Source organism: Trachypithecus francoisi, unplaced genomic scaffold (assembly GCF_009764315.1).
Source record: "Trachypithecus francoisi isolate TF-2019V2 unplaced genomic scaffold, Tfra_2.0 Contig01461, whole genome shotgun sequence".
Taxonomy (NCBI): domain Eukaryota; kingdom Metazoa; phylum Chordata; class Mammalia; order Primates; family Cercopithecidae; genus Trachypithecus; species Trachypithecus francoisi.
Genome location: NW_022681433.1, coordinates 6,311,966 through 6,437,542, shown reverse-complemented (window position 1 = coordinate 6,437,542; position 125,577 = coordinate 6,311,966). Strand labels below are relative to the sequence as shown.

At 38.5% G+C, this 125,577-nt stretch overlaps 3 protein-coding genes and 1 pseudogene across 37 annotated transcripts; 2 read left to right on the top strand and 2 right to left on the bottom strand.

The window, feature by feature from the left end:
- Positions 1-5,006: 5,006 nt before the first annotated feature.
- ALG5 (ALG5 dolichyl-phosphate beta-glucosyltransferase) lies at positions 5,007-57,542 on the bottom strand. Its single transcript, XM_033235096.1, is given in 11 exon segments — positions 5,007-5,295; positions 7,775-7,860; positions 19,439-19,571; positions 19,574-19,589; positions 26,111-26,170; positions 43,819-43,932; positions 47,665-47,757; positions 51,818-51,886; positions 53,210-53,256; positions 53,641-53,812; positions 57,406-57,542. Coding segments are annotated over 11 exon segments (972 nt in total). The 5' UTR covers positions 57,472-57,542; the 3' UTR covers positions 5,007-5,179.
- A 960-nt stretch (positions 57,543-58,502) lies between these two features.
- On the top strand, positions 58,503-68,973 carry EXOSC8 (exosome component 8). Its single transcript, XM_033235089.1, has 11 exons — positions 58,503-58,922; positions 61,152-61,188; positions 61,375-61,438; positions 61,821-61,894; positions 63,411-63,456; positions 64,792-64,897; positions 64,987-65,032; positions 65,827-65,923; positions 67,404-67,524; positions 68,120-68,226; positions 68,575-68,973. The coding sequence occupies exons 1-11, from the start codon at positions 58,906-58,908 to the stop codon at positions 68,688-68,690; spliced, it is 831 nt and encodes a 276-aa protein (XP_033090980.1). The 5' UTR covers positions 58,503-58,905; the 3' UTR covers positions 68,691-68,973.
- Positions 68,699-120,886, bottom strand: SUPT20H (SPT20 homolog, SAGA complex component). 34 transcript variants are annotated; one of them, XM_033234822.1, is made up of 27 exons: positions 120,730-120,868; positions 120,357-120,475; positions 113,636-113,731; positions 110,694-110,729; positions 110,004-110,062; positions 109,665-109,731; positions 107,376-107,505; positions 106,209-106,312; positions 102,171-102,287; positions 102,002-102,055; positions 94,496-94,635; positions 92,798-92,954; positions 92,648-92,704; positions 90,196-90,267; positions 88,567-88,724; positions 87,198-87,224; positions 86,616-86,648; positions 85,741-85,858; positions 84,766-84,868; positions 84,462-84,620; positions 82,432-82,738; positions 81,872-82,026; positions 79,477-79,532; positions 77,080-77,199; positions 71,505-71,610; positions 69,944-70,047; positions 68,699-69,193 (listed from the first exon to the last, which is right to left on the bottom strand). In XM_033234822.1, exons 3-27 carry the CDS (start codon positions 113,636-113,638, stop codon positions 69,056-69,058), a joined length of 2,580 nt encoding a protein of 859 aa, XP_033090713.1. In that variant the 5' UTR covers positions 113,639-113,731; positions 120,357-120,475; positions 120,730-120,868; the 3' UTR covers positions 68,699-69,055. The 34 variants fall into 34 exon arrangements, 29 of the variants coding, with proteins under 29 accessions (XP_033090713.1, XP_033090749.1, XP_033090702.1 ...); XM_033234858.1 differs by having other exon boundaries at positions 107,376-107,502; XM_033234811.1 differs by lacking the exon at positions 120,357-120,475 and having other exon boundaries at positions 120,730-120,886.
- Positions 91,217-92,519, top strand: LOC117096323 (annotated as a pseudogene). Its single transcript, XR_004442455.1, has 2 exons — positions 91,217-91,277; positions 91,875-92,519. The product of XR_004442455.1 is annotated as a 60S ribosomal protein L29-like (transcript).
- Positions 120,887-125,577: the final 4,691 nt, after the last annotated feature.

Below are 125,577 nucleotides of genomic sequence, written 5' to 3'. Positions count from 1 at the left end.
TCACCACACCCCCAAACTCCTGGGCTCAGGCAGTCCTCCATCCTCAGCCTCCTGAGTAGCGAGGACTGCTGGCATGCACCAACCACCATGTCCAGCTAACTTTTAAAATTTTTTTGTAGAGATGGGATCTTATGTTGCCCAGGCTGGTACTGAACTCCTGTTGTCAAGTGATCCTCCCACCTTGGCCTCCCAAAGTGCTGGGATTACAGACATGAGTCACCAGACCCCAACCTCTTCCAGGCTTTCATGTTCTACTGGGCTTTTGTTCTAGCATTGACAATCCTTTCTCTAGAGAACTGTGTGTAATGACCCTTAAGGGTCCTATGACTCCCTGATGGAAAGGCTGAACTAGAGACATCGTGTTGGGGGCAAGTAGACAACTGCTAAGCCTTCCGTGTTGAAGTCATGACGTTCTGGGTGATTAGGGGCATTGTCCAGTATCGAAAGAATCTTAAGAGGCAATTTCTTACCGGCAAGGTACTTTTTGACTTCAGGGACAGAACATCAATGGAGCCAATCCAGAAAAAGGGTTATCATTGTCCAGGCCTTCTTGTACAACCAGAAGACTGGCAGCCGATGTTTATCATTTCCATTCAGGATTTAGCAGCTTTATAGGTAAGGGCAGTCCTGATCGTAAACCTGACTGCATTTGCACAAAACAGCAGTTAGCCTGTTTCTTCCTGCCTTAAATCCTGGTGCTAGCTTCTCTTCCTTATAAATGTCCTTTGTGGCATTCCACTCCCACACCCCCTAGATTAGGGTGCTTTCGTCGGCATTAAAAACCCGTTTAGGCAGATATCCTTTCTCCTCAATGATTTTCTTAATGGTGTTTGGGAACTTGTCTGTTGCCTCCAGGATCAGCAGAAGCTGCTTCTCCCTTATCTTGACTTTTTTTTTTTAAAGCCAAACCTCTTCTAAAATGAACCATTCATTTCTGGCATTAAATTCCCCAGCTTTAGATCCTTCACCTTCCTTTAACTTGTCATGTGATGACTTTGCCTTTTTGCGAATCATCTTAGAGTCTATAGGTATGCCTTTCTTAATAGCAATCCTGTATCCACTTAAAAGCTGCATTTTCAATATGAGAAAGGTATTTTGCAAAACTTGCAAGATTTTTGCACCTGCAGATGTAGCTGTGGCAATGGATTCACAAATTTCTTTTTTTTTTTTTCCCCCAATAGTCCTTACAATGGATTTTTTGAGACAATCGCTCTGTCGCCTAGGTTGGAGTGCAGTGTGGTGCAATTTTGGTTTGCTGCAACCTCTGTCTCCCGGGTTCAAGTGATTCTTGTGCCTCAGTCTCCCAAGTAGCTGGGATTACAGGTGCCCGCCACCACGCCTGGCAAATTTTTACATTTTTAGTACAGACGTGGTTTCACCATAATGGCCAGGCTGGTCTTGAACTGACCTCAGGTGATCCGCCTGCCTCGGCCTCCCAAAGTGCTGGGATTACAGGCGTGAGCCACCGTGCCTGGCTTGGATTCATTTATCTTGAAATGGTGGGCAACCTCAGCTGCAGCCCTCATCTATGGTACATATCGAGCAATTCAACTTTTTCTTTTAATGTCATGACTTTTCTCTGCTTCTTGGGAGTATTTCCGGCATCACTAATGGTACTTCATATTGGTCCCATGGTGTTATTCAAGGTTTACAGTATTGCACTAAACATGAAAAATACATGAGAACTGCAAGAGCTCAATTTCTACTGTTATATGCAATTTACTGGAGAGAAGAATTGCTCATGTGGGGATGGTTAGTGTCACACAGCATTTAAGTGGATACTCACAACACCTGAGCTCACTGCAATAGCAACAGGAGGTGGCTACAAAATCAATTTTATGCAGTTATGATTTAATACCGTATCTTTTTTTTTTTTTTTTTTTTTGAGATGGAGTCTCACTCATGTCACCCAGCCTGGAGTGCAGTGTTGCAATCTTGGCTCACTGCAACCTCCACCTCCCGGGTTCAAGTGATTTTCCTGCCTCAGCCTCCCAAGTAGCTGGGATTACAAGCACCTGCCACCACCCCCGGCTAATTTTTGTATTTTTAGTAGAGACAGGGTTTCACCATGTTGGCCAGGCTGGTCTCGAACTCCTGACCTCAGGTGATCCGTCCACCCTGGCGTCCCAAAGTGATGGGATTACAGGTGTGAGCCACTGTGAGCAGCCTAATACTGCATCTTTGTTTACATTTATCTGGACTGAATAGTCTCTGTATGGTCTATGTTTGTGTGTGTAAGTTTTGATAAATCTGAATAGATTCGTGTGTATGTTATATAGTAAATGATAGACTAATATCGAAGTCTTCGATATTATGAAAGATATTAAGAAAATGGTTGTGTCATTAATGCATAAAATACATGTAGATATTAGTCTATCATTTACTACTGTAATTTTATAGCAACCTCCTGTTGCTATTTCAAATTTTCACAGATCCCCCAAAACTTTTTCAATACACTTTTGAAAACAATCCACGTATAAGTGGATCTGTGCAGTTCAAACCTGTTATTCAAGGGTCAACCGTACATAACTATATGGAGATATAGGATTACAGATGTCAGGAGACACTATTGTCCAGATGTGACCCTCAAGTCAAATAAGTTTCATATGTAGCTATATATTCTATCAGAACAAGTCAGAAGACTTGACACAGAAATGGCCACGTTGTCTGACTGTCCTCAGGTTATATTGTTTGAATCATGCCCCATGTTCCTTTGTTTCCTGTTTTTTATTTCAGTAGAAGCATGAATAATGGCTACTTGTGTAATCCTGGGCAAATGACTTGGCTACTTTGTTCTGTGAAATGCGGGTAATTATACCTGCATGATAGTTGTTTGATGAGATTAAACTACATAATGCATGCAAAATGTTCATTACTCTTCCTTGTACATACTATATGGATAGTAGCTGGTGGCCGGGTGTGGTGGCTCGCGCTTGTAATCCCAACGCTTTGGGAGGCCAAGGCGGGTAGGTCACCTGAGGTCAGGAGTTCAAGACTAGCCTGACTAACATGGTGAAACCCCATCTCTACTAAAAATACAAAAAATTAGCCGGGTGTGATGGCAGGCACCTGTAATCCCAGCTACTCAGAAGGCTGAGGCAGGAGAGACTCGCTTGAACCTGGGAGGCAGAGGTTGCAGTGAGCCAAGATTGCGCCATTGCACTCCAGCCTGGAGGACAAGAGCAAGACTTCATCTCAAGAAAAAAAAGATAGTAGCTGTTATTTTGCTATTTCACTTTGCTATTGCTGCACGTAGTTTTCGTTAGCAGATTCTGTAAGTTAACAGGTTAAACTACCTTTTCTCTCTGATTGCCTCAGATTCTGTCCCATACTCCTCTCTTAGGTAAATCTGTGCTTAGAAAGGTAAGTTGGCATCAATGGTATCAGACTTTTCCCTATAGTGTTCACATACAAAATACATAAAAAGTATCATGACTTACCTTCAATATTCCTATTATGCTTCAAATATGCATTTCTACTCATTTATAAAGAGCAATAACAAATTATTTCATTGCCTTTTTATAATTTCATTAAGGATCTTATTTTTGGCGCAAGGCTTATTCTTAATTCTTATGAGCATGGTCTTCTCTATTATTTTTGATTTATCCATTTAAGTGCCTTTAATGCTCACAAAATCTGGTAGTACATAAAGTTTATTCATCTCATCATTATTAAGTGTTTACTATATACTAAGCACTGTACTGGAGATACTAATTGTAGTAAGACATGCCTTCTATTTTTTTTTTTTTGAGATGGAGTTTCGCTCTTGTTGCCCAGGCTGGAGTGAAATGGCTCTATCTCAGCTCACCACAACCTCCACCTCCTGGGTTCAAGCAATTCTCCTGCCTCAGCCTCCTGAGTAGCTGGGATTACAGGCATGTGCCACTTTGACCCAGCTAATTTTGTATTTTTAGGAGAGATGGGGTTTCTCCATGTTGGTCAGGCTGGTCTTGAACTCCCGACCTCAGGTGATCCGCCTGCCTCGGCCTCCCAAAGTGCTGGGATTACAGGCGTGAGCCACTGCGCCTGGTAAGCCTTCTATTTTCAAGAAGCTAATTATCTACTGCAGATGTGATATTATCGCTGTTGTTCAAACTACTGGAGAGGAGTCATTTTTAGCTTACTTTTCTACTCAAAAATGTTTTATTCAATTCACTGCTGAAACTTTCTACTTATATGATCCCCAGTTTTCATACCTTCAGAAACTGAAGGCTACAGCAGAGTCATTAGAGACTGTGGGCTTGGGATCCAGACTATGCAGGTTACAATCATGACTCCACTCTTTCCTAACTGGGTGACCTTGGGCAGGTAACCCTTTTGAACTTCAGTTTCCTCTTCTGTTGTAAAGGTTAAGTGAGTCATTATATACCAAGTGCTTAGAACAGTGGTTGGCATATAGTAAACACTTACTAAATGTTAAACTATTGCTAGTTTGTTCTCTAAGTTGGCAGAAATAATCTGATTTTGGGGGTTCATTATTTTATAATTGCTATGAGTTCTTGTAGTATCTCAAAGACAGAAGCTTCTGATGTTACTATGTAAATAGATTAATGTTAAAAAATTGATTGACAGGAACTCCATCACCCAAGCTGGAGTGCAATGGCACGATCATAGCTCACTGTAACCTTGAACTTCTGGGCTCAAGTGATCCTCCCACCTTGGCCTCCAGTGCTAGAGATGAATAAGACTATAAGGAAATGGCCACCTTTGTGACTAAGTCTGTATTCTTGCCTTTAATGTAGAATTTCCTAAAGTTTCATAGGCTGAAATATAGGTTTCTTTGATTGGGATAAATGTATATACATTTATACCCTAGCTTTATTTTTAAATCTCTGAAAACTGTTACATGATTGTAGTTTCTATTTAAGTTCATGAGAGTTATGCAGGTACTTTAGGGTAAGAATCACTTCTGTCTACAAAAATTATGTTTCTCAGAATTATAATGATAATAAAGCTAAATAAGCAAAAGAAAATCTGACTTTTAAAATAAACATCTTTTAAAAACCATTTATATCCAAAGAGATATACAATTTTTTACTTATGGGAAATTACTTCTTTAAAATTATCAAAAGGCAGACAATGACAGGAAGTTGATTCCAGCTTTACTTAAAATTTTAGTTTCAAATGAAATGAAATGTGACACTGACGCATATGAACACAACTGAAGACTGCAAACAACCTAATTCATTTTCCGAGTTTGCTCAAACCTCCAGGCTCCAGTCATATATCGAAGTCGTATAAAAAGTAGGTCTTTGCCCATTTGTAGCCAGCTCCAAAATGGAACTAATTTAGAACCTGCAATTTAAAAATAATTAAAAACAAATTAGCTGAAATAAACTCAGCAGAAAACATACAGTTTAAAGTCTACATGTTGTGAGCCTTTAGCACCTTAATTTTTTTAAAATCATAGACCAAAAAGTTAAACAATTTCAGAGCTGGAGTGGAGTGGTTTTCTCTAAAAACAATAACAGAACATTTTGAAGTGAAATAAAACTTGAAAGGATCTAAACAGTGAAAATTTCATACGGCTCTACTATAGAAAGAAGGGACTGCCTATGGTGAGAGCTCTAGAAAAGTCTAATAAAACTACTCACTGAGTGCTCATTACTGAAAATAATTACATATGAAACAAGTAAAGATACAGCATAACAGATAAATATGATTATTTCTACATAAATCCAATCTTAATGATACAAAATAAAGCCTATGATCAGACTTAAGATAATTTTGTCCAGACCTCTTTGTCTCAGGCTACACAAGAACACCAGCCTAATTAAATATCTGATCCACACGTATCACAGCAGATTCTTTGTTTATTTGAGACAAGATCTTGCTCTGTCACCCAGGCTGTAGTGCAGTGACACGATTATGGCTCACTGTAACCTTCCTTGACCTCCCAGGCTCAAACAATCCAGTCATCCTACACCAGCCTCCCCAGTAGCTGGGAGTACCGAGGCACGCACTACACCTGCCTAATTTTACAATTTTTTTTTTTATAGAGATGAGGTCTCACTATGTTGCTCAGGCTGGTCTCAAACTCCTAGGCTCAAGTGATCCTCCCACCTTGGGCTCCCAAAGTGCTGGGATTACAGGCATGAGTGACCGTGCCCGGCCACAGCAGATTCTTATAACCATTACTTATAGTATATTACCTGCAGATAAAGAAGTATCAGGAGGAAGGTTTAACATTTCATTATCATTTTAATTACACTTTGTATTTAAAGAAGACCTTTTTCACTGCTCTGAATTTATATAACAGCTTTCTTCTGAAAATATTACCACCAAAGCACTGTAGAGATACTGTTTATCAGGGCCAAATATTATCTTCATCCCACAAACGAGGAAGTTGAGGTACCTACAGTTCATATTACAATACAACTATCTCTGTAATGCAAATAAGCAAATGACTAAATATAAAATGGACTTTTACTTTTCCCTACCTCATCTTCCCATAGAGTCTATGTTGGCCAAAGATCAACACAGATCAACAGAGTTGATCATGATACCCCTGAGTGATCCTTTTATCTGCTTCCCAATCCCCTTTGATTCTAGGCAGCAACTGTGGCGATGAGCTAAGATTTTGTAAACTCAGTTTGGTTCAGCAAGACATAAAGAGGTTTGAATTCATTCTAGACCATAGAGTTTGTATAATCTCGAGACTGGTTCTTAATCTTTTTCTGTCCCTAAACATCTGAGGTTACAGAGCAATAATGGTTTACTACAACAAGGACTCTCACCAGAGGAGGTGGACTTTGAAAAAGTCTCCAGTGGATTATGTTAACTGCTCCCACACTGTGAGTTAATTTAGGTTCATTCTAAGGTAAGGAGAAAACTAGAACATGTTTAAAATTCTATGCAGCCAGAGCTGTCTAAGCCTTTTAAAATAGGAATTAATTAAGATTTATGATAGATTTCAAGTTATTATAGAGTTGGGATCTTTATATTTTTGGATATATGTACAGATACAGTTTTAAAATGGCTCTGAATTGACTGTGGACATTTGGAGTAAAAACACTTTTATTTATTTATTTTTAATTTTTCAGATGGAGTTTCATGCTTGTTGCCCAGGCGGGAGTGCAATGGTGCGATCTTGACTCACTGCAACCTTTGCCTCCCGGGTTCAAGCAATTCTCCTGCCTCAGACTCCTGAGTAGCTGGGATTACAGGCACCTGCCACCATGCCCGGCCATTTTTTGGTAATTTTTGGTAGAGACCGGGCTTTACTATGTTGGCCAGGCTGGTCTGGAACTCCTGACCTCAGGTGATCCACCCACCTTGGTCTCCAAAACTGCTGAGATTACAGGAATGAGGCATGGTGCCCGGCCATAAAAAAAACTTTTATTTCTTATTTAGCTTTGCATAGTGGTTTGCAGGTACCTAATTAATAGCCACCTAGTGATAAAAAAATATATAGGAAATGGTGATGCAAAAAACAAATTTATCTATCTCAAAAGACTATCAACCTTCTAACTTCAGATCACCATGACTTTGTCTATTGTAGGAAGTTTTATTGAAGTGTCTTAGACAAGGTAGTAGGCCTACTGAAGGTCCCATGAACAGACAAAATATATACAAGGCAGCAAGCCAGATGGAAGGTTATTAGTAGGTAATACACTCCTTGGACCCGGATCTTTGAGTCAAGACAGCTGAGAAGGGCTTGATGAGGGGAGCAAGGAGAACATTAAAGCCAGCTGACTTTACTAGACAACTGTATTGTCTGATATCTCTCCCTTTGTCTCACTCAAGACAGTCATACAATAAACAATATACTCACCTTCAATTTCTGTCCAGTTGACAGCAATTTCTGCTACTGGAATTTTAAAGCACTGTGCTATGTACAGTAGTTCTACATCAAATGCCCTAAAATAGAAAATATATTGATATTTATTTTTAAAGACAAATAGAACACAACTATATCTCTACCTTGGCATGTTTTAAAGAAGCTTACATGGCAGATATAAACCTTATACCATGAACCTGAAGATCACATTCACAGAAGTCAAATAATTCAAGGCTGAGTAGTTCAGAAGTTTCAAGTCAAATATGATAATTTAGAATATCACTGCATAACATTGTATCTCTATCACAACTCAGAAACTCACAGAGGTAAAACTAGCCTCATGGATTCCAAGAAAAAATTTAATCCTGGAAAATTTCAAGATTGATGGTTTTCAATCCTAACCTTAACTAGACTAGCTCAAGGTAAAGAACTGACATTTTCACCTGATTCAGAGAGCTGATAAAACAAAACTCAGACGCTCTAGTTGAGATTGTTTTGCATTACTTTAGAGTGGTTGCCTATTTTCTTCTGCCATCAGAGGATCAAGATTACTTTTCCAATGCAGTGTGCCCAGGGCCTGCCTTGTCTTTTCTGTTCCCCTTCCCTGTGGTGTCCTGGACAATATAATATTGGTAACTGTTCAAAGTAAAAAGCTACTGTGGACTAGTCTGAAATACTCTTTGGGTATAACTAATGCATACACAGGAATCTGATATATTGTCTTAGTTGTCCTAATTAGTGCCATTGCACTAATACTGTTAAAACCATTTCCAGTCTAAATCTCCAGTGCATCCTTCCTTCCACTTAGGAAAGGTCTTTCTTAAAGTCTCTTTTCAGTCAGTGCCTTGGTCAAACCTGCTGTCCTTAAAGGTTCTGAATCCTGACTCATAACTTTTCCTGGATTCTGCTTACAAAATTTATCTGAACCAGTTGCTTCTCTCACTGGCATTAAAGCTCAGGAAGAAAAGCACCACTACCTGTTAAATCTTCTTCATCGTCATTTTTTAAACTGTCTAAAGTCCTTGACTGTTTTGCTTTCATCCATGAGTCAGTCCCCACTTTCTAGGCTGCACAGAGCACAGTTCAAACTTCTAGGGCTTGGTTGTAAAACATTATTAATACAGACAAGAAAATGCCTAAAGTCCACTTATATTTGATTTCTCCAATCCCAGACAACTTGAATTTGGGAGTTTTTTTTTTTTTTGGCTACAATACCATCATCATCCATTAGGTAAATAGTTTAAATTCCAAGTATTTGGATAATTCAATATGAAAACTATTTTTTAAAACAATGCTTTTTCTTATGCAAACAAAATATTTAGTTAAGATGATAAAATGATTTACAAAAGTGGGTTGTAGTTTAAAACTTTCGTCACCTAGAATTGTGATACTCATGAAAAAAGAAACAATTTCAATATTAAGCCTGCTGCTTAACGCTTAACTTTCCTTTTAACACGAAAACAAAATATTAGCTAGTGGGCTGAGTTAGTTCAAATGATACCTGATAAGCTGAACCAGATTATTATGTATTATTTCTAAGGATATCAGTATATAGCTAGTGACTTACCAAATACACAAAACAATTAGTAAAAAAGAGTGGGGTGGTTAACTGAAATCACTTTGTATTAAAAAAAAAAAAAATACCCTAGACCAAAAGGGTTTTTTGGTTTTATCTTAAACGGGGTCTTACTCTGTCACCCAGGCTGGAATGCAGTGGCGCAATCAGGGCTCACTGCAGCCTCAACCTCCCCGGGCTTAGGTGACCCTCCCACCTTTGCCTCCCGAACATCTGGGAGCACAGGCCCAGATATTCCTTACTAGTCCTACAATTTTATCTTCTCTCTTCTAGTTTTCTTCTTTTGAGATTTCCTCAATTTTATTATCTAGCCCTCTTTCTGAATTTTCATCTCTGTGCCACCATGCCTGGCTAATTTTTGTATTTTTTGTACAGAAGGGGTTTCATTATGTATCCCAGGTCTTGAATTCCTGGGCTCAAATGATCCACTTGGCTTGGCCTCCCAAAGCCCTGAGATTACAGGCTTGAGCCACTGTGCTCGACCCAAAATTAAATTACATCTTTCTCCTCTCTCAAACATTTTAGAAGACATAAAGATATTTATTACACATAGAAAAAAATGCAGCTCATATCACCATATTTTAAGTGTCTACTCTGTTACCTAAGCAAACATTTTAACTAAAATACCAAGTACTTCTATATAGAAGCTTATGTTATTAGAGGGAAACAGTATAAGAGTTATTCTCCAACTAAGATGCCTCATTTGTTTATGCAAATATGGGTTGGGCTGAGCCACTGTGTTTTCTTTTCTTACTCAGTTCCTGGTACAGCTGTTATCTCACTAACAGATTCCTAAAGGACAAAAAGTATGCTAAGACCCTGTTAAACCCAGCAGATGGACATGAACCCCACTGCTGCCTCCTGCAGCCCTACCAAAATTAAAGCAACAATATGGAATAAACAATGGGAGGAGATGATAAAAAAAAAAAAAAAAAAAAAAAAACTTGGAAGTTGTAGGGAACATGGACAAGAGCAGAGGGAGAAGGGTGCCACAGAGCACCCCAGAGGCTCAGGCACTGAAGGCCCAAATGATATCTTCAGGTGAAGACACAAGTGGGGCTGCAAGTTGGACTCACTGAACATCTAAGATTTTCCTTCCCCTCATGCCTTTTCTCTGTTGATTCTGTGAATGCTACAGCCAGGCTCAGAGCTCCTAGGCAGGAGATGGAAGGACTCCACTTTCATGAAAATGACCTGTCCAAAAGACAATGACAGTTGGGACTTTCTCACATGTGGCTCTGCTGGTTTAACCTGTAGTGAAATTTATCAATCAGAGGCTCTGCACATGGACACAGCTTCTATGGAGTGTTTTAGTGCTATACTGTAGACGTGAAGAATGAGTCATAAAAAGAAACATAAAAAATCAGAGGCAACAGAAACAATGCAGGTAAAGAAAATGACAAAGTTTTACATAAGATATTCAGAGGAGGGAAAGGAATTATTCCACCCTGGAGACATGGGATTAGTCAAGTGCCTTCCCTCTAATTCCCCATCCCTAGACACATCCTGGGAAGGACCCTACCCAGTCATTTTATCTACCCCAACCGCGGTTAAAGTGGCTGGAGTGGAGTCTTGGATACATCACACTCGAGTCAAACCCTGGATACTGCCAAAAGAACCTGAAAATCCAGGAGACAACGCTAGCTATTCCTGTGAACTTCTAGAGGATCTGCACCTGCTCTTCAAGCAACAACCGTGAGGAAAGTAACTAGAATGGCAGATCCCCAATCCCCATGGCCCTCCCTTGTCATATTTTTCTTTTTACTGTTCTCTTCCTTGCACGCTCACTGCACCTCCTCCATGCCGCTGTACTACCAGTAGCTCCCCTTACCAAAAGCTTCTATGGAGAATGCAGCTTCCCGGAAATATGGATGCCCCAATGTATAGGAGTTTTTCTAAAGGAAACCCTCCTTTCACCGCCCACACCCATATGCCCCTGCACTTCAGGCCACACATTTCAATCCCTGTATCTTTAACCTCCTTGTTAAGTTTGTCTCTTCCAGAATTGAAGCTGTAAAACTACAAATGGTTCTTCCAATGGAGCCCCAGATGCAGTCCATGACTAAGATCTACCACGGACCCCTGGACCGGCCTGCTAGCCCATGCTCCATTGTTGATGACATCGAAGGCACCCCTCCAGAGGAAGTCTCAACTGCATGACCCCTACTACGCCCCAATTCAGAAAGAAGCAGTTAGAGTGGTCATCTCCCCAACAGCACTTGGGTTTTCCTGTTGAGAGTGGGGACTGAGAGACAGGACTAGCTGGATTTCCTAGGCCAACTAAAAATTCCTAAGCCTAGCTGGGAAAGGTGAGCACACCTACCTTTAAACATGGGGCTTGAAACTCAGCTCACACCCAACCAGTTAGTAAAGAGGCTCACTAAAATACAAATTCGGCTAAAGCAGGAGGTAAAGAAGTAGTCAAATCATATATCGCCTGAGAGCACAGTGGGAGGGACAGTGATCAGGATATAAACCCAGGCATTCGAGCAGGGAGCGGCAACCCCTTTGGGTCCCCTCCCATTGTATGGGAGCTCTGTTTTCACTCTATTAAATCTTGCAACTGCAAAAGAAAAAAAAAAAGAAATATTATTCAGCCTTAAAAAAAGAATTCTGTCATTTGTGACATGGATGGAATTGGAGAGTATTATGCTAAGTTACGCTAAGTGAAATAAGCATCAGACCCAGAAAGACAAATGTTGCATATCCTTTCACTTTTATGTGGAATCTAAAGCCATCAAATTCATAGAAGCAGAGAGTAGAATGGTAGAATGGTAATTTCCTGAGGCTGGGTGGGAAGATGGGGAGATGATGGTCAAAGGGTACAAAGCCTCAGATGGGGAATAAGGGTTTTTTTGGAAATCTATTATACAATGTAGTGATTATAGTTAATAATAATGTGTTGTACACTTCAAAATTGCTAAGAAAGTAAATTTCAAATGTTCCCACCAAAAAAAAAGGATGTACATTAATTAGCTTGATTTAATTATGCCACATTGTATTCATAAATCATAACATCACTTTGTATCCTATAAACATATGCAACTATAATTTGTCAATTTACAAAAAAAAGAAGGATCTACTCAGTACTCAACAAAAAGGATGAAAAAGAACTACATTAAGTCCTAGAATTATAATATTTCAAAACACTGTAGAGAAAAAGCTTCCAAAAGGGGGTGGAAACAACATGTGAAGAGTCAAGATTCAGAATTGGACTCCGTCACAGAAGCATGGAGTGCCAAAGACAATACAGGAATGTTTCCAGAATTCTGAGGAAAAATTTCCATTTTGAATAGTTATAATCCTTTCCTACCTAACTATAAAACGAATATGAAGGTAGAATCAATTTTTTTTTCACATGCAAGGAATCAAAAAGTTTCTCATATTTTTAGAAAGTTAATAGGGGAATGTGCTCTACTAAAACAGGGGTATAAATAAGGAAATGGAGATAGAGGATGGAGCAAGCTGTATCACAGGCCAGAGAGCAAGCAGAAAGACAGGAGCTGACTGAGATGTCTCCAATGCAAATGAAGAAATGCAGAATCTGTGTTTAAACACAGTGAGGGATAATTATACTCTTGAGAGCCTGCACATGAGTAAGTACAGATCTACAGTGAAGTCAAGCAAACAAAAACCCCAAACATTTATTACCTTCAGGAAAACAAAAAGTAGTACAAGAAAGGTAATATAATCATGCTGCACTCAAATGTGAATTATCTTCACACAGCTATGACAATCAATACTGACAATAAATAATTATTTAAAAACTGTATTTGGAGTTTACATGTGGAGGGTATACAGAACTTGAAGAGAATTTTAGTTCTTTTTTTTTTTTTTTTTTTGAGACGGAGTCTGGCTCTGTTGCCCAGGCTGGAGTGCAGTGGCCTGATCTCAGCTCACTGCAAGCTCCGCCTCCCGGGTTTACGCCATTCTCCTGCCTCAGCCTCCCGAGTAGCTGGGACTACAGGCGCCTGCCACCTCGCCCAGCTAGTTTTTTGTATTTTTTTTGTTTTTAGTAGAGATGGGGTTTCACCATGTTAGCCAGGATGGTCTCGATCTCCTGACCTAGTGATTCGCCCGTCTCGGCCTCCCAAAGTGCTGGGATTACAGGCTTGAGCCACCGCACCCGGTCCAGAATTTTAGTTCTTAGCATCTGTTTCCTATTTTGGAAATTAATTTCTAAAACTGAACATTTGAGAAATAGCTATGCAGATCCATTATTCTGAACATAAATGCAAATACCACAAAGAAATAGCAAAAAACAGCTGAAAGTGGCCACAGCTATGGAGTAGAAATTGGGGCAAGGAATTACTATTCTAAGCCTGGAACTATTTAATATATAAAATTGTAACACTGATTAAAAATAAAAAGTATTCATTGATTAAAAATAAATGTTTAAAATATAAAAATAAAAAGTTAAATTAAAATGAAAATATAAAATAAAAATTATTTTTATTTTTAAAAATAAAATTAAAAATAAAAAGTATTTAAAAATAAAAAGTATTTATTGAAGCAAAGTTCATTTCAAAGAAAAACACATATATATATTATTATTGAGACAGGGTCTTGTTCTGTCACCCAGGCTGGAGTGCAGTGGTGCAATCAAGTGCTCACTGCAGCCTTGACCTCAGGGCTCAGGCTATCCTCCTGCCTCAGCCTCCTGGATAGCTGGGATTATGGGCATGTGCCACCACGCCTAACTAATAATTTTTTTTTTTTTTTTTAGGTGGAGTTGTGCCTGCAATCTCCACTTCCCAGGTTCAAGTGATTCTTCTGCCTCAGTGCCCTGAGTAGCTAGGATTTCAGGTGTCCACCACCGTGCCCAGTTAATTTTTGTATTTTTTTTTGTAGTGATGGGGGTCGGCCGTGTTGGCCCAGGCTTGTCTTGAACTCCTGGGCTCAAATGATCTGCCCACCTCACCCTCCCAAAGTGCTAGGATTACAGGTATGAACCACTACACCTGGCCCAAGTATTTTAACTTCCATAAATGGAAAGAATTTAGGTGAAGTACGGCTCTGAAGATGAAGCTATATACACAGTTGGTTCTCCACATCCATGGGTTCCACGTTCGCAAATTCAACCAATCATGGATTGAAAATATTAAAAAATAAACAGTAAAAAACCACAATAAAAAAATACAAATAAAATATATAAGCTGAGTGCAGTGGCTCATGCCTGTAATCTCAGCACTTTGGGAGGCTGAGGTGGGAGGATCACGTGAGCTCAGGATTTCGAGACCAGCCTGTCAATGTGGCAAACTCTGTCTCTACAAAAAAAATACACAAATTAGCTGGGCGTGGTGGCATGCACCTATAGTCCCAGCTACTCGGGAGGCTGAGGTGGGAGGATTGCCTAAGGCCAGAAGGCAGAGGCTGCAGTGAACCGTGTTCACTCCAGCCTGAGTGACATGAGACTCTGTCTCCAAAACACTAACAACAAAAAACAAACATACAGTACAACTATTTACATAGCACTTACCTCGTATGAGGTATAAATAACCTAGAGATGATTTAAAGTATATGAGAGGATATGCGTAGATTATACGCAAAGGCTACACCATTTTATAGCAAAGACTTGAGCATCTGGACAGATTTTGGTATCTGTGGGTGATGGTCCTAGAAGTAATTCACTGTGGATACCAAGGGACAACTGTATATATATACATATATATACACACATACACACACACACACACACACACACGTCCTAGAAGTAATTCACTGTGGATACCAAGGGACAACTGTATATATATACATATATATACACACACACACACACACACACACACACACACATATATATGTATCTGAATTTGAAGGCCAAATTTACATAAAACATTATAATCTATTTTTATATTTAACGTACCCATTTTATTTATATTAATATTTGAATATATATACTTAACATACCTATACTCAATTCTGCAGTTCTGAATCCAAAGAGACACTGAAAGTCTTTTTTTGAGACAGTCTCACTCTGTCACCCAGACTGGAGTGCAGCAGTGTGATCTCAGCTCACTGCAACCTCTGCCTCCCGGGTTCAAGCAATTCTCCTGCCTCAGCCTCCCAAGTAGCTGGGATTATAGGCACCCGCCACCACGCTTGGCTAATTTTTAAAAATTTATTTTTAGTAGAGACGGGGTTTCACCATTTTGGCCAGGCTGGTCTTGAACTCCTGACCTCAAGTGATCCACCCACCTCGGCCTCCCAACGTGCTAGGATTACAGGCGTGAGCCACCGTGCCCAGCTGATAGCGACAGTCTTAACTTTAGGTATACTCCTTCACAGATTTCTAATACCTAGAAACTATTTGATTTCAGTTTCTTAAAAATTCTGAGAAAAATTTCAATGAATCCTTTGGAAAAAATAGTCAAATGTAAAAGGTGACATTTGGAAATAAGGCACAGATGTACAACTTGGTTTCTGTAACTTATATTGTTCTTGAGTCTTGATTTAAAGTGCAGGAACAGAAACGTTTAAATAAAAACCACCGATGACATATTATTGTGGTGAAGGGTATACTGCTCATTAAGCTGATACATGAATACTTGGTGGTTCTCCTTTAGAGGCACCAAATAAACATAATGTAACCTAAAGACAAATGTGAGCAGTTAAAATTTTAAGTGATTTTTTTAAGAGATTTTTTAAAGATTTTTTTCCCAAAAAAAAAAAGGAAAAAAAACAGAGACAGGTTTCACCACATTGCCCATGCTGGTCTCAAATTCCTGGACTCAATCAATCCACCTGCCTCAGCCTCCCAAAGTGCTAGGATTACCAGTGTGAGCCACCATGCCCAGCCATTAAGTGAGGTCAATCTTATGTCAATTAACACCAAAATAAATAAAAGGCTTGCATGTAACATTAACACTAAAAAAAGAAAAAAAACCCCAATAATGTTTTTTAACTTAACCCCACAAGAACTGCTGTCTAATACAATAGCCCCTTGGCACATGAGGATACTAAGCACTTGAAATGTGGCCCAGTCTGAATTGAGTTGTGCTGTAAATTTGACTATATAGTACAAAGAAAATAATGTAAAATATTTCAACTGTTTTCATACAGATTGCATGGTGATATGACAATATCTTGGAAATATATTGGATAACAAGTAAATCTCATCGGTGGCTTTTTACTTTAAGAGACAGGATTTCACCCTGTTGCCTAGGCTAAAGTACAGTGGTGCAGTCATAGCTCACTACAGCCTAAACTTCTGGGCTTATGAGGTCCTCCTGCCTCAGTCTCCTGAATGGCTGGGACTACAGACACACACACCACCACACCCAGCTAATTAAAAAAAATTTTTTTTCGAGAGACAGGGTCTTGCTATGTTTTCCAGGGTAGTCTTGAACTCCCAGCCTCAAGTGGTCCTCCCCACCTTGGCCTCCCAAAGAATTGGGATTACAGGCATGAGTCATCTTTTTACTTTTTAAATGTAGCTAATAGAAAATTTGAAATTACATATATGCCTTGCCTCTGTCTCATTTCTATTAAACAATGCTGCCCTACAATAATCCTGACAGGGAAACTTCATGATTTTTAAGTTATCAATCCTAACCTTTTATATATTTCAACAAAAACAAAAGATCCTCAACAATGAAAAATAGTATTCCCAATTTCTAAATTCTTCCTTTCAAACTACAAAGAACCTGCATCTCTGACCCTCATCCTGGAGGCAATAGCTGACTGAAAAATAGCTAATGCAGACAGAGGGCTTTACTTCTAGAGTTGTTTCTTAAATTAGATTTTCTGATTTCGGAGTCTATTAACTATCAGTTTATTTTATTTTTCAACATAATAAAAACACATCTAAATTTGACAACTAAGGTACACTACTTAAAATGTTTTAATCTAGGAAAAAAAGATTTAAAAAAGTCTGAACGATAATTCTGAAAGTACATTTTTAAAAGTAGTATTTTGGGGGTTATACGGCATATATTTCTAGGAAGACAACAGGTCTTTGAAAACAGATGCACAAAAGTTGTAGAGTATAAAAATGGACACATGCTGGCATAATCATGCAGATACACAACAGGATTCACAAAGAACCCATGACTAAGTATTAGTTCTTTCAACAGTATTTACTGGGTACCTACCATGTGCCAGGCATGATATTAGATAGTGGGATATACTAATAAGTAAAATTAAATGTGACTCTTGCTCTCATGGAGAAAGATTATGGTTTAATTGAGAAAAATAAACATTAAGTAATTACACAAATGTAAGAAAAACTATAAATGTCATAGGTGCTACGAATACAGCACATGGTACTGCAACAGGGTATAATTAGGGGCACCTAAGCTAATTATATTCTATTTAGAGAGTGAGGGCAGGCTACCCTAAGGAAGATCTGAAGGAGAAGGTGAGAAGGGGCTTAGTTAGAAAAGAGTCTGCATGTGGAGGAGACACAGGTGGGGCGAGACTAAAGACCATGGGAAGCCCATGAAGAATTATAAGCAGAAGAGGTGCATATGATTGATTACACTTAAGTTTGCAAAGACCTTGTGGGCTACAGCATGGTAGTCTGGAGAAGGATGGTGTTCTGGATGGCGGTGGTGGAGATGGAGAGAAATGGGGGAAGATAAACAACAGGCCCTGTCATGGATTGGATATACGCATATGGAGAATGTCAGGGCTCATGTCAGGGTTTCAGCTTCTGTGCGGCAGTGCTAGCCACCTGTATCTCCAGTATATTTCGAAAGAGAGTCAGAAGTATCAAATGCTGCTGATGGGTTAAGTGTGACAAGTGATTGGCCGGGCGCGGTGGCTCAAGCCTGTAATCCCAGCACTTTGGGAGGCCGAGACGGGCGGATCACGAGGTCAGGAGATCGAGACCATCCTGGCTAACACGGTGAAACCCCGTCTCTACTAAAAATACAAAAAACTAGCCGGGCGAGGTGGCGGGCGCCTGTGGTCCCAGCTACTCGGGAGGCTGAGGCAGGAGAATGGCGTGAACCCGGGAGGCGGAGCTTGCAGTGAGCTGAGATCCGGCCACTGCACTCCAGACCGGGCGACAGAGCAAGACTCCGTCTCAAAAAAAAAAAAAAAAAAAAAAAAAAAGTGTGACAAGTGATCATTTACCATGACCACTAGCTTCAATGACATAGAGGTGGCTAGATGTTAAGATGAAGGAGACCGGGTGTGGTAGCTCACGTCTGTAATCCCAGCACTTTGGTTGGATTACCTGAGGTCAGGAGTTCAAGACCAGCCTGGCCAACATGGTGAAACCCAATCTCTAGTAAAAAACACAAAAACTAGCGGGGTGTGGTGGCGCCCACCTATAATCCCAGCTACTTGGGAGGCTGAGGCAGGAGAATCACTTGAATCCAGGAGGCAGAGGTTGCAGTGAGTGGAGATTGTGCCACTGCACTCCAGCCTGGGTGACAAGAGCTAAACTCCATCTCAAAAAAAAAAAAAAAAAAAAAAAGGATGAGGAATGGGAGAAAATCCATATGAAGAAGGTGGGGTGAAGAGTGAGTGGGAAGCAAGAAAACAAAGCCAGTGAATACAAACTACTTTTTCAAGAGAAGGTTGCTTGTGAAGGAGACAGGGGCTAGAGCTGGAAGGGCACAGCAGGGTCAATGGAGGGTTCTGGGAAATATGTGATGGAGGGGAAAAGGCTGAATACCCAAGAGATGAAATACATGGACAGGATTACGTTTTGACAAGGTAGAAGGAGATGTAGAGGTCAAAAGATCGGTCTTAGAAAAGACACATCATCTCCTGTAGAAGGAAGAAAAGAGAAAATGGGTGCCCTATTCTGATATTTCTGAGCTTTTCCTCTTTTCTTCAAAGGAAATAAAAAAGGAAGTCTAAGGAAAAAAAAATGTTTTCAGGCCATTCAATTTCTACTGTCTACAATTAGGGTGAACACACATAAGTTTATACCATATTGTTGGGTTTGCATATTTTCAAAATAAGATCCAACTCAGGAAAAGTATAAAGGCAAGATCAAGTTTACATACATTAGTGTCAATTTTGTTTAAATCTACATGTTCATTATAAATATACAGGGCTGTTTATCATTACCTAGAATGATGGCTGGGTAATAAGACAGACTGGATACATTCCAGTCAGAAACCTACCATCGTTCAACGTGTAGCGATGAAAACGTCTGCGAAGCTGCTTCTCGAGTAAATAATTTGAACCCACACTGTGTGTCCCTGATTCCTTTGACACAAAGGAACCACACCAGAAAGTGGAACCCATACATGAGAGAGTACGGAAGTAAGAACGCTGAAAACAAAGACAAAATATAAATGACTTTTCTATTCATCTGTAAAGGAGACACTGAAAACACCTGGTTGTAGACAGCTGTATTTTAATATTTAATTGACTGGTAGATCTTACATAAGAATACCACTGTTCCATGAGCTTCACCAACAAAGTACATTAAAGAAAGAGCACGGATGGCTGGGCGCGGTGGCTCAAGCCTGTAATCCCAGCACTTTGGGAGGCCGAGACGGGTGGATCACGAGGTCAGGAGATCGAGACCATCCTGGCTAACACGGTGAAACCCTGTCTCTACTAAAAAATACAAAAAACTAGCCGGGTGAGGTGGCGGGCGCCTGTAGTCCCAGCTACTCGGGAGGCTGAGGCAGGAGAATGGCATGAACCTGAGAGGAGGAGCTTGCAGTGAGCTGAGATCCGGCCACTGCACTCCAGCCTGGGCGACAGAGCAAGACTCCGTCTCAAAAAAAAAAAAAAAAAAAGAAACAGCATGGATGCCTACTTCTTGGAGCAGAGCAGAGGCACTAGGAAGCAGTTACTCATTTCCTGGAGGTTGAGTCAGACAAGAAAAATCACAAGACTGTGAGTGGCCAGGGCTTTAGCCTACCAGGAGAAACAGGTTAGGGGCTGCTGTGAGCAAGGAGAACATCTTGTTGACTTACATATTTTACGCTGCTTTGCCCCACTTATATTTCAGTTTCAAAAAAGATGTCAGCTTCCAGGATGTATTGACAAAACAAAACACAGATATAAGCCTGCAGATGATACTTAACTAATGAGAATATTGACGGAGGACATAGAGTAGAGTATCAGGAAGGTTATGGACTAGAAAGGAGTTTGAAACAAACACCTGGTCTTTCTAAATATGCCAGAGATCTAATTAAATACATTTAAAATATTGAGTTCTTTAATACTTTGGATACTAAAATTAAGTAGGTTTTAATCCCATCTGAAGTTTCACTATTGTTATTGCTTAATTTTATTAGTAGTAACAATATTCCATTATTCATAAAACATTGCACACTTTAAAACATAAGAACATAAGATTATTATCATTGTATTCCAGACTTTCATATTTAAGATTTAATAAAAGATAGGATCTTTTTAAAAAATAAAATAACAAAATATTTTTTTAGAGACAGAGACGCCTTCTGTTGTCTAGCCTAGAGTCCAGTGGTGTGGTCATGGCTCACTGCAGTCTCAAATTCCTGGGCTCAAGTGATCCTCCTGCCTCAACCTACAGAACAGCTGGGATCACAGGCGTGTGCTACTACACCCAGATCCTTTAAGACAGGATCTTTTAAAAGGTTCCTTAGTTAAGACAAGAGACTCAAGTAATGATGCATTATGTACATAAGCAACCTATTAAGAGTCTGTAAGAACATTTAATATTTCATACTATAGGATAAAGGTCCCTTCCTCCTTTTGGCTTTTGCTTTTCAAAATCATAATTTTTATTATCATTCTTCCTTTGCATGGCTTTTTCTATCATCATCAAATAGAACCACAGTGGAACAGAATAACACAGAAAAAGCACCAAATCAGGCCAGGTGTGGTGGCTCACATCTATAATCCCAGCACTTTGGGAGGCTGAGGCAGGTGGATTGCCTGAGGTCACGAGTTCAAGACCAGCCTGGCCAACATGGTGAAACCCCGTCTCTTCTAAAAATAAAAAATTAGCCAGGTGTAGTGGCACACACCTGTAGTCCCAGCTACTCAGGAGGCTGAGGCAGGAGAATTGCTTGAACTTGGGAGGTGGGTTTGCAATGAGCCGAGATGGCGCCACTTGTACCCTAGCCTGGGTGACAGAGTGAGACTCCAACTCAAAAAGAAAAAGAAAAGAAAAAGCACCAAACTGAGCAGGCCTATATGTGAATCCTGGCTCCATTACTGATTAGCAGGGTGACCTTGAACAAGTTACTTCAACCCTCTAAATCCATTTCCTCACTGATAAAATGAGAATAATGCCTACCTCACAAAGTTATTATAAGGATTAAATGAGATTATTTTAAAGAACATAGCCAAATGTTTGGCACAGAAAATAACAGGAACTCAATAATGTTTTTCATAAAGGAAGAAAGCTTGAAAGCTTACTTTACTCTCCTGACCACAATTTTACTTATGTATTAAATAGGGCAGGAAGGAAAGGAAGAATAAAATACTTATCTATAAGGTAAAACAAACTTTTAAAAATGATCTAGCACTTCTCATTTATCATCTAGAATCATTAGTTATGGTTTGATGTAAATATGTCTTACCTCTCTAAGTAGATGGGGCAGAAACCTCATCTTAAAATACTTTAGGAATCTCACAACAGCTGGCTCAGTGCCTTCCATATAAAATACTTCCAATAAATACTGGTTGACTGATTAAACCTCCAAAAGAGCACTAATGCTTAGGAAAGGAACAAACAGAAATTGAAAGATAGAAAAATAAAAGTTAAAGGTAGAATAACAATACCTATAAATTATTCTCCTTGAGTGATTTTAATGTGATTTGAGTGAGCTTATTTGTTAGCAAATAAAATTATTCATGACTGCTTTTGCTTGGATGTTACTAGAGAATTTTTGTATGTTTTAGGATAATGGCTATTTTTTTAAAAAGCAGAAAAATGCAGAGTTCACATGAAGTCCTTAAGTTATTTGATTTCTAACATATTTAAAAGCTTAACAAGGTTAGTCACAAACAAGACAATCTTGTTTTTATTTTTAGAACTTTGCAAAATATCTTAAAATTTAGAAGATACCTAAAATATAGTATAGACTTACTTAGTTAAGTGAAGCTACTAAAAGAGAATAGGCTTATATGATCTTCTGAAATGGCCATTTAAAACATTAAGGAAAACAATTTTAACTGTTTCAGTGTTAACGCTAATATCTTCAATGTTTATAAAATGTAAACAAGAAGTTAATTCGGGTGAAATTTAAAGCTGACTGCTAATTTCATTATCTTAAAATAAGAAGTTCAAAGAGGTCCCAGGACTTAAGCAAAGACTCTTTAAACAAAAACTAAAAACATTAAATAACCACTAATGGATTCTATTTTTGAATCCTTTTAAAATGATAAATTCAGGATTAGCCAGGCAGTATATAAACATTACGTTGTACAGAACACATGGGAATATAAGCACTTTTAAGGATGATACAAGACTCCATCAGGGCAGTGTCATGTTTGTCTTCCAAGGGAGCAGTAAAAGAGGTGGTAGAATAATTGAGAAACGTAGAAAAATATCAAGGAAAGATGTTTCTGAACATTATGCAATAAGCTACTGAAGTTGTCATTTGTTATCCTGATTAATTCTTTTATAATTTTCTCATTCTCCACAGATTGATCACCATGCAAGGGTTTATATTACTGACAGCACATGAAGGGGAATGGAAAGCCAGGCTGCCGTTTTCTGGACATGAGGCAGATGCATGTCTTGTGCCTCTTGGAGACAACCTTTTATGAGACAGGTATGGTTCTGTAAGAATAGGCTGGACTTGAACAAGCCTACTGAGCAGCAGTTGTCACAGCATCTGCAGCAGACAACCAATGATCTCTAGTGAGTATCACAGGTTATCCTTTCTTTCTACAGAATGGCAGCCAATTCTGTGGGAACCAAGAGCACTCAATCAAACACTAGATTTTAGAGATGAAAGAATGGATGGATGGAGACAAGATAAATTATAAATCTGTGGTTCCTGCGATTGATCCCTTGATACCTGGCTAAGAGCAGTCAGTACTAGGTAAAAGATTTAGATCAAAGCATAGTCTCATTTAAATACCAGTGTATTTCTAGGAAAAATTCAGAGTTTTCAACCATTCCAATTTCTAAGTGAAAAGAATTTACACCATGAAAAACAAAACTAAAACACATGGCTCCTTTCTACAGCCACCACTAACAAATACAAGGATTATCCCTTGCCTGTATTACTCACTAGCTCCTAAGGCTGTCTTTGGCTATCTATTTCTCCAAACTGTCTTTTTTGCTATACCAGGTAGATTATCCTTTTTCATCTAATTAATATTTAAAAAAAAAAAAAAAGAAAAAAAATTTACTTACAAAACCATTAAATTAGTTTGGTCTATTTTCATTAGCTGTTTTTGTGTGCAAAAACAAATTTTTATTTTATTTTGAGGAGGTGTCTTATTCTGTCCAGCCAAGCTGGAGTGCAGTGGCCTGATCTCAGTTCACCGGCAACCTCTGCCTCCCGGGTTCAAGCGATTCTCCTGCCCAGCCTCCCAAGTAGCTGGGATCACAGGTGCGTGCCACCACACCTAGCTAATTTTTACATTATTAGTAGAGACAGGGTTTTACCACGTTGGCTAGGCTGGTCTCAAACTCCTGACCTCAGGTGATCTGCCCGCCTCAGCCTCCCAAAGTGCTGGATTACAGGTGTGAGCCACTGTGTCTGGCCTATTTGTTATTTCAACACAGATAATTGTATTTATAATATCACACTATTTTTTACAAACAACCTAATATTTCAGGTTTTATCCCATGTTATTAAATAGTTTCCATTATCATCAGCTTTACTGGCTGCACATTTAATCTAGGCCTATAGCTGTATTTCCTATTGTGGGAATTTAGTATTTAATAGTTTCTACTACAATTTTATATCTATCTATATATATACTATTTTATAAGTATACATATATGCTATTTTATAATTATACACATATATATATAATGTGCTGAACATCTTAGACACATTTCTTTTTCTTATCCCCTGTGCATTGGTAAATTGATGAAGTTGGATTAATTCTAAGCTCTCTTCCCATTTTAAATACCTACAAGTGTGCTATTCTCTATGGTTAACAGATTAACCTTTTTTAGTGAGAATCTCTAGGACACATAGAATACTAGACTACGTGCTAGTAAAACAATTACTTCTACAAAAAAGAGAAGGGGCTAGGCGTGGTGGCTCACACCTGTACCCAGCACTTCGGGAGGCCAAGGAGGGCAGATGACGAGGTCAGGAGTTCAAGACCAAATGGCGAAACTGTCTCTACTAAAAATACAAAAATTAGCTGGGTGTGGTGGTGCATGCCTGTAATCCCAGCTACTAGGGAGGCTGAGGCAGGAGAATAGCTTGAATGCAGGAGATAGAGGCTGCAGTGAGCTGAGACTGCACCACTGCACTCCAGCTTGGGTGACAGAGCTAGACTACTGCGTCTCAAAAAAAAAAAAAAAAAAAAAAAGAAGGTCGGGCATGGTGGTGGCTCATGCCTGTAATCCCAGCACTTTGGGAGGCCAAGGCAGGTGGCTCACCTAAGGTCAGGAGTTTGAGACCAGCTTGGCCAACATGGTGAAACCCCTTCTACTAAAAATACAAAAATTAGCCAGGCATGATGGCGGGCGCCTGTAATCTCAGCTTCTCGGGAGACTGAGGCAGGAGAATCGCTTGAACCTGGGAGGCAGAGGTTGCAGTGAGCCGAGACTGCACCACTGCTCTCCATCCTGGGTGACAGAGCGAGACTCTGTCTCAAAAATAAATAAATAAAAAATAAAAAGAGAGTATGGGCTTCCGTACTTCAATACAATCCTTAAAAGGTTTTGTCACTGTGTCATCAATGTATCTTTTTTAAAAATTAAAATTTCTACATATCTCTCTTCTGAATCACTGGGGGAAAGGTTCAACCTTTTATTCCACTGGTTCTCAAAGCCTCGTGTGCATAAGAGTGACCTGGGAAATTGTTACTCTAGTTTTTCTAGCATAATCTACAAAATGAAAAATTAAACATCTTTAGTGACATTTTTATACCCTAAAAAGGCAGTTGCAAACTTGTCAAATTTCACAGCATAGTGTTTTTCTAAGAGGAATGAGGTTAAAAAAAAATTTAAACTCTGAATAAAACTCAAAACAAAGCACTTAACTGTGCCAATGTTAGAAAAAAATAAAGGCAAGTTGATTGGTTAAAAAATGCATCATTTATGCCGGGTACAGTGGCTCACACCTGTAATCCTAGCACTTTGGGAGGCCGAGGCAGGCAGATTACCTGAGCTCAGGAGTTCAAGACCAGGCTGGGCAACACAGTGAAACCCTGTCTCTACTAAAATACAAAATCATAGCCAGGTGTGGCGGTGTGTGCTTGTAGTCCCAGCTACTCGGGAGGCTGAGGCAGAATAACTGCTTGAACTCGGGAAGTGGAGGTTGCACAGTGAGCTGAGATCACGCCACTGCACTCCAGCCTGGGCAACAGAGGGAGACTCCGTCTCAAAAAAAAAAAGAAAAAAGCATAATTTAGAAGTTTGTTTTATAACTGAACAGATTCTCTTTATCTTAAAAATATATTAAAAAGAACTGCTTGCATCCTAAGGCAAAGTGAAGTCCACATCCTCTTGTATACTCTTAAAAAAAAATCAGTTCTAAAATGTGCCAATCCTTCATAAGCTTTCCACAATTAAAACATTATTTTCTTTTGAAAGGAACCTCATGTTTAAGAGATTAGACAGAAAAGCCAATTTCTTGCCAAATATATATGTAAAAAAGGAAATAAAAGCCAATTAATTGGCTGTCCCATGCCAATTAATGAAGTCTCACCTGGGCAATTGATTCTTTTTCCAGATGAGCTCGAGATCCACATGCTATAGCCATTTGATTCTGAGGAAAAAAGCAGAGATAGTTTTTCAATATTTAAATATCACTAATAAAAATATTTATTTTCAATGAGAATGTCAGTTTTAGAAACTGATTTTTAAAAAGTTGACATTAAAAATCTTTTAAAGGTTTACTGAAGAGATCAGAATATGTACAACTTTGAGAAACCTAATCATACTAAGAGGACACTAAATTTTTCTTAAATAGGGCTAAATATAAGGGGCATGCATTATGTTAAAATTCATAACTTTAAATGATATTTTCTGTGTGAAAATACTATATTATTTGAGAGAAAAATTAGTGGCATGAGAAAGAAAAGAGTTATCTGTAGATGACATAATTATATACCTTGAAAATCAAAGACTAGCAACTGAAAAACTATATTAGAATAAAATAATTTTAAAAGATGAGTAGTCACAAAATGAATATATATATACAAAACTTTAGACGTCACATGTACAAACAGTAATCACAAGATATAATCGAAGACAGCATTTATAACATCAATAAAAATGAAAAACCTAGAAATAAAGTTTATAAGAAATGTAGAAAATTTAGACAAGATCTAAATAAAGGAAACACATAAATGCTAACAAGGAAAACAAAAGAATTAAACATACAGAAGGTCTTGTCATGATGGATGAGAGGATATAGTAACAGCATTAAAAAGTCAATGCTTCCTAAATTAATACCAATAAAAATACCAAAATGATTTTTCATTGAACTAGACAAGCTGATTTTAGAGTTACCATTAAAAAAAAAAAGTCCTTGTTAGTATAGTTGTGAGAAAATAAAACATTTTTTAAAAGAGAAGCAAAAATAAGAAAAGAGCTAGGAAAATTCAATAGTAAACAAGAACTCATCACAAAAAATTTAAAAATATATGACAAAGCTACAATAATTCAAACTAAGGTGCTGGAATGTGAACAGACAAATCCATGGACAATTCCATGGACAGAATGGAAAGGCCAGGAAACACATACACAAAGCCATATGAGTACTTAGAATATGATAAAGATGACCTTTTAAATCAGTGGGAAAAAGATGAACTGACAAATGGTGTGGGACATAGTGGCAGCCACTTGGAAACCCAATTAAGTTGGACTTGAGCTTCTTAACTGAATACTGGGATACAGTCCAGATACATCAAAGATTTAAATGTAAAATATCAGAAATCATTTTGTAAATGATCTCAAGGAAGGCACAAGTACAAAAAACCAGAAGACTAATCAATTTGATAATAACATTTTAAAGAATTGTATGATAAAATCCATCCATACTCAAAAAATTGTATAACAAAAAATCCATCCATACTCAAAACTAAAAGACAAAAAAACTGGGGGAAAATATTGGCAATTTATGCTACAGACAGAAGGTTAATTTCCAAAATGCATAAAGTGCATCTACTAATTATTTTAAAAGTACCCAAAAATACAGCTGGAAAAGAGGCAAAGACTAGAAACAGAGTACATAAAAGAGGAAGTGAAAATAGCTCTTGAACAACTGAAAGAGAAGATCTTCAATTACACTTATACCAAGAGTAATGCAAATAAAACCTATACTTTTTTTTTTTTTTACCACACTGTGCCTGCACACTCTCTAGCAACAACAATTTGAAACGTTATCAAAATTACGAATATACATATAACCTGACCCAGCAATTCCAACAATTCTTCTGATAAATATACTTGCATATGTGTAAAATGACTTTCATAGAGGTTAATCATTTCAGTATTTGAAGTAGCAAACCTGCATGTACATCTGAAGGGACTGGCTATGAAGATGTGAAAGAATGAGGAAGATCTTTATGCATAAATATAGTTCAATCTCCAAGATACATTGTTAAGTAGAAACAAGAGATCAGTGTATAGTATCACACTTTGCAATTTTAAAAAGAATACATAAACAGTATGCATCTTCCCAACAAAAGAAATGAGTAACACTAGTTATATCTGAGGGTAACTGAGAGATGAAAAGTGGAGCTAGTTTCACTGTGTATCTTTCTTATACCATTTGAATTTTGAATGACTAGTGAAAATAAATTTAAAAGTACTCATTATAAAAAAATTTGCAAGTATATAAATTTACATATATAAATAATTATTTTAAAGAGAAAATTCATGTATTATCTCACTACCTAAAAGCAGCCACTGTTTTAAACTGTGTACATTTCTTTGTATTTTTTCTCTACCTTAAAAAAAACCATAGCTCAAATTTACTCATGTATGTCATGTTCTTTTTCACCTAGTTTTTTCATGTCAAAGTTTATTGTTTTTATACTTTTTATTATGAGTATTTTCAAACATACACAAAACTAGAAAGAACAGGAAAATGAAGCACCACATACCTACTACCTAGCTTCAAAAATCAGCAACACATTGCCAATCTTGTTCCATGTAAAGCCTCTCACCACCATCCCACCCAACCTGAGACTACTTTGAAATAAATTCTAGACATCATATGTTACAAATTCATAAACATGTCCATCATAATACCACTATGATACCTAAAACATCAATAATTCCTTAATACCATCAGATATACAGATTTCAAATTTGCCTAATTATCTCATATGTTTTCAGTTTGTTTGAATGAATGGCCAAATAAAATCCATCCCGGCCTGGGCGTGGTGGCTCATGCCTGTAATCCCAGCACTTTGGGTGGCCAAGGCGGGCGGATCGCAAGATCAAGAGATCGAGACCATCCTGGCCAACATGGTGAAACCCCGCTCTACCAAAAATACAAAAATTAGCTGGGCGTGGTGGCGCACATCTGTAGTCCCGGCCACCTGGGAGGCTGCGGCAGGAGAATCACTTGAACTCAGGAGGCGGAGGTTGCAGTGAGCTGAGATTGCGCCATTGCACTCTAGCCTGGGAGACAAGAGTGAAACTCTGTCTAAAATCAATCAATCAATCCATACAAATCAGTTGGTATTTCTTTTATCTGTGAATTCTCCCTACCTCTTTAAATTTTTTTCTTGTAACTTGTTGAAGAAACCACATTGTTTGCTCTAGAGTTTCCTACATTTCAGATATTGCTGAGTGCACCCCCATGGTGACATTTAACATGTCCTCCTGTCCCCTGTACTTCCTCTAAACTGGTAGTTCGATTCAGAGGCTTGATAAGATTCAGGTTTGATTACCTTTCAACAATTTGTCATAACAGTGCTGCATGGTAGTTTTTCTTTTTCATGTCAACTGTAAGAGCTATACAATATCTTAATGTACAGATTTACCATTACTTTGACTATTTGCCTATTTGTTGTCCTTTCTAATTTTATGTTATAGAAAGGCAACTGAAAGAACATCTTTGAATATAAAACTCTACCTGTATTTTAGATTTCCTTCTTTGGAGAGAGACGTAGATGTAAAATACTAAGTTAAAAGTCTGAATGTTTTTTAATGCATATGGGCCAAATTTTCCTTTAAGAGGTTCTTTACCTGTAATACAAGTACTTTGGGAGGCTGAAGTGGGTGCATCACTTGAGACCAGGAGTTTGAGACCAGCCTTGGCAACATAGCAAAACCCCATCTCTATTAAAAATACACAAATTGGCCAGGCATGGTGGCATGCCCCTGTAGACCTAGCTACTTGGGAGGCTGAGGCAGGAACCACTGCACTCCAGCCTGGGCAACAGAGCGATAACTTGTCTCAAAAAAAAAAAAAAAAGGTTCTTTACATTCCCATTAACTGGTATGATATTGACTATTAAACCAAATTCTTGTCAGTTCTAGTTATTTTAACTTATTAATTAAAAAAAAAATTTGGGGCGATGTTTTAGCTATCCATATTTTCTTTTAAGAATTTTCTCAGCTAGGCACGGTTGCTTATGCCTGTAATCCTAGCACTTTGGGAGGCCAAGGTGGGTAGATCACCTGAGGTCTGGAGTTGAAGACCCTTCTAGCCAACATGGTGAAACACTGTTTCAACTAAAAATACAAAAACTGGCGAGGCGTGGTGGCTCATGCCTGTAATCCCAGCTACTCAGGAGGCTGAGGCAGGAGAATTGCTTGAACCTGGGAGGTGGAGGTTGCAGTGAGACAAGATTGTGCCATTGCACTCCAGCTTCAGCAACACAGCGAGCCTCCATCGCAAAAAAAAAAAAAAAAAAAGGATTTTCTCACCTGCGCACAGTGGCTCATAGCTATAATCCCAGTACTTTGGGAGGCCAAGGCGGGCAGATCTCCTGAGGTCAGGAGTCCAACACTAGCCTGGCCAACATGGCGAAACCCCACCTCTACTAAAAACACATAAATTAGCCGGCTGTGGTGGTGTGTGCCTGTAGTCCGCCTGTAGTCCCAGCTACTTGGGAGGCTGAGGCAGGAGAATCGCTTGAACCTGGGAGGCAGAGGTTGCAGTGAGCTGAGATTGCACCACTGCACTCCAGCCTGGGCAACAGAGCAAGACTCCCTCTCAGGAAAAAAAAAAAAAATTCTGTTATATGCTTTGCCTACTATTTAGTATTAAAATAATTTCTTCCCTTGTTTTTCTGGCAGAGGTACTTTGTGCAGAAAGGGAGAGAATGATTTTCTTAGAGAGGAAGCATGTTAAAAGTTCAAATAGCATGTGGCAAATCAGTTTAAACTTGAAAAGAACAACAACACTATTGAGCAATACATAAAAAAGAACATACTGGCCGGGCGCAGTGGCTCAAGCCTGTAATCCCAGCACTTTGGGAGGCCGAGGCGGGCGGATCACGAGGTCAGGAGATCGAGACCATCCTGGCTAACACGGTGAAACCCCGTCTCTACTAAAAAATACAAAAAACTAGCCGGGCGATGTGGCGGGCGCCTGTAGTCCCAGCTACTCGGGAGGCTGAGGCAGGAGAATGGCGTAAATCCGGGAGGCGGAGCTTGCAGTGAGCTGAGATCCGGCCACTGCACTCCAGCCTGGGCGACAGAGCGAGACTCCATCTCAAAAAAAAAAAAAGAAGAACATACTTCTACATTTCGAAGATTCATGAGTACAGTTAAAATACCATGTAATTAAACTAAAAACAAATCAAAATCCTTCATCTCAGCATAAGTCCCCAAGAGCTTTTAAGAGTTTTGAGTATCTGAAGAATTCTGATGTAAGAGTGAATCCCTGATACCAATCTCATTATCAGGTAGAATTAATCTAAATGTTTTTTCAAAAAGTTAGCTGTTCTTCAAAAACGAAAGATAGCTTTGTTTTAAAAACTGTCAAATGTCTGTAGACATGGAGTCTCTTTCTTTTACATCTCTTTTGGAGTACACCTGAATTTCTCATGGTTTTTTAAAATGAATATTTTAAGTTACTATGACAGCTGACTTTTAAAAGTGGTAATAAGTGAGGTAGGTGTTGTGGCATGTGCCTGTAGTCCCAGCTACTAGGGAGGCTGAGGTAAGAGGATTGCTTGAGCCCAGGAGTTTGAGGCTGAGTTATGATGGCACCACTGCACCCCAGCCTGGGCAATAGAACAAGATCCTAACTCATTTAAAAAAAAAAAAAAAAAAAGGTGCAGTGCTTCATGCCTGCAATCCCAGCACCTTGGGAGGCCGAGGCTGATGGGATCGCTTGAGGCAAGGAGTTCAAGACCAGCCTGGCCAACGTGGTGAAACCCCATCTCTACCAAAAATACAAAAATCAGTCACGCATGGTGCCTGCAATCCCAGCTACTCGAGAGGCTAAGGCATGAGAATTGCTTGAACTCGGGAAGCAGAGGTTGCAGCAAGCTGAGATCATGTTACTACACTCAAGCCTGGGCGACAGAATTAGACTGTCTCAAAAAAAAAAAAAAAAAACAGTGGTAAGAAGTGTATTATCTTCTAGAAATAAATGCTAAATCAATCATCTTTCTCAGTACTTTTTTTTTTTAAAACAGAGTCCCACTGTGTTGCCCAGGCTGGAGTACAGTGGCAAGATCTTGGCTCACTGCAACATCTGCCTCCTGGGTTCAAGGAATTCTCTTCTTTCAGTATTCCGAGTACCTGGGATTACAGGCATGTGGCACCACACACAGCTAATTTTTTGTATTTTTAGTAGAGATGGGGTTTCACCATGCTAGCCAAGATGCGCTCCATCTCCTGACCGCATGTTCTGCCTGCCTCGGCCTCCCAAACTACTGGGATTATGGGCATGAGCCACTGTGCCTGGCCTTTGTTTTTTTTTTTTTTTTTAAACAGAATCTTGCTCTGTTGCCTAGGCTGGAGTGTGGTGGCGCAATCTCAGCTCACTGCAATCTCTGCCTTCTGAGTTCAAGAGATTCTCCTGTCCCAGCTCCCAAGTAGCTGGAATTACGGGCACGCGCCACCACACCCAGCTAATTTTTATATTTTCAGTAGAGACGGGGTTCTGCCACGTTGGCCAGGCTGGTCTCAAACTACTGACCTCAGGTGATCTGCGTGCCTTGGCCTCCTGAAGTGCTGGGATTACAGGCGTGAACCACTGTGCCCAGTTCTCAGTACTTTTTAAGTTAAATATTTTCACACAATTTACTGGAGAGAAGGAAGAGACAGAAATATAGCTAATTTATATTAACAACAATAAACAGTAACAGAATTGGATCTGATGAAAAAATATCAAGCACAAAGATGAATGTTGGTCAGGTGCGGTGGCGCACGCCTGTAATCCCAGCACTTTGGGAGGCTCAGGTGGGAGGATTACTTGAGGTCAGGAGTTCAAGACCAGCCTGGTCACCATGGTGAGACCCTTTCTCTACTAAAAACACAAAAAAAGTTAGCTGGGTGTGGTGGTGGATGCCTGTAATCCCAGCTATTTGGGAGGCTGAGGCAGGAGAATCACTTGAACCCAGGAGGCAGAGGCTGCAGTGAGCTGAGATTGTGTTACTGCACTCCAGCCTGGATGACAGAGTAAGATTTCGTTTCAATTAAAAAAAAAAAAAGGAAAAAGATAAATGTTAATAATTACAGTTACTGGTTGAGTGCTGAACACATGCTAAACACTTGACATACATTTATTTATTTATTTATTTATTTAATTTAGGAGTCTTCCTCTGTTGCTCAGGCTGGAGTGCAGTGGTGCGATTCTGGCTCACTGCAACCTCCACCTCTTGGACTCAAGTGATTTTCCTGCCTCAGCCTCCCGAGTAGCTGGGACTACAGGTGTGCGCCACCATGCCCGGCTAAATTTTTGTATTTTTAGTAGAGATGGGGTTTTACCATGTTGGCCAGGCTGGTCTCGAACTCCTGTCCTCAGGTTCCCAAACTGCTGGTATTACAGGCATAAGCCATTGTGCCGGGCATTTCCTCATTTTAATCACTATCTCAGAGTTATGAACATGGGATCCCGTTATCCACACATCACAGAAGAGGTACGTGAAGGTGGATGGATTAATTTACCCAAAGTCACATGGAATTTGAACCCAGGCCTATTTGAATTCCACATGCAAAGTTTCCACATACTGAAATGGAAACAAAAATTGGCACAGGCACTCCAAAAGACAACTCTGGCTCCAAATGAGGCAGAGATATGGAAACGAAGTTGAATCAATTTAGAAATTAGTAAAAGAAAAATCAGATAGTAAAATTAGTCATACTCACCCTATGAGCAGAAACAGAAACAAAGTACTGAAACAAAGTATGAGTAAAGAAAAAGTTGTATTTATTAAAAAATTAAAGCTTTAATTTCAAGAAAACCATTTCTTTCTCAAAATACAGGTTCACTGTTAAAAACAAGTAATTAAAGAAAAAAATTTAAAATATCCGTAATCCCCCTTCCAGTGACAACCAATATTAACACACTGTTCTATTATTATACACAATGCATAATGTGTTGACATTACTGCACATCTACCCATACATATCACGATGTTAAACATTTTTCGGGCAAGACGTAGTGGCTCACACCTGTAATCCCAGCACTTAGGGAGGCTGAGGCGAGCAGATCCACAAGGTCAGGAGACCGAGGATCATCCTGGCCAACATGGTGAAACCCCGTCTCTACCAAAACCACAAAAATTAGCTGGGCATGTTGGTGTGCACCTGTAGTCCCAGCTACTCGGGAGGTAGAGGTAGGAGAATCGCTTCAACTGGGGAGGTGGTGGTTGCAGTGAGCCGAGATTGCGCCACTGCGCTCCAGCTCGGCAGCAGAGCAAGACTCTGTCTCAAAACAAAAAAACGAAAAACAAAAAAAGCCCACAAAAAAACACAAAAAACATTTTTCATTTAATTATGCATAATGAATAGTCATCCCATACAATAATGAATTTAACTAGTATAACTTAACATTGGACATTTTAAATTGTTTTCAATTTTTTCCTTTTTTTAAAAAAGCTATATTTACAAAACAAATAATAATCCTCGAAGATTTATTTTTGTATATATTCTTATTTTCATAAGATGAATTTCTCAAGGCTGGGTCAATGAATGTGAATTACTTAAAGCTCTTGATTCATATTTTCAACTTGTTCTATAAAACATTGTATTGGCTGGGTGCGGTGGCTCAAGCCTGTAATCCCAGCACTTTGGGAGGCCGAGACAGGCGGATCACGAGGTCAGGAGATCGAGACCATCCTGGCTAACAGGGTGAAACCCCGTCTCTACTAAAAAATACAAAAAACTAGCCGGGCGTGGTGGCAGGCGCCTGTAGTCCCAGCTACTCGGGAGGCTGAGGCAGGAGAATGGCGTAAACCCGGGAGGCGGAGCTTGCAGTGAGCTGAGATCCGGCCACTGCACTCCAGCCTGGGCGACAGAGCGAGACTCCGTCTCAAAAGAAACAAAACAAAACAAAACAAAACATTGTATCAATTTGCACAGACTCAACATAAAAATTTGGCAACACTCATTCTTTTTCCCATTCATTTGAGGAAAGGTGGATTATTTTTTATTACAGTACAAAAAGGCTGTACAGTACAAAAAGGCTGTACATAAGAAGAATTATGATGAAGGTGTTATAGTTAAAAGGAATACACAAAATTTCATATGGCATAAAACAGCTTCTCAAGTTGTGATAGCAACTAAATTTGAAATCAAAATACACTTACAAAGCCTTTTAAAAAGCCAGTCTACTGAATATATTTAAACTGTAGCAATTCTTAAGGTTTCTCCAAATAGTATTACTGTAAGAAACAATTTTCTTTTTTTTTTTTTTTGGTTTTATTGGAGACAAGGTCTCACTCTGTTGCCCTGGTTGGAGTGCAGTGGTACGATCATGGCTCACAGCAGCCTCTACCTTCCAGGCTCAGGTGATCCTCCCACCTCAGCCTCCCAAGTAGCTGGGACTAGGGTGCCCGCCACCACACCTTGCTAATTTTTGTATATTCTTTTGTAGAGAAGGGGTTTCTCCATTTTGCCCAGGCTGGTCTCGAACTCCTGAGCTCAAGCTATCCACCTACCTCAGCCTCCCAAAGTGCTAGAATTATAGGCCTGAGCCACCATGCCTGGCCAATAAAATTGTCTTTAAAAAAAAAAAAAAGACAGAGAACTACGTCAGAATGTGGATATCTGTTGAAGTTAGACAAAGGTTTATTATACTATTCACTCTACTTATGTTCAAAATTCATAGTAAAAAGTTAAAAGAAAAAATAAAAAGCATCTCAACATTTATCTATATAGGATGGTTACAGATGCTGAAATCTGTTCAGAAATAAGAGCATGACTCAAATAATTTCTCAGGGCTTTTCCTTATTTACTATAAACTATTCCATGGAGGATCTTTATGCTTTTATATCAGTATATTCAAAACCCCATTACATTGTTAGAATATAAATACTCAGAGGAAATGGTCCATTAAAAAAGTATTAACGCAATTTTTTCTGGGTGATAAGATATGGTTGGTTGTTTTCTTTCTTTAGGCTGTTTCTAATCTTTTTACAATGCCATAGTGATGCTTTTATACCAAAAACATTATAAATAAAAATAAAACAAAATACCTATCATATATCTGAATGCTCCATCCTTTCTCTCTTTACCATTTGCCACATTGGCAGCATTATTTCAATCAGTTGACCACCTATTTCTTCAGTGTTTTCCTAAATTGCCGATGAGAAGTTATACAAATTTGGCTTATTTTAGCTATCTATTCCCTTATGATAATTTGCCTTTTTGGTATCATTTATGACTATTTTTAAATGTAACATGGCTTTCCCATTAGAAAATGTATACAGTAGTATCCATATGTTCCACAAATATTTGCTGAGTCCTTACTATTTACAGTATTCTAGACACTGGAGATGGAGTGATAAGGCCCCTCTTTTTAGCAAAGCTCACGTTCCAGTGGGACAGAGAACTAGTGGTTAACTAACACAATACATACCTCAACTTCGCCTTATCACTAGGCATGAACTTCTCCACATGAACAAATTTCTACCCAACAGGAGAATGTCACTTCAAGAACCAAAATTTTCATCTTTTCAGATATAAGTCATTCTAAAATCTTATATACTTTCCTTTTTTAAATTTTTTGAGACAGTCTCGCTCTGTTGCCCAGGCTGGAGTGCAGTGGCGTGATCTCGGTTCACTGCAATCTCTGCCTCCTGGGTTCAAGCGAGTCTCATGCTTCAACTTCCTTAGTAGCTGGGATTATAGACGCGCTCCACTACTCCTAGCTAGTTTTTGTATTTCTTTTTAGTAAAGATGGGGTTTTGCCATGTTCGCCAGGCTGGTCTCGAACTTCTGATCTCAAATGATGCACCTACCTTGGCCTCCCAAAGTGCTGGGATTACAGACGTGAGCCACCGTGCCTGGCCCTGTCTTTTAAATTTAAAGCATTTTCTCATGACAACCATGGGGATACTAAATTTCTAAAACTATTTTGTGGTTAGTACAAGGGGTCAGTAATCTGTGGCCTATGGGGTTACACTCAGCCTGTTTTTGAATGGCGTTTGAGCTATGAAAGGGCTGGGGAGAGAAGGAGGAGGAAGAAGAGGATTGCTTTAGAGACCACATGTGAGTTACAAAGCCTGAAATATTTATTTTCTAGTCCTTCACAGGAAAAATTTACTGTTTCCTGTTCCAGAAGATATCCACCTCTTAGCTGGGTTTGTTGGCATTAAATCCCCAGTTTGATGGGCAGACTTAGTCCTGAGCCACTTTCAATGATTTGGGAAACATACTTTGAGATCTGCTAAGACAGGTTCTCTTCAAAGTTTTCTATACAGTCCACTGCTTTCTACATTTTCAAGACTGCCCTTTTATTTTTGCTGTCCTTTTATTTGTTTGATTTCACAAAGAGCTCAGCAAAATGTTTGTGTAACTGCTTGGTCTCTAAAACACATGATTTTGGAGGTTGAGTTCTCTTTTGGAAGCCCAGTTTTCTACCCATATATTGAGAGGTGAAACAAACACACTAGCTTCTTAGACTTGCTCACATGGTCCACAAAAAAGGGGAGAAGGACTAACTGTCATGTTCTTTGAAGGAACCAAACTATGCACGCACATATGAATCACTGGTATACAAAAGTTCAACTGGCCAAGGATTACTATATTAGAGAAAAAAGAGCATTCAGGGTCATTAGTAAGCAGCCCAGCACTGCAGATTGAGTTGTGTGTGTGGTTAAGATCTGCTTCCTCTGGTTCTTCTTAATGTAATTTTTATCTGTATCTTTTTCATATCCATTAATTCTAGTCATCTGTGGGCTAAAAAAAACTAAAAACTAAGCTTGTTAGAGCTATGTCTAAATCAGAATTTAAGGGCCTTGAGTGGTGACTCAGCCTGTAATACCAGCACTTTGGGGGGCCAAGGAGGGCCAACTGCTCAAGGTCAGGAGTTCAAGACCAGCCTGGGCAACATGGTAAAACCCCATCTGCTAAAAATACCAAACAGTTAACCAGGCATGGTGGCTTGCACATGCAGTCTCAGCTACTCGGGAGGCTGAGGCACGAGATTTGCTTGAACCCTGGAAGCAGAGGTCGCAGTGAGCCAAGACTGGGTGACAGAGTAAGACCTCGTCTCAAAAAATAATAATAATAAATAAATAAAATAATTTAAAACCTAAGTCACAGGCTGAGAAATTACTCTATGATCATGAAATACACACTTTTTAGCATTTATTTTGCCTGTTAGGGATTTTTGATTCTATTTAGAAAAGTTAAGCAACTGAACAAGTGATCATACACTTTGCGATTATTTTTTGAAAGTTTATTTTTATGTTTATTATATTTTGAGACACAGTCTCTCTCTGTTGCCCAAGGTGGAGTGCAGTGGCGCAACCCCAACTCACTGCAACATCTGCCTCCCAGGTTCCAGCGATTGTCATGCCTCAGCTTCCCGAGTAGCTGTGATTACAGGTGTGCGCTACCACGCCTGGCTAATTTTTAGTAGAGATGGGAATTTGCTATGTTGGCCAGACTGGTCTCATACTCCTGGCCTCAAGTGATCCTCCCACCTTGGCCGCTCAAAGTGCTGGGATTACAGATGTGAGCTACTGTGCCTGGCCAGCATATAGTTTGCTTAGAAAAATTACTAAAAAACAAGCATATTTTAAAAAAGAGGTAGACTAACTACCGGTTAGGAAACTGAAAATCTGAGAGGAAAGCTTTGCGTATTAAAGAATAAAGATGTGGGAAAAGAAAATACAAGTAAAATACAAATAAAATTTTTGGCTGAGCACAGTGGCTCATGCCCCTAATCCCCAAGTTTGGGAGGCCAAGGCAGGCAGATCACTTGAGTCCAGGAGTTTGAGACCAGCCTGGCCAACACAATGAAACTCCACCTCTACCAAAAATCACAAAAAATAGCCTGGCGTGGTGGTGCATGCCTGTAATCCCAGCTACTGGGGAGGCTGAGGCAGGAGAATCGCTTAAGCCCAAGAGACAGAGGTTGCAGTGAGCCGAGATTGTGCCACTGCATTCTAACACGGGTGACAGAGGGAGACCCTGTCTCAAAAATAAAATAAAATAAAATAAAATTTTTAGTATGAAAATGTAAATGCCCTATTTTGTTTGTATGTATTATACAAAGCTCTACTTATGTACATGTAGTTTAAAACCTTACAAGAGCACTTATTTTCAGAAAAGAAATTGTAGGCAACTTTTGTAAGATGACCTTGTATAAGAATCATCAGACCAGAACATGTGACCTAGTTACTCTAAGAGGAAATACAAGCAAGGAGTAACAGATTTCTTTCTTTTTGTAGTCATTAAAAAAAAATCAGCTAAGAAAGAAAACATTAGAAACCACTGTAAAACATAGTAAAGAAATGACTTAAACTGGTCAAAACAATATTGTAAAATACATTTAAGCTAATGACTGCCATCTAGTGAGACAGTCATGTAATTACAGGACTTGACTACAAAACCCATGTTCCTGTTTCATTATTTTCTGAACTATTTCAGTCCCTAGTTTTATTAGGGCTTAGGGAAATACATGCAAGGCATGCTTATCAAATCAGTGGCTTAAATGAATGGAGACAACAGCTATTGCCCTAAAGATAGAATAAGAACCTACACCTTTAGACACGGAAATTTAACAAGTTGAAATTATTAAAGAGATAACTAGCCACAATTCCATTCCTAAAAACAAAGCAAAAGAACACAGAAAGAAATCCACACCAGTACAGAGATGGAGAGACAAAGTTCAAAGGCAATGAGTAGGAAAAAGAGTTGTTGGCAATACCTGTACGAAGTAACAATGTAACGTGGAAACCAAATCCACAAAAACAGACACATCTTCAGTGGAAAATTATACGAAAAAAATACGCTATGTTTAAAAATTGTAAGAACTGGGCTGGGCACAGTGGCTCACGCCTGTAATCCCAGCACTTTGGGAGGCTGTGGCGGGCAGATCACGAGGTCAGGAGATCGAGACCATCCTGGCTAACATGGTGAAACCCCGTCTCTACTAAAAATACAAAAAATATTAGCCAGGCATGGTAGTGGGCACTCGTAGTCCCAGCTACTTGGGAGGCTGAGGCAGGAGAATGGCGTGAACCTGGGAGGCGGAGCTTGCAGTGAGCCGAGATTGAGCCACTGCAGTCCAGCCTGAGTGACAGAGTGAGACTGTCTCAAACAAACAAACAACAAAAAAACTGTAAGAACTGACAGCCTAAAATAGAGAATACACATGGAAAACAGCTTTGACTCTCTGAAGGGCTGTCACAAAGAAGTGCAGTAGATAATTTTGTGTAGCTACAGAAGACAGAAACAATGGAAGGGGGTGATTAAAAGGAGACGTATTTGCATTTGGTGTCTAGAGGAACTTCACAGTGGAGCTGAGACAGAATGAGCTGCTTAGGCATTGCTAGAGTTATGCAGCAGAGGCTGAAAGATTACTAGGTAGTTGTAAAAACTTTCCAATATTGTATAAATGATTAAATTAGATTTAAGGGTCAGCAAACTACAGCCTGTAGCCCAAATCTGATCTGCTGCTTATTTGTGTAAATAAAGGATGTATTTTATCTATATCTACTTTCATGCTACAATAGAGAGTTAAGCAGCTGCCACAGAGACTGACAGGCTTTAAAGCTGAAAATATTTACTATATGGTCCTACAGAAAAAGTTCTCCAACACCTGAATTACATAAGAAAGAAGATTTCTTCTAATTTCTCTATGCATGTCAACTTCAGAATGTAAGTTTTCTGAGAGCAATGACTGGCTGTTTATAAGCTTTGTCAGAACCATGATATTTTTCACTGGGTGGATCCAAAAACTATGAATCTTGTAACTTTAACCACCTATCATTTATTTGCCTCCTTTCTACCTCCTCCAAAGAGTATTATATGATGCATATTAATAAAACTTACTAAATTTAATTCAAATTAATTCAGTTGAGTTGGGACATTTTTAAATTAGGGATACTTTAAGGTGCTATAAAACCAAGGCTATGAATTAATAGCTTAATGATAATCACATGCTTTAATTCTTTACAACTTAACATTTCTAGTAACAATGTAGTAAATGGGATTATAAGGAAAAAATATGGCATCAGATCTCCTTTTCTTTTCAGAGTAGTATAAAGGAACTAGATTTATAAGAATAAAGTTCAAATTTTTTTTCTGTTTTATTGTTTGGTTCACTCCTTAACATCAGCAAAATCATTTAAATTCTCTTTGCCCTACCGCTGAATGACAACATCAGCTGCTAAAAACCTGATGCCCTATGGTCTCCCTCCCACTCATGGCTTCCTCTAGAAAGATAATGAAAGGGAAATATTTATCAAGTTTCTCTTGGGGTCGTCTGGGGAGAATAAGGAAATCACACCAAGTAACTTTATGAATTAGATTTTCCTTTTAGCCTATCATAATTTACTAAGATGTGGGACATGAAATACTTTTTTAGTAAGAGTGAACTACAACATATCCAATAATAAATTCATATCACGTTATAAGCCAGCGAATTTTCTGTGTTGATGGAAACGCCATACAAGCTGGGCACGGTGGCTTACTTCTATAATCCCAGCTACTCAGGAAGCTGAGGCAGGAGGATGGAGTTTGAGTCCAGCATGGGCAACACAGTAAGACCTTATCTCCTTTAAGAGGAAAAAAAAGAAAAAAAAAAGGTAGCTTCTAGCCACAAGTAATTTAAATGTGGCCAAGGAAACTGAGGAACAGCTAGTGCTACTCTTCTGAACAGCAATGGTATGAATATCTTTACAGCTAATTCTCTTAAGAAATTGTAATAGTTCATTCACTTAGAATCTTAAAAAAACAAAAAACACCTAGAAAAAAAACAAAAAACAGCTAGAAATACGAGGAATGGGGATGGATGATGGTGGGGGAGATATGCAATACTTCACCAAGTGTGGAATTAAATAAATATTTCTAGAAAGATATGCAGTGAGTTTTTCTGTAATTATTAAATTTTTTGGGGGGGGCGCTTGTATGTTTACTTTCTTGTGTTGTTTGGTTTGGTTTTGCTATAATAAGTAGGATCTTAATAAATATGTAATAATATTCAATTCTAAACTAGGTCTATTTCATTCATAGGCAGTTTTACATATTCATTTTATTTTGGTCTCAATTTGTTTTCTTAGTTCTGTAATTTCTATTTTTATTTATTTACTTATTTTGAGACAGGATCTTGCTTTGTCACCAAGGCTGGAGTGCAGTGGGGCAATCAGAGCTCACTATTACCTCAAACTGCTGGGCTCAAATGATCCTCCTGCCTCAGCCTCCTGAGTAGCTGGGACGACAGGCATGCACCACCATGCCCTGTTAATTTTTCTCTTATTTTTATAGAGATGGGGTCTCATTATGTTGCCCAGCCTGGGCTCAAACTCCTGGCCTCAAGCGATCTTCCTGCCCTGGCCTCCCAAAGTGCTGGAATTACAGGCATGTAAACTTGGGCTGTAATCTTTCTTTTAATACCATTTTGTTGTTTTGTCATCTTACCTTTGAAGACCTGTGTTGCTAAATTCTTATTTTCATCATTTTATTTCTTTAGCCAAAATACTTGCATGTAACTTTGTCCTTTTCCTTGATTACACTGTCTTAATCTTTTGTATGCAACTTTAATTTTTTGTGTAATTATATGTTGGTGTGATTGCCATTTCTTTCTTCATTTTGTCATGATTAACATGGGCAACTCTCCTACCGTAAATGAACATTCTCCTTGATATACTTTTACCCATTTCCCCTCTAAACTAGAATTTCAAGGCCTGAGTATTATATCTGGACTTGAGGGTAGGTGGTGGGAAGGCAGGGCGGAGGGACCCTCCCCTGGGGCTCTATGTGGCTTTGTTGGGTTACTTGGGTTCCCTGGTCTTGTGAGATTTTGTCACGTGTCTTGAACAAGCTACACTCCATCTCGGAAAGGATCTAGTCACATGGATCTGTCCCCGCAACTTAGTACAGTCCTGAAAAACGGCAGACCTCAGCAAGTTTTCTTGCGTCTGCTGAAATTCTGACATGTTGTGTGATGGTAGGTATATTGTTTGATGTTGTTCAAGGGTGCTTTTTCATTCTCTAATTCATTTTTTCCAGATTGGGAAGTATTTGGCAAACGCTCAGGATTTGATAAATTCATCCTATTACTCTAAATGGCTTTTAAAAGGTAGAAATGGCACCAGGATTTTATTTCCTCAACCTCCACTTTTTGAAGTTATGGCATGAAGTTTCAAATAATCCTTTCTGAGTGATTGCTACTTGTGATTTTGTTTGTTTCATCAAAAACTGGATTCCCAGACGGGTAGATCACGAGGTCAGGAGATCGAGACCATCCTGGCTAACACGGTGAAACCCCGTCTCTACTAAAAAAATACAAAAAAACTAGCCGGGCGAGGTGGCGGGTGCCTGTAGTCCCAGCTACTCGGGAGGCTGAGGCAGGAGAATGGCGTAAACCTGGGAGGTGGAGCTTGCAGTGAGCTGAGATCCGGCCACTGCACTCCAGCCTGGGCAACAGAGCGAGACTCCGTCTCAAAAAAAAAAAAAAAAAAAAAAAAATGGATTCTGTGATCCAGCTACATTTCATCTCTTTACCTGGAACTCAGGCTATACTTTTGAATAAAAGCCTTAATTGAATATGCACAATAAATATTAAAACTTGGGTAGAAGCAATCAGAAACCAAGACAGAAAAATGGCCACAATATTAAATAAGTAATTGTCAAGTGAATCTCATAAAATCAGACAACATTTGTAACAAAATGATCAGTTCCTCTATGGGGTTGTACCATTTGTATAAGGATTTCATACCAAAAACACTCAGTTTTTAAACCGATAGGTAAATTCTCCTTTTAATTTAGCTCCCCTGCATTCTTGACTGAATGTTATTTAAACTACATTCTTATACTCACAGGCCAAGGCTGTAGGTCATTTAGTCCCTTTTCCAATTTCTCAACATCTGGAAACTTTGTGGCTCCATCAGCATCTGCCATAAGGATCTTTTCTCCTCGAGAACTGAATATACCCTGTATTTTAAAATTTCAAGTCAAAGAAAATTGGTTAAAATGAAGGTTAAATTCAATGACATTTCAGTCTGTTCTACTTAAAATACCTAAGAGTGAAAAATAAGGTATGAGATGGCTGAAGGAGGCCAGAGTTCACTGAAAACAAATTACCTGTATATGAAGATCTTCTCAAATGTTCCTATTGCCTGTCTTCATTATTTTAAAAACTTTGTGATGTCATACTACAAATATCTTGGAAAATACCAAGATCATAAAATAGGTTTGGACAAATTAAAGATATTCTGCATCACTAAGAATAAAAAGGGACAGTACCTATCATACATATTATATGTTTATCATGTCATGATGCTTAAAATGAATTAGGGGCTACTTAGGGTTAGAACCACATATAAATAACATGTTTATAGACAGATTACATATTCTAATATACAGATATGCTGTGAAATGTATCATAGGAATATAGGTCTTTAGTATCCTTTATTATAGGATCTAAAGTTTACTAAATTAAGTAAATAGTGTCAATAAAATTTAAGAATTATGCATAAATCCAAATGTTATTTTATGCCATTTGCGGTATTTGAAACAGCAAAATTATGCCATTCAATTCTGAATTGGCTGGTCTTTTGTGCAAATTATGGCTCCACGAGTGCATACTTCATACAGAAATAAACTACATCAACTTTTAATTTCTCTGGTGTATTTGAGTGAATTCCTTATGCCTTAAGTGCAAATATATTTACAGTTTGATACAGTAAAATTGCTTTAGTAACACAACATAGTGTGACTATAGATAAGACATACACACATGTAGAGAGACATCAGATCATTTATTCTATGGTATAATAAGCTCACTAACTAGTATCTGTGATGTCTTTTTAATCACACGTTAGACCAAATGCAAAAGGCTAGGTGAGATGGCTCACCCCTATAATCCTAGCACTTTGGGAAGCTGAGGTGGAAGGACTGCTTGAGTTCAGGAGTTTGAGACCAGTCTGGGCAATACAGTGAGACTCCATCTCTACAAAAAAGTTTTAAAAATTAGCCTCATATGGTGGCACATGCCTGTAGTCCCAGCTACTTGGGAGGCTGAGGTGGTAAAAAAAAACTGGAGCTATTAGTTTGAAATGGGGCAAAAAACCAATAAGTGACTAATTTCAATGATACATGATCAAACTTGTTTAAGCCTACTTTCCTGTTCTACCGTCTATGGCCTTCACTTCACCGCGGCTCCCTGAAAAGGCAGTCTACCACAGCAACTCCCATTTGTGTTTCCTCAGTCATATGTGATGCCCATTATTTCTCATGTGTCTCACTGCCTTAAGATTTCCTGGTTCTCCTTTTCTCTGTAACCTCCTCTTTGACAGTTTAATGGCTTCAGGTTCAACTATCATCTGACATATGTGGATGACTCACTCACACCCTCTCTTCTAGGCTATTCTGGATACCACTGCATGTTGCCTCAAACTTAATATGGCTCGAACTCAACAAACTACCTCTTATACCAGCTCCTCCTCCAGTGTTTCATTCCTTCTATTAATGGCATCATCATCCTCCCTGTTACCCAAGGCCACTGGTACTTATTTGACATAGTTTGGATCTGTGTCCCCTCCAAGTTTCATATTGAAATGTGATCCCCAATGTTGGAGGTTGGGCCCAGTGGGAGGTGTTAGGGTCATGGGGGTGGATCCCTCATGAATGGCTTGGTGCTGTCCTCGCAACAGTGAGCAAGTTCTCATGAGATCTGGTTGTCTAAAAGTGTGTGGCACCAACCTGCCTGCTAACTTGCTCCTGTTCTCGCCATATAATGCACCTGCTCCCCCTTCGCCTTCTATCATGAGTGGAAGCTTCCTGAGGCCCTCACTAGAGGCAAATGCTGGCACCACACTTTGTGTACAGCATGCAGAACCATGAATCAATCACATCTCTTTTCTTTATATGTTATGCAGTCTCGGGTATTTCTTTATAGCAAAGTAAGAATGGCTTAATATGTCATTCTTCTCTCTGATCCCAGACCCAATTCTATGTCATTTTAATAGCTCCCACATTTATCCCCTCATTTTCTTCTCTTCTGTCATTATCATAATCCAAATAAAAATTAATCATACCTTGCCTAATATTGCTACACTTGCTGCTGGCTGATTAAAGTGTGACTCTGTCAATGGTAAAAAATGTAAAAGCCCGTTGCCTACAGTTTGTGACCTGAACCCACCCACCCCTCCAGCCTTATCTCCACAGTCAAGACATGGGTACCATGGGTGGGTCCTTTATTGTGGCATGTTCTTTCACTCTGCCATGCCTTTGTTCATGTTCCCTGTCTAGGCTCCCTGTCCTCCCAACCTGTGTGTGGTTAAGTCCTAATCCTCCTTGAAGATCCTGCTCAGAATCTGCCTCCTCAGGGACATCTGTGCTGCTCCCCGCAACAGATGGTGGTGCCAACATTTTGCATATACTTCTGTTATAGCATTTACCACATTGTATGGCAATGGTCTGTCTCCCTACTAAACTGTGATATCCTTAAGGACAGAAGAGGTGTCTTTCATCTCTGTGTCTCTAATGAAAGTACAACGTTGGCTGAATAAAGAAACAAATGGATGATTTAAAGCCCACCATGACATTGCATCAATCCTACTTTCTTTGTTTCATATATCCTGTGACCCAGCCAAAGTGAATCAGTTTCTAGTACATATCCAAAGAGTTCCTACTTCTGTCTTTTCTGGCTTTGCTACATGGTGTGCTGTTTTCTCAAGTCGTTTCTCTGTAATTATCAGAGGTTAAAAGCATGGGCTTCAGAGGGAAACTAACTGCATCCAAATCTCGACTCTACCTCTTATTATCTGAAAACGTTGGGTAATTTACTTTACCTTCTTTCCTCACTTTCCTCATCTATATAATCATCAAACTAATAGACCCTAACTCATAAGACACTGTGAGGAGGGCAACATGTGATGATTTGTATCCTGACCACTTCCCTTCTCCTTACTGTTTGAATGTGGACACAATGGCTAGTGCTCCAGGAGTCACCCTGTGTGCATGAGGAAGGAGTGAAAGGGCAGAAGCCTGGACTTCTGATGACTGTGGAGTTGAACAAGCCCTGGACTGCCCACTTCTAGACCTCTTTTTATGAGGGAAAAATAAATAAATGAACCTCAATGTCAATTATTTAGGTTTTCTTTCACATATCTTGATTTTTAAACTTTCAGCTTGATTAGTACCTGATATGCCTCAGCTGACAGTAACCTCTTTTTTGAAATTTCTTAGCACTTTATTTGCGTGTCTGTCGTAATTGTAATCTTCTTTTTTACTTATGCAAATGCTTACTTTTTCTATTAGACTGCACATTTCATCAGGATAGACCCAAGTCAAATTCATCTTAGTTTATGCTACCATGCATAACAGCATACCTTTGTAAAGGTAAAACTTAATACAAAAAAGCATTTTTAAACAGCAAGAAACCACATAAGCTTACTATCTGGTAACTCTATCAAAGATACAGCGGTAGATGGTAACATTTTAAACTTTAAGATAAACAGAAATATATTTTTAAATCACCCAGTATATTATAGATATGACATAATATAAAATTTGACTAAAAACATGAAGTTATTATTAAAAATATGTTATCACTAACTTGAAATGCTGGTATTCAAGCAGCGAGCAAACATACAAGTCTGCAAAAGACCTTACTCAAGATACCTTTATATTTTAGATAAAAATGTTGAAAATATGTATTACCATTCTAATTGCTCCACCTTTCCCACGATTCTTCACCAGGGTTATCACACGTACTTTGTCACTTCCGTATTTCTGGCAATATTTAAAAGCTACCTGTGAAATTATATAAAAGTCAGAATAAAATTAATTTGGATTCTAAGAGAATTATATAAGCCGTGTTTCTTGCCTTGGCTCAAACACTGCTATTGGCGTTTACCCCTTCTTGTGACTAGATTATATCCACTCTACATTTTGATTACCTGGAGGAGCTGTAGAATTCTTGGTGGCACTGACCTACTAGGTTGAAATCATAGTTCAATTTCCTGCAGAGGAACTGCCAGAGTAGACAATGACCTTTCTTTCTTGACTCCTCTACCTAAGCTACTGAGCTGCTTAAAACAAACAAACAAACAAAAAAAAAAACCCACAAAAGCCATGTGCTATCTGACTGGTACAAAGCTGTGATTGGGCCCTCAACACTGGTTAATGACTTTTGTGTTTGTTCTGGTCTGCAATCGATCTTATTCCCCAGAGAGGCTGTTTGTATCCTGACCATTTCCCCCGAATCTTTTCACTCAAATTCCTCTCTCTCAGCAGATATCCGTGCTGTAACTTCTTTTCTAAATCTTCAATCTCTTCTCTCTGCTGGCTCCACAGCCTCAGACTTGCTTAAGCTGCCAGCATCCTAAAAACTTTCCTTTGACTTCACTATATTCTCAAACTACTGCCATTATTCTGCTTTATAATCAAAGTCATGAGATAGCGGTCTACATTTGCCACCTGCATTTCATCACCCATTTATTTTTCAGTCCACTGTAGCATGGCTCATGCCCTTTGCTCTTCCACATCCCCTTTCCTTGTAACCTTAGTCCATCAGGTACCCTCTCCTTTGACAACCATCTCTACAGGCAGCTGTAAAGTTGCTCTCATCTGGCCTTTGCCCTCCTCTAACTGTTCCTAAATTTTCACCACTAACTCCTTTTGCTTGGCTTGCTCCTTATATGCTGATAATGCTCACAAGGACCGACTCTACGTTGTACACATAGCTAATGGGAAACCCCTGGCCATCTTCTCTTGTCAACATAAAAGCTCACTGGGAGTCATTGCATGGGCTTAATTACACCTTATACTTATGAATCTCACATGTCTGTTTAGAGCCCAGACTCTCTGTCCTGCGTCACCTAGTTATATACTGAATAAATAAAAACTCCAGAATTTCATTCATCTCCTTCTCCCACTCCTGCTCAGTCTATATTCCTTGCTGCAGCAAATGGCATCACTACCTACTAAGACGCTCAAATTGAAAGCCTGAAAATCATCTTTCATTTCTATCACACATCACAATTCACTGGCTACTATAACTCACCGACTGATTTGTAAAATGCCTCTCAAATCCATGCCATCCTCACATCTTTCTGACCTAGTTCAGCGCCTTATCCTCAAAAGTCTCCACATCTCTAGCCTGACTCCCTAATTCATTCCCAAAGTTATACGAGGAGCATTTCTAATATAGAAATCGGTTTACATAAGCCCTGTTTAAACACCCTCAAGGATGACCTACGGCTTCTAAGCATCACATATGAGTTCCTTATCATAGCATAGGAGATCCTTTGTGATTCAGCCCTCACCTTTTTAGCCAGCTTCTGAGGCCGCCCCATTAGTACCATGTACATTAGCAGTATTTGAGATTTCCAGACCATACCACGGTCTTACACTTGTATGCCTTTTCTCAGAACACTGTCTTCCAGCTTCCTCACCTGTCAGGCCAGCTTAAGACTCAAACACCATTTCTCTTTTCTAGCCTCCATGCCCACCCTCACCTTCCCCCAGAAAAAAGAAAAGTATAATTCTAACAGCAATACGTACTACTAAAGCATTTTCTCATTCAACTATTACTTTACTCATCACATAATGCAAATGTCAGCGCTGTAAATGTCAGCGACTTAAAAGCAAAGATTTTTATTTCTGGTTTCTGACATATAGCTGAAATCTATCAGTCTCAATGAGCAAATGAAGCCATGGTCCAGTGTACACACTCCTGTTGTACCACTGTTAACTAACTGCCAATCCAGCAAACAGTGCCTCCTTCTTTGCTGTTACGGCCCCAATAATGCATAGTGACAACTGTGAAGCCCTAGGGGATGAACCATGACTGGTCTAACTCCTCTTTGCTGAGTACTTCTACAGCCTCCCTGCAGGCTTGGGTGGTCATGTCACTAAGTTCTAGCTTGTGAACTTTGGGTGTGGGCTTTACTAAAGGGGCAGGTGAGGACTTCTGATAAAGATTGCCATTCCTAGTTAAAAAGGAGAGATGCACGCAGAGATGATCCTTTTGTTTTGACACGGGGTCTTGCTCTGTTACCCAGGCTGGAGTGCAGCAGCACGATCATAGCTCACTGCAACCTTAAACTCTTGGGCTCAAGCAATCCTCCCACCCTCCCACCTTGGCCTCCCAAAGTGTTGGGATTATAGGCATGAGCCACCATGCCCAGCCCAGAGATGATTCTTAAATTCCTGGCTGTCCCTTACTGCTCCAGGACACGTAATATTTGTAGCTGTGGCCATTTTGTGATGAAGGAATGCGTGAGACTGAAAATGATAGGGATCCAGCAACCTGATCCTGTTAAAATGCTAAGCCAACCCTGGAATCAACTATTTCCAGACTTCCTGGCAGATGAGATAATTACACGTCTTTATTATCTAAGCCACTCTATGATATAGTTTCTAATTGATAAAAATGTCTAACACATAGTGCTCTAATTATTTACTGCATATTTCCAGTATTATTAATAGATGTGAACTCCTTCAAGACAGAAAGTAGTCTTTACATCTTTGTATTTTAGTACCAGTCAGAACTCTTGACTCCTGCTTAACAGCTGAAGAAATGTCTGTTCAAAGAACAGTTATTTGTGCTGTAAATGTTTACTCTGGAATGGCACAATACTTGATATTCATCATAAGGCTCCAAACCCAAGAAGATAAAGTCATTGTGTGAGTAGCTAAGTGAACTAATAAGACTTTACTATGTTAGGATGAAAAGCTCCCTCTAGAGTCTGTATGTAGCTTCAAGGAATATAACATTGTTGAAGCCACACCTATTTGGAATGGATGCACACTGAAGTTTTATAGCACGGCGTTTAGTATACAGGGCAGCAGCAGTCACTCGGCCACCATTTGTGAACTGAGTTCCTACTGAGTGCCCACTCGCCTTTTTGCTATGTTGTTTGAGGATATAATAAATATCACTGTACAACTGCAGTATTCTCTTGTACTATAATTTGTGCCCCCTTAGTCTGAAACACCTCAAGAACAAGAGCCATACCTAAAATTTTCCTCACACCCCTCAGACCGCAAGACGTTAACAGGGAATCCGTAAATACTTAACTTGGCGAAAACTGGTGTCTTTGTTTTAAACTTCTACTAAATATAATTTCAACTTTCCACTTCCTCCCAACCTTGGGAGCAGTGGGGCCAATTGCTAACCCCTCCCTTGCTTGTCCTCCCTGGGAGGGCATCTCTGATCCTTCCAGCAGAGCAGCTGGCCACTCACAGGTCAAGGGCCACCAAAAAAGTGCTCCTCAGGAGAAGATGCGCAGCCTCAGCTGGGTCTAGGCTACCTCTCTAATCTCAGCAGCAAGTGTCTGAAGTTTGCTTTCCATGCCATTCCCTGCATGTATCACTAAACTGCCGAGATGGCTTGTGTTCATAACTTTCACATCATACTACTCAGAGTGCAGCACTTACCCTTCCTAGGCCAGACCCTGCCAGTGCTCTCTGTGCATGTGAGAGGACACACCTGCCTCCCACTGGCTGGTATGAAGGCAGGCTTCTATTGGCGTGACTGCTTTAGAAATTATAAGGCAAGATGGAGCATAGAGAAACTGTGCTTAGGGAAAAAGGAAGCACAAACTGGTAGGCAATGAAGGTTCCTACCCTAAAGGCCAGGAGGAACTGTGTGTGGGTATGTTTCTTCCCTATCTGGCGATCTTCAAAGCTTCCCTGGTCTTATGGAGAAGTTCCATAAACGAAATCTGTTTTTTCTGCTATCTACACTGTAACAATGGAGTGTCAGGCACAGTTTTAGGGTCCCCTGGTGAATGAAAGTGAGATTTCACATGTGCAAAATTATTCTCTATTTTCTATCTATTGTCAATTCTAAAAGCAAGTGTATTACCTTTGAGGTCTGATCTTTACTGCCGTCATCAACTACTATCACTTCGTAAGTGAACGCAGGATCTCGTTTCTGCAAGAAACAAAAATAAAATAACACAATTTGGCATAATTGCCATAAAGTATTCTAATAAAATTATCAATAATTTAAAAAACTTCTTTAGTGTTGATACATATAAATTTGAATATAAATATTAGTGCACAAACCGCATAAAATAAAAAGGCTAAGTAAAAAAAAAAAAAAAAGAGAGAGATCCTGGGTAGAGGTGGAGAGTGAATATTGACTCAATCTCCACATATCACCTTGCTGTTCCCTGGTCTGCCCCATACCTTGGTGGTGGAAGAAGCCAGGTACTTGTAGTGCTATAGCACATCTGAGAGGGTACAGGTGTGCAAGAAAAAAGCTCTTGAGGTTTGAAGTCAGAGAGGGAAGATTCCAGCTTGGCTGCAGCATTTCTTAGCCTAATGACCTTGGGCAATTTAACATTTTGGGCCTATTTTCTGATTAAAAAAAGAGAACAGAAAAACCTACTCTATGTGGCTGGTGTAAAGATTACATGTAATTGAAGAGGTAGAAGCCTCATACATATTAAGGGCTCAATTCCTTTCTTCTTTTCTCTAAATTGAATTTTTGGAGTTGGTAATAAGGTAATACGGCCCTTTCTTTTTCAGTGAATCTTCTATTTCCCCTCTATACAAAAAATCTAAAAGCAAAGTAAATCAAAATAATTTTTTTTAAAAAAAGAACTCACTTAATTCTTAATCCCTCCAAGGAGATTCCAATGGCAGCTAATGTTACAAAAGAAGATTGTGTATTATTTCTCTTCTCCTTATGTAAGGAAAAGAGGAAGAAAATGTGAAGGGAGACTCTTGAGAATACTGAAGAAAAACAAAATAATTTCAATGTAAGTGTAAGTCTTTTAAAAATATCTTTTTTTCTGTTCATTCAGACTTAGTTTTTCTGTTTATTCAAACTCAGTTAACCAAAAAATAAAAAAAGAGAGAAGAGAATAAAAGTTAACAGCAAAAACAACAATACACCTTTTCTTATAAGTCACAAAAGTAGAAACAGCGTTGTGGTATCATACAAAGTCTGCAGACATACACTGTCACTCAATTTTAAATATATCATCAGGCAAGACAGGATAAAAATGGGTAGGAGGTCACAGAAACAGAAATTTCTGCTTCCTGGTTTGTCCTGGGTCACCCACCTGCCTCTGGAGGTAGCATGCTACGTGCCGGGCTTTTGGATAGCAACAAGCCGAGCAGCAGGTGGCCCAGCAATCGGGGTGCTGCCAGGACTGCCTCTCACAGTGCATCTAGCTTGGAGTCCACAAGTTGGTGACCTGGTCTAGTTTTAATTGGAGATATCATATTAAAAGAGAAAACATGATACCTGTCTCTTCTCTAGATAGCTCAGAGCTTCATCCATCATCACAGGCACTTAAAGAAAAAAATATATAAAAATCGCTTTAGAAAATGATTTTCCAAGCCCGGCACATTCAGCTTACATACAGAAAAAAGTCCCAATAAATCTAACAAGCCCCTCTGGTACTCTCCCAATGGTCATTCCCATCTGGAATCCTGCCTTCCGTCCACAACTTGCTTATTACCTCTCTAGAACATTCCAGCCCCACTGCCTCATGATGCTGCTCCTATTCGTGAGAGCAAATATTCACTTCCCTCTCTGCCGAACTACAATTATCAATGTGCGCTCAACACAGCCCACATCTATTAATGTTTTGGCAAAGACGGTGAAGTCAAATACTTTAAATTTCCTTTTCTTTCCAAACTACCCTTTACCAAAAAAATCAAAACTGGGCTTACACCGTTTTTCTTCATTGTATGAAGGCACAACGACAGAAAGTTGTTTGGTAGGTAAGTCCCATATGCTGGGTAAAGTTTCTTTCTGGCCTTTGGCATTTAAGAAGAACTTCTCTTCTTCATGTCGATGGAGTGCTGGCATTTTTGTAGCAGTTATAAATGCAACGATGGAAATCTAAAAGCAGACATACATGTCTTTTACAAAAAAGAAATTATGTTTTGCTGACTTTTCCGTATTTATGTTAGAATACATCATCTACTTTTCTTTTAGTTGAATATTCACTCTCAGGCTTTAGTTCATTAACAATGGTCTAGAGGTGACTCCAAAATTAGACAATAGCGAGTCCGCTAACTAGTCCCCTACTTAGGAATGAGTTACTGTCCTTTTTTTCCATCAGTAAGGTGCTGATGATGCCTTGGGAGGCTCTGTCTCTTCCCAGTCATCATTCCCCAGGCTTCCATCATCCCAGCTACAAGAGAGATTAGTCACTACAGGAAGACCAGTCTACTCTTAGGTGCCCTAAATCTCTGATCCTTAGCATGTCTACATGCATAGACACACGCGCGCGCACACGCACACACACACACACACACACACACACAGTAAGGTCCTATCTCTACCTGGAATCTACATGTGACAGGACAAGTCCATTTTGCAGTTGGAACATGCAGGGTGAGGGTAGACTTCCCATCGAGGACCAGACAGACCCAAGATATAAAAGGAAGATTCCCCAGACTACCAAGTAAGGACAACAATGTTTAAGAATATGTTTTTGATACTTAACTCGAATTGGAATTCAGAATACAGCATTTACTGAAGTATCTAACTTACAGGCTCCCCTTCCATAAGCACTTGGGAGCTAAGCTTTGGAAATAACCATTTTTTTTTTACATTGTTTCTATTGGTACACTTTCTGCTTTCAAAACAGTCTATAAATTTTTGGAATGCTACTCATTTGTGATTTAATGACCAATTTGAAGACACTATCAAAGATTACAACGGCTGTGCTGAAAGGACAAATTAGTCAACTTGAAGGGGCTCTCAGTGGCCTATGATGCAAGAATCTCATCATCCTCCCACCTCCCCCCTGCCAAAAAAAATTATTGCAATGGATCAAACCATGAAAATACTGTAAATCATAAATTCACAATGACACTAAAAACAAAAGCTGGATAAGATGCAGGAGCCATCTCATCATTTCAAAAATCTGTCTTTTATTTTGCATTTTATATGTAGGAAAAGTATTTCAGGGTAAATGAATAGCTGAGGATGAGATTTCTTTCATTACAAAACTCTAGGCAATAAATGAAGGATACAATGAGAATATTTCACTTTGCAACCCACAATGAAATAAAGCATGTAGGTAATGATCCTCAATGACTACTAAAACCTTTAGGCTGATGACAAACTTTATAAACTGGTGGGTCTGGCTGGCAACACTTGAAACCATACATCCATCTTAACACCAGAGACAACTGGCCATGACATGACTCCTAATGAGACACAAGAGAAAGGAAGAGGCATCATTCACAATTTTTTCTTGATTAAACAACACATCAGGTATGTATCTGATCAAGTCTCTCGATCCTAACTACCGGTTTACAGAAAATCTGAGATAGAAGATATTAAAAGGCATTAAGAGGAAGCAATCAAAGAAATCCAAATTGTGAGAAGTTCTACAGGACAAATGATCATATTAAAGACAAGGAAAAAGGCCAGGCATGGTGGCTCACATCTGTAATCCCAGAAGTTTGGGAGGCTGAGGAAGGCGGATCACCTGAGGTCAGGAGTTCGAGACCAGCCTGGCCAACATGGCAAAACCCCGTCTCTACTAAAAGTATAAAAATTAGCCGGGAGTGGTGTGGCAGGCGCCTGTGATCCCAGCTACTCAGGAGGCTGAGGTAGGAGAATTGCTTGTGGGCGGAGGTTGCAGTGAGCCAAGATTGCGCCACTGCGCTCCAGCCTGGGCGACAAGAGCCAGACTCCGTCTCAAAAACAAAAAAAAAATAAAAAAAAGGAAAAGAGAAAGAAAAAAAGGAGGAGGAGAAACTTTTAACCGATTAAGAAGATGTCAACGGAGTACAAGGTGTGACACTTGTTTGGATCCTGACTGCAACAAACAGACACATATATGAGACAAGTGAGGGCAAGTGAACTGAGGGGGCATTTGAAATCACAGAATAAACATAAATCTGTGACTACTTTATTGTGGTATTTTAAAAAGCGGGACCTTATCTGTTAGAAATAAATGCTGAGGATTTAAAGATAAAGTGTCTTCGAATTTTGTTTTAAAATAATTCAGAAAGGAGATGAGACTGTGAGAAAATAAGAATGGAGAGTGGATATATACGAAGACAAGATGAGGTTGTGAAAAATTATTTTTTAAATTATTTCTTGCTCTGGCATTTAAAAAACCTAAGTTTCACTAGTTGTGTAACATTTGAGTACATGAGCTCATTTCTCCAACTTGTTTCCTCACCAGTAAAATAATGCTAATGATAACATATATGTCACAGTGTTATTTTAAAGATTTAATGAGATAACTCCTATTAAACCAAGTGCAACAGTGAACATATAGTAAGTACTACACTCAATAAATGGTAGCTCTTGTCATTTCAAGCTAGTGGGAACAAATACCGTCAGTACAATCTCATAAAATCTGTGCAAAAGACCCAAAGTAAGGCAGCTTCAATCTAAGAATGTGTGAATCCACTCCCCGCCCAAATAAATAAATAAATAAATAAATCCTGGTTTGCTCAAAAACTTGAAAAAACAAAAAAGCCCTAAACCCTGAAATCTCCACTAGTTAGGGCAAGAGAGGACTCCTCTCTTACCCAGATACTATTAACAAAGAAGTAAGGATGCGTTACATTTTATCTAAACTGTAAATTTATGCATCCTCTGGAAAGACGGCAGGGTGGCCTTCCTGGCAGTGCTGTCTAGATGGCTAATCTGAATGTGAAGGAAGCTGAAATCCTCTCCACTTACTAACTTAGAGGGCAGGCTCATTCCAAGGTATGTGGGAGAGAGTTCATTTGGCCAATTTTCTACCACGTAACAATCAGCAAGTGTTTACAATGTTTTTGTGTTTCGAGAGCAATGGCAAAGAAAATCGAGTTTGAATTCTACTGTCCTGCCTTGTTTATGGGCGCTATATTTAGGGTGCTTAATTCTGGGCCACACGCGCCCCTGACAAGAGGCCTGAGGCCCGTCTCTCTCGCTCACCCTGCGTCCCTAGTGGGTCTCATCGATCCACGGATTTATTCCCATTTGTAACAGATAGCTGCCGTCAGTCTGGGCTCCGTCCATCTCTATCTGCTTAACCCCATCAGCAAAGGAGGCATGCTAGGGAGCACACCCCTTCTGGGGCTCCAGACCTCCCTGGGTGGAGCAGAACTGCAGCGGCTGCAGGTCCCGGAGAGTCTGGGAGAGATCGAGACTGAAAGAGCGGGTGGGCAGGGGGCATGGGCGCCAGGGGCGAGGGAAGCGGCGACGATGCCAGGCTGGGTGGGTGCGCCCCAGTGTGAAAAAACTTACAAGTCTCTGAGCACACAAAGAGATAATATTTCAAAGGAAAATTAAAGAACGGAAGAAAAGGAGAGTGAAACTCCAGGAAAGGAAACTCCGAGGTCAGGTATTTGGGGGAAGCTAGGGGAAATGGGACTTGTCTGAAAACGGGTAGCGCGCAGGAGGGGACGCCTGAGGAGCTGCAGTCTCCGGGAGAGCAGTGAGCCCCGGCCTGCGCGCGTTCCCATCCCTGTTCTCACCAGCACGAGGGCTGCGGCCGCCAGCGTCGCGCCGAGTATCGCCAGCTGCAGCAGAAGCGGAGCCATCCTCCATGCCGGAGCCGCCCGCCCAATCCCGCACCTACACACAAGCGGAAGCGCGCCCGTGCGATTCGGCCCCGTCACCAGAGGTCGCTCCCGCTGGCCGCAGCGCCCCCGCGTGGCGAGGCGGAGAAAACGCCGCTCTCGTGCCCTCGGCGCCCAGTCGGTGGAGAGGCGCGCCAGGTTCCGTAGCTGGGCCCAGGTTTAGCAAGTATGCAAGACGTCTACTTAATTTGAATTTCAGACAAAAAAAACTAATCATGTTTTTAACAGCCTTATTAAGATAGTCACATACCATACAACTCATCCAGTTAAAGGTTTCTGGTTACACTAGTTTTTATAAATTGTGGTAAACAAAAAGTTGCCATTTTAATCATTTTTACAATAGTGAGTGGCATTAATTGCATACACAATACTGTGCAACCATCACCACTATCTATCTGTAAAGTCTTCCCAGCTCCCTCCAGGTTCTGGCAACAACTAATTGCATGCTCTATTTGGGGCATACTCATGCTTAAAAAAAAATGCTGTGTTTATCAGACATTCGAATTTAACTTGGTATCCTGTATTTTATCTGGGAACCCCGCCTAGGAGGGAGATGGCAGCCTTGAGCACCACACAGTCTACAACACAAGCTGATGCAGAGCATAACGTGGTGGGACAAGGAGCGCAAATAAAGTTCGGGTTTCTCGGCCGGGCGCGGTGGCTCACGCCTGTAATTCCTGCACTTTGGGAGGCCGAGACGGGCGGATCACGAGGTCAGGAGATCGAGATCATCCTGGCTGACACGGTGAAACCCCGTCTCTACTACAAATACAAAAAATTAGCCCGGCGTGGTGGCGGGCGCCTGTAGTCCCAGCTACTCGGGAGGCCGAGGCAGGAGAATGGCGTGAACCCGGGAGGCGGAGCTTGCAATGAGCCGAGATCAAGCCACTGCACTCCAGCCTGGGCGACAGAGCGAGACTCCATCTCAAAAAAAAAAAGAAAAAAAAAAAGTTCAGGTTTCTCATGTGCTGGAGCAAGGAGCCCTTGACCAGTGAAGAGGCAAGGCCAGGGCTCAGTCTAAGTCACAAGCGGAAAAAAAATACGCAGAAACATTGGAATAACGCTCCACACACACTGCTTGATTCTTCGCTGGAAACCCTGTTATCTCTGAACTGTTGGCGTTATTCTGAGTTACAGCACCAGCTTTTTTTATAAAGAGGGAGACCTTCTCCTTCTTTAACAGCAGATTCGTCAAAATACGTCCAAGGCAAGGAAACGTAGAAGGGCGTCTGGGCAAGGGAAAGTCGATGCGAAGGCGGGCCAGGGACCTTTCGTCGCGTCCCCACCTTGGCGTTTCCTGTGGCGTGAGCGGCTCAGGCAACCGTGTCGAAAGTGCGGCGGCGGAACGGGCGCGCAGGCCAGGAGCGGCGCAGGCGCAGACGCGCGGGCGGGAAGATGGCGGCTGGGTTCAAGTGAGTGTTGGCGGGTGGCGGGTCGAGTTCTGTACCCTGATGGACGGCAGCTTCCTTTAACTCTTAGCTGGGATTCTCTCACCCGGAGGCCGACCCCGTTGGGGTGCCATTTCCTTCCTCGTCGAAGCAGGCGACGGGTGGGAGGACCTGGAGGTGGTTATAGTGAAAAGAAAGGGCTTCTTCCCCCCAGTGAAACGAGTGATGAAAGGACTCTGTAGAGTTCCATGCCCGCTGCGAGCGCTCGTGAGCGTGGTGTGTAGTGAACGTGCAGCAGTCCCAGGAGACATAGTTGTACTCTTTTAAAGATTATGGCCGGGCGCGGTGGTTCACGCCTGTAATCCCAGCACTTTGGGAGGCCGAGGCGGGCGAATCACCTGAGGTCAGGAGGTAGAGACCAGCCTGATCTACATGGTGAAACCCAGTCCCTAATAAAAATATAAAAATTAGCCGGGCATGGTGGTGGGCGCTTGTAATCCCAGCTACTCAGGAGGCTGAGTCAGGAGAATCGCTTGAACTCGGGAGGTAGAGGTTGTAGTGAGCCGAGATCGCGCCACTGCACTCCAGCCTGGGCGACAGAGTGAGACTCTGTCTCAGTCAGTCAGTCAATCAAGATTGTTGCATCAGAGCCACATACCGCCTGCTTCTCCCTTTCCTGTCATTTATTTCTAAAAGGATCATGCTTCATTTGGAAGGTTTGTGTGTGTGTGAAGCCAATGGACTTTCTTAAAGTTTCTAAAAAATGGATAAATAGGATTCCAAAGGAAATCCATTATGTTGAAATAGTTATCTATAAGTATAAACTCCGAAGTCATGATATAGTAGTATATATACTTGCTTTAAAATTAACCTTCTTAAACAAGATCTAGTGGCGAGACTAGTAGTAACGCCTGGGATTTCAAAGTAACAGTGAGCCTGAACATACCTTACATAGCTATAGGGTGCATATGAAAACATCTGTGGTCTCTGTGGTTGTTAAAGTTGCAGGTACTGCTAATGTTACTATGGTTTATTGCCTACAGTCATAATTGAAGAATATGCTAAATTTCAGTTACAGTGAAAATAAAGATGTACCTTTTTAGTTTCCTGAGTTATCTAGTAAGATATAACTATTCATGATCACTAGATTATGAAAATAATTTTTTCATGATCACTAGATCACTCTGAATCCTTTTTTTTTTTTAATTTAAGTTCTAGGGTACATGTGCATAACATGCAGGTTTGTTACATATGTATACTTGTGCCATGTTGGTGTGCTGCACCCATCAACTTGTCAGCACCCATCAATTCATTATTTATATCATGTATAACTCCCAATGCAATCTCTCCCCCCTCCCCCCCATGATAGGCCCCAGTGTGTGATGTTCCCCTTCCCGAGTCCAAGTGATCTCATTGTTCAGTTCCCACCTATGAGTGAGAACATGCTGTGTTTGGTTTTCAGTTCTTGTGACAGTTTGCTAAGAATGATGGTTTCCAGCTGCATCCATGTCCCTATAAAGGACGCAAACTCATCCTTTTTGATGGCTGCATAGTATTCCATGGTGTATATGTGCCACATTTTCTTAATCCAGTCTGTCACAGATGGACATTTGGGTTCATTCCAAGTCTTTGCTATTGTGAATAGTGCCGCAATAAACATACGTGTGCATGTGTCTTTGTAGTAGAATAATTTATAATCCTTTGGGTATATACCCAGTAGTGGGATGGCTGGGTCATATGGTACATCTAGTTCTAGATCCTTGAGGAATCGCCATACTGTTTTCCATAATTGTTGAACTAGTTTACAATCCCACCAACAGTGTAAAAGTGTTCCTATTTCTCCACATCCTCTCCAACACCTGTTGCTGCCTGACTTTTTAATGATTGCCGTTCTAACTGGTGTGAGATGGTATCTCACTGTGGTTTTGATTTGCATCTCTCTGATGGCGAGTGATGATGAGTGAATCCTTCTTTCAGAGCAAGAATGACATGATTCTTTTGACATCTAGATTAATCCGCTTTTAAAGAGCTCACGCAAATGGCTTGTAGACGCCAATCTTCTAATCGTTTATGGCAGAGTTAAGGACAGCAATTGAATGTGATTGCTGCTGCAAGGATTTTTACTTTCTAGAATTACTTTTAGTTAAAAGTTGTGGAGATGTATGCTGCATCACAACACTCAAGATCTTTGCCAATTTCTGGATTTATGTTAAGATCAGTTTATCTCAGATATATTTTTAACACGTGTTTCAGAACTGTGGAACCTCTGGAGTATTACAGGAGATTTCTGGTGAGTAAAAGTTATGTACATGTTTTGCCTTTTGATAACAATGGACTGCTTTTAAAGATACATTTCAAGTAATTTAATCCATTTGAAGTAACATTTAATGTGTTTCCCCTAGTGTGTGTAAAACTTGTGATAGATGTGTAAAATATGTAATAGGTATAATCTATTTTTGTATAAACATTTATTTAGAAAGAGAACTGCCGTCCTGATGGAAGAGAACTTGGTGAATTCAGAACCACAACTGTCAACATAGGTAAGGATGTATTTTCCATTTTCAACTGTATGATATTCCCAAGTTTTAGTCTCTGAACCACCTAAACAGTTTTTCAGCCAAATTCTCTTTGTCTAAAGAATTTGATAATTTTTTGTGTGAAGAGATTTTTATCTGTACAAAAGCCCTGTAACTGAATGAAAAATGATTAACACAAATTCAAGGACAGGTGAATAATTATTTAAACACTAATTTAAAATCGTTATGTAAAAATCAATTATTCTTACGAAATATTCATAAGCAACTGAGAGGGGTAGCAAGATAATCATACACAGCAAGCTAAAACACTTAATTTTAATGATTATATAGATAATTTTGTAGCTGTTTTCCTTTCATGGACTTTTCATTTTGCTTATCTTTTCAGGTTCAATTAGTACCGCAGATGGTTCTGCTTTAGTGAAGTTGGGAAATACTACAGTAATCTGTGGAGTTAAAGCGGTAAGTCTAAATATGTCCTATGGAGATTTGAGTTACAAAGTTAGCTTTATTTATTAGATTGTAATATACACCTATAATTCCACTCTTGATTTGGCAGTTGGGTGTCAGTTTTTAATATTTAATTTCCCAAGAGCTTTCACTATGAGTGTTAAATAATATGACCCAAGTTTAATGACTGAACATTTGTCAAATGTACCAAAATGAAACAACTTTTAAAATCTTAGCCACCCTTAATTTTTAAAACATCTGGTTATATCATTTGGTAAATTAACAGATTTTTGGTGACATCCTTTTAGCCAGTGATGACATGTAATCTGTGTAAATGTGTGGAAAATTGAAATTGTTGAAAAGAAAAATGTGAGGGAATAATGGCTACCATTTACTGAGTACCTGCTATGTTTCAGACACCTTTTTAGGCACTTTACAGAATTATCCACTTTAATCCCTACAACAATCATTTATTATTTTTCTCCACCTCCTGTTTTACAGATGAGGTTCAGTAACCTCTCCAGGTACATAAGACTCACAAGTAAAACTTGAGACATAAATCTGACTCCAAAGCCTGTGCTTCTTTCACTACAATACACCCTGTGTTATTTAACACTTAGTTGAGATTCTTCTTTGGTAAACCTGGAGTGATATATAACAATACGATTTGAGAACTTGCTCCTTGTCAGGTTTTATGCCTGGGATTTAACAGGTTTATCTCATTTGGCCCTTATTAACAGACCCTAGGAGTAGACACTATTTTCTTCTCATTTGACAGATGAGGAGTTTAAGGTTAGAGGTTAAATAACTTGCCTAAAGTCAGCCAGTAAATGTGGCTCTGACATTTGAACCAGCTTACTAATTGCAGAGCGTTTGCTCTTTTTTTTTTTTTTTTTTTTTTTGAGATGGAGTCTGGCTCTGTCGCTCAGGTTGGAGTGCAGTGGCAGGCTCTCGGCTCACTGCAACTTCTGCCTCCCGGGTTCAAGTGATTCTCCTGCCTCAGCCTCCCAAGTAGCTGGGATTATAGGCACGTGCCACCACACCTGGCTAATTTTTGTGTTTTTAGTAGAGACGGGGTTTTGCCATCTTGGCCAGGCTGGTCTCAAACTCCTGACCTCAGGTGATCTGCCCGCCTCTGCCTCCCAAAGTGCTGGGATTACAGGTGTGAGCCACCGCGCCCAGCTGAGCTTTTGCTCTTTACCACTAAAGCAGCAATTCCTGAATCTAGCTCTACCATGTGGGGAATAAATTAAGATTCTTGGCTACTAGGTGCGGGCACAAACTCAATTACTGTTTTTCAAAAGATCTCCAGGTAATCTTGATGAGCAGCACTGTAGTGTAGTCCACTGTACTATAGTGCCTTCTTGTCTTGTAGAACTACTGTGAAGATCAGCACCAATGTCCTTAGAGGCCCCAATACAATTCCCGAAGCTGATATTTGATAGAGCCTCCCATAACTGATTGCTAAGTTGTCTTCATAATTTTTCAGTAGCTTCTTTCAATAGGAAACATTTCTTTGCTACTATAGGAATTTGCAGCACCACCAACAGATGCCCCTGATAAAGGATATGTTGGTAAGTTAAATGGTTTTGTAATTTTAATACTAATACTTCTAACACATTTAATAATTTTAGTTAAGTCCTAGTTGAGTTGATGTAAAGAAAATTATTTCTAATATTCAGAAATATTTAAGAATAAAACAAATTCCTCAGAAGTTTTCCATGTTAGTAAAAGATAGCATAATAGCAGGATATAGAATTTCATAAATTTAACCTTTATCAAACTTGCTTGCTCAATTTTTGTTTATACATTCATATGTTACTAACCAAGAAAATAGAACTTTGGCTGGGTGTGGTGACTCACACCTCTAATACCAGGATTTTAGGAGGCCAAGACTGCAGGATTGCTTCAGCCCAGGAGTTCGAGACCAGCCTGGGGAACAAAGGAGACCCCTTCTCTACAAAAAAATCAAGTTAGCTGGGTGTGCTGGTGCACACCTGTGTCCCAACTACTTGGGAGGCTGACGCAGGAGGATTGCTTGAGCCTGGGAGGTCAAGGCTACAATGGAATATGATTGTGTCACTGCATTCAAGCCTGAGTGACAGAGTGAAATCCTGTGTCAAAAGAATAAAATAGAATGGAATTTTTTTTAGTTAAAGAACTGTCATTGCACATTTTTTGTTTCCATAAAGATTCTTTGCTTTATACAACTGCTATTTTTTTTCTTGTCTTGGAACCATCTGTTCTTTATGGTAGAAACCATCATTTTCTTAAATGAGAAAACCAGTTGGATGTTAGCAGAGGGTCTATCTTCAGTTACAGATTGAGGTATTTTGGAAGATACCAGGAAAACTTGTAAAGGATTTAGGAGAATTGAGGTCTAAAATAGATTTTTAAAAAATGCATATGGGGGAAAAAAGTCAGAAAAATATAAATTTCATGCATGGGAGTCTTACAGAGACCAAACAGAATATAACTATGTTACAATGTATTCTATTCAGAAAAGCCTGTCCATGGCCACAGCTGCCTTTACTGTGGATTGATACCTTTAACACTTCAATAATCCATACATTAAAAAGTTTAGGCCGGGCACGGTGGCTCACGCCTGTAATCCCAGCACTTTGGGAGGCCGAGGCAGGTGGATTATGAGGTCAGGAGATTGAGACCATCTTAACCAATATAGTAAAACCCCGTCTACCAAAATACAAAAAAATTAGCTGGGCGTGGTGGCACATGCCTGTAATCCCAGCTACTTGGGAGGCTGAGGCAGGGAAAGCTCTTGAACCTGGAAGGCGGAGGTTGCAGTGAGCGGAGATCGCGCCACTGCACTCCAGCCTGGTGACAGAGCAAGGCTCCATCTCAAAAAAAAAAAAAAAGTTTAGTTCATAGCTGCAGAGTGTTTCTTTCAGTTCCGAATGTGGATCTACCACCCCTGTGTTCCTGGAGATTCCGGTCGGGACCTCCTGGAGAAGAGGCCCAAGTGGCTAGCCAATTCATCGCAGATGTCATTGAAAAGTAAGAGCACCATGATACAATTTTACTGTAATTCATTTTCAGATAGTTTTTGACTTTTCATTTACTTTGCTCTTTGTCATTAAATCAAGTTCACAGATAATTCAGAAAGAGGACTTATGCATTTCTCCAGGGAAGGTAAGAGGAATAGAGAAGCTATAAGTTCTTATTAATTCTGAAGGGATTTTTTTTGTGGGGGAAAGTGAACAAGGAAATTAAAATCACCAATCAAAGTAGCCTTAAATATGGCTGCTTTACAGATTTTAGAGATTCAGTCATTTCTTACTCTATAATTCTCTAAATGAACCATATTGTTTATAAAAAACAAGTTTGACTAACTTACTGCCTGTCTGGGAGCTACCTTTTAAACTGAAGTAATTTTTTTCCCCCTTAACTTTTAGAGAAAAAGTTCAATCATTTTTTATTCCTTATAGCAGATTATGACATTAATCATATTAACATATGTTTTTGGTGAATCCACAGTAGATTCCAAAGTCTATTTGAAAATGTAAAACTAGGTTGATTAGAACCTAGAGAGGCTTTCCATAAACTGATACGTTAGCACTGTAAAACCTAAACATTTCCTGTATGATGGGAAAGTGCATTTTGAATTTTAGCTAGGGCTTTCAAAACCATCTTCCTTATCTGTAACCTCCCAGTAAGAATGGAAATTCCTTCTATATCTGTAGCTCCATTAAGGGAAATGGACATGTTTGTCATTTGTCAGCTTGGCAATCAAAAGCCAGCTTTCACCAAACCTGTCCACTTCTGGTTTTCTACTTGAAAAAGGTAAAGCATTTTCTTAAGGTTTTTGAGCCCTGAAGGTTATCTTGCTTGTTTAACCAAGGGTTCTGTGGTTCTTAAGTCTAAGCGAATAGCATGTTCTACCCATTAGAAGGCTTTAATTTCCTTTTGTGTTAATTCTGTTTTAGCTTGCCTGGGTTCTGTACTGTGATCTCATTTGCCTTGACTATGATGGAAACATTTTGGATGCCTGCACATTTGCTTTGTTAGCGGCTTTAAAAAATGGTAAGCAGCCTTACAAAAAAGGCAATATTCCCACTAATGGGTTAGAATGTTCTGTTTTGTGAAACTTTTAATGTACATTTGCTTTCATATGCTTCCAAATTAATGAATGTAATACTGCCATTACTTTCCAAATATAGTTGATAGTTGTATATTCTCTAACTGAATGCTCTTTAGAGTGCTGCTTTGACTGTACCCATGTACTTAGGTTAGGACTTCAGTCCTTTCCATAATAGTGTTAATAATGGTGGGAGAGGGAGACAAGACTTGTAACTTCTGGCTAGGTGATTGGTGAAGATCTGCCAGTATCCTCATAGTTCTTTATGTGATATTGCCAAAAGAATTAGAATGGATTCTGTTGTTTTTACTGTGAGGCCACAGTAATAGTGAAGTTTCTTAGCAAGGAGTCTAGGTTGACTGATTAGTTACAGATTTCAATAACTTGTGCATATTCCCTATCATTGGTGAATGATGAATTGGTAGGAACAAATAATTGGAGGTGGAAAATAAAGTTAGCACAGCAATATTATAATAGAGTGGTTAAGTGAATTGGAGGTAGAAAATGAAGTTAGCACAATATTATAACAGAGTGGTTAAAGCAGAGACTTAGGTTTGATTCCTGCCTCTATCACTCTGTGCTGAAGTTTCCTTATCTATAATAAAATAGGGATAATAGTACTTAGTTTGTAAGAGTATTGATTAGGTGAATACAATGAAAATGTGAAAATGCTTAAAACAGTACCTGGCATATACAAATTAGCTAGACATGTTATCTATTAGTAATAATTTTCATTTCAAAACTGGGTACAGTGGCACATGCCTATAGTCCCACCCAGCTACTGGGGAGGTTGAGGTGGGAAGATTGCTAGGAATTCAGTTCTAGCGTGGGCAACATAACAAGACCCTATCTCTAAAAATTTTTTTAAAAAATCATTTTGACTTCGTAAACTTAAAAAAATTATGCAATAAGCACTAGGTAGGCATGTCAGATGTTGTGAAGAGCAATGTATATCCTCTGTATTTACCTTAGTGGCTGTAAGGTGCTTTTTAAAAAGAAATGTGGCCGGGCGCGGTGGCTCAAGCCTGTAATCCCAGCACTTTGGGAGGCCGAGACGGGCGGATCACGAGGTCAGGAGATCGAGACCATCCTGGCTAACATGGTGAAACCCCGTCTCTACTAAAAAATACAAAAAACTAGCCGGGCGGGGTGGCAGGCACCTGTAGTCCCAGCTACTCGGGAGGCTGAGGCAGGAGAATGGCTTATAAACCCGGGAGGCAGAGCTTGCAGTGAGCTGAGATCTGGCCACTGCACTCCAGCCTGGGCGACAGAGCGAGACTCCGTCTCAAAAAAATAAATAAATAAAAAATAAAATAAAAAGAAATGTTCTGGGCAAGTTAAATCGAGGGAAAGGTGAATTAAAAAAAAAAGCTTAGAAACCATTTGTTTCTTAGAGACTTACTTTACAAATTTGCCTTTTCTTAGTACAGTTGCCTGAAGTTACTATAAATGAAGAAACTGCTTTAGCAGAAGTTAATTTAAAGAAGAAAAGTTATTTGAATATTAGAACTCATCCAGTTGCAACTTCCTTTGCTGTGTTTGATGAGTAAGTTAATCAAACTTACTTTAAAATTTTCTATATTTAAGATTTGGGTAATTGATGTTCAGCATTCTAACTCTTCAGGAAGTGCTATGGTGACTCTACATCCTAGTTTTCCCTGGACACTTGAGTTTATACTTGTCCCTGCACAATTATTTCTAGTCAACCTGTCTGCTTTCATAAGCATCCTGATTTGGATGATAATTGTGTTCACTTTACCTGTTCCTTGGTTTACTTATACCTGTGTAATGTTAATTTCTAATTCTTTCACTAAAGATTTACCTGAAGCTATCTTCAGTATTTTCCAAGGATTTTAGCACATTCAGAAATAGAAGAGCAGGGCGAGGCATGGTGAGGCATTAACATGCCTGTAATGCCAGCACTTTGGGAGGCTAAGGCAGGGTATCACCTGAGGTCAGGAGTTCGAGACCAGCCTGGCCAAGATGGTGAAACCCTGTTTCTACTAAAAATACAAAAATTAGCTGGGTGTGATGGCATGTGCCTGTAATTCCAGCTACTTGGGAGGCTGACAGTATGTTTAGTATTTTCAAAGTAAAATTTGTTCCATGGATTGATAACGTATACTTTTTTCTTTTTATAGCACTTTGCTTATAGTTGACCCTACTGGAGAGGAGGAACATCTGGCAACAGGAACCTTAACAATAGTAATGGATGAGGAAGGCAAGCTCTGTTGTCTTCACAAACCAGGCATGTTCCTGCCACTTCAGTCCTAAACATATGTAGATGAAAACTCAGTGTGAGCCTTAAATTAGGGAGGGCCAAATGGAATATGAGATAATTTATTTACCTAATTTAAGTTTACTGTAGTTTCTTAGCTACCTCAAATTTTCTTCCATCTTAATGGTGTATGTCAGTGATTCTTAAACTTAAGACATACATTAGAATCACTTGGAGGTCTTGTGAAACTAACTTGCAGATCTTGAGACTGTACCCTGATTTATGTTACCCAATTTTTTTGTTTCATAATTTGATATGACATTAATGTTTTTTGAAACGCAGTGATAGATTAAAAGTATTGGCAAAATAATTTTTCAGGTGGAAGCGGGCTGACTGGAGCTAAACTTCAGGACTGCATGAGCCGAGCAGTTACAAGACACAAAGAAGTTAAAAAATTGATGGATGAAGTAATTAAGAGTATGAAACCCAAATAAATAGCCACTTTTCAAAACAGAGTTGTAAAAATTGTATTTGTTAACACTGTGCACAAACATTTTATACTAAATAAATATCAAACTACATTCTTCTGAAAGATGTTTCTATTATTTCTTAGGTCACTTCCATATAATGTATAGTGAAACCATTTTTAAAAAGCAATGACTTAGGCAAACCAACCCTAGTTTGTTAAACCATTTCCCTGTTTTTATTTAAAAATGATAAGGTTGTGCTTCTGTATAAAGTTTGTACATCTAGCAATGTAAAATACTGACACATTAATAAAAAACAAAAAGTAGAAACTCAATCCTTTTGATTCAATGCTCTTGTGTTTTTAAAAAAGGAACAAAAAATAATGCAAGACTCAGAATTTTGGAGTGGTTGGCGTGCCTCTCTTCATTTTACTTTTTGACTGGCTGCCTGTATGCCGATGACGGTGTAGCTGAGCTGTTTGTGCTGCTGCTGCTGCCATAGCCATTTGATGCTGCAAGAATCGCAACTGCTGCAAAAGGGAGGAAAAAAATCGAGTTATGTTAAATGCAGGCAGGTGTGGAAAGGTGCTTTTCCTGAGAGTGACGAAACAACACAACTGAAAAAGGGAGAAAGCACCAAGATAACAAAAAGGGACTATACCACATTGAGACAATGCACAGTCAAACAGCACCAGTGGCACAGAAGCCTGCTGAGGGCTTTAAAAATGATTCTTGGCAAACTTAAAAATTATTTGTTACTTTGCCCTGCCAGTCTATATTGTAGTAACTCAGCAACTTCAGTTACCATTTTGTTGTATAATGATAGTTTATAGCAATATAAAACAACCCTGAATATCAAGATAGTCAACTATAATATGCTGACTTTCCTTCCTAAAATGATGGTATAACATTTTTCTAAATAAACAGGTATGACATTTACTAATAGGAACACTTTTCTGCAATAAAATATTAGAAAGTTAACAATTGGCACTTACAACTGTCTATTTCAAAATACACTGCATACTAGAAAAATGTATGTTAATGTGCCACCAGCACTTCATGAAAAATTTTAAGAGTACGGCTTAAATGTACAAAATATATTCAGTGCTCCAAGTTGACTGGCTAAAATGTCAAGACTTTTAAATAAACTTTGCTAAATTATTTACCAATTACTGTACAGTCTTAAAAGACAGTAAAATAAAACTAAAGCAAGTTATTTTGAGGTACTTTTGGAGCTGAGTATCTTTAAAAATGTAATCAGAGTGAAGTTGCTGGATTACTTGTATCTGTTGCTGCTGCTGTTGAAAGGCAGAGGAGAGCTGGAATCTCTGCTGAGGAAGGCTTTGCTCAGGTCTGTTCTCGGCAGAGCCAAGCTGAGACAACACTACAGAGAGGAGAAGGGGAAAGCAGGCCAGTCAAAAAGTTTGAAGGCTACCAGGGTTAGAAAAGGACAACACAGAAAATGAAATAATAGAAAAGTTAGCAGTATGATTAATCTTAAGTATCAAATCATAGACATTTCAGAATAAATTTAGTATATGGTCTCCTGTTAGTTGGGGGTACCACTGATTATGGAACTTTCTGGACACAAAAAGAGAAGGGAGTGCATTATGTGTCAAAGCACTGAACCTCTCTTGCATCTGTATAAAATTCGATACTGGTGCTATTTTGTTTAGAAGAGTACATTATTTTTGAAATATAACCAACAGTAGAGAAGGGAGATGGAAGAAATCCAAACTATCGTAACAACAAAGCTGGTAGACAGACAATTGCTTTAAACAAAAGATGTTGCAATGAATATCAGACTACTATAAATAAACAACAGAGGTGATGAACTGAGACTGAGCATTGTTTGTTATTTTTTGAGCTGACTGGAACCACAGTAATCAGTTCAACACTTATTTTACATATGAGAAAGTTTGAAGGCCAACATGATTTAAGTGACTTGGACTCAAATTATGGCAAATCTGTGGCTAGGAACATTCTCATGACTTTTCAGACTAGAGTTGTTTCCACTAAATTATACTAGAGCTATTTTCGGAAATTCACAACTGGTCTGATAAAGGTATATAATTACACAAACTTCTATTTGGAAATTCACTACCTCTAAGTTGGAACTTTATATATAAGGATTACTTCCAAAATAAAGATTATTCTAAAAGACGTCTATAGGCATAGTAAGCCCACAGTGGTAAGATATTGACAACACAGTCACTCATTCAATCCTCAAACTCTTACAGTTTTCTTATACATGTGGCTTCCTCTTTAAGTATGAAGTTAGAATTATCTTCAAGTGACAGGAATCATTAAGAGTAATCTTTAGTTCACCCTTTACTGCTGGAAGTGTTGAGAAGTTAATCTTTTCTTAAATGATAATAGTGGCTTGTATACATAAGTTATGCTATTGTCCATTAAGACTTAAGTCATTTATGCAACTACAAATTACCAGAATGAGACAAAAGATTATGCAATCTAGAAAAATTCAGTCTTAACCCAGGAAAACGAAAAAGTTATTAATTAACATAACTACTGGCAAACACTGAAAACAGCTCTGGTAACCTAGTAAAGCGGGTAATTATTAAATTTTGCCAGTAAACTGTAACATAAGGAAAACACAACTGTGGTAATTATGTTAAGTCAAAGCTCTTTTAATTAATGCACTATCAAATTAATGAAAAAAATCTCAGCCATTAATCAATTTAATAGTTCACACATTATAGCTTTACTTTTTCCTGTTTACTCGTTGCAAGGGAAGGAAAAGAAAATAATTTAAGTGGTGAGATACCAAATACATTGAATATGTTTAGTAAATTCAGCATATAAAGTTATGAAGATACCTACCAGCTGCCTGTGACTGCATAAAACCTCCTACTCCAGTAAGGTTAATAACAGCAGCTTGCTGAGCAGATAAGGCCTGTTCTTGACTGGTTGAACCTTGTTCAGAACCCTGAATAAAAAAATAATAAATGACTTGTACGAGAAAGAAAAACAAATTTGAGCTGGTGAAAATAAATCAGTATTTTTTCCTGTATGAAAGAAAGCAGTATGAGACTAGTCTTGTAAAAACAGTAACAAGGAAAATACTTCAAAGGTATTTAGAGTAAGCAAGAATAAATTTATAGCATTTGAACAAAGAAAACTTTATTTTTCAGTGCATCTGTATTTATTGTTTGATGCTACCGAGATAATGCCTAAGGCTTTTATAAAGCGTCACTGAAACAATTTTTTAAAGCTTAAAACACTCTCTGTAACATAAACATAGTACTGGAACTTTTACTCAGCAGACTAAGTCAAGAAAAGGAAATATAAGGCATATCGATTTTATTTGTTTTTTGTTTTATGAGACGGAGTCTTGCTCTGTCGCCCAGGCTGGAGTGCAGTGGCACAATCTGGGCTCACTGCAACCGGCACGCCTCCTGGGTTCACACCATTCTCCTGCCTCAGCCTCCCGAGTAGCTGGGACTATAGGTGCTCGCCACTACGCCCGGCTAATTTTTTGTATTCTTTAGTAGAGACGGGGTTTCACTGTGTTCGCCAGGATGGTCTCCATCTCCTGACCTTGTAATCCGCCCGCTTCGGCCTTCTAAAGTGCTGGGATTACAGGCGTGAGCCACCGTGCCCAGCCGGCATATCGATTTTATAGGAAAAAATAAAATTGTCCTTATTTGCAAATGGCACAACTGTTTATACTGTAGAAAATCCTAAGCAATCTCCAAAACAGCTCCTAGAAATAGTAAGTTCAGTAAGAGGGCACAATACAAGATCAATATACAAAAATCAACACTATATATACTAGTAATAAACATGTGAAAACTGAAATAAAAAAATACCATTCACAGTTACTCAAAAAAACAGAGAAAAGCTTAGGTATTAATCTTAAGTCTAAGAAAACATATTCGGAGCTTGTATACCAAAAACTACAAAACATTGACTTTGGTCTAGATAAGGACATACTATGTTCATGTACTGGAAGACTTACATCATAAAGATGGCAGTTCTTCCCCCAAACTGATCAACAAGCATAACTCAATTCTTTTAGAAATGCTGGCAAGGTTTTTGCAGATATAGACAAGATGACTTTAAAATTTATATGGAAAGAACCTACATTAACTACAATAATTTTGAAAAATGGTATGGCAGAAAACACTGCCCAATTTTAAGACACTACAATGAAGAAGACAGTGTGGTACTGGCTGAAGGATAGACACATAGATTAATGAAACAGAACAGGGAACCTAGAAATAAATCCACCCAAACAGACCCAACAGACTTTTAACAAATGTGCAGAAGTAATTCAATTCAGAAAGGATAGCTGTTTTTTTTGTTGTTGTTGTTGGTTTCAACAAATGGTGTTGAAGCAATTGGATACTGATAGGAAAACAAACAAAAAAAAATCACGGACCTAAGTTGCACACCTTGTACAAAAATTAGCTGAAAATGAATCATGGATTCAAAATAAGAAACTATAAAACTGTTAGAAAAAAACAGAGGTGAAAATCTTTGGGACCTAGGGCTAGTTAAAGAGTTCTGAGACATGACAACTACAGCATATTCCATAAAGGAAAGATACTGTCAACGTGGACTTCCGCAAAATTAAAAACTTTTGCTCTGCCAAAGACATCCTTTGAACATTTCAGTATATAATGGCAAGCCAAACATTCAAAAGTTCCATTTATCTTGAGGGGATCTCCCTGGATATAAAAAGAGATTGGACAAAAGAGCACAGAGCTGAAAGGTTACATTATTGAATTTGGAACCCAGTTCATGAAATGAACAACAGAATAAGGCAGACCACATCACCACCATAATGGAGCTATGATAAAACAAAAAAAACTACAGATGATATAAACTTCCCCCCGAAGCACTCCACAAACCTAAAGTAGACTGTAAGCCACCACCGCAAACGGAATATTCAAACAAGGAGGAATAATGATTAAACAAACATCTTGGCCGGACGCGGTGGCTCAAGCCGGTAATCCCAGCACTTTGGGAGGCCGAGACGGGCGGATCACGAGGTCAGGAGATCGAGACCATCCTGGCTAACATGGTGAAACCCCGTCTCTACTAAAAAAAATACAAAAAAAACTAGCCGGGCGAGGTGGCGGGCGCCTGTAGTCCCAGCTACTAGGGAGGCTGAGGCAGGAGAATGGCGTAAACCCGGGAGGCGGAGCTTGTAGTGAGCTGAGATCCGGCCACTGCACTCCAGCCCGGGTGACAGAGCGAGACTCCGTCTCAAAAAAAAAAAAAAAAAAAAAAAAAAAAAAAAATCTTGAAGAAAAACAAATACGAAGTAATAAAAGGACTCAGGCTAAAACTAAAAGGATGAAAAAAGATGTACTAAGCTAACATTAATCAAAAGAAAGAAACAAGAAATATTACCAGAGATAAAGAAGGTCATTTATTAATGATAAGGGGTAATTAATCAAGGATGTAACAATCCTAAATGCATATGCACCTAACAATATGGGCTCAAAACACAACCTTTAGCAAAAGGAGAAATAGAAATTTCCAGTTTTGGTTGAAGACTTCAACACTTCTCACAGTAACTGATAAAACATTGAGAAAGAAAAGGATATAGAAGGCTTGAATGATACCATCAAATACCTTGCTCTAATACAGAACACTCCTAACAGCGGAATACATATTTTTTTTCAAGCATATATGGAGTATTCATCAAGACAGATCACGTTCTCAAGCATTAAACAAACCTCAACAAACTTAAAAGAACGAAAAATATGTTTTCAGACCACAGTGGATTTAAACTAGAAATCAACTGCAGAAACATATTTGGAAAATTTCCAAGTATTTGGAAATCAAACATATCTAAATAATTCATTTAAGAGGGATCCATAAGAAAGAAAATTCTATGGAACAAAACGAAGGCACAGCATATCAAAATTTGTGGAAAGTGGCTTAAGCAGTACTGAGAAGGAAATGTATAACATTAAATGTTTATTTTAGAAAAGAATGACCTCCATAATCTAAGCTTCCACTTATGAAACTACAAACTATCATCCAAGAAAACATTCCAGAAATAAAGAAATGACTCTACACATTAAAAGGATCCACAGGAAAAACATGGAAAAATCAATTCTGACACATACACCAGTGAAAATACTAGACAAACATTCAGGGCCTCTAGACAAACTGCTTAAATAAACTTACAAGAGCAAGATAATCAGACTGGCATCAGATTTCTCAAAAACATACAAAGCAAGTCAACTGTAGGAAGCATTTTTAATAAATTTAAAGGAGACCTAAAACTAGAGAACATTTAGAAGAAAGCAAGTGAAAACGCTTCAGGACATTGGATTTGGCAATGATCTTCAATATGATACCAAAAGCACAGGCAAGAAAAGTAAAAAGAGAAAATGAACTACATTAAAATTTTAAAAACTTCTGTGCAATGGATGCAATCAAGTGAAAAGACAACAAATGGGAGAAAATATCTGCAAATCAAACATCTGATATATGTGTATATGAAGAATGAAGAACTCCTACAATCCAACAACAAAAATTAATCTGATAAAAAAAAATGGGCAAGGGACCTGAATAGACTTTTCTCGAAAGATGATATACAAATGGCCAACATGCATATGAAAAAATGCTTCACACCACTAATCATTATGGAAATGCAAATCAAAACCACAATGAGATTATCACTTCACACCCATCAGGATGGCTGCTAAAAAAAAAAAAAAAAAATTCCCCAAAGACCCAACCACCACCAGCAAATAACAAGAGTTGGCGAGGATTTGGACAAATTGAGATCTTTGTATGTTGTTGATGGGAATTGGGTAAAATGGTACAGTCACTATGGAAAACAGTATGATGCTTCTTAAAAAATTAAAAATCACCACATGTACCAACAATCCAACTTCTGGGTATATATCCAGAAGAGCCGAAGACAGGGTCTCAAAGAGATCTGTATACTCACATTCACACTAGCATTATTTACAATAGCCAAAAGTTGGAAGGTACCCAAGTATCCATCAGTGGATGAATGGATAAACAAAATATGGTATATACAAGTACTATTCACCATGAAAAAGAAAGGTGATTCTGACACATGCTATAACATGAATGAACCTTGAAGACTTTATGCTAAGTGAAGTAAGTCAGATACAAAAGGACAAATAACTATATGATTGCACTTATATGAGGTATCTTGAATAGTCAAACTCATACTAACATAAAGTAGAATAGTGGCTGAGGGGAGGAGGAAATAGAGTTGTTATTTACCGGATATAGTTTCAGTTTTGCAAGATGAAAGAGTTCTATAATAGAAATCTGTTGCACAACAATGTGAATACACAACACTCCTGAATTGCACACTTAGGAAGTTAAAATGGTAAATTTTGGCCAGGTGTGGTGGCTCACGTCTGTAATCCCAGCACTTTGGGAGGCCGAGGTGGTGGATCACAAGGTCAGGAGACCAAGACCATCCTAACACGTTGAAACGTCGGGTGTGGTGGCATGCGTCTGTAGCCCCAGCTACTTGGGAGGCTGAGGCAGGAGAATCGCTTGAACCCAGGAGGTGAAGGTTGCAGTGAGCCAAGATTGCACCACTGCACTCCAGCCTGGGCAACAGCACATGGCTCCGTCTCAAAAAATAAAAAAAAGTTAAAGTGGTAAATTTTATGTGTATTTAAAAATTAATTTTTTTAAAGAAAATCAAAGATTTTATACCTAGCCAAGCAATCTTTAATGTGTTCAGAATGAAAAAACAGCAAGTTTTTAATGTGCCCTTCCTGAGGACTCTATTAGAGGATGAGCTTTATCCAACTAAGACCTGACTGGGGAAAATTGGGCAAAAGGATTAATGGTGAATATTTCATATAATTTGTGAGATAGAGAAACTCTGGATGTGGGACCCAGGAATCAGTATTTTTAAATTTCCCAGATGACTCCAGTGTACCCAAAGTTTAGAAACACTTGTACTTCCTTCTTCTACTGTCATTTATTGCAGTTCTTATTCAATTTCATTCTCTCTGGCAGTGTAAACGTTTGTTTTTGTCTGTGTTCCCACTGCCCTACATTTTATAATAATAGGGATATCTTTATTCCAATAGCAACACAATCCTAAAAACAGAAAGATAATGATGGGGTAGAAAATACATGAGCGATAGGGAAAGACCTAGGTTTGAATCTCTGACTCTGCCACTCACTGTATGGCTATGAGCAAGCCATTTACCTGAATCTCAATCATCTATGCAAGATGCAGGTGATATCATCTATTCAGTATGGTATGACTGTTTTATTAGGAATACGCGCCCAATAGCTGATTGCTACTATTGTTAACAAAAACAGTACAGGAAATGTTTACACTAACAAAGCACATGAAGTATGCTTGGAATATACCAAAAAATGTTATAAATTCGATGTAAAAGCATATGGAAGGCTAGAAAACCCATACCTGCTCCCCTGGCTGTTGAGGACTAGCAGTTGTGGGCTGCTGAGGTTGTTGTGGTGTAAACTGGGAGAGCTGCTGTTGCTGCTGCTGCAGAGTGTTAAAAATAAGTGAACCACCTGGAAGCTATTAAGAATTTAAACAAAAATTAACCAATCTCATATGATTTTATATCAAATATTTAAATTTCTTTATTCTACAAATATTTTTGGATCATTTGCTATGTGTCACTCCTATAGTTGAGGAAACAGGTAAATAAAAAAAAAAGTTGGCTGCCCTTAAAATAAAGACCTATTTAGGGCCGGGCGCGGTGGCTCAAGCCTGTAATCCCAGCACTTTGGGAGGCCGAGACGGGCGGATCACGAGGTCAGGAGATCGAGACCATCCTGGCTAACACGGTGAAACTCCGTCTCTACTAAAAATACAAAAACTAGCCGGGTGAGGTGGCGGGCGCCTGTGGTCCCAGCTACTCAGGAGGCTGAGGCAGGAGAATGGCGTAAACCCGGGAGGCGGAGCTTGCAGTGAGCTGAGATCCGGCCACTACACTCCAGTGCGGGCGACAGAGCGAGACTCCGCCTCAAAAAAAAAAAAGACCTATTTAGATACAATTTTAAAGTCCTATTACTTTGGGCTCCCAAGTATGTTAATACTCTTAAACATAAATTTTTTCTGCTTCAAGCTAGTAGTTAGCTATCCCAATTCACATGCTATTTTTTATTTCACTCTTTTTATACAACAATACGAAAGAGCATTAAATACATTAGAAAGTACAAACAAACAGCTTATGAATCAGAAATGTATACTGTGAAAAACCACCCCTCATAAATTGGTTCTAGTTTTGCCAAAAACACAAAAATACTATACAAGATCTTTTATATAACACAGTGAGGAATTTCAAAGTTGAAAAAAAAGTGCATTTAGTTGTCCATATTTATTTTGGAAACCACTACTTTCTCTTTCATTCAAATCTAATTCGAATTTAATTAATCCAAATATAAAAACAATTTTTAAAGAAGCACTCAGAAAACTCCAGGTTAAAAAGGAAAACAATGCTTGTCAAATGCACCAAAAAACAAATAGTTTTTCTATTTTAAGCTATAGGGGTTTATATATGGACCACTTTGAAGTCCTTAAGAGAATGTCCAAGAAAATACCAAATACAGAACTCTTAGGTTCTATATAGTACAAAAAAAAAAAAAAAAAAAATCCTTGGGTCAAAATATCTATCTATATCTATCACAGCTCATCATTAGGTAAATATGGACACAGCACAGATCAAATGTTCCTTCCTCAATCGGTGTATAGTAAATGTAGAAAAATATAATGAACTAAAGGATTTCCATGCCTGTTAACACTGAGACTGATCCCTAAGAAAACTTCAACAGCAATATGCCGGAAGGTAGGCTAAATAAACAAATGCAATCTGTGGGCTTGTCCATACTGTAAGTATATTGGTCTGCAATTAGTCTGCAAACATACTGCATCGTGTATAGGAAATAAGTTTTAAATTTTAGCTCTAATGAGAATTTCCCTATTTGTTAATCCTGAATACCAGGGTGGCTGATCTGTTATTGTTATTTTCCATCAATCCATAGCTCTACTACATTATATATCCAGATCTTTATATTCACGTCTATCCATTTTCCAAACTACTAGCTTAAAGCTTGCTCCTTCTTTAAATTAGAGGACTTAGCATAACACCAGGAATGTTGTAAATTCAACCCCTCTTTTTTTTCTTTTGAGACAGGATCTCACTCTGTTGCCTAGGCTGGAATGCAGTAGCGCAATGTCAGCTCACTGCAGCCTCGACTTCCTGGCCTCAAGTGATCCTCTGACCTCAGCCTCTCGAGTAGCGGGGATTACAGATGCATGCTACCATGCCTGGCTAATTTTTTGTAGTGATGGGGTTTTACCATACTGCCCAGGCTGGTCTCGAACTCCTGAGCTCAAGCAATCCACCCACCTGGCTCTCCCAAAGTGGTGGGATTCTAGGTGTGAACCACCGCGTACCGCACACATACCTATTTTTTAAATCTCCTTCAAGCACAAAAAACAGTATTACATCTATGCATACATAAAACATCTGTTGGGAAAGCAATTATTTTCTAAATATATCCACTATTATTATTGTAGGGAAGTATCCTCCTTGGTAGGTGTAAATTCTCCCCATTGGCACAGCTAGTTCTTAATTAGGCAGGGCTACTGGAGCCAAAGTGTGGTATATAGGATACTGATTCTTCCTCTTTATCCACTTGATCATACAAAGGTAGCAATAATAACCACACCCTTAGAAGAATCTAAACAGACCTCAGAATTTCAAGTGCTGATACATATAGATACACATTGTTTAGAAAAAAATTCAATATACAAAAAATTTAATCAAAAGCAGGATTTCACGTTTACCTGGAGGAGATTTAAGGGCCTGAGACTTGAAGTATTTTTTAAACCAAATGGGACACCTGTTAAATAAAACGCATGGTTATAACAGAATTGTTATATTTATTACACATGAAAATAATTTATACTTTAGTATATGTAAGTACAATAATTTTATGTACTCTCTGCATAGATGTGCTTATTTTCCATACTTCAAAAATATCAATACTGAGATTTTATTCAAAGTTGTGAAGCACCAGGTGTACATTATAGTCTATCTTTCAGAAACTGGGACTTCTTTTTCATTCTTCTGACTGTTGGCTGAACAAACAGTAATCAAGAATTATGTGAACACCATGAATATAACAAAACTATCACTGCTGTACAAATACATTCCAGGTACTGGCATCTATTTACATTTCTCAGTGCTACACAGTATACTAAAATAATCACATCTTTAAGAACTGGTATGCTCTATGCTATTTTTTTTTTTAACTACAAATGTTAATCAGAATGCTAAAGAATGTTGCAATTTGTGTATAAGATCAAAACTGAGAGTCAGGAAACAGTGCTCTGTTAACTCTAAACATAATCCTAAAAAATCTGTTACATAACACAGAGCATATCTTAAAGCTGGGGGTGACAAACTTTTTCAGTAAAGGGCCATCATGTAGGCTTTGTGAGCACAAATGGCCTCTGCTGCATTTTCTTTTCACAATCCTTTAAAAATGTAGTAACCATTCCTAGCTTAGGCTGTGTGCTGTAGTGTGGTGATCCTGGTCTCAAGATATGCAAATATTTTGCTAACAAAATACACCAATCTGAACACTATTTAAAAATGTATCTAGTTCTCTATCAGATCTTTTTTTAAAAAAAGATTTAAGGCAAGAAATGCACATGTAATATTAGCAAAGCCTTGTATAAGAAACTGAAATTTGGTAAAAATATCCCTCTCTGGAAAAATTCTCATTTAAGAAAATGGCTTAACCCCCATTTAAAACTGGATGATATCTGTATAATGCCTTCTAGCTTACCAAAGTCACTTTCATACTTCATTTATTTCTCTTAAGTACCAACTGAAGATATTTTTATTCCCACTTGAGAGCGAACTGAACTGAGGCTAAGAGGGAAAAATTTAGTGACTTCTGTAAAGCCCCAGTTTAGCAAGTGAAGCCACATGTAACTGGTACAACTAGTAGTTACATGTAAATATCCTAAATTCAAGATGTGAAGTCCATTTCTAGGACTTCTGGCACTAAAGCACACTTATGCTTATTAAAATAAGAATACTAGGCCAGGCATGGTGGCTCACACCTGTAATCTCAGCACTTTGGGAGGCTGAGGTGGGCGGATCACGAGGTCAGGAGATCGAGACCATCCTGGCTAATACGGTGAAACCCCGTCTCTACCAAAAATACAAAAAAAATTAGCCGGGCGTGGTGGCGGGCGCCTGTAGTACCAGCTTCTAGGGAGGCTGAGGTGGGAAAATGGCGTTAACCTGGGAGGCGGCGGAGCTTGCAGTGAGCGGAGATCACGCCACTGCACTCTAGCCTGGGCGACAGAGCGAGACTCCGTCTCCAAAAACAAAACAAAACAAAAAAATAACAACACTAGCTAGAATGAGGAAATTACAGCAACATGTTAATATGTTTAATTATATTTTCTGGGTTCTCTTTCTCATAACTAAGAAAGTTTTTAATGAATTTTTCTACATTGTTTCTCCTATTAAATTTTTCCTCAAGTGAAACTGAATTGTTTCAAGATATTATAATACATTCTTTTAAAGAGCATCAAAAAAAATAAGCACAAGTTATAACTGTTTTCCTGTACAGGTAATAACTACTCTTAAGAATGCTTATCATGTCTCAGGCACAGTTTAAGCACATAATCTGTATTATATTTCATTTAATCCTCATGACTATGAGGTAAGTTATTATTGCTATTTCCATTTTATTTATGAGGAAAATTAGACACAAAGGTAACTTTCTCAATATTACACAAATGATAAGTTGTACAACTGTGATTCAAGCTGAGGTAGTTTGGCTCCAGAATCCAGGCTCTTAACTGCGATGCAGATGCCTCTTGTGCACAATGTATATTTTCAAAATACATTAATATTCCCTGGAATATAACTACAATGAAAATAAGACTACCAAAATTAATTTTATTATTTGGAAAGCAAAAGAAAGATTTGCACAGACTCACAGGCTTACCAAGTTTTCCAAAGAAGTTGATTGCTGGATGGCTTTTAATTCAAATGCCAGAACTTTAAAGGCTTTTGAAATGAAATACATGTGATACTACGCTTCATGAAATAATGACATTAACTGCCTTTAGCATCATTCTTAAAATTACATTTTTACTTTAGCATATACTTTAATTTTTTTTTTTTTTTAGAGGTTATTATTTCCAACATTCTGACCTGCTTGAGAAGCTGCCTGCATTGCACTGGGCAATGCATTTGGTAGCAGACCTCCTGAGGGTAGAAGGCCGCTCAGGTTTATTCCTGCAGGAGTTATGGCACCAGTGTTACAGCCCAGCATGGGGTTTGAACCACTCATCAAAGCCTGGGCCCCACTGCAGGAGAATAAGACAAAGCATTAAACTTCACTGTAAAAGGAAAAAGGTCAGCCACACAATTCCTCAGATTAAAAAACAAAACTACTAAGCAAGCACAACTAGTTATTTATTGGTCATAAATATCAAAGGCAATGCAGAAGATAAACAGGAAACTCTAAGCTGCTGTCAAGATGAAGTATCAAAAAACAAAAACAATAAGATGAGGTATCATCTTAGTGCAGTTAACAGATGTATTATTTAAAATTAAAACACACATAGGCAGCTTCTGTCCATATTTAAACTATTGCCTTTCAGTCTGAGTAATAGGCAGTTTGTTCTTAATTTCACAAATTAAGAATTTATTTAGACGGTGAAACTATCTTAAAAAAAAAAAAAAAAATCAGAACATCAAAGCAAACTTACCAAACAGAGCCCACTACATTGATGAAGTTAAGTCCAGCAGAGTTTGCCATGACCTGGGTGGCCGTGGTTCCTGGAGTTATAGATGTTACCATGGTGGAAAGAGGAATGGTTGTTACAGGCATTGCCTGGCTCAGAGACCTTTGCTGCTGAGCAAACTGAGTTAACAAAGTGGGCTGAGGGGTGAAGCCTGAATCTTGGGGAGTAGGGGTAGCTGAAGGGGTACTAGGAGTTGAGCTCTGAGCATCAGGAGGGTGTGGGGTCGATGAAGGGGTTGGTGTAGGAGTAGATGGCTTAGGAGTTCCAGATCCTGCTCATTGAGAAAAATAAAAATTGCTAGTTTGTTATAAATGGCCAGTCCTTTTAAAATAAGGTTAATGGAATCTTACTTAGCACTGACAATTTGTTCTAGTTTTTTTTTTTTTTAAAGCAGTTAACTGCAAGTGTTAATTTCTACACATGATACATGAGTGTTGCTACACTCAATTACAATTAAGGATGCAGTATATCACCTAAAAAGCCCATTAAAGATGCTATTGCAGTAACAGTAAAAATATACAGTTATATTCTACCACAATACCCATTTAAAAGTTAAGTTTCCTACATGCTGCCTTTGGCCTAAAAAGTTCAAAAGGAATTCAAATTAATTTGTTATTTACGATGTACTAATTCAAGACTTCATTTAAAAATATTGCTTATTTAGTGTAAAAGTCTGAGATAAACTGTGAACATATTTAATAAGTTACATATGGTTAACAATCATATTTGGCACCTAAATATACATGTTTAATTCCTAACACATCAAGTTTATCCTGACAAACAAATTTACAAAAAACAGTAATAAAGTAAACGTCTGATAGATAATACTGCATCTTTAACAGTAACTGTGTACTTCTGTTTAAATGTAGAATGTATAGAAAATCTGTTGTGAATGAAGTATGCACAGTTTATCAATTTTTTAAAAAACAAAAACAAAAAAACAAAAACCAAAAAAGTAAAACCAAAAGCTCTTGAGGTGTTTTCTTTTTTAGCTTTCATGTCCTGCAGAAAGAAAGGAAAGAAATGTGAATGTCCAGAAGCTGTCACTCAACCCTTACTTAAAGTAACAACTGTGTGCAGTAGATTACCATAATCCATACCCACAACATAAGAAGTGTGAATAAGACTTTCAGAAAATTTATATATTTTTCTTTGTGCAAAACAAGAAGGCAGAAAAATTACACCTTTTGAGCTATCAAGATGAAGATGTTTATATCTAATGCGAAGACCACCCTATCACTGTGCAGTGTACTAAAACTTTCAGCATATATTAGCTATCTACAAAAAATCTAAAAAACTGGAATGACTTTTTCCCCCAAATTGGTACTTCCAGATATTTACTAATTTGAAGAAATTCTCCCAAACTAATGCTAGCATTCTTGTATAACTCTTCCTGATGTTAAAAAAAAAAGTATTCAGTAGTAAAAATTACATTTCAGTATCTTCAGAATAATGCTTTATGATCATCATCACATTTTAGTAACTGACAACAATTTATAAAAGAGTGTAGGAGTGTTTTTGAAATATTGTTTTTCAGTTTATTGTATCACCACCTTGGAACTAGTCGACTTCTTACATATACACAAAGATAGGACCTGCAGCAACAACTCTTATGACATTTTTTTCATATCAGCCACACAATTTACATAAATATGTAAAATGATCCTAGGGTACACTGGAATAAAAAATATTTTGAAATCTTATTGCCACATGTAACTACCAGGTTATTTTTTTAAGGAGATGTGTAGATTGTAAGTCTGTAAGAAAGGTATACGCAGAATGCATACATAGATACAGAAAAACAAGTACAATTACAGTAGAGACATAATACATACAATCAACAAGAGCTCTGCCTGAAGCTTCTAGCAACTTATACATGTTGGGTACACAGTACATTCAGATATCACTACTTCACAAGTTGAAAAAAGCTGTCTTAAGAAACACTAATGCAAAAGCTTATGAAGATTTAATGAAGAATTTAAGTTATGACTCACTTTGTGATGAGCTGGCAGGTGATAGGGCAGCTGGAGAAAGCACGCTAACTTGATTGAGATCCACAGATGATTTCCGAGGAATACTTGATGGCTTTGAAGAAGGAGGAGGAGTTGGAGATTTGAGAAAGCTGCTTGTCTGTTGTGGTGTAAAATAGTTACCTAAAGAACATAAAAGTTATTTCCTAAATTTATAATTCAAAATTCTGTGAACTGTAGAAATCAAAATGGGGCAAAGTTTTAAAAAGAGATTAGGACTCTATAATGTTTGTTATTCTAGACTGCAAAAAACTAAGAAATGTAATACCTGAGGAACTATTTCCTGAGCTTGAGGGCAGTTTGATTGGTGGGGGTCGATGTTTTACGCCCTTCCCCAGCACTGAAGACTGAACTGACACGGTTTCAGTTTGCTAAAAGACAGTGACATTAAGCATACTTGTTAAAATTAATCCTGCTATAAACCCCAGATGAAATGTATATTTAACTTCATAGTTTATTAAATAAAATTAGTACTGCTATAAATCCCAGATTTTTAACTCTGCAAAGTGCTCTCAGTGGTTACAGATTGAATACTGTATGCATTACAGAGAAAATTTCACAACACCCATGAAATATATATTACAGTACACATAAAGAATGAGGAAAAGATTTCTGAGTAATAGGGTGGGAAGAGGGAGTTTTAGGGAGAAAGGCAGAGGAGTAAGATGAAAGCAAAGTTTCCACCCTTCCATACCTATCCATTAAAGGAAAATAATAGCTATTGAAGCCAAATGACTAGAACACAGGTGTTCATTATAATTTTCCTTTTATCTTTGTGTACATTTAAAAATTATGTCATAAAGAAATTTTTAAAAAAGGTAAAAGTAAAAACAAAACTAAACAATACTGCTGCTCCTCAAAAAATGATTCTTTTTTTTTTTTTTAGATGGACTCTCGCTCGATTGCCCAGGCTGGAGTGCAGTGGTATTATCTCGGCTCACTGCAACCTCCACCTCTGGGGTTCAAGAGATTCTCCTGTCTCAGCTTCCCGAGTGGCTGGGATTACAGGTGTGCGCCACCACGCCCAGCTAATTTTTGTATTTTTAGTAGATACAGGGTTTCACCATATTGGTCAGGCTGGTCTTGAACTCCCGACCTCAGGTGATCCACCCACCTCGGCCTCCCAAAGTGTTGGGATTACAGGCATGAGCCACTGTGCCCAGCCTCAAAAAATGATTCTTAACATTTCTCAGATTACTTGTGAAACAACTGGGCACAAAGAAGTAACATTAACGAAACACACTTCTGTTTCTTTCCCTGGAGAAACCTGACTCAGACTGGCTGAGCCACTGGAGCTGTGTGACATCTTGACCGGACATTTGGCTTCATTCTGGACTAATTCTTGGTACTGATTGACTACCCTAAAATATCAGGAGAAAACAGGTAAAGATTAGATAACCTGTTTTAAACATGAATTTATTTTATAGGAAATAATGACTATTAATGGCAAAAAGAAAGTTCTATCAATATAAAAATTAAAATTAGGTGATTTATCTTTGTGTTAAAAGTACATATATTTAAACTGTTCAATGACAAATTGTCCAAAACATTTTGCTAAATAACAATCTAAAGATATACTTTCAATATCTTATTTCTAATACAGAAATTGCAGGGATTACTTAAGTAATAAGCAGCCAAAGAAAATATTCAATTCCTTTCTTAGATTCTGATTAAAGTACTATCTAGAAATCATCTTCCTTAGCTACACTAGATATGTCTAAGTTTTCTTATTTAAAACAAAACTATATTTTAAACTTTTTTTTTGTTTTCTTAATTCTATGAAAAAAAATCCTAGGTATTATAAACATTGGAAAAATGCATTTAAGTCCCCTCAAAATCTCATCCCATGAAAAGAACCATTCTTAATAGTTTGGCGTATCACAAGCTTTCATTTTTCTAGAATCGATAAGATTTTAAAGTTGGAAAAGACCTTAGAGGTTTTACTGTCCAATGCCCTAATTTTACAACAGAGGCCCATAAATATTAAACAGTGTAAATATGGTTAATAGCATAACCAAAATCAATGTTTTTAACTCCTAGTAAAGTATTCTCTATCCTATAAGGGTGAAAAATTTTTCATATCCATCCCGACCAAAATAGAGATGCAAATATTTTTACCTCTCGGCATCAGTTTTTGATCCAATAACGAACCTAAAATGTTTAAGGAAAAAAAGAGAGAGAAAAGTATTAGCTAAGAGTTGTCTTAAGAAGCCTTGGGATTACTTTTGAAATCTTCCATGTTTTAGTCACAATAATATAAACTGGTATTAAATCTACCAAGATATGGAAACAAAATTTTTTAATGCATTTACACATATGAAACAATGACGAAATTTTGCATGCATTATGAAACAATGTGAATAATTTGGTTGATTTAATTAAGGGATATTTCTTTTGGCACAAAATTTATTTATTAAAACATAATCTGGGCTGAAAGTTACCAAGTGCTATATACCCTTACAACTATTGACGCTAAAGCAAAATCACTGAATTACCATGTGGAAAGGTCTTTGGCCTTCCTCTCACTTTAACCTGTGATTTTAGAATTAAATGTCTACATAACAGATCCTTAGAATATATTTCAAACAAGGTATACATATTTATCACCGATTCAAATAAAATATCTTTAGCAAGTCTTTTTAAAGAGTTTGATATTTATGTAATTTCTTAACAGATTAAAATAGTTTATTTTTTAATTACCAATTTGAATGATCATCTGTGGAGGAGCTGAAATATAAAATGTAAAAAAAAGCTTAGTTAATGCAGCTCAAACATTAACTTCATAGTTTATTCAATAAAGTATTTCATGAGTACGGAAGAATGACTGGAAAATAATAAATCATGCAGCTACTCTGATGCAAAGGTAAAAAATTCAATTCTCTTCCTGTCAAACAAATTAGTCATTTGGCTCTATAGACCAATTTTTTCACAAAAGAACATGTATCACCCTTGTGTTCTACAAAAATAAGTTAATAAATTAAAAATGGCCAATATATGTTATCTTTAAGTTGAAGATTTTTTTAAATATAAGTAATCAATATTGGGTACTATATTCACTACCTGGGTGATGGGATCAGTAGAAACCCACACCTTAGCATCATACAATATACCTCTGTAACAAACCTGCACACATAACCCCTATAGCTAAAATAAAAATAAAGAAAAAAAATGGCTTCCTCAGAAATGCATGCTGAGGATTCAGAAATAAACTGTTATGATGTCTATAACTTAAAAAAAAAAAAAGAAGAAAATGCATGTAATCAAAACATCTGATCCTTTTACAACAATAAAAACTGGTCATGTGAAAAAAGAAGCTGAGGATTCTGTTATTTCCTTTCATTGACTTTTACCTAAATATTGGTGAGGTTGCTCTTTAAAATCCACCTTTCTACTGTAGATTCAATTAGTATTTTGTGTAAGTAAAGGCTTTACAATTAACATAGACCTGACCCCCATCCTTTTCTGCTGAGCTTTTTTCTTTTTTTCAAAACAGCATCAATTTGATTAAAAAAACCAAACATAGTAAAACAAAATAAAACTCAATACTGACAGTACCAAATATATGTAGTTCACACATTCTGGAAGATCATCTATATTTTTATGTATTAATATGTAGGGTCAATAACTACAATAAGCATTGAGTCTGTGCCCTTACATGCAGTGCCAAAATACCAAGCATCTTTTTACATTTATAGTAAACTTGCTTCCTATTTAAACACACTATTGCCCAAACACTTCATGTTCGCAGGTTAAAGTCCTAAGTGCCATAAATATATAAAGAAGGATATCACAGGAACAGCCTTCAAAACAAGCATAAAAATAATTATACCATAGGTTTTTTTGCTATTTAATAACTCTTGAGCAACATGGTAACTATGACTTAAGTTTACTTAGGTCTACTAATAAGTTATTAGGTCTACTAATAAGTTTACTTAGGTCTAACTAATAAGTGAGTTCCCAAAGAGAAATTTTTATTCATTAATGGTTCATCAGTAGTTACTAGATAAATTCTTGGTGCCTTGTTTTTTTGTTTTTTTTTTTTCAGTTACTTGTATGTAACAGAACTCACTGTGATGGAGACATCTGGCTGTCACTTTCTTCATCTGCTTTACATGGCTGTATTTTACCATAGTAAAGTGGATCTCCAAGCGACTGCAAGATGGTCAGCTTTGTTTTCTGATATTGAGTACCAGTTTCACATTCAAATACATAATCATCTTTTACATCCTGAAAAACACATAGCACCTCAAATAAATACCTTCACAAGTAGGCAGGTATTAAGAATTAGTAAAAATTAGGAATAAATGATACAGTAACATGTATCTGACGATAGGAAGATACATGGTACTTAGGCTAAAAGATGTTTAAGTCTGCCTACCAGAATAAAGCACAGCATGGCTCTTTTCCTTAAAATATATGGGCACTCAGCATGCATTTAATAAAGCATTAACATATACGATGAAGTATGAACTTATATGTAACAATATGAATACATCATTAAACACATTATTACACATATTAATATACATATTGGAAATAATAAAAATGAACATTAAACACTGTTCTCAGCACTCTACAGGGACTGCCTCAAGTAAGCTTCATCATATTTTTATGGTTGGCACTGTTATTATCTCCATATTAGAAGTCAGGGAATTAAGCAGAGGTTAAATGAATTGCCTAGGGTCACACAGGGAGTTAGCAGTCTGTCCCTAAGCTAGCACCCCTGATCCTCATGCTGCCGTGCCTGTTTATGCTCAGGAGGGCAGTACAGGATTATTTTTTTTTTACATGGTACTCTCGGAAGGAGAATTCTGATGGCATGTTTAACCAAGCTTAATATGGCAGAATTTCAGACTAGACATATGAATTGCAAATATTAAATAATATTAAAAGGACAGAACTTTCAAAAGCAGATCTGTTTCTATTTACCATTTGTCTGCTTTTGCTATCACACACACAAAACATCTCTCATCATTTCACTCCTAGGGTTCACCTAATTTAAATATTACACCTATTTCTCTCTTTTTAAGATGTTATTATTCCAATTAGGAAACTTACAAAAAGGTATCCTTAGAAGAATTTATTAATTTGAAACAAAACAAATCAGAACTACCAATATGCAAACCAAAAGTAAAAAAGAAGTTCTTAATTAAAATTGCTCTTTAAGGCCAGGTGCAGTGGCTCATGCCTGTAATCCCAGCACTTTGGGAGGCCAAGGTGGGCGGATCACCTGAGATCGGGGGTTTGAGACCAGCCTGGCCAACATGGTGAAACCCCATCTCTACTAAAAATACAAAAATTAGCCAGGTATGGTGGCGGGTGCCTGTAATCCCAGCAACTCAGGAGGCTGAGGCAGGAGAATTGCGTGAACCCGGGAAGTGGAGGAGGTTGCAGTGAGCCATGATCGCACCATTGCACTCCAGTCTGGGCGATAAGCGCCAAACTCCATCTCAAAAAAATAAAATAAAATAAATAAAAATAAAAAAATTTAAAAATAAAAAATTGCTGTTTAAAATGCAAAGCATACTTTGATGAACAAAATAGTTGTTTCTTCGTGTAATAAACTGAACTCCCAGAAAGTAATTTAAAAAAGAAAAAAGGTCCCAAACTAATGGCAATTGCACTTTATGTTTAATAAATTCAGAGGCCAGATTAGAAATGGCATAATTAGAAACAGAGATAGGCAATGATTACTTACATGGGCTGGCCAGACTGTTGGCTGTGAGTCATCAGATTTGATAGACTTTTCCACTTTAGCATATTTCTCCACCTAAACAATCAAATTAAGAAATACCACATAAAATAGAATCTGTATCAGATAAAACTGAATCAGTACTCTGATCAAAGAGAAGAAACTAAGTAACTCAACAACACAATATACTTGTTAGCGCAAGAATTCTTAAATAACCAGTACCAACTACTTATGCTTAAGTAGTTTAAAAGTTTTCTGATGTGTATAAAACAACTTTAATAAAACCAAACTAATTAAATGTTAATAAACATAGCTGCTTTTCTAGATAGTGCCTCTTCATTTTTTTGTCATAAGCTGGTATGTTTTTTCCTTTAGAGCTTTTCCTTCAGGAAAACTGGAATGTCAGAGAGATAAGGATCAGGATCTTTTCCTTTTGGCAGGGCTTTTCTTGAAATAAGAGCTGTCACGTAACAGTGACAACAAAACTAAGGGAGACTATGGAAGGTAAAATATTAAAGCTGATCAAATTTTTTGAACCTTTTCCACTTTCTAGTCAGACTTGACCATATATTCTGTACATGTCCCAGGTATCTGTGTGAGTCAAATGTTATTATCTTACTGGCAACCACGATCTTAAGAGTAATTTAGACTTACCTGGGGCACCTATTAAAAATACAGATTTTCATGTCTGTCCTTAGAAATTCTAAGTACATAGATCTTGAGTAGGGCTTGAAATCTCTTATGTTTAACTGATATCCTAGGTGATTCTCCTGATTGAGCTAGACTGAGAAGCTTTGAGGACAACTGCTACTCAATGTGTGGTCCATGGACCCCAGCATCACATAACCTAGGAGCTTGTGAGAATTGCATCTTATGCCTCAGACCAGACTTGCTGAGTAGCAATCTACAATTTAACAAGCTCTCCAGGTGATTCATAAGGACATCAAGGTATGGGAAGTACTCCACTCTGTCCTCCAAAGCTAAACTCCACCCTTTAGTATTTACACTGAAATTCTATCCTTAGGCTATGTTCCTTGAAGAACTGCGCATAAGCTACCAACAGATAATATGGCTTACTTCCTTGAGTTGTATATACAGTCTACTGCTGTTTCTGGCTTTGGGCTTAGAATACTTTCTTTTTTTAAAATCAGAAATAGTAAGAGTAATGCATGTGCTATAGCATGGAAAGGGTGCAACAGAAGAACAAATCTGAAAATAAAGAGTGAATATAAAAAAGAACAGAGGAGAAAGAAAAATATAGGATCACTCATCAAAATATCCCTTTTCTGTCTTCAAGCATTCATATTCATGTATATTATGGATCAATAAAGAATACAATCCAATGTTCCTAATCTTGGTTACTTCTCTAGTATCATTAATCTTTATTTTATTTTTTAAATAGTATTATTAATCTTCAAATTTAACCACTTCGAGGAAACAAGCACTATTAGGAAATTTTGATGAAATATTATGAAAACAAGAGAGATTTCACATGATTATGTAATATACACTCTATTTTTCCACATTTTAAAATTGTTTTGTTTACTATTCCTGCTCCAAACACAACTATATTAAGGGGTTGTTTTTTCGACTTAATGTGAAAAAAGAACAATACACAGCTTCTAAAAATCATTTTTCACTGTTTTTTGAAATAAATCATATTGTTTCTAAAAAAAGAGTATGAGCGCCCCTTTCTCTTTCCGGTTCTAGGCGCTTCGGGAGCCACGGCTTAAGGTGCAGACATGGCAAGTCCAAGAACCACACCACGCACAACCAGTCCCGAAAATGGCACAGAAATGACATCAAGAAACCCCGATCACAAAGATACGAATCTCTTAAGGGGGTGGACCCCAAGTTCCTGAGGAACATGCGCTTTGCCAAGAGGCACAACAAGAAGGGCCTAAAGAAGATGCAGGCCAACAGTGTCAAGGCCATGAGTGCACGTGCCGAGGCTATCAAGGCCCTCGTAAAGCCCAAGGAGGTTAAGCCCAAGATCCCAAAGGGTGTCAGCCGCAAGCTTGATCGACTTGCCTACATTGCCCACCCCAAGCTTGCGTGCTCGCATTGCCAAGGGGCTCCGGCTCTGCCCACCAAAGGCCAAGGCCAACAATCAAACCAAGGCCCAGGCTGCAGCTCCAGCTTCAATTCCAGCTCAGGCTCCCAAAAGTGCCCAGCCCCCTACAAAGGCTACAGATTAGATATCGCTGTCTGCCAACGTGAGGACAGAAGGACTGGTGCAACCCCCTACCCCCGCCTCCGGGCTGCCATCTGCATGGGACTGGGGTCCTCCTGTGCTATTTGTACAAATAAACCTGAGGCAGGAAAAAAAATAAAGAGTATGATCTAAATCACTTTGTTTTTAAAAGAAGTTTTTTGTTGTTGTTTTCTCAAGGTATAAGCAAACAAATGGTAAAACTTAGAAACTATATGAAAAAAAGTAATTCATGAACCGACTTACATCTACTTCCGAAGGTATGGCCAAATTACAGGGACTCCGTTTCCACATATCTACACACTGAAAAGTTAAAAACAATATAAATATACAGAAAATGCTAAATAAGACAAGTTTTTGGGCATAATAAGCTTCATTTAAAATATATATACTTACATTTCCTGCTTTAGAAATTTTGAGGTCATAATGCTGACCTGCTTTTCTTTCCTTTCTTTTTTGTAAGAAATCAAGTAACCTCAGCTGAGGAGGAGGTGGACAATGAGACAGATCTTGCTGCCGATTCAGAGAGGATCTGGAATACCTCTTGAAACACCTGAAACGTTAAGAAATTTGAACTAAACGGCACTAATAAAAGAAACTCGTAATATATGTGAGTTGAAACTAGTCACTGCTGAGTATGTACAAATCATGTTTATAGAACACTGCCACATGCCAAGCACAATCCTAGGACCTAGGACCAGGTGAAATAAAAATGAATAAGAAACAAAATTCCCATCACCACAGAGCTATCAAGTCCAGAGGGGAAGGAGACATTCACAAGTAAACAGATAAAATAATTTCGGATTTCAGATACCAAGAAGCACTAAGATAAAAAACAGAGTACTGTGGAGAATACGGGATAAGGAGGGCAACACTAGGGCAGGGAAGTGGGAAAGGGAGGGGAGGAAAAGAGCCTGAAAAAATGACATGTGAGCTGAGACAGGAATGATGAGAAGGAACTAGCTATGGAAAGATGAAGGTGAAGGGGATAATTTCCAGTTTCGGGTACAGGCATGTAAGACTCTGGAAGTTCCCACCTCATCCTAACAAGTAAAAAGCTGAATAAACAGAAAAATTAACGATTCTTCTTAGATCCATCAAAGAGATGTGGTCACAAGACAAACCACTGCCCCAAACTTGGAGAAACCAATAACGCAGACCATCATGGCTTGCTGAAGCAGAAACCCATTAGCACAAACCTCTTCAGGAACCAGTGCCAGGGTAGGGAACCTCAACTATAACTGATGAACTGCTGGAGGCCTAATGTGGATGTGTTTGAGAGATTCAAAACTCCAGGGGGATCTAGTCACTGGGAGCCCCCACACTTTTGGGGGTTTTATCTTCAGGAGCTCAAAGAGGTTCTCACAGTGACTACTGGGGAAAAATTCCCTCATGTTTCCCATGGAGGGTGGGGAAAAGAAAATATTCTGAAAGATCAGGGAATGAGTATTTGAAGAGACATTTTTAAAAGATGCCAAGGGAGGAATAAGCTTGGTTTGTTTCAAAAACACAAGGTAGGTGTGCCTAGATTCAGTTTATAACTGACTGACTTCTACTATGATCATATTTTCTCAAATCTTGAAATTACAAAATCTTTCCTTAAAAATAGGATTAACAACAATTAAATCAGTCATTCGTTATTAGGAAAATAATGAAAAAATTATTCTTTCTGTTCATAGTTGATCTCAGCCTCTTTACCTTTTTGGAAAACAGACTATAAACTTAGAAAAAGTTTATTCTTTAGAATACTGCAGAAAATGCATCAGTTCAATCTGAAGCACAGAGCATTAAAAAATAATAATGCTATACAAAAAAAATAAACTAAGACCATTAAAAATCCTATTTTCAAAAAAAAAAAAAAAAAATCAGAGGCTGGTGTAGTTGGTCATGCTTCCCAGCTGTTTGGGAAGCCAAAATGGGAGGATCACTTGAAGCCAAGAGTTCAAGACTAGCCTGGGCAACAAAAAGAGACCCCATCTCTACCCTTCTCCACCAAAATCAAAGCAACCATACCCTGGAGGGAAAAGATACTATAAATAGCAAAATTTACAGCTACTTGTGTCTTTTGGTTCACCCTTCCACAAAGGCAATTACCGTTTCATTGGGCGAGTGTTCATCTTTTGCTTGTTATAGAGCAGTCTGTTTGCAGTGCAGGTGACTGCTATAGAAGGATCAAGACAGAGTGGTTCAGCTGTAGCTAGGATGAGCTGGCTCTCAAGCAGAAGTTTGTCTTCCTGAAATGTGTAAGAGCATATGTCAATACCAGATTTAAGATTTTCAAATATGTAATCATACATAGCTTAATCTAGAAATATTCCCTGGAATTCTGCTAAGAACTACAGTAAAACACAGTATTTCAGGTGCCAATGTTAGTGTGCATGCAAACGTTTAGCAACTAGACAGCATAAAGAAACTTCTAATGGAAATTCAATGCAGGTATATCTCGTTTTATTGTGGTTCACAAATATTGCACTTTTTACATATTGAAGGTCTGTGGCAATTTTGCACTGGGCAAGGCTATCAGCACCATTTTCCCAAGAGCACACTTATTTTGTGTCTGTGTCACATTTTGGTAATTCTTGCTGTATCTCAAACTTTTTCATTATTATTACATCTATTATGGTGATCTGTGATACTCAATGTGTACTTAATCAAGAAATGATGTATGTTCTCTGACAGCTTCACCAATCCACCACTCCCCAGTGTGGGATCTCCCCTGTCTTTCTCCTTCTTCTCAGGACTCCTTACCCCTAGAAACATTATAATATTTAAATTAGGCAAAGAATGGCCTCTTAGTGTTCAAGTGAAAGAAAGAGTCACACATCTCTCATTTTAAATCCAAAGCTAGAAATGATTAAGCTTAGTGAGAAAGGCCTATAAACAGCTACAACAGGCTGAAAGCTAGGCCTCTTGTACCAGTTAGCCAAGTTGTGAATGTAAAGGAAAAGTTCATAAAGGAAATTAAAAGCACTACTCCAGTGAACATCCATAACAGATAAAAAAGCAAAACAGCCTTATTGCTGATACGGAGAAAGTTTAAATGTCTGGATAGAAGATCAAACTAGTTGCAACATTTGCTTAAACTAAAGCCTAATCCAGAGCAAATCCCAATTCTCTTCAATTCTATGATGTGAGAGAGGTGAGGAAGCTGCAGAAGAAAAGTTTGAAGCAGAAAACTGGTTCATGAGGTTTAAGAGTAGAAGCTGTCTCCATAACACAAAAGTGCAAGGTGATGCAGCAAGTGCTGATATATAAACTGCAACAAGTTATGCAGAAGATCTAAGATAATTCATGAAGGTGGTTAAACAACAGGTTTTCAAATTAAATGAGACAGCCTGATACTTGAAGAATATGCCATTCAGAACTTTCATAGCTAGAGAGAAGTCAATGTCTGGCTTCAAAGCTTCAAAGAACAGGCTGACTCTCTTGTTGGGGGTTAATGCAGCTGGTGACTTGAAGCTGAAGCCAATGCTTATTTGACCATTCTGAAAATCCTAGAATCCTTAAGAATTACTATTCTATCGGTGCTCTATAAATGGAACAACAAAGCCTGGATGACAGCACATCTGTTTACCACATGGTTTACTGAATATTTTAAGGCCACTACAGAGACCCACTGTTCAGAAAAAAAAAAGATTCTTTCGAAAATACTACTGCTCATTAACAATGGCCTTGTCACCCAAGAGCTCTGATGAAGACATACAAGGGGATTAATGTTTTCATAGCTGCCAACACAATATCCACTCTGCAGCCTATGGATTAAGGAGTAACTTCGACTTTTAAGTTTTAATATTTAAAAAATACATTTCGTAAGGTTTTAGCTGCCATAGATAGTGATTCCTCTGATGGATCTGGGCAAAGTAAATTAAAAACTTTCTGGAAAGGATTTGCCATTGTAGATGTCACGAAGAAAATGCATGATTCATGGGAGGAGGTCAAAACAGAAACATTAATATGAGTTTGGGAGAAGTTTATTCCAACCTTCATGGATGACTCAGGGGTTCAAGACTTCAGGACAAGAAGTCACTGCAGTTGTGGTGATATCAAGAGAAATACAATTAGAAGTAGAGAGCCTGAAGATGTGACTGAATTGCTACAATCTCATGATCAAACTTGAATGGATGAGTTGCTTCTTATGGGTGACCATAGAAAGAGTTTTTTTTTTTTTTTTTGAGTCAGAGTCTCTCTCTGTCACCCAGCCTAGAGTGTAATGGTGCAGTTCACTGCAACCTCCGCCTCCTGGGTTCAAGCAATTCTCCTGCCTGAGCCTCCCGAGTAGCTGGGATTACAGGTACCCACCACCATGCCCAGCTAATTTTTGTATTTTTAGCAGAGAGAGTTTCACCATATTGGCCAGGCTGGTCTCGAACTCCTGACCTCGTGATCTGTCTGCTTTGGCCTCCCAAAGTGCTGGATTTATAGGCATGAGTCACTGCACCCCACAAAAGTGGTTTCTTGAGATAGAATCTATTCCTGGCTGTGAACATTGTTGAAATGACGACATAATATTTGGACTATTACATAAACTTAGTTAATAACACAGCAGTGGCAGGGTTTTAGAGAACTGACCCCAATTCTGAAAGATGTTCTACTGTAGGGTAAAACTGCATCACATGCTATAGAGAACTCTTTCATGAAAGAAATAATCGATGGGGCAAACTTCACTGTTGTCTTTTAAAAAACTGCCACTGCCATCCCAATCTGTCAGATCCTGATCTGTCAGCAGTCATTAATATCCAGGCAATACCTTCCACAAGCAAAAAGATTATGACTCCCTGAAGGTTCAGAAGATCATCGGCATTTTTTAGCAATAAAGTTTTTTTAAATTAATGTATATAAGTTGTTTTTTTAAACATAATGCTATGGCACCCTTAAGAGTCTATAGTAGACTCCTGAACAACATGAATTTGAACTATGCAGTCCATTTACACAGGAGTTTTTTTCTTTTCTTTTTTTTGAGACAGAGTGTTGCTCTGGAGTGCAGTGGTATGATCTCAGCTCACCGCAACCTCCGCCTCCTAGGTTTAAGTGATTCTCCTGCCTCAGCCTCCTGAGTAGCTGGGACTACAAGCACACAACACCGTGTCTGGCTAATTTTTCTATTTTTAGAGACGGGGTTTCACCGTGTTGGCCGAGATGGTCTCGATCTCTGGAAGTTGCCAAGAGAACTGGCAAGATGAAGTTTTCCTCTTCCTCTTCCTACTCAATGTGAAGATGATGAGGATGAAGACCTTTAATATGATATACTTATTGAGGCCAGGCGCGGTGGCTCAAGCCTGTAATCCCAGTACTTTGGGAGGCCGAGACGGGTGGATCACGAGGTCAGGAGATCGAGACCATCCTGGTCTACACGGTGAAACCCCGTCTCTACTAAAAAATACAAAAAACTAGCCGGGTGAGGTGGCGGGCGCCTGTAGTCCCAGCTACTCGGGAGGCTGAGGCAGGAGAATGGCGTAAACCCAGGAGGCGGAGCTTGCAGTGAGCCGAGATCGCGCCACTGCACTCCAGCCTGGGCGACAGAGCTAGACTCCGTCTCAAAAAAAAAAAAAAAAAAAAATATGATATACTTATTGAATAGTAAACAAATTTTCTCTTCTTATGATTTTCTTAATGTTTTCTTTTCTCTAACAATTAATTGTAAAAATACAGAGCACAATCCATATTAACATACAAAATACATGTTAATCACCAGGTATGGTGGCTCACATCTGTAATCCCAGTACTTGGGAGGCCGAGACGGGTGGATCACGAGGTCAGGAGATCGAGACCATCCTGGTCTACACGGTGAAACCCCGTCTCTACTAAAAAATACAAAAAACTAGCGGGTGAGGTGGCGGGCGCCTGTAGTCCCAGCTACTCGGGAGGCTGAGGCAGGAGAATGGCGTAAACCCAGGAGGCGGAGCTTGCAGTGAGCCAAGATCGCGCCACTGCACTCCAGCCTGGGCGACAGAGCTAGACTCCGTCTCAAAAAAAAAAAAAAAAAAATATGATATACTTATTGAATAGTAAACAAATTTTCTCTTCTTATGATTTTCTTAATGTTTTCTTTTCTCTAACAATTAATTGTAAAAATACAGAGCACAATCCATATTAACATACAAAATACATGTTAATCACCAGGTATGGTGGCTCACATCTGTAATCCCAGTACTTTGGGAGTCCCAGGCGGGCAGATCGCTTGAGCTCAGGAGTTCGAGATCAGCCTGGGTAACATGGTGAAGTCCTGTCTCTACCAAAAATAAAAATAATTAGCTGGGCATGGTGGCATGCACCTATAGTCCCAGCTACTCAGGAGGCTGAGGTGGGAGGATCACTTGAGCCTGAGAGGCAGAGGTTACAGTGAGCTGAGACTGTGCCAATGCACTGCAACCTGAGTTACAACCTGACTCTGTCTCAAAAACAAAACAAAACAAAAAAACAAAATCCAGTAAGGCTTCCCAGTCAATAGGCTATTAGTAGTTAAGTATTAGAAGAGGAGTCAGAAGTTATACATGGGTTTTCGACTGCATAAGGGCCACTGCCCCTAACCACTGTGTCGTTCAAGGTCAACTATATAGTGTAAATGTAATCTTTTTATACACGAGGAAACCAAAAAGTCCACGTGACTTGCTTTATCGCAGTATTTGCTTTACTGCAGTGCTCTGGAATCGAACCCACAATAACTCTGAGGTATGCCTATAATTTGTAGAGTATGGAATCGGTCAGATTTTAAGAGTGGCTACTCATTAATTCAAGAAAGTATTTGAGCACCTATGATGTGTTAGGCACCTTTACAGGAGTTGGGGATAAAGTAGTGAGCAAAACAAAATATTCTGCTCTCACAAAACCTATAGGGTCATAAAGGGTTATGGCCTTTTTTAGTAACTGTGAAGTAATAGTCCCATCCTAGACTCAACTATATTACAAGAATAAAAATGACTCTGCTAATATTGAGTGAACTCTATATACCCAATTCCAAAGTACATACAGGCTCTTTACTGTTATCACATAATGTACTTTACTGAATCCTATTACTTTGCTTAACCTCTGAAATATCTTGATAGCTAAGGCTATTTTTTAAAGTGAATCAATTAATAATATTGTTAAATAATAATTTGTTAGAATTAACCAATTGCTTTTGCATGTACATTAACTAGATCTGGCTGGTTTCTTCCTCGTTGTGTTACTTAAGAGTTTATTTTATTCACTGAATTCCTATAAACTGCTAGTTGTAACTAGCAGCTTGATTTAATATGGGCTCCTTTTTTTTTTTTTTTTTTTTTTGGACAAGAGTTCTTTATTGGTGCTATTACCTCTGTTGTACAATGTCTCTTGCATCAAACCGGGAGGTACACAATAATTAACTGTTCCATCTCCAATCAGTGGGTTTAATCAGATTGCTACATTACAAAATTCCCCATTAACCTATCATCTAACAGTTTTCACATCCAAGAATTACTGTTATCTAGATTCATTACTTCATTAAGACTTTAAAACTTTTATTTTTCAAAAGTCTATTATTTCTTTTGCACCTATTAGCTGGAAATTTTCCTAAGAATTTTCCCTCACTTACTTGGCTGCCTAAAAAACAGTTCATAACAAGAAGGGCAGAATAAATACTATATTCTCTCCTTTAGCAATCCTCAGAGTAAGAAACTGATGCCCTAGCAAACTCTGATGGTAACCAATGAGTTTTTCTGTTGTCTAATATTCTTTTGATTGCTTTTAATCTTTTTGCAGATGACATTATAGCCCAAAGCAAAACACAATACTTGGTAGTTATTGATGAATTGAAGCTTATTTTATAATCACGTCACAGAAAGGATAACTACCATTACTGATATTTTCTTTTGACTTGGTAATTATTCCTCACTATAGTCACAGACAACTGAACACTTTTTGGAGTAGGCATCTCATATACAAGGGGTCTTTAAAAGTTTATGAAAAATGAATATTAAGAAAAAACTATACATAGGTTTCAAAACTTTTTGCACCAAAATAAATATGTACTAAGCTGTTATAATATGTCTGAACAGAACCTAGTTTGAAACACTAAGAAAGATAAGACATCAGTTTGAAAACAGCCTCTACCAGAGCAACATGAATCCTGCTAAAACTGAAGCAAGAACAAACATCAAATTGATGGTGAAGCCTGAATGGAAGAATTGTGAAATCATTGACACTTTTTGAAAAGTTTATGGGAAGAATGCCTCAAAGAGAGCAGCAGTTTACAAATGGGTAACTTGTTTTAAGAATGGACAAGACTATGTTGAAGATGAAGCCTGCAGCAGCAGATCATCCACATCAATTTACGAGGAAAAAATTCATTTTGTTTGTAACCTAATTGAAGAGGACCAATGATTAACAGCAGAAACAAAAGCCAACACTATAGGCATCTCAACTGGTTCAGCTTGAACAGTTTTGACAGAAAAATAAAGTTGAGTAAACTTTCCACTCGATGGGTGCCAAATCCACTGCATCCAGATCAGCTGAAAAAGCAGAGTTTTCAATGGAAATGTTCAACAAGTAGGACCAAGATACTAAAGCATTCTTTCCAGTATAATACCGAAGATAATAAAGCACAGTTAAGGCAATGGCTACCAAGAGGCAGAAGTGGTTCAGTCAAAGCAAAAGCAGACAGGTGAAGAGCAAAGATCATGGAAACAGTTTTCTGGGATGCTCAAGACATTTTGCTTGTTGACTTTCTGTGGGAACAAAGAATGATAATGTGCTTATTATGAGTGTTTTGAGAAAGTTAGCCAAAGCTTCAGCAGAAAAATGCCTGGGAAAGCTTCACCAGAGTCGTTCTGCACCATAATGCCTCTGCTCATTCCTCTCATCAAAAAAGAGAAATTTTGTAAGAGTTCTGATGGGAAACCATTAGGTATCCACCTTACAGTCCAGATTTGGCTCTTTCCGACTTCTTGTTTCCTAATCTTAAAAAAAAAAAAAGTTTAAAAAGTACCCATTTTTCTTCAGTTAATAATGTAAAACTGATTGCATTGATATGGTTCAGTTCCCAGGACCCTCACTTCTTTAGGGGTGGACTAAATAAATGGTTGGTATCATTTACAAGCGTCTTGAACTTAATGGAGCTTATACTGAGAAGAAAAGTTTATATTTTTTATCTTTTAATCCCAGTTTTCCACAAACTTTCTGAAGTTCCCTCATATATCACTGAGCCAGAACTGGAGGGTTAACTGGTTATTCTCAGGGGTAAGAGAGTTCCTCTCATTTCAAGGCAACCAGTATAAATGGCAAAGAAAGATAGGTTAGGATGGGTTAGAAACTTGAATTACTTAAAAAAAAAAATACAGTATCTATTTGTAGTCAAAGTAAAAACATTCTTCTTCTATTTGAGAGGAGATAAAGAACTAAGTTTTATCTCATTGAACATATTAGGCCAGGTTCACCCTAAAATGATCTTAGGCAACTTGAGGGATTACTACATGTATAAAGAGACCCTTAACTTCCAGATCTCATAAAGGAATACCAGCTTTCCACATAAAGCATTAAACTTAATTATTGAATAAAAATAAGCAGAAAATCACTTTTGCTTAATGATACGTTTTTTTCATCCTGTATTTTGCCTGTTTGAGATTAAAAAACAAAACAACTAACCTGGGTCCATTTATGGTTATCACTTGTTATTGAATGTACATCACAAATTAAAGTCTAGAAGAAATAAACATTTAAAAAACTCATTAATCTATGCACAAACATATGAACACATTTCAATAAATGAAACTCCCAACTAAAATCTAAAATAGTATATCTTAAACATCCTTACCTGCATTGTTGGACGTAAGAGAATGTGCCGACTTTGGTAACCAGGAGATTTCATGTTACTGGACTGCCTGTAGTCACGTATTTCTGCTATGACACATCCGCAATGAAAAATATTAACCTGTTCGGGTAAAAATATGTAAATGTCATTTTTTTTCCAAAAGTCTAAATAAGTAGTTTATATCAAACATTTCGCATCCTTTACATTCATGCAACATTTCTGGCCACTCATGTACGCACTCTTCAGTAGATTTCCTTGGTAGATTTAACACTGTGTAAACCTTTTCAGAGGAAGTATTTTATATTCATCACTATGACACAAGAAGCAATTTAAAACTATTTAACAGTTTCTAATTATAGATTGACTTTGGCAGCTACCAAGTCAACTGACTTTTGGCATTTACATACTATTATGTTACAGATCCTTGGAACTGTTCTTGATCCTTGGACCAGTGAGCTGTTCTTCTGCAGCCCACTGGCTTACTGTTACATTTTGCTAACTTTGCCATTACTATAAAGTTTATCATTGTTATAAATTGCCAATCAACCTTGCCAGTGTTTCAGCTTCTAGATACAACTTCTATATTTGCTCTGCTAAAATTTTCAGAAATAAAATCTTTGCCCTTAGCCTTTATTAATAGGAGGGAAGCTAAACATAAAATTCAAATGAAAAATCGTTTTTCAGGCTGGGCATGGTAGCTCACGCCTGTAATCCCAGCACTTTGGGAGGCCGAGGTGGGTGGATCACAAGGTCAGGAGATAGAGACCATCCTGGCTAACATGGTGAAAACCCGTCTCTACTAAAAATACAAACAAATTAGCCGGGTGTGGTGGCGAGAGCCTGTAGTCCCAGCTACTCGGGAGGCTGAGGCAGGAGAATGGCGTGAACCCGGGAGGTGGAGCTTGCAGTGAGCCAAGATTGGGCCACTGCACTCCAGCCTGGGTGACAGAGTGAGACTCGAAAAAAAAAAAAAAAAAGGAAAAATAGTTTTTCAGTCCTTTCTATGCCCAAATGTAAGAACTGTTATCATTGAAGTCTTTCTAGTTATGACTTGCCACAGTCACTCATAGTATGTTTTTCACCCATTCAAAACTTTTAGTGGGTACTGTGGTCTCCATGTTATGTCATTCTTATTGTCATTCTTTTTAATAAATATTTACTAAGCAACTACAATACATACTATGTGCTAGGCACTATCCAGGTACAGCTTCACAGATACGGTAGTCAGACAACATTTGCACTCAGTTGTGGGAAGACAGGCAATAAACATGTAAACAGAACAAAGTAATTTTAGATAGTGATGAATTCTATAAAGGAAATCAAATAGGGAAGGGTCAATCTGGATTGTATGTGCAGATAAAAACCTTAGGTTTTACTTAAGATCTGAATCACAAGAAAAGGCCAGATACATTAGGGACAGATCATTCCAGACAGAGGGAATAACACATGAGAAGTTCTTACTGTAGGAACAAGCTTGGAGTGTTTTATTGTGGAAATGAAACAAGGATGGATGGAATGTAGTGAGTGAGGATGACATTTAGAAGATGAAGACAGGCCGGGCGCAGTGGCTCAAGCCTGTAATCCCAGCACTTTGGGAGGCCGAGACGGGCGGGTCACGAGGTCAGGAGATCAAGACCATCCTGGCAAACATGGTGAAACCCCGTCTCTACTAAAAAATACAAAAAAACTAGTCGGGCAAGGTGGCGGGCGCCTGTAGTCCCAGCTACTCGGGAGGCTGAGGTAGGAGAATGGCATAAACCCGGGAGGCGGAGCTTGCAGTGAACTGAGATCCGGCCACTGCACTCCAGCCTGGGCGACAGGGCAAGACTCCGTCTCAAAAAAAAAAAAAAAAGATGAAGACAAACAGGAAAGCAAGGTTTTTGTTCAGAGCACTGGGCACAACCATGTATCTTAAAGAGAGCTGGCATTTGCTGATGGACTGAATGTGGAAGGTGAGGATAGGGTCATCTGTTAGACTGAAGAGACTGGTGATAAAACCGGTTTGGGAGGTCAAATAAAGTTCTGTTTTTGTCATGTTAAATTTTAGGAACCTATCATATATCCAACTAAGTATGTAAGTTAGGAGCTTGGTGGAATGGCCATGGTGAGGCATATAGGCAATAGAGTAAGTAACATCTTAAAAACACATGAAACTGGCTGAAATCATTCAGGGAGAATATTACTAAAGAAAAACAGGCCGGGCGCGGTGGCTCAAGCCTGTAATCCCAGCACTTTGGGAGGCCGAGACGGGCGGATCACGAGGTCAGGAGATCGAGACCATCCTGGCTAACACGGTGAAACCCCGTCTCTACTAAAAATACAAAAAACTAGCCGGGCGACGTGGCGGGCGCCTGTAGTCCCAGCTACTCGGAAGGCTGAGGCAGGAGAATGGCGTGAACCCGGGAGGCGGAGCTTGCAGTGAGCTGAGATCTGGCCACTGCACTCCAGCCTGGGCGGCAGAGCGAGACTCCGTCTCAAAAAAAAAAAAAAAAAAAAGAAAAACAGAGGGCCAAGGACTGAACCTGAAAACACACACGTTTATGGATGGAACAGGGATCACAGTAAAAAAAGACCAAAGGATTAGAGAAGGCAGAGGAAAACGATGTCTCAGAAGTCAACAGAAAGGCATTTCAAGCAGGATGCAGTTATATCCACTGATCTTTGCTAAGAGGCCAATTAAGAAGAGAACAGAAAAGTGACCAATTATTCAGTATATGGAGATCACTGATAACTTTGACAAACGCAGCCTCTGCAGAATGACGTCATGATGCCAAATGATATGGGCAGTGGAAAGAATGGGATGTGCAAAAAAGGAAATGACTATAAATTCTTTGAGTAGCATTGCTGTCAAGAGTAACAAGAGCAGTAGCTGGAGAAGGGAGGATTTTTTTTTTTTAATTTGAGACATACAGGTTAAGTATCCCTTATCTGAAGTGCTTCAGACCAGAAGCATTTTGGAGCTGGAAATATTTGCATTATACTTAGGTTAAGCAGCCCTAATTAAAAAACGTGAAATCTGAAATGTTCCAATTAGCATTTCTTTTAAGTGTCATGTCAGTGCTCAGATTTTGGAACACTGTGGACTTCATATTTTCAGATTTGAGATGCTCAACCGCTAACACACGCTTGCACTCTGCATTTAGTAGAGAAAGAGAAATAGAAAAAAAAGAGAGGTTATAATTTTAAGTCCCTGAGAAGGAAGGGGAGGATCCAGAAAACAAGTGGAGGGGACGGATGCCTGTAAACAGTACACATCAACTATTTTAACAGGAAGGCAGGCAGACATGAAGAGAGAGGTAGGGATGCTAGTTGACTGGTGCTAGGAAGAAACGAGAGCTCTCATGTGATGTCTTCTTTTTCCTCAGTAGAGTACACAGCATGGCTGGTGTTAAGGCAATAAGAAGGAAGCAGAACAAGGCAAGGGAGTGCTTATCTAGGCAAGCTATGAAGAGAAGTACAGATGTGAAGAGAAGTACAGATGTAAAGGCCAGTTTCTGGCCCCCAAGTGAAAAACTTCATAAATATTCAAAGTGGTTTCTTTCATAATTTCTTAATTGTAACTATATGGAAATTTCCAGTTGATGAGCTAATTGTTCTAACTATTTTAGAAGAACTACGTCTATATGTTTCAGTATACCCTGAAGGTTAAAGATCACACAATAAATCCATTTCCAGATAGCTATACATGTCTCATTTCATATTCTATTATTATTAGTTTTAGAGACAGGGTCTTGCTCTATCGCCCATGCTGGGGTGCAGTGGTGCAATCACTGCAATTCTGGTTTACCTCTTCCTTCTCTAATCCTTCCTTCTCTAGTCCTGTCTTAGCCTCCCAAAGTGCTGGATAATATTATAGGCATGAGCCACCAAAGGCCAGCCTCATTTCATGTTCTAAAGGCTGTTGGGAACAGTGATAGAAATTAAACATCATCTGTCACGAAACATCATATAGTCATTTATATACATACATATAAATGTGACACATATATATCATATACATATAACAAATATAAAGACATTTTAAAGACAAAAATTTTGTACCTGAGATTTTTCTAGGAGATCGACCAAAATAGGAGGTAATTCTTCTGCATCCAAATATTCAAGCAACTCTCCTTCTTCATAGGGCAGTCGAATGGTCTCAGAATCTTAATTTAAAACATAAAGTTTGAAAATGACGACGCTCACTGAAAGCTTAGCTGTATAATTCAACTGGCTTTTCAAAAAAATGTCTATAATAAAACCAAAAGGCATTTCAACAAAGCAAGGATTGAAAAAAAAACAAAACCAAAAGTCCCTCCTAATGTCCTTCTTTATTTAAGAGGGGGAAAAAAACCTAACACATTATGAAAAAACATCTGGCATAACATCACAATCTGAATCACAGCCCAAAGCAAAATAATCAGAATATGATAAAATTCCAATGTCAAAGTAACTGAAAGTTCACTGAAGACCAATTAATCTAATCTGGAAATCAGAGGACAATTTAGTGCGTTATCTGAAAAGTGGTCACTTTTAGAACAAAATTCTCTTGGTGTTACACTTTACAACTAATTATCAACACACACACAAAATTCTAGCTATGAGAGTTCCTTGTAGAACTCACATTATCATCATTATTAAATTTTTTTATCTCTTTAACGAAACTGAAGAGTATTTATATTTTTAAATTATTTTCATACTCACCATTAACAGAAATGCTCATATTCAATATTAATAGAAATATTTTTAATATGTGAAAATTACTCAAAAGGCAGCAAGTCTACTTAATTTTGAAGATTTCAGACTCATATTCAAACTGCACGATTACCTACCTTTAAACACGGTATACTATCTTAAAATATAAATAGCAATAGAATGAAAGGAAATTCTATTTTAATTATCTGTAAGTTATGTTTCTATAATTTTCCTTTTTTTTTTAACCTTTCCTTTGCTTCTGAGATGCTTTTATAAAATTGGACTTCAAAGACATATCAATTAGAATACTTCTAACATGCACACTCAGGAAAGATAACCATAAGAGAAATAATTTCTAATATTCTACCAAAACATATCATAGGGAAGAAAATGAGGATCAAAATCTGTTTTTATCACTAAGTCATCACCATCTGAAGGACAAATGCTTTAGCAGGTTAAAAAACTACTTTAAAAAGGCAGCACATCCTGCCTGGCAAAAGTATTTTGTGGCAGCTATGCTCTGGAGGGTCTTACCTGATCCGTTTTTTCCCCTGAGCATCAGAGAATATCCCTCATTTCCTGGGTACAGATTGACCACTAAACATGACAAAGTCTCTTGCATAACAAGCTTCTCTAACAAGTTCACATTTCTTCTTAATTTCTGCTTTAAAAAGAGGCAGAGTTCATTAAAATAATCCAGTATAACCTTAATAAATAATGCTATGATTTAACAAAATCAGGCTTGAGGTAACCTTTTGGTGCTCTTTCCGCATTATGATTCTGAATAAATGAAGAAGGCTCACAAAACTGTAGCCACTACATATGGGACAGCTATGTAAACCTAATTTTTATGTACTACTATGTTTCAAGCAAAGTAATTCATATTTTAAAAACTGGTGACCTCCAAGAAAATAAAAGCACTTAAATATAAAACACTTTTGAATACTTAATAAAAATATTTAAATAAGTAGCATATAAAATCATTAAATGCAAATATATAAAACACAGAAGTATATAGTTTCCATTAAGTATAAGTCTAACCTAAAGAATATGGAGCATTCTCTTTGGTTGTATCTAGGAAGTGCACATTTCTTAAATATTTTATAGGCTAAACAAGATACAAACAAGTTCAACAGCTCTAAGCTGAAATGTTGAACCTAAAAATATCTAATTGGTAAGACGAAGTAAGCAATTTGGACATATTCTGTAAATCCAATTCAACAGCACCTTAAAAACCACAACAAAGTCCATGATTTTAAAAATGCGTATGATTTAAAATAAAACCTACTTACAGATTTAACAAATCATGTCATCAAATCTCATTTAGCAAAGATAACAGTAAATAGAATATTTTTTCAGAATCTCAAAAAAAAACAAAATGTCTTGAATATCTTATATTTAGTAAATATATATTAAACATGTATCATACGCACATACAGAGAGAAGTGATAAATTCTTAATCTGTCATCACCACAGAATGAAAACACTAAGTAATCTGAAAATTTTTTAAAAAGGCAAACAACTGTTAACCACTTTGAAGTTAAACTAGGAAAGAGAGACTAAAAATGTTAGTCTTTTCAGTGTAGCGAAACCCCTCATAATTTGACTTAAGACAGAATTAGATAAATTTTTATAGTATGTGTACCTCTTCAACAAAACAAATTAGCTACCACGGAGTTGATCCCATCTAGACTAGAGGTTACAAATTTTCTTTCTTAATGGGTCAGATAGTATTTTATGCTTGTGGGCCAAATAGTTTGTGCTGCAACACTCAATTTGTCTTTGTACCTGTAAGCCAGCCCTAGATAATATACAAACCAACAGGTGTGATGGGTTCCAATAAAAATTCATTTATAAAAACATGTAGTAGGCACATTTAGCTGGTGAAGAGCAGCTTGCCAATTCCAATTTAGAATCTTCATATATGCAGCTCTCTTATTTTAGTTCTGTCACTGAGGTGATGAATATGTACATTCTATTGTTTGTAGTGATGATTTCATGGGTGTTTCTATCTACAATGCACATGTCAAAACTTAAAAAATATATACTTTAAACATGTACAATTTATTGTATGTCACGTATATATCAGTAAAACTTATGAAAAACATACTGTAAGATTTATAAGTTTAAAAATAATTTTTTTCCTAATATGAAGATTTTAAAGTTAGACACTACTGGAATTCCACTGTTTCTGGCCTGAATAGTAAAACTGTATTCATTTTTAAAGACAGACAACAAAAGCTCATAGAGACCTTTAAGGCTCTTCCAACCCGAGGGCTCAAAGACATTAATAAATCAACTTCTGTTACATTTCTACGACCCACATCTTTTGCTACATAAAAATGAATTAAGTTAAATTGGCCATGAACTCGTTTTATGAGCAAGTTCACTTTTTATTACTGTACTTGAATTTCATACATGCTCTGTAATAGCTCTGGCTTTCCAGTTCAAATCGTCATGAGAAAACAGGTTACTGCTATAAATTTGTAAATCACTTCTCAGGAGGAAGCGCTATAAATTTATAAATCACTTCTCAGAGGAAGAAGAAGCAAAAGATAATATATATTGTGTCTTTGCTCATGACTTCCTAGTGAGACAGTCTGCTATTTAATATAACTGTTCCTTCACTCCTACCTCAGCAGGTGATCTCTGCCTGGGGCCACATTAGCCAGAGCTCTGGGTCAGCTGCAGAACTGACTAGTATCTGGCTAAAAAAGATGTTAGTTCACTCACACACACAAAAATAATACTCCAAAAGTAACTCCTCCAAATTACTCTCTTCTACATTTCAAAAGCTACAACACAATAAAAATGTATACTTACCTTAACCTCAGGTTCTTTTTCACATTCTTCAATATACAAGTCATAAAGTTTTTGAAATACAGACTTTCTAAAAAAATTTAATGAAATATATAAAATGTTAATATAGTAATCATCATGACATGAATGTTATTTAATTTTTTCCTAAATTTTAACATTTTTTCCTCAATTTCCCAAAAACTGGGGTGGAGCTGAATACAGCAGCTAACATTAACTTAGAAATTCCTAATACATGCAAAGAACCTATAAAATTTCGAGTTCAGTGCCTACTAGGAATGCAATAAAAGGTGGCCATCATCATATTTCAATGAATCTAAGATGTTACCAATTAATTATTCATACCTTCCACTTGATAGGTATTTCCTTTTAGGAGGTCTCTGTCGGGCACTTTCAATGACATACTAAAAAACAAAAGTTTATGAGAATAGCTAGCCTTTTGCTTTTGACTATGAACAACTGTATTGAGTATATCTAAAACATAAGTAAGGCTAAAAAGGCTATTCAGTCACTTAAGTCTCTGAATTACATCTTGTAGGAAAAACTACTTAACATATAAAGATAAGTTTCAAACATATGAAATTTAAACTGCACTACAATTTGGCAGAGTATTTCATTGCCATAAGCAAAATCATAGTTTCACAACCATAACTTCACAGGTCAGAAATATTATCAATGTATTTTATGGTTGTTCAAAATATGCTTAATATATGAAAAATCGTATACTGTATACCTTAGCTATTTTTTCCTTTGAGTAATTAGAAAACTTGTCAAAACAGGAAAATATAATTTTGGAAATTCTATATCCTTGTTCAAGTAAGTTTTATTCCATAACATTATTATCTTGAGGATTCCAAGTAACAGGTGATCCAAATATCACCTGGTATTTTTATATATTTATAGCAAAATGATATGCATACTTGTCCTAAAATAATAATGTGCTCCTTTAAAAATCACATACAAAAATCTCTTAACACTGAGCTTTTGTCAGTTAAAGACAACACTATTTCAATACGTAACTTAGTCACACCTCACCTCTGCACGATCCAAAGCTAGTTCTAAAGCTTGTTGCTGTAAAAAGTAAATAGTATATTTGGCAACATTAGTTATTTCCACAAAAAAAATGTAATATACATTTAACATTTCTAATGTTTTCTAAAACAGGTCTAATATATTTTCCTTTATTTGTCTCCTCCACTCCACTCTATGATCAATATATACAACAAAGAAAAAATATGAGTCTTGGGCACCTGATTACTAACAACAAACTAAATAAGAATGCTAACACGGTCTCTCTGGTCAGTATTTGTGAGGTTAACATAGGGGAGGTTTGGATATGGCAGCTATCATCACTTCATAGACTTTTAATTTTTAAGAGCACCATTCAAAAAAATTTACTGGCCATAAAGTACACAATCAAAATGAAGCAAAGGCTAAACTCTCCTAATTTGCTAAAAATCTTGAAAATTGGGAGTGGGGTTGTACTGGCACTTAACATTAACTTAGAAAGTGCTAATATACTAATGCAAAAACCCTATAACATCTCTAGCTCAGTGCCTAGAAAGAATGCAATAACTGATGGCTAGCATTGCCATGTTTCAATGAATTTAAGATGCCACTGAAAGCATGCATCATTTTGCATAATATTAAGACAGAAAAAAAAAGCTATAAATTGTAAGATATTCGAGTATCAACTCATGAATTCAGTAATATTAAAATATAAAAGAAAATGAACCTCAGAATTGATGAAATATTTTACTGTTACTAAATGTAAAGTTTGAGATCTACTAGTAGATCCCTATCCACTCATTTCTCAAAGACGGGGAAAAAATATGGTGAAGCTATGGTATGTCTTCATTTGTAAAGCTTTCGTTTCTAAAGACACATATGAATAAAAGCACTAGGTACTAAACAAAATCAAACATGGCCAGGCATGGTGGCTCACGCCTGTAATCCCAGCACTTTGAGAGGTCGAGGCAGGAGGATCACCTGAGGTAAGGCGTTCAAGACCAGCCTGGCCAACATGGTAAAACCCCATCTCAACTAAAAATACAAAATTAGCCAGGCGTGGTGGCACACGCCTATAGTCCCAGCTACTCAGGAGGCTGAGGAAGGAGAATCACTTGAACCCAGGAAGCAGAGGTTGCAGGTTGCAGTGAGCCCAGATCGTGCTATTGTACTGCAGCCTGGGCAAAAAGAGCAAAACTCAAGTCTAAAAAAAAAAAAAAAAAAAAAAACAACAAAAAAAGCCAACCTAAATATACCACCAGTGGTTCTCTTTCTCGTTTTTTGTTTTATAGTATTTTTCATTCACAATGATAGTCATTTTTAAATTTTATTCAGAGGCACAGAACTTTCAGTTTTTATTTAAAAGGACTTAAATTCTTCTGTCTTATTTTGTAGATTCCAATACCTCAACCTACCAAATTGCATGTGGGTAAAAACTCCTACCACCCACCAAAGTCCCAGGAGGGCAAGGGGGAAAAACAAATACTGCCACCCTTTGGAAACCATGAGAACTTTTAAGTGACCACCTAGTCCTAAGGATGGATAATTTGTATAATTCCAAAAATAGTGGGCCTTCTTGCACTGTTCAATAAAAAAAAATCCATATTATCAAATATCTAAATATGATAAGTGAAGAAAGTCTGAAATCTGCCATCTTTTCAAAACATTCAGTTATAACAAATATACACCAATTTGCTTTGTTAAAAAATCTTGGCCAGGCACTGTGGCACATGCCTGTAATCCCAAAGCTTTGGGAAGCTGAGGTGGGAAACCAGGAGTTTGAGACCAGCCTGGAGAATACAGTGAGATTCTGTCTCTCCCTCCCCCAAAAAAAAAAAAAAAAAAAAATCTTATAAAGAGCAGATTCCCAATGAAACTGGTTCCCAGGATTCAAGTTAAGATTCCTGAATCCCATTTTCCCTGATCCCATTTTCCACCATGAAAACGTAATTCTGTACATATACACTTCACAAATACAGAAGGTTCTTTTAAATTTTGCCCATAGAAGTTTAGAGTTTGTATTAAAAAATTATAATAAACACAATCAAATATATATAGTCTAGGACAATTTTAAACAGTCAACATCTCAAGTAAATATTTTGTCTTCTGAAATTAAAACTTCAAAGGGTCTAGAGACACATGTCTACATACATGAATAAAAGCATCATTCATTCATTACCTCCTTCAAATACTTAAGAGGAAAATGATTAGGTAATATAGATGCAAAATACAAGGTGTGGTCAGAACCCCACTGTGATATTTCTACTTTTCTCTAATAGGGGAGGAGTAGACAGGCAAGAACCCAAGAGGATAAGGAAGATGAATGTTTTCTGAAGATTTGATGCAGAACAGGGGTTATCTAAATAAATAACATGGTGGTCAATGTTCATTTATTCTCTGTCAAATGCTGCTGCTTCTTTAAAACATTAAAAAGTGTTTTTCTCCCTTAGTCTGTCATTTCTTAATGGCAAAAGTTAAATGCCTACTCCTAAGTATGTTTAGTGACTCTAAGTCAGTGAACAGAAATGTGCCTTTCGAAGCTCAGCACTGATGCTGCCTGAAATACGTTATGTGCAGTTAGCAGGTTACATTTGTTTTTAAAGTTTAATAAAATGTAAAGAAAAGCTTTAAAATATGAGAAATCTATACTCCGCAAAACTGTTTGTATTTATACCCATCCTCCTTGCCAACGATTTGGAATATGGCAGAGCAGATAGTAGTAAATATTTTTAATACTTCATAAACACAAGAACAGATAGATGGATGAATGTGATAATTATAACACTGATTAGTGGGGAATATATTTTATAGAGAAGATTTTGCAATGTGATTGCTAAGTAATTTCCCAGTTGGGATAACTTGTACAGCTTACAAGAGTATTTCTGTATCTACAATACAAATATCTTTATGAAGATGAAGGAAGAGAACATTCTAAAACACAAATTTGAACATACTGAGCTGCAGCTTACCATTATGGCATAAAATAAGGGTCCAAAAGAAGAGATAACTTATGTATGCTGATGTAGTGGGGTGAACACCATGTCTTTAACATCAATCTTACAGTACTGAAAAGCAAAAACAATAAAACCCCAATATTAACATAAGGCTATTACAAGAAAAAAATAAGATTACATATTTAATAATTAACAAGGAAAATTACTTATTTTTTAAGACATATATATTTTTAAGACATTTTTAAATAATGTGTAAACAATAAAATTCATGTACTACAACCTATCCACTCACTGCAGAAAAGCAGTTTTAACTAGGTAGGGCAAAACACATTTGCAAGTTACAATTATTACTCCCTTTCTTCAAAAATATTTAACATCCCAAGAGAGAACAAAAAAAACATTTAAAAAAATCTCTTCTCTGCCTGGGCGCGGTGGCTCAAGCCTGTAATCCCAGCACTTTGGGAGGCCGAGACAGGCGGATCACGAGGTCAGGAGATCGAGACCATTCTGGCTAATACGGTGAAACCCCATCTCTACTAAAAGTACAAAAAACTAGCTGGGCGGGTGGTGGCGCCTGTAGTCCCAGCTACTCGGGAGGCTGAGGCAACAGAATGGCGTGAACCCGAGAGGAGGAGCTTGCAGTGAGCTGAGATCCGGCCACTGCACTCCAGCCTGGGCGACAGAGCGACACTCCGTCTCAAAAAAAAAAAAAAAAAATCTCTTCTCTATCACCACTGTTGCTGTTCTCATTTTTCCTCTGAATTATTTTAATAGCCTGCCCACTGGGCTTGTTCACTATACAGCTGACTTTACAAATCACAGATATAATCATGTCTGCTGATAAAAAATCCTTACTAATAAAAGAGGACACAAACAAATAGAAAAAAAACTCCATGCTCATGGATAGGAAGAATCAATATTGTGAAAATGGCCATATTGCCCTAAGTGCTTATAGATTCAAAGCTATTACCATTAAGCTACCATTAACTTTCTTCACAAAACTGGAAAATACTACTTTAAATTTCATATGGAACCAAAAAACAGCCTGTATTGCCAAGACAATCCTCAGCAAAAAGAACAAAACTGGAGGCATCATGCTGTCTGACTTCAAACTATACTACAAGGCTACAGTAACCAAAACAGCATGCTACTGGTACCAAAACAGATATATAGACCAATGGAACAGAACAGAGGCCTCAGAAATAACACCACACATCTACAACCACCTAATCTTCAACAAACCTGACAAAAACAAGCAATGGGGAGAGGATTCCCTATTTAATAAACGGCGCTGGGAAAACCAGCTAGCTATACACAGAAAACAGAAATTGGACCCCTTCCTTACATCTTATACAAAAATTAACTCAAGATGGATTAAAGACTTAAACATAAAACCTAAAACCATAAAAACCCTAGAAGAAAACCTAGGGAATATCATTCAGGACATAGGCATGGGCAAAGACTTCATGACTAAAACACCAAAAGCAACTGCAACAAAAGCCAAAATTGACAAATGGGATCTAATTAAACTAAAGAGCTTCTGCTAAGCAAAAGAAGCTATCATCAGAGTGGGAGAACATTTTCGCAATCTATCCTTCTGACAAAGGTCTAATACCCAGAATCTACAAGCAACTTAGAAGAAAAAAACAACCCCATCAAAAAGTGGGTGAAGGATATGAACAGACACTTCTCAAAAGACATTTATGAGGCCAACATATGAAAAAAAGCTCATTATCACTGGTCATTAGAAAAATGCAAATCAAAACCACAATGAAATACCATCTCACGCCAGTTAGAATGGCGATCATTAAAAAGTCTAGAAACAACAGATGCTGGTGAGGCTGTGGAGAAATGGGAATACTTTTACACTGTTGGTGGGAGTATAAATTAGTTCAATCACTGTGGAAGATGGTGTGGCGATGCCTCAAGGATCTAGAACCAGAAATACTGTTTGACCCAGCAATTTCATTACTGGGTATATACCCAAAGGATTATAAATCATTCTACTATAAAGACACATGCACATGTAACATATGTTTACTGGAGCACTATTTACAATAATGAAGACTTGAAACCAACCCAAATGGCCACCAGTGATAGACTGGATAAAGAAAGGGTGGCACATATACACCATGCAATACTACGCAGCCATAAAAAAGAATGAATTCATGTCCTTTGCAGGGACATGAATGATTCTGGAAACCACCATCCTCAACAAACTAACACAGGAACAGAAAACCAAATAGCACATGCTCTCACTCCTAAGTGGGAGTTGAACAATGAGAACACATGGACACAGGGAGGAGAACATCACACACTGGGGCCTGTTGGGGGCAAGGGGAGGGAGAGCATTAGGACAAATACCTAACACATGCGGGCCTTAAAACCTAGATGACAGGTTGATAGGTGCAGCAAACCACCATGGCACATCTATATGTATGTAACAAACCTGCATGTTCAGCACATGTATCCCATAAATTAAACTAAAATAACAATAATAAAAAGACACATTATCTCACATGTTTGATACAAAAAACAAAAGCAAAACCAAACCTCACTCCGTGGGTACATGTTTTTAATATTCGGTGGAAAGAGAAGGGAATTTATAAACCATTTCTGCTAAATACTAAAATATGATGGTTTTTACCAGGGCACAGCCCTTGTTTGTTTTTTAGATGCAAATGAATCAGCTGCTTTTTCCATTTCTACTTGAAAAAATAACTGCTAAGCAAATTATGGATATTCAAACAAGTATTTCGTGCTTGCTTAAAAATAACAAAATAAGCCCATCACTTCAAGAAAAACAACTTCCCATGTTAAATGGTGCTGGGAAAACTGGCTAATAATAAAATTTGAACCCATAAGGTTATAATTTCAAGGGACTTTTATGTGACTGCTATTGTTCAAAGGCTTTTTCTGACGAGATTGCTGGTGACACTGACAAATCAATTTTTTGATATTGTTTAATGAAATGTATTGACATTTAAAAGATCTTTGTAACTCTCACAACTTGATTTTGCAAATAACCAATGAATGAGGTTTCAAAATTATGCATGGATAAAGACTGATTCAAAGTTGCAGAGAGACCAATGGATTTCAAACTAACAGAACATAAAGTTCACTGATAAAATTTCAAGTTCAGATTGCAACTTAACTTTGAAAAACAACGATGTTTTGAGTTTTGTGCGGTGTCAAAAATAAGGTACACACTTACCTAAAATGATTATTAAAATTCTGATGTCTTCCACTTAAAAAAATTAAAATAAAAATCTCATGGATGCTTAACAGAAACATAAATCTCTATAAAGGAAAAAAGTTAAAATTGGCATTTAGTATATGGTATTTTCAGCTATTTACTGTGTATTGCATTAAGAGAAGCAGGAAAGAAAGAATTCATCAGATAAAATATTATATTTTTTAGGAGTAGCCCCATAATGCTAATTTTTCAGTCAGAAAAATATTTCCAAACCTCTCAAAGACATTTTTAAAAAATTTATACTATGTGTGAATTTTTTTGCATTTAGGAGTAACTTTAATTTTTTTATGACAACTCAGAGATCTAAGAACATGAGAGCTAAGACAACTCAACATGACTTCTAAGATCTAATCTCAAGAAATGCGTGTTTTTTTATAACTTTTTTAAAAATCTGCATTTTGCTATGAGATAATTGTACATTCACATGTAGTTGTAATTAATATTTATGTACTCTTTACCCATTTTTCCTCAAAAGTAACATCTTGCAAAGGTGTTGTAAAAGCAGTAATTTTGGCTGGGCGCAGTGGCTCGCACCTGTAATCCCAGCACTTTGGGAGGCTGAGGCAGGAGGATCACTTGAGGTCGGGAGTTCAAGACCAGCCTAACCAACATGGATAAATCCCGTTTCTACTAAAAATACAAAATTAGCCAGGCATGGTGGCGCATGCCTATAATCCCAGCTACTCGGGAGGCTGAGGCAGGAGAATCGCTTGAACCTGGGAGTCGGAGGGTGTGGTGAGCCAAAATCGTGCCACTGCACTCCAGCCTGGGTGACAAAGCAAGACTCCCTCTCAAAAAAAAAAAAAAAAAAAAAAAAAATCAGCCAGGCATGGTGGCGCGTGCCTATAGTCCTAGCTACTCAGGAAGCTGAGGGAGCAGAATCGCTCCCAGGAGGCACACGTTGCAGTGAGCCGAGGTCCTGCCGCTACACTCTGGCCTGGATGAGAAAAAAATAAAATCCTCTTATTAATATCCTCCAAATGCCTCAGGATACATTTTCCAGATGCCAATTCCAATGCCACCAGCCCTTAAGCAACTATGCACTCTTGAAAACCTTCTTTCCAGTAACTACAGGAGTTCTCATCCTGGCTGCACAAAAGTAACTTGCGGAGCTTGAAACTGTGGGATGCCTGTGACCCACCCGCTTCAGACAGATTAAGTGGTCTAGAGTGAGGCACGGTCCCCATTTTTGGAGCTTCCCAGATGGGTCAAATGTGCTGCCAGGGTTAAAGCTCACTCTGCCTAGCACAGAGACGGTGCATAACATTTGCTCTGAGATAAGACTGGGCATGGTCGTTCACACCTGTAACCCTAGGACTTTGGGGGGCCCGGGTGGGAGGATCATCTGAGCTGAGGAATTTGAGACCAGTCTGGCCAACATAGTGAGACCTTGTCACTACCAAGGCAAGAAAAAAAAATCAGTCCAACATGGTGGTACACGTCTGTAATCCCAGCTACTCGGGAGGCTGAGGCAGGAGGATCACTTAAGCTTGGGAAAGAGGCTGCAGTGAGCCATGATCACACCACTGTACTCCAGCCTGGGTAACAGAGCAAGACCCTGTCTCAAAAAATGAATAAATAAATAAATAAATAAATAAAAATAAATAGAAAAAATTTGCTCTGAGAGTGATGACAAATAAAAATTATTGTTAATCTATTCACCTAACTTCATGTAACCACTACTGGGTGTCTATACAGCTGAACTAAAGCACAACTTCTGATGACAGAAAACAAGATTTTCCAGGTAAAACAGCTTTGCTTTGATTTTTGGTGAACCCCAAAGCTTTGTTTTGTGCCAAGTCATTAAAAGAAAAAAAAAAAAAAAAAGGAAAGGGCCGGGTGGGGTGTGGCTCACGCCAGTAATCCCAGCACTTTGGGAGGCGGAGGCTGCCGATGGCCTGAGCCCTGGAGCAGTAGTTCCGAACCTGCCTGAACAACATGGGCAAAGTGTCTCTACAAAAAAATACAGAAGGCCCAGCGCAGTGGCTCACGCCTATAATCCCAGCACTTTGGGAGGCCAAGGCAGGTGGGTCGCTTCAGCCCAGGAGTTCGAGACTAGCCTGGACAACATGGAGAAACCCCGTCTCTACTAAACACACAAAAATCAGCCGGGTGTGGTCACGTGCACCTGTAATCCCAGCTACTCAGGAGGCTGAGGCAGGAGAATCGCTTGAACCTGAGAGATGGAAGCTGCAGTGACCCAAGATCACGCTACTGCACTCCAGCCTGGGAGACAGAGCGAGACTCCGTCTCAAAAAAATAAATAAATAAATAAATAAATTTTGGCTAGGGCGGTAGTTCATGCCTGTAAGAGGCAGAAGCAGGTGGATCACTTGAGGTCAGGAATTCGAGACCAGCCTGACCAACAATGGTGAAACCCAGTCTCTACTAAAAAAATAAAAAAGTAGCCGGGTGTGTCGGCACACGCCTGTAATCCCAGCTACTCGGGAGGCTGAAGCAGGATAATCGCTCGAACCGGGAGGCAGAGGTTGCAGTGAGCCGGGATAGCGTCATTGCACTCCAGCCTGGACAAGAAGAGTGAAACTCTGTCAGGCGGGGCGGGGGACTAAACAACTCTTAAAAATGGACTAAACTCCTAATACAACACAAACACAAGCACCATACAACTGTAAATGATTTACAATCATTTACAATGAGTAAATTATTACTCCTACCCTTGAAGAGCTCGTAGGAGTTGTTCTTTAAGTTGAATTTAGGTTAAGGTGAAAAGTTTCTGACCACTGAATTTGAAGACGAAGATACGCTACGTACTTTCAGACAAAATGTGACGGCTTTAAGATTTCTTGTCACTAAATTGGGGATGGGGGCTTACTAACTTTAAACTAAGTCCTTCAGACAAAAACTAATAACTTCGTATCTCTCACAAAGCAAACATTCTGACTGTATACAGTACTAGAATCTGCGAGAAAATTGTAATCATTATCATCTCCATTTTACAGAATAAGGCAATCAGAACAACTGACTTTCCTAACATCACAGACCTAGACCAGAATTCAGAACTCTCGACGTCCACTCTTCGGTCCCTTCCAATATCACAACCTGCAAACTAATCAAACCAGCACCTGTTTTTACACTTTTTTTAAAAAAGCAACGCATTTTTAAAAAGGATCCAATTATGCTCAGAAACGAATATGTATTTCTCAACTTGGGTCTAACTTTATAACATGGTGATCAACCCAAGTACACTGTACTCAACTCCGAAAATCCTGCTCTTTTCACTTTGTATTTTGAGTCCTACTAGAGACTTTGATGAATTGCACTCAAGAAGATGCGGCCCCCACTACGCAGTGGTTATGGGAGATGGCTTCCAGGGCAACTGTTCTCCAAGTTCATTTCTAAGCGCCGGGTAACCATGGCCAGTAATTAACCCAAATTCTAAACGTTACTATCAATTCTACTGATTTCCCTGATCGACCAGTCTTCCCACTGCAGGAGATTCTGTCACAACTTAGCCTTTACCTGTAAAACCGTCATCTCCACAGAGGAGCGACCAGCCTTTATGCAATATGGACACCAAGAAAAACGCCTCCGAAGACGCGCAAGGCAAAATTCTTGCCAATGTCCGGAAATAACCGTATCTGGCACCCAAAAGTCAAATTAAAATTGAAAGTTCGGCTTAGCAACACCGCAAAAGGCGATGTACGCGGCGTCCGTACGGAGGTTAGGTGCGTCAATCCCCGCCCCGGCCTGCCGGGACTCTGGGGACCCCGTCTTCCTCCAGCGGGCTCTGGGATGCGGCCCGCTCACCTCTGACCCTGGCCGGATCTCGCGCGCCTAAGCCACCGCGTTGCCAGTCGCCCGCCAGTCCCACCCACCTACCGCCGCCGCCCACCTGTGCGGGTCGCCTTGCCGCTAGGCCCCAAGACTGCGCCGCCTGTTCGGCCGCAAAGCCCACCCGCCCCCTCGGCCGCTGCTCGCTGCACCCCCACCAACGGCCTGTTCCGGCGGCCGCACTTCCGATTGGCGGGCTGGGCCGGGGGGCGGGGAAGGCGGGCGGAAGGGGAGGAGCCTGGAGGGCGGGGCCGCGGCCAGGAGCCTGCATCGCAGCATTTGGCGCGGGACCCCAGTGAGGCCCGCAGAGACTCAGGTCTGGGCGGGAGGCGGGGCCCGGAAGCTCTGCTCAGGCTTGCAGTCCCAGTCCGCAAAGTGGGAGGGAGGGTGTAGATGTGAATTTGGGGAAAAGCGACCCTGTGGAATTTCTAGAGTGGAAGAAACGTAGAGCTAGCTTTTCTCTTTGCTTAACACATCCAAATGGAAGAACAGCGACACCGTTACCTACATTTACTAGTCCAATGCGTACAACCTTCTGTAGTATATCAATTGCCAATGAGTGTAATGTTTTTTTAAAAAATCACCCCAGAGAAGGGTTCTAAAAGTTCAGAAACCGCATTACCAGCCCACATTGTAAAGTCTGTTTTGTTTTGTTTGTTTTTCAGACAGTCTTGCTCTGTCGCCCAGGCTGGAGTGGAGTGGTGAAATCTCAGCTAACTGCAACCTTTGCCTCCTGGGTTCAAGCGATTCCCGTGCCTCAGTCTCCGGAGTAGCTGGGATTATAGGGGTGCACCACCACACCCGGCTAATTTTTGTATTTTTAGTAGAGACTGTTTCACTATGTTGGACAGGCTGGTCTTGAACACCTGATCTCAAGTGATCCACCCGCCTCGGCCTCCCAAAGTGCTGGGATTACAGGCGTGAGCCAATCGTGCGTGGCCTGGGGTGAACCTTTTTAATGAGCATTTATTATTTGCCGTTCACAATGCCAAGTGTCATAATGAATGAAAATGTCTTGGAATTAGAGGTGGTGGTTGCACACATTGTAAATGTATTAAAGTACACCTCAAAATAAAATCCGAACACATTAAGTGGTTACTCCCATTCTTCCCTCTCTTAGCCCCTGGTAAATGCCAATCAGCTTTCAAACTGTGGTACCTAATATGGCTATTTCATATAAATGGAATATGTGACCTCTTGGTCTGTCTTCTTAGCACAATCTTTTGCAGGTTCACCTTGTACACCTTGTGGCATGTATCAGTACTTCATTTCTCTTTATGGCTACTATTCCACTGTACCTAGATGCCACAGTTTTACCTGTCCATCCATTGATGGACATTTGGGTTGTTTCCACTTTCGGGCTATTGTGAATAGTGATGATATGAACATTTGTATACAAGTATTTGCTCAAGTCCCTGTTTTCAATTCTTTTGGGTATAAACATAGTGGAACTTCTGGGTCTTACAGTAATTATACGTGAAAATATTTGAGGAACCCATAAACAAATGTTTCTGCAGCAGCTGAACCATTTTACCTACCAAGAGCATTGTCGGGGATTCCAGTTTCTCCACATCCTCACTAACACCGTAATTTTCTATTCCTTTGACAGTAACCATCCCAAAGGGTATAAAGTGGTATTTTAATGTGGGTTTGATTTGCATTCCCTAATGGCTAGTTTTGTTGAGCATCTTTTCATGCCCTTGTTGGCCATTTGTGTATCTTCTTTGGAGAACTCTCTATTGAGGTCTTTCCACATTTTAAAATTGAGTGCTTTGTCTTTTTGTTGTTCAAGTTATATGTAGTTACATATTCTGGATATTAGACCCTTATGAGATATATCATTAGTGGATACTTTCTCCCATTCTGTAGGTTGTCTTTTCACTTTCTTGATAAGATCCTTTAGTGTACAAACTTTTTAATTTTGATGAGGTCTAATTTATCTATTTTGTTACTTGTGCTTTTGGTGTCATAACCAAGAATCCATTGTGCAAGCACACTAGCTTTCATGTCTCTTCTTATTAGTGTACTAATTACATTGGATAAGGGCTCCACCTTTATGATCTTCTTAAACCTTAATTACCTCCTTATAGATCTTATCTCCAATACAGTGACATTGGGGTTTGGGGTTACACATATGAATTTTGTGGGGATATAATTTGGTCAACAGACTTCTGTACCCCTGCAATTCATGTCTTTATTGAATTCAAAATACATTCATACCACCTCAACAGTCTCAAAAGCCTTAACTCATTCCAGCATCAACTCTAAAGTCTGAAGTCCAAAGTCTCTTCTAAATATCACCTAAAACAGATAAGGGTGAGACTTGAGACATGATTCATCCTGATGCAAATTTTTTCCCTATGAAACTGTAAAACCAGACAAATTATTTGCTTCCAAAATACAGTGGCAGAACAGGTATAGAATAGGCATTCAAAAAAAAAAAAAATAGGAGAAAGAAAGAAAGGAAAGGAAAGAAATAGGGGAAAAGGAAGGGAGGACAGGTCCCAAGCAAGTCCAAAAATCTAGCAAGGCAAATTTTAATAGCTATTAAGGCTCAAGAATAATCCATTTTGATTCAGTGCCCTGCCTTCCAGACCTACTAGGGTCGTGGCCCTGCCTTCTGGACCCCAGGTGGATGCTGTACCTCTCCTCACACTCTGCCAGGCACGCTCTCCCAGGCAGAGTCTCATCCCAAAAGTTTTGCTAGGTAATGGCCTTGATAACATCTGAATTGCTTTGAGGTCCATCTCCCCTTTTCTTTTTTTTTTTTTTTTTTTTGAGACGGAGTCTCGCTCTGTCTCCCGGGCTGGAGTGCAGTGGCCGGATCTCAGCTCACTGCAAGCTCCGCCTCCCAGGTTTACGCCATTCTCCTGCCTCAGCCTCCCGAGTAGCTGGGACTACAGGCGCCCGCCACCTCGCCCGGCTAATTTTTTTTGTATTTTTTAGTAGAGACGGGGTTTCACCGTGTTAGCCAGGATGGTCTCGATCTCCTGACCTCGTGATCCGCCCGTCTCGGCCTCCCAAAGTGCTGGGATTACAGGCTTGAGCCACCGCGCCCGGCCCCCCTTTTCTTAAAGAACAGTGCAAGTATGGCCAGGTACGGTTGCTCATGCCTGTAATCCTAACACTTTAGGGAGGCCAAAGCAGGCAGATTACGAGGTCAGGAATTTGAGACCGGCCTAGACAACATAGTGAAACCCCATCTCTACTAAATACACAAAAATTAGCTTGACCTGGTAGTGCTCGCCTGTAATCCCAGCTACTTGGGAGGCTGAGGCAGGAGCATCACTTGAACCTGGGAGGTGGAAGTTGCAGTGAGCCGAGATCATGCCATTGCACTTCAGCCTGGGCAATGGAGTGAGACTCCATCTCAAAGAAAAAAAAAAAGAATAGTACAAGTTAGCAGCTGGAAAGCTCTATTGTCCTGCCTGTAGAATCTAGGACATGTAAAAGCCTTCCATCATTTTTGTCTTGTGTGCATCTCCTTCAGTTGAAACAGGCAGTGTTTCTGTTCATATAATCTCATCATTTATTTATCAAATGATAGTCTAACCATACCTTTGGTGTTCTCTTTAGAATATACTTTCTCATTTTATGCAATATGACAGGCAGATAATTTTCTAGATATTTAAGTTTTGGTTCCTTTTTGCTTAACAATTTCTTCTTTCATTCATCTCTCTCCTCTTGCATTTTACTATAAGCATTCAGGCAGATTCAGGTCACACTTTCAGCATTTTGCTTACAAATCTCAGATAAATATTCAATTTTATCATTCATAAATTCTGTCTTCCAGAAAACACTAGAAAACAAGTCATCCAAGTTGTTTGCTACTTTATAACAAGGATTGCCTTTCTTCTGTCTTCCAGTGACCGACTCCTCACTTCCATCTGAGACCTCACAAGAATGGCCTTTAACAAACATATATTTACTAAAATTCTGTTCATGATTATGTTTTCTCTAACAAGATGGAGGCTTTCTCTTCAACTGTATTTCTGAGTTCTTACCAGAATTGCCTTTAACATCCATATTTCTAGCATGGAAATCTGGGCTCTTTCTAGCATGCACCTCAGAATTCTTTTAGCCTCTACCCATTACCTAGTTCCAAAGCCACTTTCACATTTTTAGGTTTTATTAAAGCAACACCCAACTTCTCGGTAGCAAAATCTATCTTAGTTTGCTCAAGCCACTATAATAAAATACCATAAACTGAACAGCCTAAGCAACAGAAATTTATTTCTCACGGTTCTGGAGGCTGCGAAGTCCAAGATCAAGGTGCTTGCCAATTTGGTTTCTGGTGAAGGCTCTTTTACTGGCGAATTCATGGCCACCTTCTTTCTGCATTCTCATATGACAAAGGAAGGGGAGAAGGGAAGGGAAACAGACAGAGAAACACACATAGAGAGAAAGAGATCTGGTGGGATTTTTTGTTTTTGTTTTTCTTATAAAGATACTAATCTATAGGATCAGAATTCCACTCTTGTGATCTATTTAACCTCAGTTACCTTCTTATAGGTCCCATCTCCAAATACAGTGACATTGGGGGTTTGAGCTTCAATATGTGAATTTTGAGGGGACATATTCAGTTCTTAGCAAATGCTATTATCAATGACAATTTTTTTTTTTTTAATTTTCCAGATTGCTCATTGCTTATGTATAGAAACATAATTGATTCTGGGGTATTGTCTTAGTCCATTTTCTGCTGCTGTAACAGAATACTACAGACTGGGTAATATATAATAAACAGAAATTCATTGACTCACAGTTCTGGATGCTGAAGAGTCTAAGATTGAAGGGCTGCCATCTGGTGAGAGCCTACTTGGTTTGTATGTTATCCCATGGTGGAAGGGCAAAGAGAGGGCTAGAGAGCAAGGGATCAAACTTGAAGCCTCAAGTCCTTTTACAATTGGCA

What these genes read in the sequence shown, in the direction of transcription:
- EXOSC8 (XM_033235089.1), top strand. An exon ending in TATGCATTTCTCCAGGGAAG is followed by an intron (nt 65,033 to 65,826) that starts GTAAGAGGAATA and finishes ATTCTGTTTTAG; the next exon opens with CTTGCCTGGGTTCTGTACTG. An exon ending in CTGTTGTCTTCACAAACCAG is followed by an intron (nt 68,227 to 68,574) that starts GCATGTTCCTGC and finishes ATAATTTTTCAG; the next exon opens with GTGGAAGCGGGCTGACTGGA.
- SUPT20H (XM_033234811.1), bottom strand. An exon ending in CTCCAGGGAAAGAAACAGAA is followed by an intron (nt 84,869 to 85,740) that starts GTGTGTTTCGTT and finishes ACTGTCTTTTAG; the next exon opens with CAAACTGAAACCGTGTCAGT. An exon ending in TATGCAGTCACAGGCAGCTG is followed by an intron (nt 70,048 to 71,504) that starts GTAGGTATCTTC and finishes TCCTCTCTGTAG; the next exon opens with TGTTGTCTCAGCTTGGCTCT.